Here is a 144,179-nt window from a genome sequence, read left to right as displayed (position 1 = left end):
GTCAAAATTCTTTTATGTGTGCTAGAATTTCTCAGTTTCTAGTATTTTATTTTTTGCAGTATTTTTATGGTGAAAATTGCAGTAGTGATTTATTTATTTTTTTTCTTAGCAAATAAACTACATAATTAAATTTATAGTTAGGAGAATAATTTCCAGTTATTGCAATAGATGAAATTTTCACACGAACAAGGGGGAAGAGTTGGCTCAGTGTCCTCGATCAACAATGCTCTCTGTAGATCAGCAAAATATCATCATATTTATTCATCCTCCCTCTCATGGAGGTGTTAACCACAAGCCTAAGCTTGTCTTGTATAGCAGCATTGTCTCAATATATGTGAAGGTATCTCAGTCCCAGCTATATATTGGATTCTTTGCCAATTGGATCCCACTCTTTGTCATCACAATGTATCCATGTCATATTCAGAACTTGCTCAAACATCTCTCCAAATATCTTCTTCATCTTGCCTCACAGCTAGCCATGCTACCAACATCGTACTCAACCTCGGTCATGCTTGAAGCTATGGACTTGTCATCAAAATATCATGGCAGATCTCATGCTAAGGAAACACTTAGATGTGCTCATCTCGTCAATAATGATCCCAATCATCATCAGTACATCCATGCAGTTCATATTATAGGAAGAATATCTTAAACCAAAAATTGATCTTCCCATGAAAATATCTCAAAGGGTGCTTGGTGGCAACTCAATGTGTATGAAGCGGCTCAATCATGAATTCACTCAAGTTCTATGCACAACATACACATATACGGACAGGTGTTTAAATGGAACATCAATGCTTCAATCAACTATCGGTTGCCAAGTCAAGTTCAACAATGTCCCTTCATAACTTCTTGAAATTTGATTGGAGTGTCCAAGGATTTGCATTTTTACTTTCCAAAAACTCTTCAATAGATTTGCATTTTTACTTTTAAAAAACTCTTCAATAGATTTGCAATATAGATTTTCTTTTCCAAAATTTATAAATCGATTCATCATGCCGTCATTCTTCATTTTGAACTTCAAAAGCCATCTTGCTCTTACTTTGATCATCAAAGGCTCATTATCTATCAAGAATAGGCCATCAGTATAAAAACCAAAATCAAAGTCATACCTTGGACCACTTTTGAAGCAGAGGTTTGGATCTACACATCTTCCTGGCGTCACTAGGTAACTATCAATGAGGACATATCAGGCTCGGTGAGCTTGCTTCATACAATGCTTTCTGCAAACATAACATTTTACCAAACCAATATGCTCAGCCTTACATAAATCAATATTGTGCAATCAAATCAAATAATTCAGCTTATCAAAGTTTAGATGCTAGATCATAACTAATATCACTTTATCAAATTCTTTAGACCAGTTGACAGGTAGAGCTCTCATCCAATTATCAAATTATGACTTTATCTATTATCATGCCAACAAGTTGTCATTTGCTAAGCAATATCAAACCAAACTTCATCAAGTCATCCTCATGATCATAATATAAGTCACTAGATGCAAATGCATACACCAAGAATAAGTCATGCAGGTTCCATCCATTTATTGTGAGATTACTTCATATTAAATCCCAACTGTCAATACTTCAACCATTGTATCAAAGCTAATGATGTCAACATAGGATACCAATATAAGTCACTATGCCCATATAACATTGTTATCAATGCAAATCATCAGTTGTCAAATCAAATCATTAGTCATCATGTCAAATCCCAAATTTGCTATCACAGTGAGATCTATAGTCCAAAACATATCTCAACATCAAGTCAAAGCTCTAAATCATTATCAAGCATCATGTCAAAACTCCAAGCACTGCTTATCTATATCAATCAGTGAAATCTAGTCAAACCGTTGCAACACAAGCCTCAATGGTTAAATCATAATGACATATTGATATGAATATACTGGTCACCTGCAAACACAAGTTTAGTCAACGTATTCATATTATAGTAAGTCAATCATTCAAACTGCCCTGCTCATAGAACTTTCTGTTGTCTGCTCCATATCTGTAGGATTGTCATACTGCAGGTGCATTCCTGATTTTATGCACAAAGCTTCACTTTTATGACCTACAAGTATAACCGCACCCATAGGCCTTCTTTTGTGTGGTCGAGAGGTTACAGTCACACCCTTAATCCTTCTTCCATGTGATTGGGGCTTAATCTAAGATAATCCCTCTCTTTTCAGACCAAAACTTTTTGTAGACCAACAATGTCAGATATTTATCTATTCATGTCCATAAAGCATATTTCAACAATAAAGAATCTTCTATACATATAATGCAACTAATAATAGGAGTAGGGATCTTATGGAGAGATTCTCCCTTTGAATGGGAAGCCACCTCAGTTATCTTCATTCAAGTCATTGTTAATTTTTGTAGCATCGAATGTGTTCTAGCCACGAAATTTGGTGGAGAGGCTAGAATACATGAGATCTCCAAAACCCAAAAATCGTTTCTAGAAATTCCACCTAGAAGTGTCTCAATTATATTATTAACCAATTTTTAAATATTTTCTAAGTCTAAACTTAGGGAATATGGTTAATTAATCAGTATTAATTGAGATAAGGTGAGAATCATCTTGAAACTCACACGGATCGATCCAGAGATGATCCTAGCCATTGATTAAGTTTTAATCTTGGTCATTGGTGCTTCAATAGTGGATTATAAGAGGAGATTGATTTGGTGATGGAGAATTCGATTTTCCAGAGTAGTAGCAGTCAGTTGTCAGAGAGTTTGAGCTTCAGTGAAGCCGCAAAGATAGTGAGGGTCAGGCATAGTGATTCGGAGGAAGTTTTCTTGATCCAGAGAGGTAGTAGTAAGAGAGCCGAATTATTCCCAGCGAGGTAGCGCAGAGGACTGCATAGTTGCTTCAGGTTGGCAGTTCGATTTAGCTGAGGAAAAATTCGTTCTCAGTTCCAGAGGTTGAGAAAGTCTTCCAGAGAGTCGGAGAGATGATTTCCTCAGTAGAGACAGGCACAACAACTTCATCAGAGCTAGATTCGAGCCACACATGTGGGAGACAGCGCATAGGCAACACAGAAGGGATCACACTGGGGTTTGGACGACCAGTTTTATGAAGCAAAGTTGTGTCAGGATTGCTTGTGGAGGAAGGGTAATCCCGTTCAATATTTTTTCCCATATTTTCTTGTTGTGGATTGCCAGTTTTAGTTATCCAGATTGTACTAAGATTTTCACTGCTGCATAATAATAAAAACCCTCACTGCTGCACTGGTTTTCCCAAGTTGGGTTTTTTTGGGGACTTTTGTCCAAAAATAACAGTGTCATTTTTATTGTGTGTGCTAGTATTTTCTCAGATTTCAGCACTATTATTTCCGCAGTATTTTATTTGTGAAGGTTGCAGTGTGATTTATTTGATATTTTCCATAGCAGATAAATTGTTAAAATAATTAACAATTAGAAAAATAAATTCCAGTTGCTGTAATAGGATTTTAGTTTTGAAATTTTCACATGGTATCAGAGCATGAGTGATCAGCTAGGAAGCTCAAAAGCAAAAGAAAGAATTTTGCTGCTCAGGAGGAGTCGTAGGCTGAAATTCTTGAGGCAACACAATGCTCAGATAGGCAAGTCGAATTGTTGGGGCAACAATTCGATTTTTAGTTGCAGGAGTTTAGAAAATTTGAGTTGCACAGATTAGTGATTCTAGTCGTCAGAGGGAGTAGTTGCAACTCATATTTTCACTGAGTAGATTCCTTGGTTGGATGCAAAGGGTTTTGTTGCAGTTTGCAAAAGCAGAATCTGTGTTAGGTGGAAGAGAAAAGCACACACAACAGAGGGAAAATTTCTGGGAACTTCCAGTCTCAGAAGTTCGTTTTTTCCCAAGCAGATTGGCAGTAGTAGCTAGCAGATCCATGCATTCCAGGAGGGAGTGCAAGTAGCAGAGCAACAACTAAGCAGAGGGAAAGAGGGAGTTTTCAACATTTTTAGAGATGACCACTGCAAGGCTTAGAGATCAGGATAGGTTGGATGGTTCATCCAACTATGTCATTTAGATTTCTAGGATGTCCTTCCTTCTAGATGAATATGGCTTGAAAGCCTACATTGATAATGTAGTGGCAGTTCCCTAGGATGCGGATCAACTGAAGGAATACCATAAGTGTTAATTTTAGGTATGTTCTATGCTAGAGCAATTTATTTCAATTTCTTTTCCACATTAGCAATCACATCAGCATAAAGTAAACTGCAGATAGAACATAAATATAAATCGCAGAAGACAAGCCAAGACAAGAGGACACAAGATATGGTGTTAGCCAAGGACAAACCCCACAATGGGGGGAAACCCTTGATCAATTCTTCTTTTATGTTCTTCAAAGTTCAACAGAGAAAGTAAGAGAGATAGTACATTTACAATAGAAGTCAATCACTTTGACTTTTGATATCGGCATGAGATCAGTTGAAGACATATTGCTTCAACTGATTCTCTAAGGTGACTCATTCACCTATCATAGTGCTGCATCTCATCTATTTGCTTCACATTACCGTGTGACACCTTGTTGTACTGTCACATCTGTTGAACCTTGATGACTGAGATGCTCTGATCTTCATGCTGCTCATCATGCTGCATATTCCATGGTCTTATTCATCATCAAGCTGCCCATGCTCATGATCTCGTTCATCATTATGTTGCCCATGCTCATATCATCATGCTGCTTATTATGATGCCCATGATCTCATACATCATGCTGCCCATACTCATATCATCATGCATCATTATGCTGCCCATGCTCATATCATCATGCTGCTTATTATGTTGCCCATGATCTCATACATCATGTTGCCTTCCTTCGGAGACAGATGCTTCGGCTGTTTCGGCAGTTCCCAGTAGTTCCGGCTTTTCCGGCAGTTCTGGCTTTTCTGGTAGTTCCGACAGTTCCGGCGTTTCCGGCTTTTCCGAGTTTTCTGGCTTTTCTGGCTTTTTCGGTATTTCTGGTTTTTCCGGCATTTCCAGATTTTCCGGAAGTTGCGGCTTTTCCAGCAGTTCTGGCTTTTCCAACAGTCCCGGCTTTTCTGACAGTTCCGGCTATTCTAGCTTTTCCGGCTTTTCCGACTTTTCCAGCTTTTCCTTAGGATCTCTCCTCCTACTAAACCCAAAGACAAGTAGAGAGAGGAAGAGATCCAAGTGTGTGTAGAAATGACTTGAAGTCCTCTTCTATTTATACTAAAACATAGAGGTTGAATAGACATGACTGTTGGGCTTTTGAGCCTACATAAGTTGCTGGTCGACTTAACAATTTGTCCATAACATAAATAAATTCATAACTTCATAAATACTTATCGGAATCGGATGATCTTTAGATCAATCCTACACCTCTCAATGAGAAGGATCCAGTAAAAATATTAGCTTCCATAAATAATATGACACACATGGAGTTTGGCCCTAGTTTCCAATTTTAACAAGAAGGAGATGGCACAGGTGAAGCGGTTGATCCTGGATGGAGTTCGGGACTTTATAGTCTCACATGTGGTAGAAAAAGGTATAGCCAAAGAAATGTGGGATGCTCTCTCCACGCTATACCAGGGTACTTCTGAGCAGCGAAAGATGTTCCTAGAGGAGAAGATGAGATGCATCATGATGCAGAAGGGTGAAGGCATAGATCCCTTCCTCACCAGGATTCAAGAGGTCCGAGACTAGCTTGCAGCAGTAGGGGCAGTGCCTCAACCTTCAGAGCTAGTACGATTGGCACTCAACAGTGTCTCCGAGAATTGGCAGGTCTTCATCCAAAGTATATTGGGAAGAGACACGCTACCAATATGGGACAAAATGTCGGCCGATTTGCAATAGGAGGAGTTGAGATGAGCTCCATCAGTGGAAGTAGTAGCAACTGATAGAAGGTGGTGAAGGAGGAGGAGAATGTGGCCCTTGCATCTAAGGGTCTCAGTGAGGGGCAAGGGGAGCAGAGAAGGAAGAAGAAGGACATGTCGAAGGTGAAGTGCTTCAGGTGTGGTGAGCTTGGTCACTACAGCACGCAATGTCCTCTCAGGAAGAGGGACAAGTCGGAGAAGCAGGATCAGTAGGCAGCGCCGACCGAGATCAATAGGCTTTCTTCTAGGTTGGAGGAAGACTTCACGATGATGGCATCCATACCTCTAGGAGTGAGGTGGGGTGACTTGGAGTTGTAGCCCCAGAGAGCTACAGAGCTTGGGCAGGGTCCTTGAGGAGTCCACCTCATAGATCATTACCTTGCTACGGGTGTTTATAGTATTCAGTAGCAAGATGGATCAGTGGAAGTTGATGCAGTCAATACCAGAGTGACAATTGCATACTAGTAGTAGTCATATGTTGAGGAGCGCATTGTAGTGTTGACAACAGAGCAAGTGGCTTAGTGAAAAGTTAGCAGCAGCGCAAATTATTTAGTGACAGTGCAGATGTTAGTAGTAGTCAGAGACTCGGGAGACAGATGCATCATACTGATCACATATGATTCAGTATTTAGGATGCTTCTCAGTTGTAGTAGTTGCAGTTGCAACAACAACAGATGAGAGGGAGTTGCAGTGGAGATGCAGTAGTATGGCAGTGTCAGCAACAACACAGATGCAACATCAGAGTTGTGCAGTAGTTGGTGGGATGCAGTAGCCAGACATCAGCAGCGTGACAAGAGGTGATATAGAGACAGGGTGTGCAACACTAGAACACATTCCTCGCTAAGAGGGAGTGTTATTTTTTGTAGCATTGGATGTGTTCTAGCAACAAAATTTGTTGGAGAGGCTAGAATACATGATATCTCCAAAACACAAAAATCGTTTTTGGAAATTCCACCTAGAAGTGTCTCAATTAGATTATTAACCAAGATTTAAATATTTCCTAAGTCTAAACTTAGGGAATATGGTTAATTAATCAGTATTAGTTGAGATAAAGTGAGAATCATCTAGAAACTCACATGGATCGATCTAGAGATGATCTAGCCATTGATTAAGTTTTAATCTTGGTCGTTGGTGCTCCAATAGTGGATTATAAGAGGAGATTGATTTGGTGATGGAGAATACACCTGAGTCACTTAGAGAATTCAATTTTCTAGAGTAGCAGTAGTCAGTTGCGGTAGAGTTCGAGCTTCAATGAGGCAGCAGAGATAGTGAGGGATAGGGACAGTGATCCAGAGAAAGTTTTCCAGATCCGGAGAGGCAGCAACAAGAAGGCCGAGTTATTCCCAGTGAGGCAGCACAATGGACTGCGCAGTTGCTTCAGGTTTGCAGTTCGATTTAGCTGAGGAAAAATTCATTCTCATTTCCAAAGGTCGGGAAAGTCTTCCAAAGAGCTGGAGAGACGATTTCCTCAGCAGAGACAGGCATAACGACTTCATCAGAGGCAGATTCGAGCCACAGGTGTGGGAGACAACACAGAGGCAGTGTAGAAGGGCTCACGTTGGGGTTTGGACGACCAGTTTTCTGAAGGGAAGTTGTGTCAGGATTGCTTGTGGAGGAAGGGTGTTTCCCTTCAATAATTTTTCCCAGATTTTCTTGCTATGGATTTCCATTTTTAAGCATCTAGATTGTACTCAAATTTTCACTGTTGCATAATAATAAAAACCCTCACTATTGCACCGACTTTCCCAAGTTGGGATTTTTTGGGGACCTTTGTCCAAAAATAATGGTGCCATTTTTATTGTGTGCGTGCTAGTATTTTCTCAAATTCCAGAACTATTATTTCCACCGTATTTTATTTGTGAAGGTTGCAATGTGACTTATTTGACATTTGTCGTAGTAGATAAATTGTTAAGATAATTAAAAATTAAAAAAATAAATTCCAGTTACTGCAATAGGATTTTAGTTTTGTAATTTTCACATTCATCAACCTCTCTATAATACTTTCATGCATTAGCAAATATGTTAGATCATGATCACTTCATTTTTCAAGAATCATGATCACAGCATTGCTTCTTTGTCACATAACTCAATCCAACTCAACTCTGATTTCATGCTAATGATTCTTAGGGTTATATTGTTCTTTGCTTTGATAATTGCATTTCTTTATTTACACATTAAATTCACCTCATATCATCATAACGTTATTCAAATTTAAATCATTATTCAGCAACATATGAAACTATGTATAAAGAACAATATCATCATCACCAATGCAGCGGAACATAAAGGAACAATAGAAGAAAAACAATCACACATAGAGACACTAGGATTGGTCGGAGACTAGGGCAAAACCCACTATGGGGAAAACCCTTTCAAATCATTCTTCTTATTAGATTGGCATTGAATGATTTAGAAAAAGAGAGTACAATGATCCATATCTTCATCCATACAACTATCCAACAAAACAACAACATCCATGAAATGAACCCAACAATGTTTATACTCAAAACCATGATTCAGAAGCATGTAATGAACTTTCACTGGCTGTGACCAATTGCCAAACCCTAAGTCAATGAGCAAAAACTTCCGATAACTGAAATATCAAACCCTAACTTCCGATCGCATGGAGGATATGTTGTGAGAGCAACTGAAATGCTTCAGTCACTCCCTTGAGTGTCTAAGCTAGCGACTGCAATCAAAATCAGTGTTTGGAAAGCGTGGGACTGTGACTTAAAAACTCAGATGTCAGTTGCATGTAGGACATGCTATGCGTGTGACTGAAGTGCTTCAGTTGCATGGATGAGCCAACTAGGGAGCGACTGTAGTCAAGATCTCTTTGTGTCATGCCTTTGACTAAGGCCAAAACCCCTCAAATAGAAATGCGAGCTTTAGACCCTACAATTTCTCCTTCATGCAAACCCATCCTCCACAGACGTGCCTCAAACCTGTGCAGTCCAAATCAAGAAAGAGAATAGAATAATGTCTCATTATGATGTCCAAATTAGGTTGAGGTCACTTGTATTTATAGCCTTCCAAGAGTGTCTAATTTTCTTTAGGGCCGACCTGATCAAATATGCATATGTGGGATTTTCTTCATAAGTACACTTTCCCTTATCCGATTTGAGTGTTCTTTAGGTCGATTTTGGCCCTCTCGAAAAAAGGAATTCAATGCTATCATTATCTACATCAAGTGAGCTTCACAAAGTGGAATTTCACCTTAGATTCCAATGTTAATAGGCACATACATGGGTTCCTTAATGATGCAAGGGGAGATCATAGGGACCCTAGGAACCAATGTGATGGCCATAATGATAAGGGGTAGAGCTCATGTTTAGATTTTTCCCAGATGCTAAATTTTATTGTCCCAACCATCTTTTGTATTTTGTGGTATTATTTCCTTTTGTATGTCTCCATATTATGCATTTATCCTCCTTTTTTAGCTACATCAACCTTTGGGTTCCAGGATTAACCGAGACATGTGGAAAAGGGGAGGGGGTGTACCAGAGTCTTTTGGACCAAGTGATCATGTGGACCCAGAGAGGGAAGATGATGAAATAGGTCATGTAATGTGTGAAGGGGAGTGAAAAATGTGGAATGGGAAATGAGACCGTGCTACCACAATCGGGGTTTCCAAAGTAGTGCCCATCCTAAAGTTATAAGCCAATAAGGGAGGTCCCATATGACTAGGGATGAGGATTAACCCCCAAACTAAGGTGAGGGAACAAGACTACAGTCAAATCCCTTCCTTCTTCCAAGTCACCCAGTAATCCATACCCAATTGTGCCTAAGAAAAACAAGCATAAACACTCAATTGAATAATGAAAAACCATACATTTAGGATTAGATGACCCACCTTCAAACATATGATCTTGACAGATGGGTGAGGGGACATATGACTGGATCAAGGAGAGGAGACATCTGGCACAATATTGACTACACTGGTGGCAATCAAAGGTTGTTGGTTGTCGGCTGAAGACAAATCTCAAGAGAAACATTCTCCCATGGGGTTCACCCATTGGTGTTGGGTAACAAGGCCCAAGCATCATGTGGAGTAAAGTGCCCCTAAGGAATGTGCTGCTCTGGACCACTTGGGAAAAAAACTCAAACTCAAGTGAAAGCAACCATTCATTAGAGACTACGACCATAAATACACCTAAGTGGAACATACTCATGTGTTAATGACATCTTAATACTTCAAACTGAGATCACCTTTTAATATCTAACTAGAAGAAGTCCCGTGAAAGTGTTCCCTACCTTTGTATAGGTGGCCAAGTAGTCAACCTTATTAGGTGCTTCCAATCCCTAAGGGGACGTGGCATTTCCAAGGTTAATCATTCAACCAATAGGTTTTGATGTAAGTGAATGGAAATTAAGTGGAAAGTCTTCCTAGCCAAGTGCCATGGACAAGGTACCAGCAAATGGGAGTCCACATCCTAAGTGTATAGATGTAATGGAGGAGAAATCATGGATGAATGAGTTACCCCACTTAGTTTGATTCTTCCACCCCTTTGATGTGTCTTTTACTTCTTTTTTATAATGCTTTGTGTTATGGTGCATAGCTCAAGGATCAAAGCTTGCTCTTTAGGATATAGAATTTAATTTTCCCCTTAGGATGAAGTGGTTTATATCTCATCAAGGTTAGCACATATAATGGTTTATTTTCATGTGATTGATCTTCGAGTGCTCAAGAACCTCATGGTGGCTAATCAGGAGGGAAGAGCTCACACTATTCCTTTTCCTACACGCTATCTTATGTCCCAACCATGTTTTACATTTTGATTTTCTTTTTCTTTTGTTTTGGACATATTATTTTTTCCATCCTTTTCGCTGCATCAACTTCCAGAGCAGTGTTTTATATAGCCCCACTCATGGATGTGGATAGGAGGGTATCATATCCTATCGAACCACTGACAAGTTAGAATCAAAGAAAGTAGATGGTATCAAGGGCTTATATTGTGACATGGAAAGTGTTATGAATGATGTAAGGGAAAATGAACATGTTATTTCAATCCAGGTTTTCCAAGTAGAGCCCCCCTACAACCCTAATGCCTTAAGGGAGGTCCCACTAGAATAGAGTTAAAAATTCACCCCCCTAGTAAGGTGAGAGAACAAATCTATAGCAAATATCAGTCAATCATCCAAGTCACCCCGTTATCCTTACTAAATGCTTGAAACATTAAGTAAAAGCACCTGAATGCAGAATTATCAAAGTACCTATTGAGTTGTATCCCACCTTCATTGAAGAGGAATGCCAAATGGTGAGAGATTTGTGACTGGTGGAGATGGTGGAGTTGGCATATCATCATTATCAAACTAATGTGTAGCACTGCTAGCTGGTTGGTTGTTAAAAATAGGAGAGAAGTTTTTTCCTAGGGGGTTACCCATTTTGGTGGGTAACAAGTATTAGGATCTCAAACTGTGTATCAAGTTTGCACTGGAATGGTCCTCATGTGTACATATATATGACCCAAAAATGCTTGAAAAGGAGCCTCTTCTTGACTATTCTTCCTAGGATAGTTAAAGAGTTATAATTATTGCATACCAGTTTAGTGTCATGAATTCTCTCATATTAGCTTGAATGAAATCAGTCAATACACAAAAAGAGTTTCTTATTTGTTTTCTATTTTTTTGAACTATCCTACAAATCAGAAATCAAAGCTCCTTCCCTTTCATAGCAATGTTAGTTTTAGTTTGATATGGCATGTGGTAGCAAGTATATTCTAGAGTAAGTTATTCTTTGAATTTAGATAAAATGAATTTCATCAGCTTGTGCATAGTGGGTTGGTTGTTGGTATTAGGATTGTTTGTTTTGACAATCAATTGAGGCTTTGAAAATAAACTTCCCTTTGATATTTTTATAATTAATTTTTATCTTAACAAAATAGATTTCTCTCCATCATATTTTAGTGTAGATATGGAGTTAGCATTCCAGAATCCATATTGTGTTGGTGATACAAGGAGAAAGAAAAGGTTTGTTATAAGGATATAATCCACAACAGGGTTTACAAACGTTCTAGTGACCCTAAGTTGAAGCCTTAGTGTAGAATTAGGGTTTTTCTAGCCATAGAATTTCCTAGGTATGATGAGATCAGCCCTAAGGAGGGGCTTCCAACAATGCAAATTCCTAGGTTTTGATGTGTTAAGTATCAACAAGGTAGAATGACCTCCAATCAGCCCTACCCTCATGCCCTTGTTGAATTTTTCCTCAAACCCTAACCCTAGTGGCTTGCCTTGAAGGGCCAAAACTTTAGGAGAAGGGTAAAAAGATGAAATTTTATGATTTTTGACCATCGATATGGCTGCCAGTCCCTTCTATCTACTTGGGTGATGGAGTCTTAAAGGAATTTAACCATGGAAATATCAAATCCTTCAAGGGAGTAAGGGAAAAACCCCTAGGTTTTCACTTACTAACCCTAAATATCACTTTAAGCATGGATAAATTTACTGGAGGAAAGCTCTCTATGAGGTTATCTATGGAAGTTTGTGGATACAAATTAAAGCATGCAAAAAATAACCAAGTATTTCATATAAGCATAAGCATTTAGACATGGAACATAGAAAAACCTAGCAACATTACATGCAATAATCATGAAAGATATTCAATAATAAGGTACTCACAATATATCCTAGAAACAAGTCTTCTTTCTGCCAAAATGACATCTCCACAACAAGCACTAGTTTCCAGTAGCCAAATATCCACAAAAGATCACATCTACACAAAGTAGTGTAAGTACAACAAGCTAGGCCGAAATCTCTAAGGGAGGCCAAGCTCTCCACAAGTGATGATGAACTAATGAGTGAGGTGACTCTCTATTTATATGAGGTCTACCTCAATGGATGTTCCAAGACAACTAGGGAAGGGGAGTTTTTGATCCCTCCAAAGGGCACATTGATCACTTGGAAATCTCTAAGGGAGGACGAATTCTCCACAAGTGATGATGAACTAATGAGTGAGGTGACTCCTTATTTATATGAGGTCTAATTCACTTAGTTTTTAACTAAAAGCCCCTACACAGTTTGATTTTTGAGTGGACAAATGGTAAATTAGGGTTACAAGCCAAACGACTAGCTTTACAACATAACTTTCCATTATAAGCCCACATATGTGAGATATAGGGCTAAAAGTGTGATGATGTGATGCCCCTTTTGGGATCCAAATTCTCCATCAAGGCAAAGTAAAGGCTGAAAATGTCTCCAAGCATCATGATCATCCTCCATTTGAGGAAATTCCCCAAATCACTGCATCAAATTAGCTCCAAGGGTCCAAAATCTAGCTGTGGGTGCCACATGTTACATCCATGGTGTCAAGAAATGTGGCGCCTCCTCTCTCTAACGATAGGGCTCCATTTGGTGCAACAAACCTTCCTCAATCATCCTAAGGATGACCATCCTCATCTGGGCCCTACATCATGGCATGCCCATCAAGTAGTGTCAAGGCCAGCCTGGGGGCATTTTGGGTCCACTAGTACATCCTCAAGAGTCTTTCGTTCTAGGATAGAGAAGCTCAATGTTCTAGTTCCTTTGGATGCTCCAAGATGTGTCTCAGTTGCTCAAGTCATCAAGAGGCCCAACGCTTTGCTAAAAGTGGGAAATACTGCATTTTCTAAGTCATCATGCTCTCTGGAATGAAACGCATGGCCTGTTGCCACACAATATAGCAGGGGTCCTAGGAGGGGGTACCTAAGGGACATCTAGTAGACCAAGGGACAACAATGGGATAAAGACCCACTGTCACCTCAGTAAGTGTCCCCTACTCTTTACGGCCTTTCATCGATGGGAGGAGTCCCAGTATGAGGGAAATCACCTAAAATGATGGGATCAATGATAGGGTATTTAGTGATTTCCAAGGCCCATTCAAAGGAGAGGCTCAATTAGGGATCAAGGCTTCTAGAGAAGCTAAAGGCTCTCCAAGAAATACCAATGAGAAAGACCTAGGCCTAGGGTTAATGATATTCAATAATGACAAGGGTGCCTGAGGTCAAGGTTCCAAAGATGATTAGGACCTCTCAAGAAGATTTGTATGATGATTATATGCCTTTATATATGCTCTCGCTATCCTTGAGAAGCCTAGAATGGGACCACACAAGACCTAGGGTTTACAAATAACCGTGGGAGGAGACCCTCGAATGAACTCACTAGGTCAAGGTAGTGTAGGGAAATGGTTATTTAAATGATTTATTCCACCGAATACTATGTGTGAAAACCCTCAAGAAGACCTCTCACTATGATGTTCAAGATGGGCATTCAAAGACCAAGCTAGGGCTTCATTTTCTCTCAAATGAACCGTGGTAATTGTGTGAAAGCTTGAGGATTCCTAGAGGAGACACCATTGCAGTAGCTTTTCCAATCAAAATAGAAAAAATCCTTCTCTAAAGGAATTCACATGCAGCCCTAGCTAGGCCATCTAGGAGAGGCAAAAATTTTTGAGGAGAAAAAGAGAGGTAAAAGAAGGGTGACCACCAAATTTTCTTGGATTAGTGCCTTACCCTTGGGCTATGGAGTCTATGTGATTCGAAATTTGGCTAAAATTTGTCTTCAAGGAGGCTAAAGAGTGATGCCCTAGCTATCGCTCTTTAGCATTTACCCACCCAAGATCAATGGACTTTTATGGAAGAAGAACAAGTTTTAATCCACTATGAACATTCATCTACTTGCTAATCAATGAGTAACATGCACAAATCTGCAATCCAACAATCTTTTCAATGATATTCAATAATTAGGGAAAAAGAAGAACATAGCTAGTTGCAAGATTTCCCTACATTAGACATTATTACATGAAAAATATTCAACAAAAGAACTTACAAGATAGCAAGAGATATATCCAATCCAAGGTCAAGATAGCGGCTCCAAGAAAGAACAAGATTTCAGCTCCCAAAAATATTGAAATGCATCAAAAGAACTCCAATAGACATCCAAGAAAAAGTGCAAATTTCTCAAGAGAGAGATATCCAAGTGTGATGATGATGAGGTGGATTGAAACATAGGGGTCTCAAGGCCAAATGCCATGGGCTAAAGGGTGGTAATGATGAAGGAAGCCCACATGTAAGGGTGTATGAATGTAGGAGGGAGCAATCATGGTACATGAGTTACCCTAGCCTTTGTTTTTCCACCCTTCTTCATTTTCCTTTTTCCATATATTTATTTTTCTATATCTTACTGCTCGGGGCTCCAGGGGATGAGAGCATGATGTGTACGATATAGCAGTGATTACCCCCTTAAGGTGGGGCAGTTCATCACGCACCAGGGGTTGGGACATACATGGGTTCCTTAATGATGCAAGGGGAAATCATAGGGGCCCTAGGAACCAATGCGATGGCCATAATGATAAGGGGTAGAGCACATGTTTAGCTTTTTCCCACGTGCTAAATTTTATTGTCCCGACCATCTTTTGTATTTTGTGGTATTATTTGCTTTTGTATGTCGCCATATTATGCTTTTATCCTTCTTTTTTAGCTACATCAACCTCTGGGTTCCAGGGTGTACCAGAGCCTTATGGACCGAGTGGTCACGTGGACCCAAAGATGGAAGATGATGAAAGAGGGCATGTAATGTGCGGAGGGGAGTGAAAAATGTGGAATGGGAAATGGGACCGTGCTAAAGCTAGTGCCCATCCTAAATCTATAAGCCAATAAGGGAGGTCCCACAGGACTAGGGATGAGGATTAACCCCCTAATTAAGGTGACGGAACAAGACTACAGTCAAATCCCTTCTTTCTTCCAAGTCACCTAGTAATCCATACCCAACTTTGCCCATGAAAAACAAGCATAAACACCAGATTGCATAATGGAAAACCATATATTTAGGATTAGATGGCCCACCTTCAAACATACAATCTCGACAGATGGGCGAGGGCACATATGACTTGCTCAGGGAGAGGAGACATCTGGCATAATCTCGGCTACATTGGTGGCTGTCAGGGGCTATTGGTTGTCGACTGAAGACAAATCTTAAGAGAAAAATTCTCCCATGGGGGTCACCCACTGAGGTTGCATAACATGGCCCAAGCATCATGTGGAGTAGGGTGCCCTCAAGGCCTCTGCTTCTCTGGACCACTTGGAAAAAACAACTCAAACTTAAGTGAAAGCAACCATTCATTAGAGACTAAGACCATAAATGCATCTAAGTGGACCATACTCAAGTGTTAACGACATATAAATACTTCAAACTGAGATCACCTTTTAATATCTAACTAGACCAAGTCCCATAAAGTTTTTCCCTTCTTTGTAGGGGTGACTAAATATTCAACCCTATTAGGTGCTTCCAACCCCCAAGGGGAGGTGGAATTTCCAACCATTCAACCAATAGGTGTTGTTGTAAGTGAATGGAAATTAAGCGGAAAGACTTCCTGGTCAAGTGTCATGGTCAAGGGACTAGCAAATGGGAGTCCACATCCTGAGTGTATAGTTGTAATGGAGGGAGCAATCATGGGTGAATGAGTTACCCCACTTAGTCTTATTTTTCCACCCCTTTGATGTGTCTTTTACTTCTTTTTGATAATGCTTTGTGTTATGGTGCATATCTCAAGGATCAAAGCTTACTCTTTAGGATATAGAATTAAATTTACCCCTTAGGATGAAGTAGTTTATAGCTCATCAAGGTTGGCACATGTAATGATTCCTTTTGATGTGATGGATACTCGAGTGCTCAAGAACCTCATGGTGGCTAATCAGTAGGGTATAGCTCACACTATTCCTTTTTCCACACGCTATCTTATGTCCCAACCATGTTTTACATTTTGATTTTCTTTTTCTTTTGTTGTGGCCATATTATGTTTTTTCCATTCTTTTAGCTGCATCAACTTCTAGAGCAATGTTGCATCAAGCTCTCTAAGAATTCAGTGTTTCATGATTGGTTGAAACACAGATATTCGGTGTCATTTCATCAGAGATTGTTTGCAGCATGGAGTGGTCCAACTATAGTATGTTCCCACAGATGAGCTGGCTGTTGTGATATTCCCACTTAGCATTATTGCTATAAGTGAAATATCAATTTTGGTCAATTTTGTCTTAATTCATGTTTGCACTTAGGAAATGTGGGTTTAGAGGCCCCACATTGATTTTTGATTAAAAGCAAGCCCCAAACATTAGAGGTGGAAGGGAATATCAAGCCACTAGTGGAGCGTGGGGGCCACCCATGGAGAATTGCGGCCCACATGGAGAATACGCATGCCTTGGAGGGAATTCGGTGGGAGGAAATCGAGTTGGGCCCACATGAGCATGTTGGAGGCATTTTGACAAAAAGGAAGGAAAGGCACTCATTTGGTCATTCATTCATCTTTGAGAAAACTTGTCTTTGACATAGCATGCTTGAGCTGAAGCCAAGTCTGTAAGCGTTGTTTAGCACATGAGTGTTTCTGAGTGGAAATCTCAACCCTTGCTTCGGTGGACTTCGAGTGCCAGCCCAAGGAGGGAGTTCCATCCATTTCAGTTTGTTCCAGCAGTGGGAGTGCGAGTTTGTGGGGAGGAGTCACTAGCAATAGCGCAGGGACTGCACAATGCTTGGAGGAGGCACGCTTGGGGGTTGAGTAGTGAAGGGAGTTTGGGCCTAAGATTTGAGGAGGAGCCTGGGGGAGTGATTTCCTAGAGATTGCAGCTATTTAGGGGGCTATTTGAAGGAGGATTGGTAGGTGGGTCGAATTACACAGTAGTAGAGCCATAGAGGGGAAAGAGGGCCGAAATTCCAAGTTAAACTGAAGGCCAATTCCTTCGTGGGTTATTCAGGGTATTTAGTGGAGAGGTCGGGGTTAATTTCCTGGAATTTTCTTAGCATTAGAGGAGGCCCTAGCAGCAGTTCTTCACACCTAGCAACGTATTTCTAGGCAGTTCAACGTAGAGCCAGGAGAGAGAGCAACAACATACTTGAGAGGGACTTCTTATTGTTCATTTGGGCTAGCTAGCTTGCCTTGAGCAAGCCTATTACTGCTCAAATTAGCAGGGGACCTAAGGGAAATACCTAAAGGGTAAAAGTTAGGCCAAGGGAAACAAATGGAGTCTGAGCCCACTATCAGCTCAGTTAAGGCTCCCTTCTATTCATAGACTTTCACTGATGGGAGGAGACCCAACATGTGTGGAGTCACTAATGAAGGATAGAGTGACCCAAATAACCCTTTCCTAGAATTTGAAGGATACAGATTGCTTGCTTTGTAAGCAAGGTACTAGGTAATCTAGGGAAAGGAAGAGAGGATTTGAGGGTTCAGTTTATGGGATAAGACCTATGAAGGAGTTTCCCAATCCCTAAATCCTTGTTAGAATTGGCATCCCATATGGTTCTTTAAGAATGGTCTTTCAAAGGAGTGGGACTACATGGGGCCAAGTGGACCCAGTCTATGGTATGAGGAAGGAATGTAACAACCAATGATATTCTTACTCTAGACAAGGTGGAGAGAGGATCAAAGAAATATAATTACTCAAAGATGTTGGTTTGACCGTAGGAAGTGTTAGCCTTGGGGATGGCAGGGCATGTTTTGGTCCTAAAGCTAGAGCTTGGATTTTCTCCCAATTCCATTATCAGAATGTCTTCAAATTTGGAGGAGGGCTAGAGGAAAGGCCAGCACAGGAGACCCTAGGAGATCAATTTTTTTTAGTGGCTAGCTTGTCAGGAAATTGATGCCCTAGGCACCCCAATGTGGCTAGACTTGGGAGAAGGTGAAAGAATAAGAGTTTTGGTGACCACCCTTGGTAGATTAGTGCCTTAATCCTTGGGAGAATGGATTCTATGTTGATTATGTGTAATATTTCTTGGTTCCAGGTCAAGGAGGCCTCAAAATTACTTCACAAACCCTCTAGGTCTAGTGAAAGCAATCTTGCAACTTTTATACTATAAATGCACAAGAAGAATGGCTTATCAAGGTCAGATTTTACCCCGAGGAGATTTCGCTCACACTACATGGCCCATACATGAAGAGAATGTTATAATAGAGACAATCCCACAATATTACACAATAATTTTCATGAAGCAATTAGCCATAAAACAATGAAAATTCCAATCCAGTATATATGACAAAAGTAACAAGAATAACATCAAAATTTTGTACTTACATCTAGTAGAGTATATCCAACCATTCACAAATGACAATAGAGAAGCTCCAAGATATGATAGACCAATAACCATACATCAAAATTCATCCATAAATGCTCAAATTCATCCTCCAGAAAAAGTGCAGAGTTCTCTAAAGAAGAGAGAGATCCAATCCAAAGTGATCATGAGAAATGAACTCATCTCACTCCTATTTATATACAACTTAAGAGTTAGAATTAGCCTCCTTGGCATACATAAGCCCCAAAAATAAAATAATGTGCTAATAATACAACTTTTGGTGACAAGCCCACCAAACTAGCTTATAAAAGAAAAAGTAAGCCTCTCAAGAGGTCAAAAAATAATCTTTGCATATTGTGGGGCCCTCTAAGATGCCTAATGGGGTCTATGGGTGCCACAATGAAGAATAAGACCCTCAAAATTAGTGGACCAGGGGTTGGCCCCTTGTAATAACCTGTGGTGCTCCAAATGACATGTGGGGGCACACAAGTGTCATCATGAGTCTCTAAGAAAATCGAAGATGTTGTAGATCATCTGCAAGGGATAGGATGATGGTGTAGGTGATACCACATCATTATGCAAGTCTTGGATCATCTGCCAAGTGTAGGGTGTAGATTTGGGGCCAGTTGGGCATGATGGATCAGGTGCATCCTCCTTGTCCAATAAGTGAACCACAAACAATCCTTGAATGGTTGTGGGGATCCATGGAGTGAAATCTACTGTTGTGGGGGCCCATGGCTCTCAATGCTCATCCTACATGCGCCAATGTAGCCCTTTGGAGGATTAGGACCCTGTATAGGGAGACCAAACCCCAAATGGAAACCACCTACAATCCTGCATAAGATCCAATGCATCCCCTAGCCTTCCAGTACAACAAGTCATTAGAGAAATTGAGTAAATGAGCATACCTAATCTGTCATGCCCCTTCTAAAATGAATTTGTAACAGGTTTTGTCTCTCCACAATGTTGTACAAATTTTGTTAAGAAAAAGGATCCAAGCAGTTTCGACTTAGGACTTAGGAGAAGTGAAGGCCAGATTAATTTGCTAGTGGAAGGTGGGGACCACCCACATGGAAAAACGCATTGGGTAATTCGAATTTCCTTGCAGGGAAATCGTATGGTTGTTGGAGGGGCCCACATGATGCAAAGAAAGGCCCACGAAGTCATAAGGAGGAAGAGATCCTCACTTGGGGATCATTCATTCTTGAATATCGAAAATCACTTGATTGTTTGCTCGAGCTGCTTAGCTGAGTCAACTAGTTGCTTAGCCACGAATCTCTCAAGTGGGAGATTCAACCTTACCTTCAGGGGACTACAAGTGCCACCCTAGGAAGGTAGTTTCATAGCACCTTGAGGAGCACCAGGGAGGATTCATAGCCAGCACATTCAACCACAAACCTACAGTGCGTATTTCTGGGCTAGCAGAGAAGGGAACATGCAGTTGAGGACAAAGCTTCATTGGGCCAGCACTAGCCAGAGGAACCGAGAGAGTTGAAGGACATTAGGAGGTCAGCACTTGAAAGGAGTTTTGGAGCAGGTGGGTGCAGCAAATAGGTAGTTCGAAACCCAACCTTGGAGGACAACATAGAGGGCCAAACTGGGCATCATGTGGGTCTTGAGGGAAAGAGCCATAGCACTAGAATCACATTTGGGAAGGAAGGAAATTCATAAGGATTCTCATTCCGGCGATTTGGGGTCGGTTTGGAGAGTTTTCCTAGCCTCATTCAGATAGGCCGAGTTTTCCAGTTTTAGCAGTCATTCCATTCACTGATGTATTTTCCCTTGATGATTTAATAAAATGGTTCAATAATTCTCTATTTCCGGTGTTTTCATGGGTGTATGATGTTTATTTCGCATTTTTGATTGCTGGATGTTTGCTTGCTTTGTTTATCACTTAATTTCCTATTTAGGAACATTACAGTGGTATCAGAGCCTAGGTCTTGGCTCAGCTGTGGGGAGTTTCTCCTATGAGAGAAGGGGACTAGCAGAATATTACATACAGGAGGCAGAGGTACCGAAGCAGAGAAAGAGAGTTGGAGATCACTCCAGACACTAAGGATAGGGGGAAGGTAGTAGTAGCAGAGGAAGACATGGGAGAGCCCAAGAGCAGGGAGGAGATGGCATTTGATAGCCTCTTGAAGGCTTTAAATGATCTAGCAAAGGGGCAAAAGGAGATGCTAGAGGAGATTAAAATGTAGAACCGGGAGAGAACCACCCCTAGGGGATTCCTATTTGGGGAAACTTCGGGGGCCTCGCAACAATTCGATCACCCTTCACCTGCAACACAACCTCCATCAGTGAGTGGGCCAACTCAAGCCACACTGCCTTATTTCATGCCTATGGAACAAGTTAAACCAGCAGGGACTGAAGACCCTTCACAGATGGGAGAACACTTTAGAGAATGGCAATCCATGGGTGCAAACTTCAGGGAAGCACTCTCTTTCAGAGATTTCTGCAAGCTCAAGCAGAATGAGAAGAGCAAGGGTTATGGAGGACAGGGCATGCAGAGCTATGAGTTGCAGAGGACAATAGGGAGGATGTACTTCCCTACATTTGATGGCACTACCAAGTGCATTGCTTGGGCCTGGGTTGAGAAGATGGACACGTATTTCCAGCTTAACCAGATGACAGAGCTGGAAGCCATCAAGATGGCCACCTTGCACATGGAGGGGGAAGCCCACGATTGGTGGTTTCATGGCTTGGCCACCTTGGGGCATGCCAATGTGACTTCATATGAGGATTTCACCAAGAGGGTGGTTGAGTGCTTTGACCAAATGGATCCGGAGGCTCATTTTAGGCAGCTAACCCAGCTTCACCAAACATGCAACCCAAAATAGTACATATCAGAGTTCCTAAGAGTTTCAGTGATGGTACCGAACCTATTAGATGCGAGGAGGGTATGCACCTTCATAGAGGGTTTTCTCAAGCGCCAGGGTGGACTGGTGAAATCACACAGACCCTCCACTCTGCAGGAAGCAGTTATGTGCACCAGAGATTTGTAGGGGCCATCCCCAAGATATGAGCACCCTTTCCTGCATGTACCCCTTTTCCCCAGAAGGGGAATGACATTAGACTCACACCCCAGAGAACCACCCAAGGACGGGGGCAGCTGGATGATGAGACATGGAAGGACCTCGGGAGGAGGAAGTTGTGCTTTATTTGTCGAGAGCCCTAGGCACCACGCCATCAGTGCGTTGCTGGCAAAGCACATTACGTTGATGTCTTTTCAGATATTGACCAGGAGGATGGGGTGGAGTAGGAGTGTTGTATGGGAGACGATGAGAGCCCAACAGAGAGGGAACCACCACAACCACCTCCACAGGGGGGCATCCTTTGCCCCATCCGGGGAGTCCTTGCTTCTTTATACGGGGTCCCCAAATTTTTGACATTGAGGATTAGAGGCATGATACAGGGGCAGCGGGTATCAGTCTTAGTTGACAGTGGGGCTACCCACAACTTCATAGATGCCTAGTTGGTTCAGAAGAGGGGCCTCACCACAACTGAGTTTGAGGGCTTTTCAGTCTTGGTACTAGGTGGCCGTACCATGCAGTGCATTCGGTATGTGTCCACTTTGATAGTAGTTATGAGGAACTACTCTATGACAGACCATTTCTTTGTGGTCGATGTGCCAAACACCAACGTGGTGATGGGTGTCTAGTGGTTGTACTCCCTTGGGCGAGTTACCACTGATTGGAAGAAACTGGAGATGGATTTCACCGACCCGGATGGCAAATCGGTGGTCCTTAGAGGCATGCATTCATACCCACCATAGACAGTCTCAGCGCATAGGATGGAAGCAGATCTGCGACATGGAGACATAGCATGGGCAGTGGAGCTGAGGGTTTCAGAGGTTGGGGGGCAGGCCCAGCCACCACCTCCAGACATACAGGCTTTGTTGGACAGGTACTCAGTGGTCTTTGGAGATATCCCACCAGGGCAACCACTAGATAGGGGATTTGAGCACACCATCGAGCTAGAGCTGGGTGTGCAGGCAGTGATCACCACCCCTTATAGGCATCCTAAGGCCTATAAGGATGAGATTGAGCGGGCCATCAAGGAACTATTGGCATTGGGCCACATCAGGCCAAGTTGTAGTCCCTTTTCTTCTTTAGTGGTGTTGGTGAAGAAGAAGGATGGAACCTTGCGCATGTGCATTGACTACCGGGCCCTCAACAAGAAGACACCGAAGAACCGGTACCCCATTCCCTGCATCAATGAGTTGATGGATGAGCTTAGAGGAGCTAAGTACTTCTGTTAAGTTATGGTATGTTCTGTGCTTAGAGCAGTTTACTTATCTTTCTTATTATTATCCATAGATTAGCAATCATATGTACGTAAAGTAAAGTGCAGATAGAACATTAAACGATCGACAAAAAACAAGCCAAGACAAGAGACACAAGATGTGGCGGCTAGCCAGGGACAAACCCCAATGTGGGGAAACCCTTTGATCAAATCTTCCTTTATCTTCAATAATTCAGCAGAGAGAAATAGTACATAAATCTGATTTACATCAGCAGCAGCAAACCCTAGATCAACCAAACTAGGGCAGACAATATCTTGCAAACCGACCATCAGATCGGCTTGATTCCTTCACCAAAAAATGCGGCCTTCAGAGGAGATCCAGATTCACCTATAGCACAGTTCTAAGAGGTAGACTGATGGTCAACGCTGGTCAAACTTTGGTTCTGCAGTTGCAGCCCTAAATCTGCGTCCTTCCTTCCACATGTGTGAGAGAAGAGTCTCTTTCTACGCAGTAGGAGAAGAGCCTCTTTTCTGCGTAGGAGAGAGAGAGAGATATGTGATGAGTTGAGTGAGTGCAAATGAGGAAAAGTCCTCCTATATTTATACACAACTGTTGATGTTTGAATAGATGCGACTGTTGGGCTTCTGAGCCTACATGAGTTGCTGGTCGGCTTGATAATTATTCCATAATCAAAATAAATTCATATCTCCATAAATACTTATTGGAATCGGATGATCTTTAGATCAATCCTACACCTCTTGATGAGTGGAATCTAATAAGAATATTATCAGCCATGAATAAGATGACCCACATGGAGTTTGGCCCTAGTTGCCAATTTTGACACTCCCTCTCAACTAGGGATAACTCCATCTGCAATTCGTCTGACGGTCACTACTATTCATCCATCAAATGCACTATCCTCTACAGCTTGACCCCTGCTCTGCTATGCTCTATACTACCTGCTCTGCTCTGTTATGTTCTGCCCTATTCTGATCTACTCTACTCTGCTCTGTTTGCTCTGCTCTGCTTTGTCCGAATTATGAAGAGGAAGAAATGATCGACGATGTATCATACCATCCTCCACTGACTTAACATCAGTCTCAGAGTGTGTACCACTGGTCCCAGACTAGTCCTCAACCGACCGAAGTCAGTGTCATAGTGGGTACAACTCCTACCATTGGTCCTAGACCAGTATCATTGATCCCAGATCAATGAAGGTCATCCTAGCATAGGGATTACGGTAGATACAACGATGCGTCCATCGATACTACCATGGTCCCTATCCTCATTTCCCTGCTCATTGATCAGATGAAAGGTACTTCCCATGAGTCCCAGACTACATGGGTAGGATGCCTCGACAGGAGAACTAATCAATCTTGTCCTCAGAGGAGAACTAATCATCATGCTACACAATCGCCATGGAGAACACATCATCCAGACCTCATAGGAGAACTAATCATCCTGCTACACAATCGCCATGGAGAACACATCATCGAGACCTCAAAGGAGAACTAATCATCCTGCTACACAATCATCATGGAGAACACATCATCCAGACCTCAGAGGAGAACTAATCATCCTACTACATAATCGTCATGGAGAACACATCATCTAGACCTCATAGGAGAACTAATCATCCTGCTACATAATCGTCATGGAGAACACATCATCCATGCCTCACAGGAGAACTAATCATCCTGCTACATAATCATCATGGAGAACACATCATCCAAACCTCACAGGAGAATTAATCATCCTGCTACATAGTCGCCACGGGGTGTCACAAGGAAAGTTTTGATTCTTTTACCCTGTTCGTTATATGTCACTCCAAGAAGTACCCCGCACCCCCCCGGAGCTACAAGAGCTCCATACATCATACAGGACCCTCATCAGAGGGTTTCTGAATGACACCAAGTCGTTCTCGGAAAGTAAAAAATTTGACCTTTCCTAGGGGCTTTGTCAGAATGTCGACAACCTATTCATCTGTACCGATATGTTGGAGCCTTATAGCTCCCCGCTGCACCATATCTCGAATATAGTGGTACCTGATATCGATATGCTTGGAGCGATCATGAAATATAGGATTCTTTGACAAACGAATCCCACTTTGGTTGTCACATAGGATCACGGTGGTATCCAATGTAAATCCAAACAGCTCACTGAAAAGCTTTAGCAACCAGACTGCCTCACACATAGTTACGGGGGAGCGCCTCACCCCCCTCGATCCCGCTCCCAATCTTCACTCCAGGTGGGAGCAACTCGGGAGCGGGTCGGGAGCACGCTCCCAAAATCGCTCCCGAAAAGAGAGCGATTTTAGGAGCGCGCTCCCTAAAAAAAAATCGCTCCCTGCCTTTTTGGGAGCGTTTTGCCTTTTTTGCAATTTTTTTTTAGCAATGATGTTCCAAATGCAATTGTTTTTCAAAGAAACAAATAAGTTTTTAGTGGGGCAACTTAATGATCAAGTCTATGGCCCTAGTATTGATATGCAATTCATGGTAATGTTAAATTCTTAAAGTAAAAGTGACATTCACTTTTACTTAAATTTTTAACATTACCATGAAATGACCCAGGATGTTTGAGAGTGGTTCCGACCTCATTGGATTTCATATGCAAAAAGTAGAATTTTAGATTTCATTCAAAATCCAGCAGACTTATTAGTTTTTCAGGATTTCAGGATTGCATTGTTTCCATCTAATTTTGTCATGTATTAGGGTATGGAACTCACATTTAATCAAGAGCACCAATCCCTCTATGTACCTTGATATTAGTGACACTGGTTGTCGAACTCCTCTATCATGACCCTCCTAAAAATGTACGCACCACTCAAACAAAATCTTGACTTGACATGCTATGCTTTTTCTATCTTATGTTAATGCTTAGAGGGTGATATTAATGACAAATATCCCTATACAGATATAGAGGTAATGACAAAGATACCTCTGGATATTAATGCTTAGAGGGTGATATTAATGATAAAGATCCTGATTTTCCAACAAGACTAAAAAATTAGACATTTCTCGTTGTGGCAAGATGCCCAAGCATAAGCAATCGATAATAGATTTACTTGTCTTTTCTTGTTTCTAGTAGTTTTTATAACTATTGACTCTTTCATATTTATTATGATATGTTTTTAAATAATATATGACAATTTAAGTTTGAAGTTGGCAATTATAACTCAGTAGTAATGAATTATGAATATGATGCTTCATGAAAGTTGAAAGTTGTTTCATTTCATTTTATAACATTTCATTTCATGTTAGATATTATTTGTTGTAATGGTTACACTTAGCTTACAAGTACAACTTTGGTGATCAATGATGATAAATGTTATATATTGAATTTTGAAAGCTTGAAACTTTAAGATTGATGAATCACGACTCAATATGTTGTATGTTACTAACTTGTGGACATGGTTGATGAAGATTATAACTTCTAGATGATTGTTGTTATACAGTTCAATCTATGTTTTTTTTTATGTTTTTTATATCTAATTCATCATTCTACATGTTTTTGTTGACATATATGTATCAAAATATAAAAATATAAAATATATATATATATATATATATATATATATATATATATATATATATATATATATATATATATATATATATTATATAAAAAACGCTTCAGGATTCGCTCCCAAACCGGGAGCTTCTGAAAATGTTGCTCCCGCACCCGTTTTCGCTCCCGCTCCCCGCTTTCGCTCCTGCTTCCAAGTAACACTTCACAGGAGGCCATGCTAGCAGCAATATACTCTGCCTCGGTAGTGCTCAAAGCCACCGACTTCTGCTTCCTGTTCATCCATGATATCGAAGCAAATCCCAAGGAGAAATAGCACCTAGAAGTGCTCTTACGGTCCTCCACATTTCCTGCCCAATCAGCATCAGTGTATCCAAGTAGTCTCACATCTCCAGCATTGTATCTTAACCCATAAGTAATTGTGCCACGAAGATATCTCAACAAATTCTTGGCACCAATCCAATGTATGTGGTGAGGTTCAACCATATGTTGACTCAACGTGTTGACTGCGAAGCATATATCTGGATGGGAGTTCACTAAGAACATTAATGCTTTGACGAGTTGCCGATACTCGGTAGCATTTCGTAAAACAAGTCCAGCAGCAATACCGCTTAATTTCTTGAAGTCAAGCTCCATCGGGGTAGTTACAGGCTTGCAGTCCACCATACCAAATCTTTCCAATATCTTCACCACATATTTTCCTTGAGATAGGAAAATTTCCCCTGGCTTCTGCCACACTTCAAGTCCTAGGAAATAGTGCATTAGTCCTAGGTCCTTCATTTCAAATTCAGAAGCCAACTCCCTCTTACATTTGTGAATGAGAGGGTCTGCACCTGTTAGAAAGAGGTCATCCACATACAGCACCAGTATGAGAGGTTTGTCATCTTCAACCTTAAAGTAAAGGTTAGGATCGGCTTCACTCCTAGTGAATCCCAGCTTCATCAAGTAGCTATTGATCCTCTCATACCATGCTCAAGGTGCTTGCTTCAACCCATAGAGAGCCTTCTTCAACCTGCATACATGAGATTTTCAATCATAAATCTCAAATCCTTCAGGTTTCTCCATGTAGACCTCTTCTTTGATTGAACCATGCAAGAACGCGGTCTTGATATCCATCTGATGTAGGTTCCATCCTTGTGAAGCCGCAAGGGCTATGATCAAGCGGATGGTGGTATATCTGGCAACAGGTGCAAATATCTCGTCATAGTCTATACCTTCCTTTTGGGAGAAGCCACAAGCGACAAAATGAGCCTTGTATTTTTCCGTACTTCCATCTGCTGCATGCTTTATCTTGTAAAGCCATTTAGAAGTGACAACTGTCTTGTCCTGGGGTCTAGAACTACTTCCCAGACATCATTCTTCATAATAGACTCATATTCTTCAGTCATAGCATCCTTCCATACTTGATGCTTGACGGCATCTGAGAATGATGGAGGCTCATTTTGTATGATCGTGCTCATGATGGTCAGGTATCCCTGACACCTGTTGGGTTTCTTACTTTCACGGAAATTTCCTTGAGGTGTAGTGTGTCCTTCAACATCATCGAGTAGCCCCCTAAGCCAAGAGGGCCTCTTCCTAGAAGAGGAAGGCTCAGGTGGATCAATAGGATCCATGGGTTCTTCCACATCAGGCATTGTTTCATCATCCTTTTCTTTTGGTTCCCTGGTGTCGGCTTCTTGAGAGCTCCTCAAAGTCAGAAGATTGTCCACCTTGTTGAGTGCCATATCTTTGTCAAAGGTGACATCATGACTAATCACGACTTCCCTTTGATTGGCTACATAGATTCTATAGCCCTTATTATTTTCACCATAGCCCACGAAGATTCCTTTCTTTCTAGATGCACCCAATTTATTCCTTTTTTCTTTCGGCACATGAAAATATACAGGGCTTCCAAAAATTCTAAAATGAGATACACCAGGTTTCTTACCGGTGAACATTTCTTTGGGAGTCTTGGAACCCAATGCCTGATGAGGGAATCGGTTTTGTACATATACGACGGTGTTTGCAGCTTCGGCCCATAGAAACTTCGGAAGTCTTTTATCATGGAGCATGGCATAGACAGCTTCCACAATCGTACGGTTCTTCCTTTCCGCCACACCATTATGTTCAGGAGTATATGGTGTAGTAGTCTCCCTCTTGATGCCAGCCTCTTTACAAAAGTCATGAAACTCGTTAGATTCATATTCAGTCCCATTATCAGTCCTTAAGATCTTGATCTTCTTTTCGGTTTGATTCTCGATCAAGGCTTTGAAGTGTCGAAACCAAGAGAACACTTCATCCTTCTTTTTCAAGAAGTATATCCAAGTCTTTCAAGAATAGTCATATGTAAAAGTAAGGTAATATGAATATCCTCCCAAGGAGTTCACAGGCATCATACCAGATATGTCTGAGTGAACTAGTTGTAATATATCGGAGGTCTTGCTTTGGCTTGAGGGGAATGGTCCCCTTTTGAGCTTTCCTTTGGCACATCCCGGACATACACCTTCTTTCTCTACTCGGAATTCGAGCATCCCTGTTACCATTTGTCTTACATCAGGTAGAGCTTTATAATGAAGGTGGGCAAACCTCCGATGCCAAAGTTCGGACTGAAGAGATGTGTCACAAGACATGACACCTAGCGGACTTCCACTGACCTGATATAATGAATCAACTCAAAACCCAAGAGTGAAGGCATCTTTAACATTATTTTTCCATATACTTACCTTGCCATCGCTGAAGGTCACCTTGTAGCCTTTGTCTTCCATTTCTGAGATGGACACCAGGTTCTTTTTGAGGTCAGGTACATATAATACATCCTGTAAGTGGATCGTATTACCTTGATTCAATTTAAGAGAGACATTGCCTACACCTTTCATGGGGTATTTCATATTATCTCCAAGGATAATTTCCAGGTTAGTTTCTTTCTCTATCAGATTATGCAGAACTTCTTTGTAACCAGTGAAGTGCCTTGAGGCACCACTATCAATGACCCAAATTCCCATTGAGTCCGAAGGAGTAGAGGTAGATAGAGTAGCTGGTAGATAATATTCATCATGTTTATTATCAACGGTGTTGGATTCATACCTGGAATTTCTAGCCTTCTTGAATGGTTGTCCCCTTCCTTGATTTCCAACACTCCTTTTACCTTTGCTATTAGATTTTCCATTCCTTTGATTGCCATGAGAGGGATTTTGATCATCGTCCCGTTGTGAGTCCCTTCTATCAGGGTACTCCCTTGCATAGTGACCTGCTTTATCGCAAATGTAACATCGTAATTTTCTTCCACAGGTCCAACCTTTCTTCTTGATTTAATCCCGGAATTATTTATTTTCTTAGCATGAGAAGAAAAGGCAGCAGGAGGACCTTTAGGCATGGGCATTTCTTTCTCGTCTACCCTTGTTTCTTCTTGAATGCATCTTGCCACCAATTCCTCGAAACCAAGAATTACATTATTGTTTAGAAGAGTAGTCCTGAACATGTACCGTTTCGATGGTAATCCTCCAAGAGTCATGAGTGCCATTTCCCTATCAGTAATAGTCTCCCCAATAGATAGGAGATCGTTCTTGATCTTGGTGATTCTTAAGAAGTATGCTTGCATACTCTCATCTTTGCCCTTCTTAATTTCCTTTAGCTTATTTCTAAGAAACAAGACTTAATTTGCATCATTAACTTTAAATAAACTCACCAATCTATTGTAGATTTCCTTGGAGGTGTTCAGGTCGGAGATGTAGGCCACCAAGCGCTTGTCGATCGAGTCCCGAATGATCTTATTTGTTTTAACTTCGCCGGTTTTCCATTTGTTCCTGGCAGCAGCGGGTGCATTTGATGGAAGCTCAACAATATTGCCTCCCACATGGTCCAACACTCCTTGATCTTCTAAGGTTAGATCGAGAGACATATTCCATCCGTGATAGTCAACTTTCTCACGGAGCTTGTCTTCGGCAGGGAAGAGTGTTGAGGACCCCATAATTCTTTTAGGATAGCCTTGCCAATCTTCTCTTCAGTGATTGTTCTTGCTCTTGCTCGGGCTTTGTCTTCACCTCAGCTCTGATACCATGTTAAGTTATGGTATGCTCTATGCTTAGAGCAGTTTACTTATCTTTCTTATTATTATCTACAGATTAGCAATCATATGTACATAAAGTAAAGTGCAGATAGAACATTAAACGATCGACAGAAAACAAGCCAAGACAAGAGACACAAGATGTGGTGGCTAGCCAGGGACAAACCCCAATGTGGGGAAACCCTTTGATCAAATCTTCCTTTATCTTCAATAATTCAGCAGAGAGAAATAGTACATAAATCTGATTTACATCAGCAGCAGCAAACCCTAGATCAGCCAAACTAGGGCAGACAATATCTTGCAAACCGACCATCGGATCGTCTTGATTCCTTCACCAAAAATGCGGCCTTCAGAGGAGATCCACACTCACCTACAACACAGTTCTGAGAGGCAGATTTATGGTCAATGCTGGTCAAAATTTGGTTCTACAGTTGCAAACCTAAATCTGCGTCCTTCCTTCCACATGTGTGAGAGATGAGTCTCTTTCTGCGCAGTAGGAGCAGAGCCTCTTTTCTGCACAGGAAAGAGAGAGAGAGAGATGTGATGAGTTGAGTGCAAATGAGGAAAATTCCTCCTGTATTTATACACAACTGTTGATGTTTGAATAGATGCGACTATTGGGCTTCTGAGCCTACATGAGTTGCTGGTCGGCTTGATAATCATTCCATAATCAAAATAAATTCATATCTCCATAAATACTTATCAGAATCGGATGATCTTTAGATCAATCCTACACCTCTCGACGAGAGGAATCTAATAAAAATACTATCAGCCATGAATAAGATGACCCACATGGAGTTTGGCCCTAGTTGCCAATTTTAACAACTTCTCTAAGATAGATCTATGTTCAGGGTACCACCAGATTAGAGTGAAGGATCAAGACATCCCCAAGACAGCTCTTTGAGTTCCTGGTCATGCCATTTGGGTTGACCAACGCCTCGACTACCTTTAAGTTGTGTATGAACCATGTGTTCTGGAGGCAGTTGAGGAGGTTTGTATTGGTTTTCTTCGACGACATCTTGATATACAACAGGACTTGGGAGGAGCATCTCTAGCACTTGGAGGAGGTGCTGCGTATTTTGGAGGAACAACAATTCTATGCCAAGATGTCCAAATATGAGTTTGGCCTGACCGAGATGCTCTACTTGGGGCATATCATTGGCGCAGATGGGGTGAAGGTCCATGAGGAGAAGATAAGAGTTATCCATGATTGGCCAGTACCCAAAGATGTGATAGCGCTGAGGGTCTTCTTGGGCATCTGCACATATTATCGGAAGTTCGTCAAGGGATTTTTGCAGTTGACAACTCCCCTCACAAATTTGACAAAGAGAGGGGCTTTCACATGGACAGATGGGGCACAAGCAGCTTTTGACCGCCTCAAGGAGGTGATGAGTAGTTGTCCAGTTTTGGCACTTTCGAACTTCTCCCAGCCCTTCACTATGGAGTGTGATGCATCCAGGGAGGGAGTTGGAGTAGTACTATCTTAGGATGGGCACCCCATTGCTTTCGAGAGTCGGAAGCTCTTACCCCATGAGAGGTCATATTCTATATATGACAAGGAAATGCTAGCCATTATGCATGCCTTGGCCAAGTTTTGACAATATTTGGTGGGTAACCGGTTCCAGGTGAAGACTGATCACAACAGTATTCATCACTTCATGGGGCAGCAGGGCATCAACGACAGACAATAGAGATGGGTCAGCAAGGTGCAGGCCTATGATTTCGACATAGAGTATGTGCAGGGGAAACACAACGTGGTGGCTAATGCCCTATCCCAGAGGCCCACAGGCCTATCACTCATGAGCATCTGCCATGATTGGAAGGCCCAATTATTGGTGGAGTATTCTAAGGATAGGAGGGCATGCGAGATTCTGGAGCGTACCCCCGCAGATGAGTGCTGTCGGGTGATGGACGAGGTCATCTACTACAAGGGGCGCATATTTCTGGTTCCCAACTCGCAGTTGAGGGAGAGAGTGCTCCAAGCAGCACATGACTCGCCATTGTCAGGGCACCAGGGGTTCAGGAAAACATACATGGTAGTCAGGGAGCTCTTCACATGGAAGGGCCTCAAGGGGGACGTACTAAGGCATGTACATGAGTGTGAGGCATGTCAGTGGAAAAAAGGGGAGCTAATTCATCTGTAGGATTATTACAGCCTCTCCCCATCCCTTAGGGGAAATGGGAGAGTATCTCCATGGACTTCATCACGGGGCTCCCTACAGTACAGGGCAAGGATTGCATTTATGTAGTGGTTGACTGGTTGACCAAGTATGCCCACTTTTTCGCCATCCCTACCAGATATTTGGCTTCATAGGTTGCAGAGTTGTTCTTTAGGGAGATCTTTCGATTACATGGGCTTCCTAAGAACATAGTGAGTGACATGGATAGCAGGTTCATGGGAGGCTTCTGGTAGGAGCTCTTCAGGTTGGTTAGTACCAAGCTCACCCCTAGCATGAGTTACCACCCCCAGACAGATGGCCAAACCAAGCGAGTTAATCAGTGGCTGGAGGGGTACTTGAGGAACTACGTGACTGGGCAGCAGAGGGCTTGGATTCGGTGGCTTCATTTGGGCGAGTATTGCTACAACACCACCCATCACATGTCCATCAATATGACTCCTTTCTGTGCCTTGTATGGTTATGATGCTTTATCCTTTGATGACGTTATTTTTGGAGATAGTCGAGCCCCAAAGGCCAAAGATTGGATCCAAGAGAGCCAAGATATCCTCAAGGCTCTCAAGGATAACTTAGTGACAATGCAAAACCAACAGAAAATATACGCAGATCAGCACCGAATCGAGAGACATTTCGAGGAGGGGGATTTGGTGTACCTCTGGCTACAGCCGTACAGGCAGTCCACATTGAAGTAGAAGGGGGCCGAGAAGCTACAACCTCATTTTTATGGGCCATAGAGGGTAGTCAGGTGAGTTGGGGAGGTGGCCTAGGAGCTGGAGTTGCCTCCGAGGAGCAGGATTCACAACATATTCCATGTATCATGCCTTAAAACGGTGTTGGGACAACATGTGACAATAGCAGTCGACTTACCCCCACTGGATGACGAGGGCCATCTAGTCGGAGGCAATTTTGGAGAGCCGGGAGAGGAAGCTGAGGAGTAGGACCATCAGGGAGTTCTTGGTACGCTAGAAGAACCTACTAGATGATGATGCCACCTGGGAGGGTGAGCACATTCTGGAGCACCCAGCACTGAAGTTGCTTGAGGGCAAGCAACTTTTGGGAGGGGAGTACTATCATGTCCCTTCTCAAATGAATTTGTAACAGGTTTTGTCTCTCCACAATTTTGTACAAATTTTCTTAAGAAAAAGGACCCAAGCAGTTTTGACTTAGGACTTAGGAGAAATGGAGGCTAGATTAATTTGCTAGTGGAAGAGGGGGACCACCCACGTGGGAAAATGCATTGGGAAATTTGAATTGCCTTGGAGGGAAATAAAAAATCTCCTAACTTGGGGATCATTCATTCATGCATTTTGAAAATCACTTGGCTGTTTGCTCGAGTTGCTTAGTCGAGTCAACTAGCTGCTTAGCCACAAATCTCTCAAGCGGGAGATTCAACCCTACCTTCAGGGGACTACGAGTACCACCCTAGGAAGGTAGTTTCATAGCACCTTGAGAAGCACCAGGGAGGATTCATAGCCAACACATTCAACCATAAACCAACAGTGTGTATTTTTGGGCTAGCAGAGAAGGGAACACGCAGTTGAGGACAGAGCTTCATTGGGCCAGCACTAGCCGGAGGAACTGGGAGAGTTGAAGGACATTAGGAGGTCAGCACTTGGGAGGAGTTTTGGAGCAGGTGGGTGCAGCAAATAGGCAGTTCGAAACCCAACATTGGAGGACAGTGTAGAGGGCCAGATTGGGCATCACGTGAGTCTTGAGGGAAAGAGCCACAACACTAGAATCACATTTGGGAAGGAAGGAAATTCATAAGGATTCTCATTTCGATGATTTGGGGTAGTTTTGTAGAGATTTCCCAACTTCATTCAGCTAGGCCAAATTTGCCAGTTTCAGTAGAGGACGGGTTCCTTGGGGGTCAAATTTTAGAAGTCTGAACTAGGCCAAACCCTTCCTGGGTTTTGGTGGGTTTTTGCTAAGGATTCGGGAGCTGAAGTTTTATAATTTTGTGACCACGGGAGGTAGTGATTCCAGCATTTTTGTTCCAGAAGACAACGCAATTTCTAGGCAGCACAGATCAGTTCTAGAGCAACAGTTGGGCAACCCTTAGATCAGCATTTTCTCATCTCAAAGTGGTGAACAATGTGGCTTCAAGGCCATGAAATTCCATCATCTTGTGTTGGATGTCCTCATAATAGTGTTGGAGGAGTGTCAAGCCATCCTTAATGGCACTTGAAATGTATCTAGAAAGAAACATCTAAAATACACTGTCAAAATCAAGTGAGATCATCATCATAGGTTTAGCAACCATAAAGGTATTATAGTGGACCATATCTAATGCAAAAGGCGCAAGGGTACTTCACACAAGCATTGTCTTCAAATGTCTTACTAGTTGATGATTTGTAAACAAGTTACCACACTTATAGAAGGGAGGGTTATCCAAAGGCCCTATTAGGTACTTCCAACCTAAGGGGAGGAATTGTTAGTTTCTGTAGCATCGGATGTGTTCTAGCCACGAAATTTGGTGGAGAGGCTAGAATACATGAGATCTCCAAAACCCAGAAATTGTTTCTGGAAATTCCACCTAGAGATGGCTTAATTAGATTATTAGCCGATTTTTAAATATTTCCTAAGTCTAAACTTAGGGTGTTGGAAACACTGAGAGGGGGGTGAATCAATATTTCTTAGCAATTAGCAGTTTTTAATCTTTTTTAGAGCATTAGTTAATATTCAGTTATTATTATTGTTCTTCTCCAGGTGATCATAAACAATAATAAACATTAGACAACATCATACAACAATGCAGAAAGATAAAACAAAGGGGACAAAGATTTTTAGGTGGAAAACCCCCTCCGGGTCAAAAACCACCGAATGCTTCTTTAGTAATTGTCTTCTCCCTGTTAAAAGAAAATTGATTACATCAAGATTTCAGCTACAACTGAGGGAGGCATCAACCTCCTATTTAATAGGCTATAACCTGTAGGACGCTACTAGACCTAATATCATGTTGCAACCAGAAGGATGCCCCAACGCCCTGTAGATCAAGCCACAACCTGATGAGTGCCCCAACACAATGCCCTGTGCAAGCCACAACTTGCCCTCGCACCACCTTGCCACCCTAAAGTTTTCTCAGGCCACAACCTGAAGGTGACTCCAATCACCTACCTTGCACCACCCTACCACCCTGAAGTGTTGACGGACCACGTTTCACAATTTTCAGACTAGATCCCCCTGTGCTTTGAATCAATATAATAAAGATGTATATCTGTCAAATCCTGGTAGCCACTGATCACTAACAATCAAACTGATCACTACACGATGTTGCACATCAACGTCACTGCTCAACTACACATCACTGTCACTACTCAACTGCACATCACTATCATTGCACACATAGATCACCGCACATCTGATCACTGCTTAACATTAATAGCTCAAAACGCTAGCTACCACTGCACGTCACGAATGAGTAAGCATCAAGGCTCATATGCAAACAATCATACTTCACGTTGCTTCACTATTCCAAACTGCTAACAACGCTGCAACCATCTGGCACTGCTGTCAAATGATGGCACAAACCAAGGTGCCTCAGGTCATCCCTATGACCTGCAACCAATGCTCTCAAGCTCTGTCCTCGGAGAGCTACCAGCATACGTGTAAACACTGCTGCTCAACTGGTCAAACCCTGCTATCCATCTTTACGTCAATATGCTTGTACAACTGGATGATATTGTCTTCAAGTCCTGCTGCCCTGCAAGGTTACAGTTGTGTCATTTGTACACTCTCTCTAGGTCATCACTACAAGTCAAATCCTAGGTCATCATTGTCATATGTCTATGTTCCTTAATCTATGGGTCAAGTCAATAAGTCATGCCAAACTTAAGGTGTCAACTCAATGTCAATGTCTTATCTAGATGTCAAATCAATAGTAATGCAATATTGTCATATAGTGTCTTAGTCAAGTATAGTTAAAGTCAAGACAGTTATCAACTAAATGTAAACTCAATGTAAGGTTCAAAGTCAAACACCATAGAATTCCCACTAAGTCAATCAATGGTTCACTTCTTAATCAAGGTATTTGTCATGTTAAGGTATCAAGCAGATGTCAAGCATCTGTATGTTAGGTCCACTGGTTATGTCATGTCAATTCACACTTTAGTTTGCCAATCTAGGTTAATGTATCAATGTGTCACTTGTTGTCTCATCACATATAGTCACATCACTTGTTGACACTGTACCACTAAATGCCAATCCTAATAGGTTGTCAAGGCAACTGCTACAATAGTGAATGCCAAGATAATGTCAACTGTCATGTTATCAGTCAAATTCATCATTTGCTTAGCCGTTGTATTCAAGTCACTGTATACACTAGTTGTCACCTTAATACAAGGTCATGTCAATAGACTAAACACAACTCTAACTAACTGTATATAGTATATACATAAGTCACTCATTATACTTAAGTTATACTTCAGGTGTCATATTATTGTTAGGATAGTTGCAAGAACTATTCACAACTTGTCAAGTCTAGCTGTCAAATCTAAGAGCTGCTGTTATATGTGCATATTTATGCTCAAAGAAGGTCACTGTCAATATGTCATGTTGTCATACACAGTTAATACAATCAGGTTACTGTATTATTGTTACAAACCTTAATTCATCATAGTGAATGACATAGTTCCACTACTAAATCATATAAACAATAGCACTGCTTCTTACTTTGTTGAGTACCTTCAATTCTCAAGAGGAGACATCACTGCCAAGCAGGTCAAACCCTTAATCATTACAAAGTTCTAACACTACAAAGAATTGCCCAACGAATTCCAAATTCAAACAAAAATACCCAAGAATAGACTCTAGAACAGTCCTAAATAAATTCACTGTCCTAGTCATACAAACCACCCAAGAAATACGCTATCATGACAAGAACCTATGTCCTAAAAGTTGCTGCCTTAATAGGAACCTAACACACATGACATGCTGCCTCAATTCAAGTCATAACAGACCTAATATAATTCACTGTCCTAGAATTGAAGTTTATAACAGTTCTTCAAGCCTTAAACCAACGAAAGAAAGCAACAAGGCCAAATGAGTCTATGCCCAAAAGAAACCAAAAACCAAGAAGTAAATATAATAGAAATACCCTTCTACACAGGTCTGAATGCCTTTAGGTCTCCCAGTAAATGCAATGATCCTTGAAAGCCAAGAAAAAGGAAACCCTGATTTAGAGAAGGCCTGAAGCTTACCTCAGATCTGAAGTGTATAGGTCCTGTTTTCTTCATTAAGGAGAGTGACCAACACTTAAAAGGAACCTCCAACCCAAACAAAAATCATAATAAAAAAACCAAACTAATTCGCTGTTTTGTTCCTCCTTTTGAACTTCTTCGCTGGTCTTCCCCAGAAATCCTTTGCTGTCTTATTTCAGGTAAGTCGAATTATTTCAGAGAAAAGGTCATAAAATAGTTCGTTGAAATGATAATTTTGGAGGAGTATACACGGTCTTTTTATAGGCTTATGTGTGGGTATAAGAGGGGCTCCTATTAGCATTCCGATTTCCTTTTACAAGATCACAAAATCACTTTTCTTTTGATGATATACATTACGTATATGTTTGGAGTGATGTGTGTTCCTAAAGTTTATTGACTTGGATAGTTTTGAAGTCTTAGGGGCTTTGTTAGGTAGGCCTTTTTAGGATACTTCAAAAACAATTTCCTTTTTAATAAAATTAATTAAATTTAATAGTTATTAATAAATTGTTTGCTTAAGCTCTAAGGAATTTGTACACTAACTCTCTTTGGTGTGTTTTGTAGGTGACACATGAGTGTATTAAGTCAATGATTGATTTATTGTCTTTGGTTTTTGAAGTTATGTAACTTATATGGGGTGAGATTACAGTGATAAACAATGTCATATGTTGACAACCATAGGAGGAGGTGTCATGTCACTACCCCTAGGGTTTTAGCCAAAAGACTGGGAAAAAACTGGGGTCACTAACTTCAATTGTGAATATCTCTCAAACCAAGAGAACTCTCGAGGCGTACCACATATCAACAGAAACATCTTTTCGAGGAGAATCTAATGACATAGATATCCGACCCAAACTCAATGATTTGACCTACCAAAAACCCTCAACAAAGTCGGGGCACATCCTCGGTCTAGGGAACACAAACCCTAGGACTTGGGTTTTTAACCATCCAACAATATAGCTGCCATCTTGATGTAATCTGACAATTACTAAGAAGTGTTCATTAACCATTTGACATCAATGACTGGTGTTTTTGGTCAAAGTCAAAACCAATCAACTCCATGGGTTGACATCAATGACAACACCATCCAACATAGGGAATATGGTTAATTAATCAGAATTAATTAAGTCAAGGTGAGAATATTCTAGAAAATCACACGGATCGATCCAAAAATGATTTGAGCCATTGATTAAGATTTAATCTTGGTCGTTGGAGTCCCAATAGGAAGATATAAGAAGGGATTGATGTGGTGATGGAGAAGACACCAGAGACACTTGGAGAATTCGATTTTCCAGATTAGCGGCAGTCAGTTGCTGGAGAGTTCGAGCTTCAGTGAGGAAGAAGAGACAGTGACGGGCAGAGAGAGTGAGGCTGGAGGAATATTTCCAGATCTAGTGAGTGCATTTGCAGAGAGGCAGAAGAGCCACAGAGAGGTTGACGCAGGGACTACGTAGTAGCTTCTAGAGGCAGTTCGATTTGCATATTCAGGAAGTCGTTTCAGTGTTCTGGTGGCAGAAGAATTTTTGCAGAGGCCAGGAGAAGCATTTCTAGAGTCAGTGGCAAGCAGAAGAATCAACTCAGATTGAGATCCAGGCCATACGGATTAGAGTGTGCGCAAAGCCCACACAAAGGGTGATGCGGGTCAATTCGTAGAGGGTTTCAAAGGCCAGTCTTCAGAGCTGGATTTCCTTGTGGGGTAACAAAAATCCCTCACTAGATTTTTGCCAGTATATTTCTCTATAGGATTGCCAGATTCGACATCCATATTATTGTACTTAGATTTCACTATTGCATAATAATAAAAACCCTCAATTGCTGCACCGGTTTTCCCAAGTTGGGTTTTTCCGGGGACTTTTGTCCAGAAATAACAGTGTCATATTATTATGTGTGTGTACTAAATTTTCTCAGTTTCCAACACTATTTTCTCTGCATAATTTTATTTGTGAAGGTTGTAGTGTGTGTAATTTGTTGTTACTGTAACAATAAAATGAATAATTAATTTATCAGTTAGAAGAATTAATACTAGTTGGTGCAATAGGATTTCAGTTTTGAAATTTTCACATGGTATCAGAGCATAAGTGATGAATCGGGAAGCTCAAAAGCGGAGAAAGGAATTTCGTTGTTTAGAGGGAGTAGCAAGCCGAAATTCTCAGAGCCCAGGGCAGGGTAGTAGAACAGTGTCAACAGTAGCACAAATGCAGCATCAGAGTTATGCAGTAGTTTGTGGGAAGCAACAGCCAGACATCAACATCGTGACAAGAGGTGATACAGAGATAGGGTGTTGTGGCAGGGTGTGCAGCACTAGAGAGAACACAATCCTCACTAAGAGGGAGTGTTAATTTATGTAGCATTAGATGTGTTCTAGCCACGAAATTCAGTGGAGAGGCTAGCATACATGAGATCTCGAAAACCTAGAAATCACCTCTGGAAATTCCACCTAGAGATGCCTTAATTAGATTATTAGCCGATTTTTAAATATTTCCTAAGTATAAACTTAGGGAATATGGTTAATTAATCAAAATTAATTAATTCAAAGTGAGAATGGTCTAGAAACTCACATAGATCGATCCAGAAATGATCTGAGCCATTGATTAAGATTTAATCTTAGTCATTGGAGTCTCAATAGGAAGATATAAGAAGGTATCGATATGGTAATGGAGAAGACACCAAAGACACTTGGAGAATTCGATTTTCCATAATAGTTGCCGAAGAGTTCGAGCTTCAGTGAGGAAGTAGAGACAGTGTGGGGCAGGAACAGTTAGACTAGAGGAATATTTCCAGATCTAGTGAGTGCATTTGCAAAGAGGCAGAAGAGCGACAGAGAGGCTGACACGGTAGCTTCTAGAGGAAGTTTGATTTGCAGATTCGGGAAGTCGTTTCAATGTTCCAGTGGCAAAAGAATTTTGCAGAGGCCGGGAGAAGCGTTTCCAGAGTTAGTGCCAAGCAGAAGAAGCAACTCAGATTGAGATCCAGGCCATACGGATTAGAGCTTGTGCAGAGCCCACACAGAGGGTGACGCAGGGCAATTCGTAGAGGGTTTTAGAGGTCAGTCTTTAGAGCCAGATTTTCCTGTGGGGTGAGGAAAATTCCTCACTAGATTTTTGCTAGTATTTTTCTCTGTAGGATTGCCAGATTCAGAATCTAGATTATTGTACTTAGATTTCACTGCTGCATAATAATAAAAACCCTCAGTTGCTGCACCGATTTTCCCAAGTTGGGTTTTTCTGGGGACTTTTGTCCAAAAATAACGATGTCATTTTTTTCTGTGTGATAAAATTTTCTTAGTTTCCAGAACTATTATTTTCGCATAATTTTATTTTTGAAGGTTATAGTGTGCTTAATTTTTTGTTGTTGTAGCAATAAACTAAATACTTAATTTATCATTTAGAAGACTTAATACCAGTTGCTGCAATAAGATTTCAATTTTGAAATTTTCACAGGAACAATTGTTATAATGACCTATCAATTAATAGGTGCATGTGAAAAGAGGACATGGAAGGAGTTTGGCTTCATGGAAGATAACACAATCTTGGTACCAGCTTTAGGAGTTCATGTTGCCTCAAAATCTAGCATGTCTTGTGAGCGAACTCACAAGACAAAAGCTAGAGTAAGACACAACAATGAGGTGGACTCCACTATCACCTCAAAACTCCTCCTCGTACTCATTAATGCAATTTCACCACACACGAGTTTTCCCAGTATAGGTCACCTAAAAGTGTTCTCGGTGAATAGGATCAAGGTGACACTTTGATAGGCTTGACATCATGATGGCAATCACATGTTCCTTTCCTATAGATATGTCATTTTTACCCTCTTAAATCTCCCTTTTAATGAAGCATATGATGTTTTCCTTGTTTCTCCTTGTCCTAAACAATTTCATGAGGAGTCTAAAACATCTCAAGTACCTCCTATCTCAATCTACCGCCTCTCTATAAATATTGAGAAGTGGTGTAATTATCACAAGTGCGAAATTTTTAATGCAAAGGACTTGAGCGCAAGATCTATAATGCAAAGGATTGTCATACTTTCTAAAGAAAAGATACCCTTCATGGACTTTACTGACCTTTGATTTAACACCCTCCTCGATTCCTTCCTTATTCAAGTTTTGTATCTCGAACCAAAATTATGCACCCTTCATTTCAATTTGTACCTAACCTCTTCCTCCTCTTGCGTTTCCATGCCCTTGTATGGTTTATTTCTCTTTTTCTTCTTCTTTGTCCCTTATCCATTGAATTCTTAGGGAAGGCCTTGCCTTACACTCATAACCTTTGTCTAGTGGCTTGAATATTATACTACATCATAAGATTTCCATAATTAATGTGGTTCACCAAGTTGAATGAATCCCCATTTCAAAATGGGACCATTGTGGGTCCAACTTAGGCCTCTTATATTTAGTGTCCCTTAAAAAATTAGTACCACTCTTGGTCATACTTTCCATCCTCATAGACACTTTATCCTTTCTATTCCTATCCTTGTTGATCTAATTAGGGAAGAACTCCTTCCTACTCTACTTTTGTTTGTTTTTTATCTCTCCTTTCCTATATTAATTTGCTAGTAATGGATTCCTCTAGGTTGTCCTCTTGAGTAGGGCCCGACTCGAGATGACTTCTCACTAGATTGGACCAACTTCCATGTGTCTTCCTTGCCTCCCAGTGACATTGGTCTTGGTTGTCACAACCCATAGACTGCAGCTATGGGATCAGTTCTTCAACCATTCCTCCAAATGTCGCTTTCCAATTGAATTTTTCCTTCACCATCTCAACCTTAGTATTGTTGGATTTTTCTTCTTTCCTTTTCTATTTAAAGTACAAAATCATCTCCACTCACCACTTTTTTTTGCTAGCTCAACCAATGTTACTTCATCTTGCTTGATGCCTTCACTAATTTAGCTCTAGCATTTTCACGTCTCACCTCTTGGCTTTGTTGATTCCATCCTAGCTTCACTGCCTCTCACCTCTCCTTTCCTTGCTATTTTATCCCTCTCAGCTCTCCTTATGCTATTAACTTTTATGTTGGGATCATCAATTATTTAGCTCCAAGAGTAACATAATTGCATATTTTTCATTCCTACATAGACTTGACATCATCAACTACCATCCTCAGTTACAAGTATGGCTCTTTTAGCTCTTCTCCCTTTCCTTTTTATATTTCCTATCTATCTTATATTTCGCTTTCTACTTCTAGCTTTTTGTTATAACCCAAAATGCTCTTTTTAGGTGACAAAGCCCTATATACAAATGAGACACTAGGATTAGTGGAGAAGGGCTACCTGATGTCACCTCAGTATGTGCTTCACTCCCTTTAGGGAAGCTATCATCTTACACAAAGGGGAATCCCGAAAAGAAACTACGTCTAACAAATGATAATAAATTGTAAGTGTTTTAGACTTAGGGTAAATCTTCTTCCATATCATGATGCTTCATGTGCTTGGATTCTTCTCCACCTAACTGGGGATGTCATGCTCTTAGATTGCCTCCAAGCATGCAATATTATTGATTCATCCTAAGGCATGTTCTTTGGGTTTGTCCCCTCACTTTCTATGGATAATTCAACCCTACTACCTCAAGGGAGGTTGTAAAACAAAAAGGATAAGTGAGGTATCAACCATTCTTTATAGAACTTTGTCCCCCCCCCTTTGTACTTGTTTGGTAGTAGGTTTAGTGCTATTAATTACATTGCATTGTAGATTGTGTACAAGCATGATTTTTAGGAGAATTGAACTACGCACTTAGGTTCATTAATGAAGTGGACCACTCTCTTGAAAGCTTGACACAACATTCATTTTCTACCCAAGTATATTTAACATTAAAACAACATTCTTTTATGTGGATTATTTCCATTTCTCCTCTCTTTCATTTGGAACACATGGTTGAAGTGCCTCACAAAGGTGATTCATCCCTTTACCTTAAAGGGATGAGGAAAAGAGAGAGAAAGAGGTGAAGAAAGACTGATTTTTCAAGTAGAATATGATCACCAAGGATCCGAGACCCAGTGCCCTCCTAGATGGAAGCAACAACAAAATGAATTCTAGATTTTTATACTTTGATGACAGTTTTGTCGAGTTTCAAGTATACAAACTCAACCAATCCTCTAGGAACATTCATTCATTCTTTCTCCAATTGCTGATTTGGGGTAGCATCGGATGTGCTCTAGCGACGAAAATTGGTGGAGAGGCTAAAGCACATGAGATCTCCAATACCCAGAAATGGTTTGGGCAGATTTCAAACAGTATGGGAGATATTAAAATAATTAATATTTTAATGGAGTCCCTAAGTATAAACTTAGGGAAAATAAAATATTAATGTGAATTAATATAAAACTATGTTAGAAGGGTCCAAAAGTCATGGATCAAGCCAGTGTTAATCTTAGTTGTTGATAGTCGAAAGAGTGATCAGAGATTGTCGCTGAGGGGCAGTGAATACATAAGCAGAGAGGCAGAGATAGTACCATGAGGATCAACGTAGAAGCCGGGAGAGAAGGACGCAGAGCTAGCCAGGGCTCACGAAGAGGCAGCCAAGAGTTGCGCAGTGACTTAGAGAGCTAGCGTGGGTGATGCAGAGGCTCTAAGAGCTGACGAAGGGCCTCCAAAGGCTGATCCAGGGCAATCGAAGGTGACGCTGGGTAGACACTGGGCCAGAAAGGGCTAATGCAGTCCCTAGAGGCTGAAACTAGGGATTTCGTGGGGCAGATTAGAGCTGGGAGCTATCAGAGTGTTTATCCGGGGTTTCAGCCAGAATATCTGCTTCCGAGTAGAGAGGTACTATTGTCGAGATTATTCTCTGTTGGATGAGTCGGTTTTGGCACCCAGATTGTATTCAGAAATTGCATAATAATAAAACCCTCAGATAGCTGCACCGATTTTCCCACATTGGGTTTTTCTGGGGACATTGGTCCAAAAACAATGGTGTCACTTGTGTGGTTGTTTTTTTTTGTTTCCTTCAGTTGATGATTTGTAATGTTTTGAGCATGTACTTGTATTTATTTTCAGTATTTACATGGTAAATAACTTGTTAATTATCAGAACATGTAGGCATAAATAAATCAGAAAAGTACATGAAGGGTTTCTAATAGTTAGACTTAGGAATTCCAACATGGTATCAGAGCGAGGTTGCAGATCACAAGAGAACCAAGGACATCAGCCGAGCAGAGTAGCAATAGTAGAAAATAGCTGTCTCGAGTGACAGAAGTTGTTCCTATCAGATAAGCATCAAGTTTGAGCGGGGAAGAGGATCAGCGCAGTGGTAGAAGGTAGAAGACTCGGCCTACGTAGTGCCCGATCATCTTTCTCAGTCAGGAAGGATTGACGCCCATGGCCAGGAGGTGCGGATTTTGCTGGTGTTAGGATTGCGCAGAGACTAGATGCTCTAACTTTCAGTTTGCTAGAGCTTAGGAGGCTGTGGGTAAGTTGCAGAGTGAAGATGGTGGGGTACTGTAGTCAGAACAGTACCTAACAGGGCAAGACCAAGGAGGAGAGAGTTGCTACCGAGGATTTCTAGCCAAGAAGTCCAAATCACTGGTGCAGCTGCACTAACGATCAAAGTGGGGTCATCTTGACATTGGCAGAAGGGTTTCAAGGAGGGAAATTGAGGCTCAGAGGGATTCACACCAAGAACTTCCACGAGGCAAGTAGAGGATCAGTGAGATGGTAGTGAATGACGTAAGAGACCAGCACAGACTGGACGGAGCCTCAAACTTCGTAGTTTGGAAGGCCAAAATCTTATCTGTTCTAGACAGGAACCATCTCAAGCAATTCGCCTTGACAACAACAGCGGTCCCAGTTGACCTGGTTGATAACGATAAGTATGAGGATGCAATGGTGAGGGCCAAGAGCATCATCCTTGACGGGGTCAAGGACCATGTAGTACCACACATTGCCGATAAGAATACGACAAATGAGATGTGGGAGGCTCTAAAGTAGTTGTATTAGCATACTTCTGTGTAGAGGAAGATGCTACTAGAAAATCAGCTGCGGTCATACCAGATGCAGAAGGGAGAACATATCAACACCTTCCTCGGTTGATTGAAGGAGATCTGGGATCAGCTGACTTCCATAGGGGCCACGCCGGATCAAGAGTTGATGGTGAGAACAACCCTAAATGCAGTCTCAGAATACTAGGAAGTGTTTGTCCATAGCATACTGGGCAGGGCGACCCTTCCAGATTGGGAGGAAATGTGGGCGGCTCTTCGACAAGAAGAGATCAGAATGCTAAGCAAGGTGGGAAGCAGTGGAAAAGGGGTCAGAATCAAGAAGGAGGAGGAGGTGGATGCTACCCTAGCATCTGAGGGAAAGAAGGAGAAACGGAAGAAGGACCTCTCCAAGGTCAAATGCGACCTAGTGTCCAAGGAAGAAGAGCAAGGGAGAGGCTTCCGAGACCAAGGCGGCACTAGCAAGGGCGGAGAAGGAAGTGTAGATAGATGAAGACTGTGCCATGAGTGCTCACACGACACTTAAGCATAATTGGGGAGACATCGAGCTGTAGTCAGACGGACTATAGGCAATGAGGGGCAGGATCATCGAGGTACCCAATCTCTTGGATTATACCTTGCTACGGGAGCCCCGCAGAGGAGTAGCAGGACTGACAGATATCGGTAGAGGCAGATGCGGATGGAGCGACAGAGGGAGCTACAGTGCAGGAGTCCCAGGATAGCATGAGGCAGCAGTGCGAGATGCATAGAGTTGTTGCAGCAGTGCAGAGGTCAGAGAGTGAGCGTTTGTCAGCGACAAAGGGAGTTTGAGCATCAAGGGTATCTCTAGCTTGACAGAGATGTCAGAATTGGGAGATTAGTTACTTACTTCTCAGTAACTGAGTTGCAGTGCAGTAGTTAGCAGTGGCAGTGCTATGGGCAGCACGATGCAGCATGATGAGAGGGGTTGTCGTACAGATGCAGTAGTGGTAGTGGCAGGGCCATGGGTAGTAGTATATGATGCAGCAGTGCAGAAGATGTTGGGTAGTAGGCCTAGCATCAGCACAGGGACCAATGTCGAATGATGAGGGTGATGCTCAGTGAGGAGTATTACTAGAGCATAGTCCTCGCTACGAGGGAGTGTTGATTTGGGGTAGCATCGAATGTGCTCTAGCCACGAAAATTGGTGGAGAGGCTAAAGCACATGAGCTCTCCCATACCCAGAAATGGTTTGGGTAGATTCTAAACAGTTTGGGAGATATTAAAATAATTAATATTTTTAATGTAGTCCCTAAGTATATACTATAAACTTAGGGAAAATAAAATGTTAATATGAATTAATATAAAATTGTGTTAGAAGGGTCCAAAAGTCATGGATCAAGCCAAAGTTAATATTAGCTGTTGATTAGAGACTTAATCTTGGCCATTGAATTGTCAATGAGAAAAGTATAAGACGAGGCTTGAGGGTCACTTGGAGAATACACCAAGTTGATCAAGATTTCAATTCTCTGGGGCAGGGTTTGCTGAGGAAGTCGAAAGAGTGGTCAGAGATTGCAACAGAGGGGAAGTGAATATAGAAGCAGAGAGGTAGAGATAGTACCAGGAGGATCAACGCAGAAGCTGGGAGAGAGGGGTGTAGAGCAAGCCAAAGGTTCACGCAGAGCCAGCCAGGGCTCATGCAGAGGCAGCCAAGAGTTGCGCAGTGCCTCAAAGAGCTAGTGTGGGTGATGCAAAGGCTCTAAGGGCTAGCGCAGGACCTCCAGAGGCTAACACAGGGCAAGCCAGGGTGATGCTAGGCAGACGCTAGGCCAGAAAGGGCTGATGCTGGGGTTTTCGTGGGGCAGATTGGAGCTGGGAGCTGTCAGAGTGTTTATCAAGGGTTTCAGCCGGAATATCTGCTTCCGAGTAGAGAGGTACTACTGCCGAGATTATTCTCTGTTGGGTGAACCAGTTTTGGCACCCAGACTGTATTCAGAAACTGCATAATAATAAAACCCTCAGATAGTTGCACCAATTTTCCTGCATTGGGTTTTTCTGGGGACATTGGTCCAAAAACAATGGTGTCAGAAAAGTACATGAAGGGTTTCTAACAGTTAGACTTATAAAATCCAACACAAATGAGTAACACATGCAAAAATTTCCAATAGTTTCAATGCTTCAAATAACTCACATTAATTATAGCACAATATTGACCATGAAAAAGTATTCCATGCATTAGACATTCTTGAAAGACAAAAATATAGCATCAAATAACACTTACAAGACAAAGAAGAGTATATCCATCCACAAAATTGCCAAAAAGAAGCTCCAAGAATGCTAGCGAAATTATCCAAACATCATAATTCATCAAAGACATCCAAATTTTGTCCTCTACTGCAGGTCCAAATTATTTTCTAGAGAAGTCCAATATCCAAAGTGTGATGCTTTGAGAGAGGCTCCAAATGCTGCAAAACATCTCCAAACCCAAATTTGGGCTCTGTGGGATCCAAATGGGTCTCATGGGTCTCCAAATGGCTCAAGATCATGTTGATGCTCCATCAATGAGGGCTAGAAGATGACACATGCCCTCCCATGTCTCCCCGGAAGAGACAAAACCTCCTCTGGGACCTGGATCAGCCGCCAAGTATCGGGTGCAAAGTGTAGCCGGTTGGGAAACGTGGTCCAAGTGCATCATCATCTTTGTATAACTGGGGCACAAACAAATAACGTGGTGGTGTTGAAGAATCCCATGGTGTGGCAATCAACGCTCTTCATGTCTAGAGGCCCATGGCTCTCAACGCTCACCCTACAAGTGCCATTATGTCCCTCTAGAGGGCTTGGATCACATATAGGGAGGCCAAGTCTAAGATGAAGACCCACCTGCAGTCCTATATAAGATCCGTTGCATTTCCTCACCTTCCAGTACAATAATCCATTAGTGCAATTGAGTAAATAAGCTTTCTAATCAGGGGCATAAGTGGACACTTCATAGTGGCATACCCTTCCAAATCCGAACACATCCGATGCTACAAAAATCAACACCCTCAAGGCCTCTGCTGCTCTGGACCACTTGGAAAAAACAACTCAAACTCAAGTGAAAGCAACCATTCATTAGAGACTAAGACCATAAATGCATCTAAGTGGACCATACTCAAGTGTTAACGACATATTAATACTTCAAACTGAGATCACCTTTTAATATCTAACTAGACCAAGTCCCATAAAGGTGTTCCCTATCTTTGTAGGGGTGGCTAAGTAGTCAACCCTATTAGGTGCTTCCAACCCCTAAGGGGAGGTGGCATTTCCAAGGTTAACCATTGAACCAATAGGTGTTGTTGTAAGTGAATGGAAATTAAGGGGAAAGACTTCCTGGCCAAGTGTCATGGTCAAGGGACTAGCAAATGGGAGTCCACATCCTGAGTGTATAGATGTAATGGAGGGAGCAATCATGGATGAATGAGTTACCCCACTTAGTTTGATTTTTCCACCCCTTTGATGTGTCTTTTACTTCTTTTTGATAATGCTTTGTGTTATGGTGCATAGCTCAAGGATCAAAGCTTGCTCTTTAGGATAGAGAATTTAATTTACCCCTTAGGATGAAGTAGTTTATAGCTCATCAAGGTTGGCACATGTAAGGGTTCCTTTTGATGTGATGGATACTTGAGTGCTCAAAAACCTCGTGGTGGCTAATTAGGAGGGTAGAGCTCACACTATTCCTTTTCCCACACACTATCTTATGTCCCAACCATATTTTACATTTTGATTTTCTTTTTCTTTTGTTGTGGCCATATTATGTTTTTTCCATTCTTTTAGCTGCATCAACTTCCAGAGCAATGTTTTATAGCCCCACTCATGGATGTGGATAGGAGGGTGTCGTATACTAATGAACCAAATACAAGTTAGACTTGAAGAATATAGATGGTATCAAAGGCTTATATTGTGACATCGTAAATGTTAAGTATGGTGTATGGGAGAATGAACAACCTATTTCAATCTAGGTTTTCCAAGTAGTGCTCCCCCACAACCCTGATGCCTTAAGGGACATCCCACTAGAATAGAATTAAAAATTAACCCCCCTGGTAAGTTGAGATAACGAATCTATAGCAAATATCAATCAATCATCAAGATCACCCCTTTATCCTTACTAAATGCCTAAAACATTAAGTAAAATCACCTAAATGCAGAATGATCAAAGTACCTTTTAAGTGGTACCCCACCTTCATCTAAGAGGAATGCTGAATGGTGAGAGATGTAGTGACTAGTGGAAATGGTGGAGGACCTGATATATCGTCATTATCAACCTAATGTGTAGGGCTGCTAGCTGGTTGGTTGTCAAAAATAGGAGAGAAGTTTTCTCCTAGGGGGTTACCCATTTTGGTGGGTAACAAGTATAAGTATCTCAAACTATGTATCAAGTTTTCATTGGAATGGCCCTCATGTGTACATCTATATGACCCAAAAATGCTTGAAAAGGAGCCTCTTCTTGACTATGTAGGAGAGTTTAAGAGTTATAACTACATACCAGTTTACTGTCATGAATTCTCTCATATTAGCTTGAATGAAATATGTCAATACACAAAAAGAGTTTCTTGTTTGTTTTTATTTTTTTTGAATTGTCCTACAAATCAGAAATCAAAGCTCCTTCCCTTTCATAGAAATGTTAGTTTTAGTTTGATATGGCCTGTGGTAGCAAGTATATTCTAGAGTAAGTTATTCTTTGAATTCAGATAAAAAGGATTTCATCAGCTTGTGTGTAGTGGGTTGGTTGTTGGTATTAGGATTGTTTGTTTTGACAATCAATTGAGGCTTTGAAAATAAACTGCCCTTTAATCTTTTTATGATTGATTCTTGTCTTAACAAAACAGATTTCTCTCCATCATATTTTAGTGTAGATATGGAGTTAGCCTTCCATATTGTGTTGGTGAAATTGTCTATAGTGCAACAATATTTTATAGGGAAGGCTCCCTAGTGGTTATTAGATTCACACTGTTGAGCGAGAGGACAATCTAAGTTAACAATGGTTTGTCTTTTGAGTTTCATTAGATTTTCCTTAACAAAGGCCTTGTATATCCAACAAGACAAATCAAGTGGAAATAGACTCATAATGTGTTTTGACACTGAGAGTACCATCGCAACAGACTCATCGATCATCAACTACCATCCTTAAGCAAGAGAATGGTGCTTGTAAGTTGTCTTCCTTTCTTTTTTATATTTCATTTATCGATTTCATATTTCAATTTCTAATTCTACCATTTTGTTACAACCCCAAATCCTCACCTTAAATGACAAATCCTTATACACAAGTGAGACCCTAGGGATATTGGAGAAGGGCTACCCAATGTAACCTGAATGTCTTTTTCACTTTGTGTAGCTCAGTTATCCTCTGACACAGGGGGGAATCCCCAAAAGAAACTAAGTCTAATGACTAATAATAATTTGAAAGGGTTTTAGACTATGGCTAAAGCTAACTTATGATATTTTTTAATGTATATTGCATAAATTATGGAAGTAGAATCTAAAATGATGTAATTTTGTATTTTAAGGGGCTTGTTGGAAGGAAACGTTACAGTAAAACTTGGCAGCCTAGTGGAAAGCCTCACTAGGTCTATGCAACAATGAAATCAACCACAACTATCACTTTAGTGGTTTTTCTCCTAACCTTTTGTGATTAGATATTATCCCCACAAGCAAGGCCTCCCCAACAAGTCTCAAAGACTTAAGTAACCCAAGGATTCCCAGGTTAAATACCCTCTAAGTAACCTACTAAATTAAAAAACTTAGAAATGTATTCAACAAGGTAATTCTCAAGGTGAAAAAGAGATAAGGAAGTGATGGCTAAGTCTAGAGGGCTGAGGTAAGTCCTAGAGATGCTCAAATAGTTTCCAAACACATACCACCATTAATTAAAGGATTTTTGTTATAAAATAGGTTTTGAGATAATGACACTTTACATCATGCAAAATTTATGACAGCAATGATAAAGTAGCCCACAAATGATGGTTATCAATAAAATATTAAAGCCAAGCATATAGGTAAAAAAGAGAGGCTAAAACAAAGTTTTCAATGGCTGAATTGCACACAACAGCTAGGAAAACCTAGATGTCAGCACTAAAATTATGGGTGAAAAATGCATAAATTGATGATTTTCACTTTTCCAATGTAATAGATGCAAAACCTAGTTTTAGGACAATAATATATAAGGTGAATTATGCTATCTAATGAAGATTTTCCAAACCTTAACCATTTTTAACCATAAAAGGAAAAAGATAAAATAGATTTTGTAGGATCGATATGCCTAGAATAGTGTCTTTCTCAATTGTTTATATGGAGTCAAACGATAGAGGTCAAAGGTGGAAGACCTTGTGTGGGTAAGATTGACAAGCATCAATACTCAATCCGTCCCATAAATAATGCTCATCTCAAAGTGGTGAAAAATGTGGCTTCAAGGCCATGAAATTCCATCATCTTGTGTTGGATGTCCTCATAATAGTGTTGGAGGAGTGTCAAGCCATCCTTAATGGCACTTGAAACGTGTCTAGAAAGAAACATCAAAAATACATTGTCAAAATCAAGTAGGATCATCATCATAGGTTTAGCAACCGTAAAGGTATTATAGTGGACCATATCTAATGCAAAAGGTGCAAGGGTACTTCACACAAGCATTGTCTTCAAATGTCTTACTAGCTGATGATTTGTAAACAAGTTACCACACTTATAGATGGGAGGGTTATCCAAAGGCCCTATTAGGTACTTCCAACCTAAGGGGAGGAACTGTTAGTTTTTGTAGCATCAAATGTGTTCTAGCAACGAAATTTGGTGGAAAGGCTAGAATATATGAGATATCCAAAACCTAGATATCAGTTCTGGAAATTCCACCTAGAGATGGCTTAATTAGATTATTAGCCGATTTTTAAATATTTCCTATGTCTAAACTTAGAGAATATGGTTAATTAATCAGAATTCATTAAGTCAAGGTGAGAATATTCTATAAAATCACATGGATCGATCCAAAAATGATTTGAGCCATTGATTAAGATTTAATCTTGGTCGTTGGAGTCCCAACAGGAAGATATAAGAAGGGAGTGAGGTGGTGATGGAGAAGACTCTAGAGACACTTGGAGAATTCGATTTTCTAGATTAGCGGTAGTCAGTTGCTGGAGAGTTCGAGCTTCCGTGAGGAAGAAGAGACAGTGATCGGAAGAGACAATGAGGCTGGAGGAAGAGTTCTAGATCTAGTGAGTGCATTTGCAGAGAGGAAGAAGAGCCACAAAGAGGTTGATGTAGGGACTGCATAGTAGCGTCTAGAAGCTGTTCGATTTGCATATTCAGGAAGTTGTTTCAGTGTTCTGGTGGCAGAAGAATTTTTGCATAGGCCAGGAGAAGTGTTTCCAGGGTCAGTGGCAAGCAGAAGAATCAAGTCAGATTGAGATCCAAGCCATATGGATTAGAACGTGCGCAAAGCCCACACAAAGGGTGACGTAGGGCAATTCATAGAGGGTTTCAGAGGCCAGTCTTCAGAGCCAGATTTGTTTGTGGGGTAAGGAAAATTCCTCACTAGATTTTTGCCAGTATTTTTCTCTATAGGATTGCCAGATTCGGCATCCATATTATTGTACTCAGATTTCACTGTTGCATAATAATAAAAACCCTCAGCTACTGCACTGGTTTTCCCAAGTTGGGTTTTTTCGTGGACTTTTGTCCATAAATAACGGTGTCATATTTTTATGTGTGTGCTAAATTTTCTCAGTTTCCAATGTTATTTTTTTGTTGAAATTTCTAAGTGAAACCGTTAGAAATTTAATCTGTATTCTTCTGGTTTATTTCTTCTACTTGTTAATTATGAACAAGTTATTTAAACATGTAAATAATGAAATAAACATAATACAGTCTCAACCATCTACAGATCAACAGTTGAAAGAAAACAAACACACAAGTGACACCATTATTTTTGGACAACTCGTCCCCGGAAAAACCCAATGCAGGAAAATCGGTGCAACAATTCTGAGGGTTATTTATTATGCATTATATCCTTGAGTACAAATGTGTGCCAACTTGGCTCACCCGACAGAGAAAAATAATCGGCACTAATACCTCTCTATTCAGAAGTAGATATTCAGAAAAATTTCCCCACGAAAACCTCTCCAGCACAACTGAAGCACAATGTCAGCCCTCATGGCCTCTGCGTCAGCCTCAAACCCCTTTGTGTTAGCCCTTTGACGCACTGTGCAGCCTCTACGGCCTTCTGCATCACTACTTCTGCCCTCTGCACGGATGACGCAGGCCCTATGTCCTCTACGCTGCCCCAGCTAGCCTCTGCATGGCCTGCTCTAACTTCTGCATCTGCCTCTTTGCCTCTGCGTTGGTCTCTCGGCACTATCTCTGCCTCTTTGTCCAATACTCACTGCCCCTCACTGCAAACTGATCACTGGTTCGACTTTACTTAGCAAACCCCGCTCTAGTAAATCGAATGACTGATCACTCTGGTGTATTTTCCAACTGACCCTCAAGCCTCCTCTTATACTTTTACTGTTGGGCATTCAACGGCCGAGATTAAATCTCTAATCAACGGCTAAGATTAGATTTTTCTTGATCCTTATCCTTTGGAACCTTCTAACCCAGTTTCATATTAATACTCATTAATATTTTATTTTTCCTAAGTTTAGACTTAGGAACTCCATTAAAAATACTAATTATTTTAATATCTCCATAACCGGGTAGAATCTACCCAAACCATTTTTGGGTCTTGGAGATCTCATGTGCTTTAGCCTCTCCACCAATTTTCATGGCTAGAGCACATCAAATGTTACCCAAAATCAACACTCCCTCTTAGCAAGATCTGTGCTCTAGTAATACTCCATACTGAGCATCACTCTGATTATATGACATAGTACCTGTGCTGATGATAAGCCTCCCTACCCAACATCCTTTGCACTGTTGCATCCTATACTGTTGCCCATGGAACTACCACTGCCACTACTGCATCCATACACTGGTTGAATGGCCCTAATAACCAACTACATCAATCCTCCTGGTCTCTGTGTGGCTCTGCGTGAACCCCTTCTTCCCACCTCAGCCTCTGCGCTGGCCTCTCTCTGTCCTGAACTGATGATACAGTCCCTCTCCGTCAACTCTTATCCACCGCTTTCGGTAGGGGAACAACTTCTGTCACTCGGGACAGCTGTTTCTGCTGCAAATGCTCTGCTTCAGCTGGTGCCTTCAGCTCTCCTGTGATCTGCAATCACCCTCTGAGACCATGTTGAAATTTCTATGTCTAATCGTTAGAAATTTAATTTGTATTTTTATGGTTTATTTCTTCTACTTTTTAATTACAGACAAGTTATTTAAAAATATAAATAACGAAATAAACACAATATAGTCTCAGCCATCTACAGATCAGCAGCTGAAAGGAAACAAACACACAAGTGACACCTTTATTTTTGGACAACTTTTCCCCAGAAAAACCCAATGCGGGAAAACCAGTGCAACAATTCTGAGGGTTATTTATTATGTTGTATATCCTTGAGTACAACTGGGTGCCAACCTGGCTCAACCGACAGAGAAAAATAACTGACAGTAATACCTCTCTATTTGGAAGCAGATATTCAGAAAATTTGCCCAATGAAACTATCTCCAGCACAACTGAAGCACTGTGTCAGCCCTCCTGGCCTTTGCGTTAGCCTCAAACCCCTTTGCGTCAACCCTCTGAGGCACTACGCATCCTCTACTCCCTTCTGCGTCACTCGTGCTGCCTTCAACATGGATGACGTAGGCCATCTGGCCTCTGCGTTGTCCCAACTAACCTCTTTGTGGCCTACTCTGGCTTCTGCATCTACCTCTCTGCCTCTAGACTGGTCTCTCGGCACTATCTCTACCTCTTTGTCCAGTACTCACTACCCCTCACTACAAACTGATCACTGATTCGACTTTACTTAGAAAACCCCATTCTAGTAAATCGAATGACTGATCACTCTGGTGTAATCTCCAACTGACTGTCAAGCCTTCTCTTATACTTTTCCTGTTGGTCATTCAACGGTCGAGATTAAATCTCTAATCAATGACTAAGATTAGATTTGGCTTGATCCTTATCCTTTGGAGCCTTCTAACCCAATTTTATATTAATACTCATTAATATTTTATTTTTCCTAAGTTTAGATTTAGGAACTCCATTAAAAATATTAATTATTCTAATATCTCCTAACCGAGTAGAATGACCCAGTTCTTGACAATTGAAGCACTTGACCTTGGAGAGGTCCTTTTTCTTCCTCTTCTCCTACTTTCCCGCAGATGCCAGAGTTGCATCCTCTTCCTCTTCCTTCTTGATCCAAACTCCTTTGTTGTTACTTCCTGTCTTGCTCAATCATCTGATCTCTTCTTGACGAAGAGCTGCCCACAATTCTTTCCAATATGGAAGATTCGCCCTGCCCAGAATGCTCTGGACAAATGTCTCCCACTCCTCAGAGAGAATTTAGAGCGGTCCTTACCATCAACTCCTGATCCGGTGTGGCCCCTATGTAAGTCAGTTGGTCCTGGATCTCCTTCAACCTACTGAGGAAGTGATCTATCTGCTCCCCCTTCTGCATCTGGTATGACTGCAACTGATTCTCAAGTATCATCTTCCTCTGCATGAAAGTATGCTAGTAGAATTTCTTCAATGCATCCCACATTTGCTTTGCCGTCTCCTTCTCGGCAATATGTTGGACCACATGATCCTTGACCCCATCAAGGATGATATATTTCGCCTTGGCCATTGCCTCCACGTACTTTTCATTATCAGTCGGGTCAATTAGGATCGCCACTATTCTCAAGGCGAAGGCCTTGATGTGATGACTACCTAGAATGGACAAGATCCTGGCCTTCCAGACCACAAAGTTGGACACCCCGCCCAGCCTGTCTTGATCCCTCATCCCATTCATGGCCATCTCTCTGCTCTTCTTGTCGACTCCTCCGAGTCTCTCTACTTCACTCTGGAAGTTCTCTCTTCGACTCTTGGTGAGTCTCTCTACTTCCCACTTGGAAGTTCTCTGTTAGACTCCCTCTGAGTCTCGATTTCCCTTATGGAAATCCTCCTGCCAATCATTAAGTTGCACCTGTCCGATCTTTTGTGCACCTGCAACACTGACCTGGATTCCTTGGCTAGAAATCCGCCTAGGTAACGACTCCCTCTACCTTGGGTTTTCCCTATTAGGTATTGTTCTGCCCACAATACCCACCAACTTCACTCCTCACAAACTGCCCATAGCTTCCTATGCCCAGTAACTGAAGGACTGAGCCTCTAGGATCTGTGCAATCCCAGCACTCGCTGAATGGCCCCACTAACCAACTGTGTCAACCCTCCTGGTCTCTGCGTGAGCCCCTTCTGCCCACCTCAGCCTCTGCACTAGCCTCTCTCTGGCTCGAACTGATGACGCAGTCCCTCTCTGTCAACCCTTTTGCACTGCTTTCTGTAAGGAACAACTTCTGTCACTCGAGACAGTTGTTTCTGCTGCAAATGCTCTGCTTCAGATGGTGCCTTCAGCTCTCATGTGAACTGCAATCATCCTCTGATACCATGTTGGAATTTCTAAGTCTAACCATTAGAAATTTAATCCATATTCTTCTGGTTTATTTATTCTACTTTTTAATTACACACAAGTTATTTAAACATATAAATAATGGAAGAAACACAACACAGTCTCAACCATCTACAGATCAACAACTGAGAGAAAACAAACACACAAGTGACACCATTATTTTTGGACAACTCATCCTCGGAAAAACCCAATGCGAGAAAACCCGTGCATCAATTTTGAGGGTTATTTATTATGCAGTATATCCATGAGTACAACTAGGTGCCAACCTGGCTCACCCGCCAGAGAAAAATAATCGACAATAATACCTCTCTATTCAGAAGTAGATATTCTTAAAATCTTCCCAACAAAACCCTCTCCACCACAACTGAAGCACTGTGTCAGCCCTCCTAGCCTCTGCGGAAACGTTAAACCCCTTTACGTTAGCCCTCCGAGGCACTACACAGCCTCTATGGCCTTCTGCGTTGCTCCTGCTGCCCTCTACATGGATGACGCAGGCCCTCTGGCCTCTCTGTGGCCTGCTCTAGCTTTTGCATCTGCCTCTGTGCTGGTCTCTCTGCAATATCTTTTCCTCTTTGTCCAGTACTAACTTCCCCTCGCTACAAATTGATCACTCATTCGAATTTACTTAGCAAACCCCACTCTAGTAAATCGAATCACTGATCACTCTGGTGTATTCTCCAACTAACCCTCAAGCCTCCTCTTATACTTTTCCTGTTGGTCATTCAAAGGTCGAGATTAAATCTGTAATCAACGGCTAAGATTAGATTTGGCTTGATCCTTATCCTTTGGAACCTTCTAACCTTGTTTTATATTAATACTCATTAATATTTTATTTTTCCTAAGTATAGACTTAGGAACTCCATTAAAAATATTAATTATTTTAATATCTCCTTAACCGGGTAGAATGACCCAGTTCCCCACAGTTGAAGCACTTGACCTTGGAGAGGTCTTTTTTCTTCCTCTTCTCCCGCTTTTCCGCAGATGCCAGAGTTGCATCCTCTTCCTCTTCCTTCTTGATCTGGACTCCTTTGCTGCTACTTCCCATCTTGCTCAGTTGTCTGATCTCTTCTTGACTAAGAGTCGCCCACAATTATTCCCAATCTGGAAGATCCGCCCTATCCGAAATGCTCTGGACAAATGTCTCCCACTCCTTGGAGACTGGTTTTAGAGCGGTCCTTACCATCAACCCCTGATCTGTCGTGGCCCCTATGGAAGTCAGTTGGTCTAGGATCTCCTTCAACCTACTGAGGAAGTGATCTATTTGCTCCCCCTTCTGCATCTAGTATGACTGCAGCCGATTCTCAGGTAACATCTTCCTCTGCATAGAAGTATGTTGGTACAATTTCTTCAAGGCATCCCACATTTCTTTTGTCGTCCCCTTCTTGGCAATATGTTGGACCACATGATCCTTGACCCCATCAATGATGCATTTCGCCTTGACCATTGCGTCCTCGTACTTTTCATTATCAGCCGGGTCAACTGGGATCGCCACTGTTCTCAAGGCGAAGGCCTTGATGCGATGTCTATCTAGAATGGACAGGATCCTGGCCTTCCAGACCACAAAGTTGGACGCCCTGTCTAGCCTGTCCTGATCCCTCAGCCCATTCATGGCCATCTCTCTGCTCTTCTTGTTGACTCCTCCGAGTCTCTCTACTTCCCTCTAGAAGTTCTCTCTTCAACTCCTGTTGAGTCTCTCTACTTCCCGCCTGGAAGTTCTCTGTTAGACTCCTTCTGAGTCTCGATTTACCTTCTGGAAATCCTCTTGTAAATCGTCAAGTCACACCTCTCCGATCTTCTGTGCACCTGCAACACTAATCCAGATTTCTTGGCTAGAAATCTACCTCGGTAGCGACTCCCTCTACCTTGGTTTTGCCTTGTTAGGTACTGTTCTGCCCAGAGTCTCCCACCAACTTCACTCCTCGCAAACTGCCCACAGCTTCCTATGCCCCAGCAACTGAAGGACTGAGCCTCTAGGCTCTGTGTAATTTCGGCACTGGTTGAATGGCCCCACTAACCTGTGTCAACCCTCCTGGTCTCTCTGTGGCTCTGCATGAGCCCCTTCTGCCCACCTCAGCATCTGCACTGGCCTCTCTATGGCCCGAACTGATGACGCAGTCCCTTTGCGTCAACCCTTCTCCACCACTTTCTGCAAGGAACAACTTCTGTCACTCGGGACAGTTGTTTTTGCTGCAAATGCTCTGTTTTAGCCGGTTCCTTTAGCTCTCCCGTGATCTGCAATCACCCTCTGATACCATGTTGAAATTTCAAGTCGAACCGTTAGAAATTTAAAATTGTATTCTTCTGGTTTATTTCTTCTACTTGCTAATTACGAACAAGTTAATTAAACATATAAATAACAAAATAAACACAATAGAGTCTCAACCATCTACAGATCAACAGCTGAAAGAAAAAAAACACACAAGTGACACCATTATTTTTGGACAACTCGTCCCCAGAAAAACCCAATGTGGGAAAACTGGTGCAACAATTCTAAGGGTTATTTATTATGTAGTATATCCTTGAGTACAACTAGGTTCGAACCTGGCTCACCCGACAAAGAAAAATAACTGGCAGTAATACCTCTCTATTCGGAAGCAGATATTCAAAAAATTTGCCCAACTAAACCCTCTCCAGCACAACTGAAGCACTGCGCCAGCCCTCCTGGCCTCTGCATCAGCCTAAAACCCCTTTGCATCAGCCTCAAACCCCTCTGCATCAGCCTCAAACCCCTCTGCATTAGCCCTCTAAGGCACTACGCAGCCTCTACGGCCTTCTGTGTCGCTCTTGTTGCCCTCTGCATGGATGACACAGGACATGTAGCCTCTGTGTGGCTTGCTCTGGCTTCTACGTCTACCTCTCTGCCTCTGCGCTGGTCTCTCGGCACTATCTCTACTTGTCTTTCCAATACTCACTGCCCCTCACTGCAAACTGATCATTGATTCGAATTTACTTAGCAAACCCTGCTCTAGTAAATCGAATGACTAATCACTTTGGTGTATTCTCCAACTGACCCTCAAGCCTCCTCTTATAATTTTCCTTTTGGTCATTCAACGATCGAGATTAAATCTCTAAACAACGGCTAATATTAGATTTGGCTTGATCCTTATCCTTTGGAACCTTCTAACCCAGTTTTATATTAATACTTATTAATATTTTATTTTTCCTAAGTTTAGACTTAGGAACTCCATTAAAAATATTAATTATCTTAATATCTCCTTAACTGGGTAGAATGATCCAGTTCCCCACAGTTGAAGCACTTGACCTTGGAGAGGTCCTTTTTCTTCCTCTTCTTCTTCTTTCTCACAGATGCTAGAGCTGCATCCTCTTCCTCTTCCATCTTGATCCGGACTCCTTTACTGTGACTTCCCGTCTTGCTCGACCATTTGATCTCTTTTTGATGAAGAGCCGCCTACAATTGTTCCCAATCTCGAAGATCTACCTTGCTTAGAATGCTCTGGACAAATGTCTCCCAATCCTCTGAGACTACGTTTAGAGTGTTCCTTACCATCAACTCCTGATCCAGCGTGGCCCCTATGGAAGCCAGTTGGTCCCGAATCTCCTTCAAACTATCGAGGAAGTGATCTATCTTCTCCCCCTTCTGTATCTGGTATGACCGCCGTTGATTCTCAAGTAACATCTTCCTCTACAAGGAAGTATGTTGGTACAATTTCTTCAAGGCGTCCCACATTTCCTTCATCGTCTCCTTCTCGGCAATATGTTGGACCACATGATCGTTGACCCCATCAAGGATGATGCATTTCGCCTTGGCCATTGCCTCCACGTACTTTTCATTATCAGCCGGGTCAACTGGGAGCACCACTATTCTCAAGGCGAAGGCCTTGATGCGATGTCTATCTAGAATGGATAGGATCCTGGCCTTCCAGACCACAAAGTTGGACACCCCGCCCAGCCTATCTTGATCCATCATCCCATTCATAGCCATTTCTCTACTCTTCTTGTCGACTCCTCCGAGTCTCTCTACTTCACTCTGGAAGTTCTCTCTTCAACTCCTGGTGAGTCTCTCTACTTCCCACCTAGAAGTTCTCTATTAGACTCCCTCTGAGTCTCGATTTCCCTTATGGAAATCCTCCTACCAATCATCAAGTCGCACCTATCCGATCTTTTATGCACCTACAACACTGATCCGGATTCCTTGGCTAGAAATCCGCCTCTGTAGCGATTCCCTCTACCTTGGTTTTTCCCTATTAGGTACTGTTCTGCCCATAGTCCCACCAACTTCACTCCTCGCAAACTGCCCACAGCTTCCTATGCCCAGCAACTAAGGACTGAGCCTCTAGGCTCTGCGCAATCCTGGCACTCGCTGAATTGCCCCACTAACCAACTGCGTCAACCCTCCTGGTCTCTGCATGGCTCTGTGTGAGCCCCTTCTGCCCACTTCAGCCTCTGCACTGGCCTCTCTCTGGCCTCTCTCTGATGACGCAGTCCCTCTGCGTCAACCCTTCTCTGCCGTTTTCTGCAAGGAACAACTTCTATCACTCGGGACAATTCTTTCTGCTACAAATGCTCTACTTCATCTAGTTCCTTCAGCTCTCCTGTGATCTGCAATCACGCTCTGATACCATGTTGAACTTTCTAAGTCTAACCGTTAGAACTTTAATCTGTATTCTTCTGGTTTATTTCTTCTACTTGTTAATTACAAACAAGTTATTTAAACATATAAATAACGAAATAAACACAATACAGTCTCAACCATCTACAGATCAACAACTGAAAGAAAACACACACAAAAGTGACACCGTTATTTTTGGACAACTCGTCCCCGGAAAAACTCAATGTGGGAAAAACGGTGCAGCACTTTTGAGGGTTATTTATTATGCAGTATATCCTTGAGTACAACTGGGTGCCAACCTGGCTCACCTGACAGAGAAAAATAACGGGCAATAATACCTCTCTATTCAGAAGCAGATATTCAAAAAATCTGCCCCATGAAACCCTCTCCAGCACAATTGAAGCACTGCGTTAGCTCTCCTAGCCTCTGCATCAGCCTCAAACGCCTCTGTGTCAGCCTTCTGAGGCACTTCACAGCCTCTACGGCCTTTTGCATCACTCCTGCTGCCCTCTACGTGGATGACGCATGCCCTCTGGCTTTTGCGTTGTCCCAGCTAGCCTCTACGTGGCCTGCTCTGGCTTCTGCATCTATGTCTCTGCCTCTATGCTGGTCTCTCAGTACTATCTCTATCTCTCTGTCTAGTACTCACTGCCCCTGGCTGCAAACTGATCATTGATTTGACTTTACTTAGCAAACACTGCTCTAGTAAATCGATTGACTGATCACTCTTGTGTATTCTCCAACTGACCCTCAAGCCTCCTCTTATCCTTTTCTTATTGGTCATTCAATGACCAAGATTAAATCTCTAATCAATGGCTAAGATTAGATTTGGCTTGATCCTTATCCTTTGGAACCTTCTAACCCAATTTTATATTAATACTCATTAATATTTTATTTTTCCTAAGTTTAGACTTAGGAACTCCATTAAAAATATTAATTATTTTAATATCTCCTTAACCGAGCAAAATCTGCCTAAACCATTTTTGGGTCTTGGAGATCTCATGTGATTTAGCCTCTCCACCAATTTTCATGGCTAGAGCACATCCGATGCGACCCCAAATTAACATTTTTTATGCATAATTTTATTTGTGAAGGTTGCAGTGTGTTTAATTTGTTGTTACCGTAACAATAAAATGAATAATTAATTTATCAGTTAGAAGAATTAATACTAGTTTCTACAATAGGATTTCAGTTTTGAAATTTTCACATGGTATCAGAGCGTAAGTGATCAATCGGGAAGCTCAGAAGCGGAGAAAGGAATTTCATTGTTCAAAGGGAGCAGTAGGCCGAAATTCTCAGAGCCCAGGGCAGGCAAATCAAATTCCTTGGGGAAGTTCGATTTTCAGTTGCAGGGTTGCAGAAAATTTGAGTTGCCCAGAATAGTGATTCTAGCAGGCAGAGGGAGCAGCAACAACTCAGATTTTCTGTAATGTTCCTAAGTTGGAATGCAAGTGATATTAAGAAAATAAACTATGCAGCAGAATGTAAAAATGAAACACACATTAAAAGTAAGTAACTGCTGAGCCATATTATTAAAAATCTACAGGCTAAATACAATATATATTAGAATGGTGCACCTGGGCTTGACCCAATGAACAAGAAAGACCAACCCCAGGTGGGAAACTGGTTGAGCTGAAGGCTGCCCAGCTGCTGCACCATGTTGGACTGCCCTGCCTGAGTAAACTCCTGCACTACTGAAGTTCGACTAGCCAGAAAGTGCTAAAAACTGCCCAAATAATTGTGTGCTTTTAGTGTCGGACTCCTTGGACAAAACCCAGAAAAACCTAGAATGGAATTTAGTTGGTTTTGACTTCATATTTTCGACCCCCTTGGAGCCTCTCCCCAGCTATGACTGTTGATTTTGACTTGCAGGAAACAGCCTGCAAATCCCTCTACAAACTCCTCCAAAATGCTGGTTTTACCTGTGCTATCCAACTCCTAGCTTCCTGGATGGCTCTTGGCCAAGATCGGCTGCTCCCCAAGTCCCCACGAATTGCTGCTGGATGGCCTTTGCACTGTCCCTCTGTTCAGAAATATGAATGACTGATGTGCTAGTCCAGCTAGCTGCAAACTCCAGCGAAAATGCCTTCACTATGCTGCCTCCTCAGTTCTGGATCTCCCAACAAGCAATGAATCCCCTTGCTAGCCTCCAACTCCTCCTCCGTGTTTTCTTGCTGCCCAGGAATACGCAATTACCTCTCTGTGTTGATGACTGAAGTGTGTTGCTGTCCCTGACTCGCTGAAACTTCGATAGAACACCCTCCCTAGGGCGAGCATGGATGGTCCCCCGAAGTAGAGGTGGAATCTCACACGTGAGAGATTCGTGGCTAAACAACCCAATAGACTTGCTAAACAGTAAAGCATACAAGTGAGTGTTTGTTTGCAAATGTAGAAGATGGTCCAAACTAAGGGCTGATCCCTCCTTATATTCCCTTGGGCTTCCTTCACCTCATGTGGACCTCTACATCCACCCATTCGATTTCCCTCCAAGCACATTGAATGGCCAAGTTCGAATTCCCCTTGTGGGTGGCCCCCACATTCCACTAGCTGCTAAATAAAGTTGAATTTTCCCCCATAGTTCCTAAGTCTAAGTGTGGGGTCCTCCTACTAAGTCAAAATTGAGTCAAAAACATGTAGATGCACCTTCTGACTAATGTTTGTCAGAAGGGACATGACATTTTCACTGAGCAGATTCCTTGGTTGGACGCAGACAGTTTTGCAGCAAAATTAGCATCGAGTGGAAGAGAAAAGCACACACCACAGAGGGAAAATTTCTCTCAAGGGATCTCGATTTTTAGAGATCTAATTATTCTAGTTGCACATTGGCAGTAGTTGTGAGCATATTTCCTCACTCCAGAAGGGAGTGCATGTAGCAGATCTAGCAGTCGAGCAGAGGGAAAGAGGGAGATTCCTGTTTATTTTCTGATTTTTTATTTTTGTAGATTTTGCAACTTTGTAGAGATGTCCATACGAGATTGCCAGAGGAGGTCATGTGAGTTAGCCAGAATGTAGATCTGGGCAGCAGATCGACTTCTAGTTGTCGGAGATAGGTACCAGAGCAAGTACGAGTTGTCTAGTACAGGTTGCAAAGCAAAGAAAGGTCCCAGTAAGGGACAAGGCTCAAAAGGAGATAGTGACGCACCATATCCATGAGGAGGAGGAGTATGAGACTCCAGTGTGCCAAATGGGCAGGGTCCATTGAGGTGTCCTCCTCATGGATCATCACCTTGCTACGGGGTCCCACAGTATTCAGTAGCAGGATGGATCAGTGTCAGAGATGCAGTCAGATTCCAGAGCAACAGTTGCAGACTAGTGGCAGTCAGATGTTGAGGAGCGTAGTGCAGTGTTGGAAGCAATGCAGAGTGGCATCGTGCAGAGCCAGTAGTAGCGCAGATTCTTCAGTAGACAGTGCAAGTGCTAGTAGCACTCAGGACTTCAGCGACAGATGCAACAAACAAATTTGATTCAGTATTTCAAATGTTTCTCAGTTGTAGCAGCAACAGATGAGAGGAGGTTGCAATAAATATGCAGAGTTGGCAGCAGTACAACAGTGTTAGCAAACGCACAAATGCAACATCAGAGTTACACAGTAGTTTGTGGGAAGCAACAGCTAGACATCAACAGCATGATAGGCGGTGATACAGAGAAGGGGTGTTTTGGTAGGACGTGCAACACTAGAGAGAACACAATCCTCGCTAAGAGGGAGTGTTAATTTATATAGCACTAGATGTGTTATAGCCACAAAATTTGGTGGAGATGCTAAAATACATGAGATCTTGAAAATCTAGAAATTGTTTTTGGAAATTCCACCTAGAGATGCCTTAATTAGATTATTAGCCGATTTTTAAATATTTCCTAAGTCTAAACTTAGGGAATATGGTTAATTATTCAAAATTAATTAATTCAAGGTGAGAATAGTCTAGAAACTCACACGGATCGATCCAGAAATGATCTGAGCCATTGATTAAGATTTAATCTTGGTCGTAGGAGTCTCAATAGGAAGATATAAGAAGGGATCGATGTGGTAATGGAGAAGACACCAGAGACACTTGGAGAATTCAATTTTCCATAGTAGCAGCAGTCAGTTGCCAAAGAGTTCGAGCTTCAGTGAGGAAGTAGAGACAGTGAGGGGCAGAAACAATGAGACTGGAGGAAGATTTCCAGATCTAGTGAGTGCATTTGCAAAGAGGCAGAAGAGTGACAGAGAGGCTGATGCAGGGACTGCGCAGTAGCTTCTAGAGGAAGTTCGATTTGTAGATTCAGGAAGTCGTTTCAATGTTCCAGTGGCAGAAGAATTTTGCAGAGGCTGGGAGAAGCGTTTCCAGGGTCAGTGCCAAGCAGAAGAAGCAACTCAGATTGAGATCCAGGCCGTATGGATTAGAGCCTGCGCAGAGCCCACACAGAGGGTGACGCAGGGCAATTCATAGAGGGTTTTAGAGGCCAGTCTTCAGAGCCGAATTTTCCTGTGGGGTGAGGAAAATTCCTCACTATATTTTTGCCAGTATTTTTCTCTGTAGGATTGCCAGATTCAGAATCTAGATTATTGTACTTAGATTTCACTACTGCATAATAATAAAAACCCTCAGCTGCTGCACTGATTTTCCCAAGTTGGGTTTTTCTAGGGACTTTTGTCCAAAAATAACGGTGTCATATTTTTATGTGTGTGTGCTAAATTTTCTCAGTTTCCAGCACTATTATTTTCTGCATAATTTTATTTTTGAAGGTTATAGTGTGCTTAATTTTTTGTTGTTGTAGCAATAAACTGAATAAATAATTTATCAGTTAGAAGAATTAATACCAGTTGCTGCAATAAGATTTCAATTTTGAATTTTTCACATGAACAATTGTTAGAATGACATATCAACTAATAGGTTCATGTAAAAAGAGGACATGGAAGGAGATTGGCTTCATGGAATATAATGCAATCTTGGTACCAGCTTTAGGAGTTCACATTGCTTCAAAATCTAGCATGTCTTGTGAGATGCTTCACAAAGACAAAAGCCAGAGTAAGACACAACAATGAGGTGGATTCTACTATCACCTCAACACTCCTCCTCCTACTCATTGGTGCAATTTCACCACACAAGAGTTTTCCCAATATAGGTCACCTAAAAGTGTTCTTGGTGAATAAGATCAACATGACTCTTTGATAGGCTTGATGTCATGATGGCGATCACATGTTCCTTTCCTATTCACATCTATTCTCCCTTGACTCAAGATATGTCATTTTTACCCTCTTAAACCTCCCTTTCAATGAAACATATGATGTTTTCCTTGTTTCTCCTTGTCCTAAACAATTTCATGAGGAGTCTAAAACATCTCAAGTACCTCCTATCTCAATCCACTGCCTCTAGAAATATTGATAAGTGGTGTAATTATCACAAGTGCGAAACTTTTAATGCAAAGGACTTGAGCGCAATATCTATAATGCAAAGGACTGTCATACTCTCTAAAGAAAAGATACCCTTCATGGACTTTACTGACCTTTGATTTAACACCCTCCTCCATTCCTTCCTTATTCAAGTTTTGTATCTCAAACCAAAATTATGCGCCCTTCATTTCACTTTGTACCGAACCTCTCCCTCCTCTTGCCTTTCCATGCCCTTGTATGGTTTCTTTCTCTTTTTCTTCTTCTTTGTCCCTTATCCATTGAATTCTTAGGGAAGGCCTTGCCTTACACTCATAACCTTTGTCTAGTGGCTTGAATATTATACTACATCATAAGATTTCCATAATTAATGTGGTTCACCAAGTTGAATGAATCCCCATTTCAAAATGGGACCATTGTGGGTCCAACTTAGGCCTCTTATATTTAGTGTCCCTTAAAAAATTAGTACCACTCTTGGTCATACTTTCCATCCTCATAGACACTTTATCCTTTCTATTCCTATCCTTGTTGAGCTAATTAGGGAAGAACTCCTTCCTACTCTACTTTTGTTTGTTTTTGATATCTCCTTTCCTATATTAATTCGCAAGTAATGGATTCCTCTAGGTTGTCCTCTTGAGTAGGGCCCGACTCGAGATGACTTCTCACTAGATTGGACCAACTTCTATGCATCTTCCTTGCCTCCCAGTGACATTGGTCTTGGTTTTCACAGTCCATAGACTGCAGCTATGGGATCAGTTCTTCAACCATTCCTCTAATTGTCACTTTCCAATTGAATGTTTCCTTAACCATCTCAGCCTTAGTATTGTTGGATTTTTCTTCTTTCCTTTTCTATTTAAAGTATAGAATCATCTCCACTCACCACTTTTGTTTGCTAGCTCAACCAATGTTACTTCATCTTTCTTGATGCCTTCACTAATTTAGCTCTAGCATTTTCATGTCTCACCTCTTGGCTTTGTTGATTCCATCCTAGCTTCACTACCTCTCACCTCTCCTTTCCTTGCTATTTTATCCCTCTCAGCTCTCCTTATGCTATTAACTTTTATGTTGGGATCATCAATTGTTTAGCTCCAAGAGTAACATAATTGCATATTTTGCATTCCTACATAGACTTTGACATCATCAACTACCATCCTCAGTTACAAGTATGGCTCTTTTAGCTCTTCTCCCTTTCCTTTTTATATTTCCTATCTATCTTATATTTCACTTTCTACTTCTAGCTTTTTGTTATAACCCAAAATGCTCTTTTTAGGTGACAAAGCCCTATATACAAATGAGACACTAGGATTAGTGGAGAAGGGCTACCCGATGTCACCTCAGTATGTGCTTCACTCCCTTTAGGGCAACTATCGTCTTACACAAAGGGGAATCCCGAAAAGAAACTACGTCTAACGAATGATAATAAATTGTAAGTGTTTTAGACTTAGGGTAAATCTTCTTCCATATCATGATGCTTCATGTGCTTGGATTCTTCTCCACCTAACTGGGGATTTCATGCTCTTAGATTGTCTCCAAGCATGCAATATTATTGATTCATCCTGAGGAATGTTCTTTGGCTTTGTCCCCTCACTTTCTGTGGATAATTCAACCTTACTACTTCAAGGGATGTTGTAAAACAAAAAGGATAGGTGAGGTATGAACCATTCTTTATAGAACTGTGTCCCCCCCCACCTTCGTACTTGCTTGGTAGTAGGTTTAGTGCTATTATTTACATTGCAAATTAGACTAGGTACAAGCGTGATTTTTAGGAGAATTGAACTACGCACTTAGGTTTGTTAATGAAGTAGACCACTCTCTGGAAAGCTTGACACAACATTCATTTTCTACCCAAGTATATTTAACATTAAAACAACATTCTTTTATGTGGATTATTTCCATTTCTCCTCTCTTTCATTTGGACCACATGGTTGAAGTGCCTCACAAAGGTGATTCATCCCTTTACCTTAAAGGGATGAGGAAAAGAGAGAGAAAGAGGTGAAGAAAGACTGATTTTTCAAGTAGAATATGATCACCAAGGATCCCAGACCCAGTGCCTGCCTATCGGGAGAAATGGAGTCAAGCTAAACCATGAAAGGGCAACTCGCTCTTCAAGGAGACATAAAAGGAATTTCGCTCTCCTAGATGGAAGCAACAACAAAATGACTTCTATATTTTTATACTTTGATGACACTTTTGTCGAGTTTCAAGTATACAAACTCAACCAATCCTCTAGGAACATTCATTCATTCTTTCTCCAATGAGTAACACATGCAAAAATTTCCAATAGTTTCAATGCTTCAAATAACTCACATTAATTATAGCACAATATTGACCATGAAAAAGTATTCCATGCATTAGACATTCTTGAAAGACAAAAATATAGCATCAAATAACACTTACAAGACAAAGAAGAGTATATCCATCCACAAAATTGCCAAAAAGAAGCTCCAAGAATGCTAGCGAAATTATCCAAACATCATAATTCATCAAAGACATCCAAATTTCGTCCTCTATTGTAGGTCCAAATTATTTTCTATAGAATTCCAATGTCCAAAGTGTAATTCTTTGAGAGAGGCTCCAAATATTACAAAACATCTCCAAACCAAAATTTGGGCTCTATGGGATCCAAATGGGTCTCATGTGTCTCCAGATGGCTCAAGATCATGTCAATGTTGCATCAATGAGGGCTAGAAGATGACACATGCCTTCTCATGTCTCCCAGAAGAGACAAAACCTCCTCTGGGACCTGGATCAACCGGCAAGTATCGAGTGCAAAGTGTAGCCAGTTGGGCAACGTGGTCCAAGTGCATCATAATCTATGTATAACTAGGGCACAAACAAATAACGTGGTGGTGTTGAAGAATCCCATGGTGTGGCAATCAATGCTCTTCATGTATGGAGGCCCATGGCTCTCAACACTCACCCTAAAAGTGCCATTATGTTCCTCTAGAGGGCTTGGATCACGTATAGGGGGAGGCCAAGTCCAAGATGAAGACCCACTTTCAATCCTATATAAGATCCAATGCATCTCCTCACCTTCTAGTACAATAATCCATTAGTGCAATTGAGTAAATAAGCTTTCTAATCAAGGGCATAAGTGGACACTTCATAGTGGCATGCCCTTCCAAATCCAAACACATCTGATGCTACAAAAATAAACACCCTCAAGGCCTATGCTACTCTAGACCACTTGGAAAAAACAACTCAAACTCAAGTGAAAGCAACCATTCATTAGAGGCTAATACCATAAATGCATCTAAGTGGACCATACTCAAGTGTTAATGACATATTAATACTTCAAACTGAGATCACCTTTTAATATCTAACTATACCAAGTCCCATAAAGGTGTTCCCTATCTTTGTAGGGGTGGCTAAGTAGTCAACCCTATTAGGTGCTTCCAACCCCTAAGGGGAGGTGGCATTTCCAAGGTTAACCATTGAACCAATAGGTGTTGTTGTAAGTGAATGGAAATTAAGGGGAAAGACTTCCTGGCCAAGTGTCATGGTCAAGGGACCAGCAAATGGGAGTCCACATCCTGAGTGTATAGATGTAATGGAGGGAGCAATCATGGATGAATGAGTTACTCCACTTAGTTTGATTTTTCCACCCCTTTGATGTGTATTTTACTTATTTTTTATAATGCTTTGTGTTATGCTCCATAGCTCAAGGATCAATGCTTTCTCTTTAGGATAGAGAATTAAATTTACCCCTTAGGATGATGTAGTTTATAACTCATCAAGGTTGGCACCTGCAAGGGTTCCTTTTGATACGATGGATACTCAAGTGCTCAAAAATCTCGTGGTGGCTAATCGGGAGGGTAGAGCTCACACTATTCCTTTTCCCACACTATCTTATGTCCCAACCATCCTTTACATTTTGATTTTCTTTTTCTTTTGTTGTGGCAATATTATATTTTTTCCATTATTTTAGTTGCATCAACTTCCAGAGCAATGTTTTATAGCCCCACTTGGATGTGGATAGGAGGGTGTCATATCCTAATGAACCAATGACAAGTTAGACTCGAAGAATGTACATGATATCAAGGGCTTATATTGTGACATGATAACTGTTAAGTATGGTGTAAGGGAGAATGAACATGCTATTTCAATCTAGGTTTTCCAAGTAGTGCTCCCCTACAACCCTGATGCCTTAAGGGACATCCCACTAGAATAGAGTTAAAAATTAACCCCCCTGGTAAGGTGAGAGAACAGATCTATAGCAAATATCAATCAATCATCCAGATCACCCCTTTATCCTTACTAAATGCCTGAAACATTAAGTAAAATCACCTGAATGCAAAATGATCAAAGTACTTGTTAAGTGGTACCCCACCTTCATCTGAGAGGAATGCTGAATGGTGAGAGATGTAGTGACTGGTGGAAATGGTGGAGGAGCTGGCATATCATCATTATCAACCTAATGTGTAGGGCTGCTAGCTGGTTGGTTGTCAAAAATAGGAGAGAAGTTTTCTCCTAGGGGGTTACCCATTTTGGTGGGTAACAAGTATAAGTATCTCAAACTATGTATCAAGTTTTCACTGGAATGGCCCTCATGTGTACATCTATATGACCCAAAAATGCTTGAAAAGGAGCCTCTTCTTGACTATGTAGGATAGTTCAAGAGTTATAATTGCATACCAGTTTAGTGTCATGAATTCTCACATATTAGCTTGAATTAAATCTGTTAATACACAAAAAGTGTTTCTTGTTTTTTTTTTTTTTTTTTGAACTGTCCTACAATTTAGAAATCAAAGTTCCTTCCCTTTCATAGAAATATTAGTTTTAGTTTGATATTGTTAAAATTGGCAACTAGGGCCAAACTCCATGTGGGTCCTCTTATTAATGGCAGCTAATATTCTTCTTGGATCCCTCTCATTGAGAGGTGTAGGATTGATGTAACGATCATTCGGTTCCGATAAGTATTCATGGAGTTATGAATTTATTTGTGTTATGGGAGAATTCGTCAAGATCATCTAGCAACCAAATAACCCCCACATGTGCTCAACGTTTTAGTATAAAAGGAGGTGACTTGATAGTCATTTGAACACACACTTCTTGTGATCTCTTCCTCTCCACTTGTCTTTGGGTTTTTGGTGGGAGGAAGATATCCTAAGAAACTACGCAGCCCTAAGGAGAGGATGCCCTAGCTCAACACTATCATGGAGAAGGCATGCCGTAGATCTAGATGCAGGCAATGAAGAGAAGGCTCTACGTCCTAATATGGTAGCCTACATGGAGGGAAACTCTTATGGTGGACACAAGTCTATACGTTGTCCATATCAAAGCTGCCCTAAACGTTGTTCATGATATAGCCACCCTAAACATTCTCTGTTTTAGCTGCAGCAAAGAGGGACAGAACTGCGTGATGTTTTAGGGCTATTTCTAGGGTATGTTTGAGGGCTGAATTGTTGTGAGGGGAGGCCGAGATAGCTCCCTGGAGGTCCGAGGAAAGGAGAGGCTGGTTTAGCCTGCGTGAAAGTGTCTTGGGTGCAGAATTCTTGAAGGAAGGGAAGCGTATGGTGTTGTAGGTGGGCCACAGGTCCTAACTCTCTTTGGAGGGCAGCGTGGAGCTGTTTAGGGGCTATCTATGCCCAGGACAACAGCCAAGGGTGCCAGCACCACTTCAAGTCTAGGCCACAGCAAAAGGGAGACTGCTTGTGTAGGTATTTAAGGGTTGTTGCAACATGCACATGCCCTAACCAGGGACCAATGTTTTAAAACTCCGACTCCGACTCCTACTCGGCTGAGGATCGACTCCGACTCCGACTCCGAAACGGTAATGACTCGGTCGACTCGATTTCAATGACTCGGTCTTCCAACACAATGGGATCTGAATCAAGTCTTTTGTTCAGTAAATGGTTTCATCTGAGCCGAAGGTTGTATTGGACATAAACTAGATCATTCAACCGTTTTTGATCCAAACAGTTTCTCTTCTTTGTGTGAATCCTCTCAAAGACAGACCAATTGTGCTCACACCCAGATGCACTGCAAGTTTGACTCAAAATACGAATTGCGAACCTTTGCAATTCAGGGAAATGGCCACCAAAGGCCTCCCACCATTGTGCTGCAAAAAACATAGGAGTGTAATGAATTATGAGTTAGTTGAAGCTCAACAAAATTACAAATTATATCTAACTTTCAAATTATAAATGATTTAACAAACTTTAATAAAAAAATTAAAACCATTAAGAAATTGAAAATTGAAATTTTTGTTTACCTGGCTCATCTACTTCTCTTGCAATCTTTGCTAGGTTCTTCCCAAAGGTACCTGATGCATTGCTGAAGGTTGTGACCTGTCGATGTATCTCCAGCTGATCAGACTCCAATGGGATCATGCGATCAATGCAATCAATCAGTCCATCTCTGACCTCCCCCCTCAAACCTCCTGACTCCTTAGCTTTATAATGATACCGTGGGTTCAAAAAATACCCAGCTGCATGTATAGGGCGATGGAGTTGATTGTTCCATCTTTCATCAATGATTGCCCAAATGGGCCCATACTTTGCCACTCTATCCTTGTATGCTGTCTTTATTTGCTCCTTTGCTTGATCCATAGCCTCATAAATGAAGCCCATAGCCAACCTTTCCCCATCCACCAACCGCAACACCTTAACTAGTGGCTCAGCAAGCTTCACAATCTCTGCTGCCTTTCTCCAAAAAGTTTCTTCATGGACTTTCCTTTTCAATTCTTTGCCTTCTGGTTTGTTAGACCAATTGCTTTGATTCCATTCATCACTGGAAAACATATTTTGCAAGTTTCTATGTTGGGAAAGCATAGATTGCAATGTCAAAAAATGTGTAGCAAATCTAGTGATGGCAGGCCTAATAATATCCTTGCCTCCAGTGTGTTTCCTCATGAGACTCAAAACCAGTGTATGATTGTAGATAAATTTTGTTATTCTTTTGGCATGATCTACAGTGTTTTTGACCCAATCTAATTTTCCAATATCCTCAAGCATGAGGTCTATGCAATGTGCAGTGCATGGGGTCCAAAAGATGGTCTTGTATTTTTCCTCTAACAGTTTACCAACAAGAACATAGTTAGAGGCATTATCTGTGATGATTTGAACAACATTAGCCACCCCCACCTCCTCAACAACCTGATCGAATAGCTGAAACAACAAGTGGCCATCTTTTACCTTATCAGATGCATCAACTGATTTTAAAAACATGGTTCCCTGTGGGCAGAAGACAAGAAAGTTTATGATGGTACGGTTTCTTTGATCAGTCCATCCATTTGACATGATGGTACACCCTGTTCTTGACCATGAGTCCCTGAACTCTTGCAAATACTCATTAATGGATTGAATTTCTTTCTGCAAACGAAACCCCCTTAGCTCATGCATAGTAGGGCCTTTGAAGCCTTTTCCAACAGCATGTATGGCATCAAACATAGGCTCATAATATGGTGAACGAGTAGCATTAAAGGGGATATCAGCATCATACCACCATCTAGCTATGTACTCACAAGCAGTCTCCCTCAATTCTTTCTTCCAATGGTCATCTAAAGTGGGCTGAATTTGACCTTTACTAACTTCAGGACCATGTGCATCTGATGGAGAGGAGGGAGTGAAATAACTTTTGATAGTCACATCACCCTTTTTCAAATTCATTCTACCCTTTCCCTTATCTTGAATAGAACCAATAGAGGGAGGAACATATCGGAAAGGGTTGGATGCCTCAGTTTGAGGGATAGAGGAAGAACCCTCAAAATCATAGTGGGGGTTGGTAGCCATCATTTTTTATATCTCACTCTTCCTCCCAATTTCAGCCTGTATGTCTTTTTGCCTAGCCTTCTCTTCTTTAAATTTCTCAAAGCTGGCCAACAAATTCTTTCTAATCTCCCCAATTTCTGGTGAGGTACATGGGGTAATTTGGCCTCTAATCCCTGCCAAGTGTTGTTTCAGCCTATGAATGCCCCCAGGACCTTCCTTAACTTTCATATGGCAAAATTTGCAATGCATTTGACTATCAACCATTTCAACATATGCCCAAGCAGGATCTCTTGCCCTAGGTGCCATTTTTTGACTAGGAAAACAATCTGAAAATGAAAAAAAAAAAACATTGATTCAATGTTCATTTACTTGACAAAAAACACTCTCTAAGCTTTCTAGATATGCACCTAAAATTTACTAAGCAAAAACAGATTTATAGAGGTGGAAAAAAATACCTCCAGGCACAAACTGCCTCCTCAAGCTTGCTCCAAGAATCAGCTCCTCAATGCTGCTCCAAATGGCTGCCCAAGAAGCTCCTCACTCCAGCTACAATGCTCCTCCAAGACTCCTCACTGCTGCTCCAAAACAAGCTCAAGAACTGCTCACTAACTCTCAAAGAAGACTCTCATTCAAATTCATAAGATTGTTGTGAGTGAATGAGAGCACTTGGGTGTGTTAAATAGGGTTTGGGAGGGGGAAATGGACCCCAAAAATCATTTAGCATATTGGTATAACAGTTTGAGATCCAAAACAAACATTAAACAATTTAAAAATCCCAAAAAAATCAATTTTTTAATGTTGTTTACGTGTGGAGGGCCGTCCCATTGTGACTCGGCCGAGTCATATCGGAAACGGCCGGGTTGGCCGAGTCATGGGTGACTCGGCCAACCGGACCGTTTCCAAGGCCGGGTCACTCCCAACTGCTTCAACTCGGATCAACTCAGCCGTTTCAGTTTCGAAACGGCCGGTTTTTAAAACAATGCCAGGGACAATAGTACAACAGACTTGGAGCAGCAGTTGTGTCATGTGTTGGGTCAAAGATTTGGCCTGTTTTGGATCACTTTGTTGAGCAGCCATGGGTAGATGATGTAAAGTGTGAGTACATGTTGTACAGTGCAACATAGTGCACATAGGAGAAGCAATGCATAGCATGTTGTACAGTGCAGCATAGTGCACATAGGAGCAGCAATGCATAAGCATGGTGTAGATCAGTGTTGTTGGACATTGGTGCAGCAATGGGACAGCATGGTAATGATGGACATATAGCAACAACAAGAATGTATTGCAGCACCATGATGATGAGGTATTGCAACAACAGGATGATGAGGTATTGCAGCATGCATTTGGGCATAGTGCAATGAAGAGATCAACATAGTGCAGCAGTATAGTGATGGGTATAGTCATGATTAATGAAGCATGATGAGATGCAACATAGTGATTACGGGTGCAACATGGTGCAACACAATGAGGTGCAGCACAATGATAGGTGATGGAGTCATCATGGAGAATCAGTTGAAGCAACATGTCTTCAATTGAGTTCAGCTACCTCATGTATCATCTTCTTAGAGATGATCTATGCTCTTATTTAGATAAGTCAAAGTGTTGACTTCTGTTGTAAATGTACTATCTCTCTCTCTCTCTGCTGAACTATTGAAGAACATATAAGAAGAATTGATTAAGGGTTTCCCCACATTGGGGTTTGTCCCTGGCTAGCACCACATATTGTGTGCTCTTGTCTTGGCTTGTCTTCTGAAATTTATGTTTATGTTCTATCTGCAATTTACTGTTATGCTAATGTGATTACTAACATGGAAAACATATTGAGCTAACTGTGAAAATTGAAATAAATTGCTCTAAGCATAGAACATACCTAAAATTAACAGATATGGCCTATGGTAGCAAGTATATTCTAGAGTAAGTTATTCTTTGAATTCAGATAAAAAGGATTTCATCAACTTGTGTGTAGTGGGTTGGTTGTTGGTATTAAGGTTGTTTGTTTTAACATTCAATTGATGCTTTGAAAATAAACTGCCCTTTTATCTTTTTATGGATGATACTTGTATTAACAGAACAAATTTCTCTCCATCATATTTTAGTGTAGATATGGAGTTAGCCTTCCATATTGTGTTGGTGAAATTGTCTATAGTGCAACAATATTTTATAGGGAAGGCTCCCTAGTGGTTATTAGATTCACACTGATGAGCGAGAGGACAATCTGAGTTGACAATGGTTTGTCTTCTGAGTTTCATTTGATTTTCCTTGACAAAGGCCTTGTATATCCAACAAGACAAATCAAGTGGAAATAGACTCATAATGTGTTTTGACACTGAGAGTACCACACTCTCAACTTTTGAATGTCGCAACAGACTCATACATCATCAACTACCATCCTTAAGCAAGAGAATGGTGCTTGTAAGTTGTCTTTTCTCTTTTATATTTCATTTATCAATTTCATATTTCTATTTCTAATTCTACTATTTTGTTACAACCCTAAATCCTCACCTTAAATGACAAATCCTTATACACAAGTGAGACCCTAGGGATATTGGAGAAGGGCTACCCAATGTAACTTGAATGTCTTTTTCACTTTGTGTAGCTCAGTTATCCTCTGACACAGGGGGGAATCCCCAAAACACTTTGTGTAGCTCAGTTATCCTCTGACACAGGGGGAATCCCCAAAAGAAACTAAGTCTAATGATTGATAATAATTTGAAAGGGTTTTAGACTATGGCTAAAGCTAACTTATGATATTTTTTAATGTATATTGCATAAATTACGGAAGTAGAATCTAAAATGATGTAATTTTGTATTTTAAGGGGCTTGTTGGAAGGAAAAGTTACAGTAAAACTTGGCAGCCTAGTGGAAAGCCTCACTAGGTCTATGCAACAATGAGATCAACCACAACTATCACTTTAGTGGTTTTTCTCCTAATCTTTTGTGATTAGATATTATCCCCACAAGCGAGGCCTCCCCAACAAGTCTCAAAGACTTAAGTAACCCAAGGATTCCCAGGTTAAATACCCTCTAAGTAACCTACTAAATTTAAACAACTTAGAAATGTATTCAACAAGGTAATTCTCAAGGTGAAAAAGAGATAAGGAAGTGATGGCTAAGTCTAGAGGGCTGAGGTAAGTCCTAGAGATGCTCAAATAGTTTCCAAACACATACCACCATTAATTAAAGGATTTTTGTTATAAAATAGGTTTTGAGATAATGACACTTTACATCATGCAAAATTTATGACAACAATGATAAAGTAGCCCACAAATGATGGTTATCAATAAAATAATAAAGCCAAACATATAGGTAAAAAGGAGATGTAATATTCCTAGTAGAAATTTTACAATGATAACAAAGACATGCACAAATAAATAACACAAAAAATTTCAGAAATGCATACACATAAACCAGAAATTTCTGCAAATCCCCAAACTGGCCAAATTTTATTAATAATATCTGTTGTGGTACAAATTAGTTGGAGAAATTGCACCTGGGCTTGCATAAGGCAAGCTACAAGCACCAGGTGATGAGTACGAGAAAACCAAATGGCTGCAATAATCAACACCTCCAGAAAATTGTGTTGCTGCTCCAAAACTACATTGTTGCCTGACTTCACCCCCTGATTTTCCCACTCTATAGTGCCTAGAAAATTCTATAAAATTAGGAGAGTGCTCCTTGCCCAAAACCCAGATAAACCCAGAAAGGGTTTCCCTTAGTTCCAAGTTTCGAAATTTGATCCTTTACAACTCGACCCTCCACCAAATTCGAATTTTGTTATTGTGGCTACTCCTGTCAATCTCTTCTCTCCAAACTCTAGCAATCCTCCTCAAATTTCCCTTCAAATGATTTCCCAGTACCCCAGCTCCATACTCCCTCGGATGATGCTGCTCCAAAAGAGTCTCACTCCAATGACTATGTAGTCATGGAGGAGATGATGCAGTCATGTGTATGATAAAGTGACAGCTGCGTGTAGGTTGGTCCTCTTGGTTGTAGCTGCTCTTCACACTCATGAAAATTATCAAAGAACACTCTTGTAGCTTCTTCGGTCAATTCCCCAACAACCCAGCTCCACAAACAACCAGTGAATCCTCCCTCTGTACAGTGGTGGCTCCTAGACTACGTGCTCTACTCTAGAAATGCATGGGACCTATAGTTGATGCCTCTTCCAGTATCAGTGATGAAGGAAAGCCTTCCTAGTGTGGCACTCGAAGTCCACCGAAGAAAGGTTGAGATTCTCTCCTTGGGAAGCTCTTGTGCTAAACAACACAATATTGGCTTAGCTGAACAACTAAGGCAAATTCTACTTTCAAATAGACAAAAGACCCCTATTGCTCCCTCATTCCTTCCTTTTATAATTGTTGGCCATGCATTCCTTGTGGGTCCCTCCACTAATTCGATTTGCCTCGAGGAATTCCCCAAGTGTGTACTTTATGTGGGCCCCATATTCCACTATCGATTTAATCTTTCATTTTCTCTAATGTTGGTGGCCTCCATCTCTCCAAAAATTAAGTGGGGACTCCCTCCACCCACTTTTCCTAAGTTTACATGCCAAAATATTTCCTAACACCCAATTGCAAAATAGAAATTCATCCACACACAATACCAAGATCCCAAATGTGCCACTCAACCATCCTTAAGACGCAATCCAATCCAATCCTTGTGGGATGGAATCCTTGCCTGCCTACGCTTCCCAGAATCTCCTCCTGTTGATCACCCTGCCACACTAGTGAAGTCCGCCATACTACCAACAAGTCACTAAAACCAAATGGAAGATATGGATGACCTTCCCTTATAAAAACCCACTCACCTCCATGGGTAGTGGAACTACTAAGCCCTGCTAGGCCAAAATCCCAAGCTAGTCCAAAATGGGTGCCACCATGATGTCCTTGCGCCACTTTGATCATAACGATTTGCTTGTCATGCGCAAGCTATATCCCCCTCTCTTGGGAACTGATGGAAAAATATCTATGGAGTCCCAATGCATCTGGCCCAAGAATCCCCACGATGTCACGACCTACCCATCCAACACTCACTCTGATTTGTAACATCAACAAGGAAACCAGTCTTGCCATGCGACAAAAGCCTCAACACTCCCTCGCATGTCAAACCAAGAGGGAGTTGGGTCATCATCTTTCTTTCTCCCACTCATCATGAAACAAAGTGTCCAATCAACCAGCCAGATCCATGGATCCCATAGCCAGAATGACTGTGGCATAGTCCTGACAGCTGTTGGCGCTAACCCGTACCACATCTCAAGCCCCTGCGCACAATCAATATATGGCTTCCCCACATCACAAAACAATCTGGTGCATATGAACCTACCCTGCGTCGACCATACCACATAGTGGGATCTATCATCCTGCCTCCTAAAAGCGCTCCCCAACACCGCCTGGAGTCTAAACATCTGCTTGCATGTAAGGTCCACAAACTATTGTGGATGCTCCTGAGACACCTCAGAATGTCTCACCCAAAGGGGGTCATGCCTCTCCCTAAGTGTGGGCTCAAGTGTGGTGCAAATGTTACTTGTATATAACATTGAACTACCCCCAAGCTTGCATCCACCAACCCACGCCTTTCCCATATGCCACAGCTGGAAAGCCTCTCTCCTGATGCATCATGCCCATCCAACTGTCTCAAATGAACCTCCTAGGTTATGTTGCTCGCAATGAGAGCATCAAGGAATGGTATCAAAGTCCCCGACATCAGTGTGCAATGCTAGTGAGTGATAAAGGGAAGCTCACAGTCGACCCTATGATCAACTTGCTCTCCAAATTTGAGTGTGCCAAACCCAATGGATTTCTTGATGCCCTCGTCAGGAGATCTCTCTGGAAAAAACACCTCAATAAATTGTTGTGCATCATCATGCTCTGCTGCACACAAATACACACCCCAACACTCCACTACATAGCCCTGAACTCCTTGGCACAACTTCATGCACCACTGGATATCAACGCCCAATGCCGTGCCACCATGTACCATAGGCCATCCCATATGTGTCCATGCATCTGCTAGTCTGCTAGTACAATCACCATGATGCGATCTACACCTCCTCATCTGCCCAAGTACACCGTATGTGGCTCAACTCCTCACATGCAATTGGGACTAGCGCTACCATGTCGAACCTCAGTAGCTCTAGTGCCCAATACATCAATGAGAAAGCACTGTCTCCATATGATGCCCTTTTTGGTGGCCTGACAATGCCACCTCCTCCTACCAACTCCTGCCAAAGTAGTCTAACCATCCTACGATCCCATGTCAACCCAACATGCCATGACAACTCATGAAATCTTCCTGCTCCTCTGCCAATCCATCCTGTCATTAGTGTTGTCAGGAACCCTGAAAGGGATATGAAAAGGTGTGTGCACCCAACCACCGAGTCCATCACGTAGCTGCTTCCATGACCTACCAACTCCACGATGTGATGGAGAATCACACATGGATCCCAACAACAATCTGGCCCTTGAGCTGCTCTGGTAATCCACATCCTCCAGTGAGTTGTGGCCATTGATGCATATAACCTCCTAGCTAGCTCCACCAGATACCAACTCAATATCTCTCACCATCCAATCCCATGGGAAGGATTGAGAGCATAAACTCTCGTACATGGAACTAACTCTCCATCCTGCCAAGGATGCACCCTGCGCAACTCATGTCGCCTCATCTCACCATCTTGGTCAGCACAAACAATATGTTGAGGTGACTCTGCATCTCCCTCTCCAATGTGTGTAGTGGTAACCTGCTAGTGCGACTAGCCTGTAATGTCTAAGTAGGGTTGCCCCATCGCTCCAATGTGCACTCCAACTAAATCATTAGGGAACCCAACCATTCCCCAACACGAGTTAGTTTGGCCGCTGACTTAGCACAAACTGCTCTCATGCCCTCCAACTCCTCATTCTATTGTAGAATGGCCTCTCAGACTGTCATGGCCTTCTTTCTCAACGCTAGAAGGCTAGCTCGGAACTGATGAAACTGTGGAGGGTGGATATCCTCTGCAAAATCGGTCACCGCTCTGGACCCCTCTGTCTCTTCTGGTACCTCCTCAATGACAAGTATACCTCTAGGAACCTCATCAACCTGCTGTGGGTGTCCATTGCCTAGAAACTGGGTCATATCACTGGGTACCTCATCAACTATTGGCATCCCATCAATAGATGACCCTCTGAGTGTATGCTCTACTCCAACCGAGGTGTCAGTTGGAGCTACCAAAGAGGCCTCCAACAACCAGGTATATTGTTGTGCCCCTCACCATCCTGCGTGTCCTCCTGCTCAACCTCCTCCTCGAGCTTCTGACATCTAAAGCCTGATCGCCACCAGTAGAAATACCTCGTGGTCTCATCCTCTAGCTTTCCTCGTTCTATCCACTCCCTTTGAGGGGGTCTGGTGTCCTTTCGATCAAATATCTCCGCGAGCCTCTTTGTGAACTCTTTGTAGGATGTGACACGTACATGACCCAAAGGGATCAGCCCTCAGTACCACCATTCCATAGCATCTCCATACAAGTACAAAGTGGCATGTCTAATAGCATCTGCCTCCCTCATGGGGTTTAGCCGGAAATATGTGTCCAATTCTTGTACCCATTTTCTGACAGAATTCCTAGTTGAACCATCAAAGTGGGTGAGAGTCATTTTTCCCTCAATGATACTCACTCTCCCTTGAGCCATGGGTTTGTCTATAGTTCACCCATCACAATGCATACATGCCCAAATCTTCCATGATCTTGCTGGATACTCCACAATTGGCCAAGATCATGCTCTGATACTGCTGTAATATTCCTAGTAGAAATTTTACAATGATAACAAAGACATGGACAAATAAATAACACAGGAAATTTTAAAAATGCATACACATAAACCTGAAATTTCTGCAAATCCCCAAACTGGTCAAATTTTATTAATAATATTTGTTGGTTATAAATTAGTTGGAGAAATTGCACCTAGGCTTGCACAAGGCAAGCTACAAGCACCAAGTGATGAGTACGAGAAAGTCAAACGGCTATAATAATCAACACCTCCAGAAAATTGTGTTGTTGCTCCAAAATTGCACTGTTGCCTGACTTCGCCCCCTGATTTTCCCACTCTAGAGTGCCCAAAAATTCTATAAAATTAGGAGAGTGCTCCTTGCCGAAAACCTAGAAAAACCCAGAAAGGGTTTCCCTTAGTTCCAACTCTCGAAATTTGACCCTTCACAACTTGGCCCTCCACCAAATTCAGATTATGTTACTGTGGCTACTCCCGTCAATCTCTTCTCTCCAAACTCTAGTAATCCTTCTCAAATTTCCCTCCTAATGATTTCCCAGCACCGTAGCTCTAAACTCCCTTGAATGATGCTGCCCCAAAAGAGTCTCACTCCAATGACTGCATAGTCATGGAGGAGATGATGCAGTCCTGTGTATGATAAAGTGAGAGCTACATGTAGGTTGGTCCTCTTGGCTGTAGCTTCCCTCCACACTCATGAAAATGATCAAAGAACACTCCTGTAGCTTCTTCAGTCAATTACCCAACAACCCAACTCCACAAACAACCAGTGAATCCTCCCTCTATGAAATGGTAGTTCCCAGACTGCGTGCTCTACTCCAAAAATGCGTGGGACCTGTAGTTGATGCCTCTTCCAGTCTCAGTGATGAAGGAAAGCCTTCCTAGGGTGGCACTTGAAGTCCACCGAAGAAAGGTTGAGCTTCTCTCCTTGGGAAGCTCTTGTGCTAAACAACACAATATTGGCTCAGCTGAACAACTAAGGAAAATTCGATTTTCAAATAGACAAAAGACTCCTATTGCTCCCTCATTCCTTCCTTTTATAATTTTTGGCCATGCATTCCTTGTGGGTCCCTGCACCAATTCGATTTGCCTCAAGGAATTCAAATTCTTTCTTCTCCAAGTGTGTGGGCCCCATATTCCACTATCAATTTAATCTTTCATTTTCTCTAATGGCCTCCATCTCTCCAAAAATTAAGTGGCGACTCCCTCCACCCACTTTTCCTAAGTTTACATGCCAAAATATTTCCCAACACCCAATTGCAAAATAGAAATTCATCTTAGTAAAATTAATTTAATTGGGGACATTACAAGAGAGGCTAAAACAAAGTTTTCAATGGCTGAATTTCACACAACAGCTAGGAAAACCTAGATGTGAGCACTAAAATTATGGCCGAAAAATGCATAAATTGTTGATTTTCACTTTTCCAATGTAATAGATGCAAAACCCAAAACCTAGTTTTAGGACAACAATATATAAGGTGAATTATGCTATCTAATGAAGATTTTCCAAACCTTAACCATTTTTAACCATAAAAGGAAAGATAAAATAGATTTTGTAGGATCAATACGCCTAGAATAGTGTCTTTGTCAATTGTTTATATGGAGTCAAACGATAGAGGTCAAAGGTGGAAGACCTTGCGTGGGAAAGATTGACAAGCATCAATACTCGATCCGTGCCATAAATAATGCTCATCTCAAAGTGGTGAACAATGTGGCTTCAAGGGCATGAAATTCCATCATCTTGTGTTGGATGTACTCATAATAGTGTTGGAGGAGTGTCAAGCCATCCTTAACGCCACTTGACACGTATCTAGAAAGCATCTAAAATACACTGTCAAAATCAAGTGAGATCATCATCATAGGTTTAGCAACCATAAAGGTATTATAGTGGACCATATCTAATGCAAAAGGCACAAGGGTACTTCACACTAGCTGATGATTTGTAAACAAGTTACCACACTTATAGATGGGAGGGTTATCCAAAGGCCCTATTAGGTACTTCCAACCTAAGGGGAGGAACTGTTAGTTTCTATAGCATCGGATGTGTTCTAGCCATGAAATTTGGTGGAGAGGCTAGAATACATGAGATATCCAAAACCAATAAATCGTTTCTGGAAATTCCACATAGAGATGGCTTAATTAGATTATTAGCCTATTTTAAAATATTTCCTAAGTCTAAACTTAGGGAATATGGTTAATTAATTAGAATTAATTAAGTCAAGGTGAGAATATTCTAGAAAATCACACGGATCGATCCAAAAATGATTTGAGCCATTGATTAAGATTTAATCTTGGTCGTTGAAGTCCCAACAAGAAGATATAATAAGGGATTGATGTGGTGATGGAGAAGACACCAGAGACACTTGGAGAATTCAATTTTCCAGATTAGCGGCAGTCAGTTGCTAGAGAGTTCAAGCTTCAGTGAGGAAGAAGAGACAATGACGGGCAGAGACAGTGAGGCTGGAGGAAGATTTCCAGATCTAGTGAGTGCATTTGGAGATAGGTAGAAGAGCCATAGAGAGTTTGACGCAGGGACTGCGTAGTAGCTTCTAGAGACAGTTCGATTTGCATATTCAGGAAGTCATTTCAGTGTTCTAGTGGCAGAATAATTTTTGCAAAGGCCAGGAGAAGCGTTTCCAGAGTCAGTGGAAAGCAATAGAATTATCTTAGATTGAGATACAGGGCATACGGATTAGAGCATGCCCAGAGCCTACACAAAGGGTGATGCAAGGCAATTCGTAGAGGGTTTCAGAGGCCAGTATTTAGAACCGGATTTGCCTATGGGTAAGGAAAATTCCTTACTAGATTTTTGCCAGTATTTTTCTCTATAGGATTGCCAGTTTCGACATCCATATTATTGTACTCAGATTTCACTGTTGCATAATAATAAAAACCCTCAGCTGCTGCACCGGTTTTCCCAAGTTGGGTTTTTCTGGGGATTTTTGTTAGAAATAACGGTGTCATATTTTTATGTGTGTGTGCTAAATTTTCTCAGTTTCCAACGCTATTTTTTTCTGCAGAATTTTATTTGTGAAGGTTGCAGTGTGTTTAATTTGTTGTTACCGTAACAATAAAATGAATAATTAATTTATCAGTTAGAAGAATTAATACTAGTTGCTGCAATAGGATTTCAGTTTTGAAATTTTCACATGGTATCAGAGCGTAAGTGATCAATCAGGAAGCTCAGAAGCGGAGAAAGGAATTTCGTTATTCAGAGGGAGCAGCAGGCCGAAATTCTCAGAGCCTAGGGCAGGCAAATCGAATTCCTTGGGGAAGTTTGATTTTCAGTTGCAGGGTTGCAAAAAATTTGAGTTGCCCAGAATAGTGATGCTAGTAGGTACAAGGAGCAACAACAAATCAGATTTTCACTGAGCAAATTCCTTGGTTGGACGCAGACAGTTTTGCAGGAGGTTGCAGCAGCAAAATTAGCGTCCGGTGGAAGAGAAAAGCACACACCGTAGAGGGAAAAATTCTCTCAAGGGATCTCGATTTTTAGAGATCTAATTACTCCAGCTTCACATTGGGAGTATTTGTGAGCATATTTCCTCACTCCAGAAGGGAGTGTGTGTAGCAGATCTAGTAGTCGAGTAGAGGGAAAGTGGGAGATTCCTGTTTATTTTCTGATTTTTTATTTTTGTATATTTTGCAACTTTGTAGAGATGTCCATACGAGATTGCCAGAGGAGGTCATGCGAGTTAGCCAGAATGTAGATCTGGGTAGCAGATCGACTTCCAGTTGTCGAAGATAGGTACCAGAGGAAGTATGAGTTGTTTAGTATGTGTTGCAAAGCAAAGAAAGGCCCTATAGTAAGGGATAGAGCTCAAAAGGACATAGTGACGCACCATATCCATGAGGAGGAGTGTGAGACTCCAGCGTGCCAAATGGGCAGGGTCCATTGAGGTGTCCTCCTCATGGATCATCACCTTGCTACGGGTCCCACAGTATTCAGTAGTAGGATGGATCAGTGTCAGAGATGCAGTCAGATTCCAGAGCAACAGTTGTAGACTAGTGGTAGTCAGATGCTGAGGAGTTCAGTGCAGTGTTGGAAGTAGTGCATAGTGGCATCATGCAGAGCCAGTAGTAGTGCAAATTCTTCAGTAGATAGTGCAGGTGCTAGTAGCAGTCAGGACTTGAGCGAAAAATGCAACAAACAAAGTTGATTCAGTATTTCAGATGCTTCTCAGTTGTAGTTGTTGCAGTTGTAGCAGCAACAGATGAGAGGGAGTTGCAGTGCAGATGCAGAGTTGGCAACAGTACAATAGTGTCAGCAGTAGCACAGATGCAGCATCAGAGTTATGCAGTAGTTTGTGGGAAGCAACAACCAGACATCAACAACGTGACAGGAGGTGATACAGAGACAGGATGTTGTGGCAGGATGTGCAGCACTAGAGAGAACACAGTCCTCGCTAAGAGGGAGTGTTAATTTATGTAGCATCAGATGTGTTCTAGCCGCGAAATTTGGTGGAGAGGCTAGAATACATGAGATCTCGAAAACCTAGAAATCGTTTCTGGAAATTCCACCTAGAGATGCCTTAATTAGATTAATAGCCGATTTTTAAATATTTTCTAAGTCTAAAATTAAAGAATATGGTTAATTAAACAAAATTAATTAATTCAAGGTGAGAATAGTCTAGAAACTCACACAGATCGATCTAGAAATGATCTGAGCCATTGATTAAGATTTAATCTTGGTCGTTGGAGTCTCAATAGGAAGATATAAGAAGGGATCGATGTGGTAATGGAGAAGACACCAGAGACACTTGGAGAATTCGATTTTCCATAGTAGCAGCAGTCAGTTGTCGAAGAGTTCGAGCTTCAGTGAGGAAGTAGAGACAGTGAGGGGCAGAAACAGTGATACTAGAGGAAGATTTCCAGATCTAGTGAGTGTATTTGCAAAGAGGCAGAAGAGCAATTGAGAGGCTGATGCAGGGATTGCGTGGTAGGTTCTAGAGGTAGTTCGATTTACATATTCAAGATGTCATTTAGATGTTCCAGTGGCAGAAGAATTTTGTAGATGTCGGGAGAAGTGTTTCCGGAGTCAGTGCAAAGCGGAAGAAGCAACTCAGATTGAGATCTAGGCAATACGGATTAGAGCCTGCACAGAGCCCACACAGAGGGTGATGCAGGGCAATTCGTAGAGTGTTTTAGAGGCCAGTCTTCAGAGCCAGATTTTCTTGTGGGGTGAGGAAAATTCCTCACTAGATTTTCACCAATGTCTTCTCTGTAGGATTGCCAGATTCAGAATCTAGATTATTGTACTTAGATTTCACTGTTGCATAATAATAAAAACCCTCAGCTGTTGCACTGATTTTCCTGAGTTGGGTTTTTCTAGGGACTTTGTCCAAAAATAACGGTGTCATATATTTATGTGTGTGTGCTGAATTTTCTCAGTTTCCAACACTATTATTTTCCGCATAATTTTATTTTTGAAGGCTATAGTGTGCTTAATTTTTTGTTGTTGTAGCAATAAACTGAATAAATAATTTATCAGTTAGAAGAATTAATACCAGTTGCTGCAATAAGATTTCAATTTTGAAATTTTCACAGGAACAATTGTTAGAATGACCTATCAATTAATAGGTGCATGTGAAAAGAGGACATGGAAGGAGATTGGCTTCATGGAAGATAACACAATCTTGGTACCAACTTTAGGAGTTCATGTTGCCTCAAAATCTAGCATGTCTTGTGAGAGGCCTCACAAGACAAAAGCCAGAGTAAGACACAACAATGAGGTGGATTCCACTATCACCTCAACACTCCTCCTCCTACTCATTAGTGCAATTTCACCACACAAGAGTTTTCCCAGTATAGGTCACCTAAAAGTGTTCTTGTTGAATAGGATCAAGGTGACACTTTGATAGGCTTGTTGTCATGATGGCAATAACATGTTCCTTTCCTATTCACATCTATTCTCCCTTGACTCAAGATAAGTCAATTTTACCCTCTTAAACCTTCCTTTCAATGAAACATATGATGATTTCCTTGTTTATCCTTGTCCTAAACAATTTCATGAGGAGTCTAAAACATCTCAAGCACCACCTATCTCAATGTACCGCCTCTCTAGAAATATTTAAAAGTGGTGTGATTATCACAAGTGTGAAACTTTTAATGCAAAGGACTTGAGCGCAAGATCTATAATGCAAAGGACTGTCATACTCTCTAAAGAAAAGATACCCTTCATGGACTTTACTGACCTTTGATTTAACACCCTCCTCCATTCCTTCCTTATTCAAGTTTTGTATCTCGAACCAAAATTATGCGCCCTTCATTTCACTTTGTACCGAACCTCTCCCTCCTCTTGCCTTTCCATGCCCTAGTATGGTTTATTTCTCTCTTTCTTCTTTTTTGTCCCTTATCCATTGAATTCTTAGGGAAGGCCATGCCTGTAAACTCATAACCTTTGTCGAGTGGCTTGAATATTATACTACATCATAAGATTTCCATAATTAATGTGGTTCACCAAGTTGATTGAATCCCCATTTAAAAATGGGACCATTGTGGGTCCAACTTAGGCCTCTTATCTTTAGTGTCCCTTAAAAAATTAGTACCAATCTTGGTCATACTTTCCATCCTCATAGACACTTTATCCTTTCTATTCCTATCCTTGTTGATCTAATTAGGGAATAACTCCTTCCTACTCTACTTTTGTTTGTTTTTAATTTCTCCTTTCCTATATTAATTTGCTAGTAATGGATTCCTCTAGGTTGTCGTCTTGAGTAGGGCCCGAATCAAGATGACTTCTCACTAGATTGGACCAACTTCCATGTGTCATCCTTGCCTCCTAGTGACATTGGTCTTGGTTGTCACAGCCCATAGACTGCAGCTATGGGATCAGTTCTTCAACCATTCCTCCAAATGTTGCTTTCCAATTGAATTTTTCCTTCACCATCTCAACCTTAGTATTGTTGGATTTTGCTTCTTTCCTTTTCTATTTAAAGTACAGAATCATCTCCATTCGCCACTTTTGTTTGGTAGCTCAAACATTGTTACTTCATCTTGCTTCATGCCTTCACTAATTTAGCTCTAGCATTTTCACGTCTCACATCTTGGCTTAGTTGATTCCATCCTAGCTTCACCTCCTCTCACCTCTCCTTTCGTTGCTATTTTATCCCTCTTAGCTCTCCTTATGCTATTAACTTTTATGTTGGGATCATCAATTGTTTAGCTCCAAGAGTAACATAATTGCATATTTTGCATTCCTACATAGACTTTGACATCATCAACTACCATCCTCAGTTACAAGTATGGCTCTTTTAGCTCTTCTCCCTTTCCTTTTTATATTTCCTATCTATCTTATATTTTGTTTTCTACTACTAGCTTTTTATTATAACCCAAAATGTTCTTTTTAGGTGAAAAAGCCCTATATACAAATGAGACACTTGGATTACTGGAGAAGGGCTACCCGACGTCACCTTAGTATGTGCTTCACTTCCTTTAGGGCAGCTATCATCTTACACAAAGTGAAATCCCGAGAAGAAACTACGTCTAACAAATGATAATAAATTGTAAGTTTTTTAGACTTCGAGTAAATCTTCTTCCATATCATGATGCTTCATGTGCTTGGATTCTTCTCCACTGAACTAGGGATGTCATGCTCTTATATTGCCTCCAAGTATGCAATATTATTGATTCATCCCAAGGAATGTTATTTGGCTTTGTCCTCTCACTTTCTATGGATAATTCAATCCTACTAGCTCAAGGGAGGTTGTAAAAAAAAAAGGATAAGTGCTGTATCAACCATTCTTTATAGAACTTTGTCCCCCCCCCCCCCCCCCCGCCCTTTGTACTTGTTTGGTAGTGGTTTTAGTGTTATTAATTACATTTCATTGTAGATTGGGTACAAGCGTGATTTTTAGGAGAATTGAACTACGTACTTAGGTTCGCTAATGAAGTGGACCACTCCCTTGAAAGCTTGACACAACATTCATTTTCTACCCAAGTCTATTTAACATTAAAACAACATTATTTTATGTGGATTATTTATGTTTCTCCTCTCTTTCATTTGGAACACATAGTTGAAGTGCATCACAAGGGTTATTCATCCCTTTACCTTAAAGGGATGGGGAAATGAGGGAGAAAGAGGTGAAGAAAGACTGATTTTTCAAGTAGAATATGATCACCAAGGATCCCAGACCCAGTGCCTGCTTATCGGGAGAAATGGAGTCAAGATAAACCATGAAAGGGAAACTCGCTCTTCAAGAAGACATAAAAGGAATTTCACTCTCCTAGATGGAAGCAACAACAAAATGACTTCTAGATTTTTATACTTTGATGACACTTTTGTCGAGTTTCAAGTATACAAACTCAACCAATCCTCTAGGAACATTCATTCATTCTTTCTCCAATGAGTAACACATGCAAAAATTTCCAATAGTTTCAATGCTTCAAATAACTCACATTAATTATAGCACAATATTGACCATGAAAAAGTATTCCATGCATTAGACATTCTTGAAAGACAAAAATATAGCATCAAGTAACACTTACAAGACAAAGAAGAGTATATCTGTTGAAATTTCTAAGTATTACCTTTTAGAAATTTTATCTTTATTCTTATGGTTTATTTCTCCTACTTGTTAATTACGAACAAGTTATTTAATCATGTAAATATTGAAATAAACAAAATACAGTCTCAACCATCTACATATCAACAACTGAAAGAAAACAAACACACAAATGACACCGTTATTTTTGGACAACTCGTCCTGGGAAAAACCCAACTTGGGAAAACCAGTGCAACAATTCTGAGGGTTATTTTATTATGCACTCTATCTTAGTACAACTGGGTGCGAAACCAGCTCACCTGATAGAGAAAATAATCTGGCTGTAATACCTCTCTATTCTGAAGCAGATATTCAAAAAATCTGCCTCACTGAACCCTCTCTAACAACCTCTAAAGCTTAGCGTCTGCCCACCTAGCCTTAGCGTCAGCCCGGAACCCCTTGCATTATCCCTTTGAGGCACTGAGCAGCCTCTATGGTGCTCTGTGTCACTCTTGCTGCTCTTTGCATGGATGACATAAGCTCTTCTGGGCTCAGTGCAGTCCCTGCTAGCTCTGCGTGGCTCTCTCTAGCTCAACGTCTACATCTCTCTGCTTCTGCGTTGGACTTTCGGCACTATCTCTGCCTCTTTGTCTCATACTCACTGCCCTTCGCTGCAAACTGATCACTAATTCGACTTTCTCTTAGCAAACCCCGCTCTAGAGAATCGAATGACTGATCACTCTGGTGTGTTCTCCAACTGACCCTCAAGCCTCCTCTTATACTTTTCTTGTTGTTCCTTCAATGTCCGAGATTAAATTTTTAATCAATAGCTAAGATTATATTTGGCTTGATCCATGTCCTTTAGAACCTTCTAACCAGTTTTATATTAATACCCATTAATATTTTATTTTTCCTAAGTTTAGACTTAGGAACTCCATTAAAAATATTAATTATTTTAATATCTCCTAAACAAGGTAGAATCTGCCAAAACCATTTCTGGGTCTTAGAGATCTCATGTGCTTTAGCTTCTCCACCAATTTTCATGGCTAGAGCACATATGATGCTACCCCAAACCAACAATATCCATCCACAAAATTGCCAAAAAGAAGCTCCAAGAATGCTAGTGAAATTATCCAAACATCATAATTCATCAAAGACATCCAAATTTCATCCTCTACTGCAGGTCCAAATTATTTTCTAGAGAAGTCAAATATACAAAGTGTGATGCTTTGAGAGAGGCTCCAAACGCTACAAAACATCTCCAAACCCAAATTTGGGCTCTGTCGGATCAAATGGGTCTCTAAATGGATCAAGATCATGTCGATGCTCCATCAATGAGGGATAGAAGATGAAACATGCCCTCCCATGTCTCCACGGAAGAGACAAAACCTCCTCTAGGACCTGGATCAGCCGCCAAGTATCGGGTGCAAAGTGTAGCCGGTTGGGCAACGTGGTCCAAGTGCATCATCATCTTTGTATAACTGGGGCACAAACAAATAACGTGGTGATGTTGAAGAATCCCATGGTGTGGCAATCAACGCTCTTCATGTCTGGAGGCCCATGGCTCTCAACGCTCACCCTACAAGTGCCATTATGTCTCTCTAGAGGGCTTGGATCACGTATAGGGAGGCCAAGTCCAAGATGAAGACCCACCTGCAATCCTATATAAGATCCAATGCATCTCCTCACCTTCCAGTACAATAATCCATTAGTCCAATTGAGTAAATAAGATTTCTAATCAGGGGCATAAGTGGACACTTCATAATGGCATACCCTTCCAAATATCTTCCAATGCTACAAAAATCAACGCCCTCAAGGCCTCTACTGCTTTGGACCACTTGGAAAAAACAACTCAAACTCAAGTGAAAGCAACCATTCATTAGAGACTAAGACCATAAATGCATCTAAGTGGACCATACTCAAGTGTTAACGGCATATTAATACTTCAAACTAAGATCACCTTTTAATATCTAACTAGACCAAGTCCCATAAAGGTGTTCCCTATCTTTGTAGGAGTGGCTAAGTAGTCAACCCTATTAGGTGCTTCCAACCCCTAAGGGGAGGTGGCATTTCCAAGGTTAAACATTGAACCAATAGGTGTTGCTGTAAGGGGAAAGACTTCCTGGCCAAGTGTCATGGTCAAGGGACCACCAAATGGGAGTCCACATCCTGAGTGTATAGATGTAATGGAGGGAGAAATCATGGATGAATGAGTTACCCCACTTAGTTTGATTTTTCCACCCCTTTGATGTGTCTTTTACTTCTTTTTGATAATGCTTTGTGTTATGGTGCATAGCTCAAGGATCAAAGCTTGCTCTTTAGGATAGAGAATTTAATTTACCCCTTAGGATGAAGTAGTTTATACTCATCAAGGTTGGCACATGTAAGGGTTCCTTTTGATGTGATGGATACTCGAGTGCTCAAAAACCTTGTGGTGGCTAATGAGGAGGGTAGAGCTCACACTATTCCTTTTCCCACACACTATCTTATGTCCCAACCATCTTTTACATTTTGATTTTCTTTTTCTTTTGTTGTGGCCATATTATGTTTTTTCCATTCTTTTAGCTGCATCAACTTCCAGAGCAATGTTTTATAGCCCCACTCATGGATGTGGATAGGAGGGTGTCGTATCCTAACGAACCAATGACAAGTTAGACTCGAAGAATGTAGATGGTATCAAGGGCTTATATTGTGACATGGTAAGTGTTAAGTATGGTGTAAGGGAGAATGAACATGCTATTTCAATCTAGGTTTTCCAAGTAGTGCTCCCCTACAACCCTGATGCCTTAAGGGATGTCCCACTAGAATAGAGTTAAAAATTAACCCCCCTGGTAAGGTGAGAGAACAGATCTATAGCAAATATCAATCAATCATCCAGATCACCCCTTTATCCTTACTAAATGCCTGAAACATTAAGTAAAATCACCTGAATGCAGAATGATCAAAGTACCTGTTAAGTGGTACCCCACCTTCATCTGAGAGGAATGTTGAATGGTGAGAGATGTAGTGACTAGTGGAAATGGTGGAGGAGCTGGCATATCGTCATTATCAACCTAATGTGTAGGGTTGCTAGCTGGTTGGTTGTCAAAAATAGGAGAGAAGTTTTCTCCTAGGGGGTTACCCATTTTGGTGGGTAATAAGTATAAGTATCTCAAACTATATATCAAGTTTGGACTGGAATGGCTCTCATGTGTACATCTATATGACTCAAAAAATGCTTGAAAAGGAGCTTCTTCTTGACTATGTAGGATAGTCCAAGAGTTATAATTGCATACCAGTTTAGTGTCATGAATTCTCTCATATGAGCTTGAATGAAATTTGTCAATGCACAAAAAGAGTTTTTAGTTTTTTTTTTTTTGAACTGTCCTACAATAAGAAATCAAAGCTCCTTCCCTTTCATAGAAATGTTAGTTTTAGTTTGATATGGCCTGTGATAGCAAGTATTCTCTAGACTAAGCTATTCTTTGAATTTAGATAAAAAGGATTTCATCAGCTTGTGTGTAGTGGGTTGGTTGTTGGTATTAGGATTGTTTGTTTTGACAATCAATTGAGGCTTTGAAAATAAACTGCCCTTTTATCTTTTTATGATTGATTCTTGTCTTAACAAAACAGATTTCTCTCCATCATATTTTAGTGTAGATATGGAGTTAGCCTTCCATATTGTGTTGGTGAAATTGTCTATAGTGCAACAATATTTTATAGGGAAGGCTCTCTAATGGTTATGAGCGAGAGGACAATCTGAGTTGACAATGGTTTGTCTTCTGAGTTTCATTTGATTTTCCTTGACAAAGGCCTTGTATATCCAACAAGACAAATCAAGTGGAAATAGACTCATAATGTGTTTTGACACTGAGAGTACCACACTCTCAACTTTTGAATGTCGCAACAGACTCATACATCATCAACTACCATCCTTAAGCAAGAGAATGGTGCTTGTAAGTTGTCTTCCTTTCTTTTTTATATTTCATTTATCGATTTCATATTTCAATTTCTAATTCTACCATTTTGTTACAACCCCAAATCCTCACCTTAAATGACAAATCCTTATACACAAGTGAGACCCTAGGGATATTGGAGAAGGGCTACCCAATGTAACCTGAATGTCTTTTTCACTTTGTGTAGCTCAGTTATCCTCTAACACGGGGGGGAATCCACAAAAGAAACTAAGTCTAATGACTGACAATAATTTGACTTATAATATTTTTTAAAGCTAACTTAAGATATTTTTTAATGTATATTGCATAAATTACGAAAGTAGAATCTAAAATGATGTAATTTTGTATTTTAAGGGGCTTGTTGGAAGGAAACGTTACAATGAGATCAACCACAACTATCACTTTAGTGGTTTTTCTCCTAAACTTTTGTGATTAGATATTATCCCCACAAGCAAGGCCTCCCCAACAAGTCTCAAAGACTTAAGTAACCCAAGGGTTCCCAGGATAAAATATCTTCTAAGTAACCTACCAAATTTAAATAACTTAGAAATGTATTCAACAAGGTAATTCTCAAGGTGAAAAAGAGATAAGGAAGTGATGGCTAAGTCTAGAGGGGTGAGGTAAGTCCTAGAGATGCTCAAATAGTTTCCAAACACATATCACCATTAATTAAAGGATTTTTGTTATAAAATAGGTTTGAGATAATGACACTTTATATCATGCAAAAATTTATGACAGCAATGATAAAGTAGCCCACAAATGATGGTTATCAATAAAATATTACAAACAATCATATCGGTAAAAAAGAGAGGCTAAAACAAAGTTTTCAGTGGCTGAATTGCACACAACAGCTAGGAAAACCTAGATGTCAGCACTAAAATTATGGGTGAAAAATGCATAAATTGGTGATTTTCACTTTTCCAATGTAATAGATGCAAAACCTAGTTTTAGGACAATAATATATAAGGTGAATTATGCTATCTAATGAAGATTTTCCAAACCTTAACCATTTTTAACCATAAAAGGAAAAAGATAAAATAGATTTTGTAGGATCGATATGCCTAGAATAGTGTCTTTCTCAATTGTTTATATGGAGTCAAACGATAGAGGTCAAAGGTGGAAGACCTTGTGTGGGTAAGATTGACAAGCATCAATACTTGATCCATCCCATAAATAATGCTCATCTCAAAGTGGTGAACAATGTGGCTTCAAGGCCATGAAATTCCATCATCTTGTGTTGGATGTCCTCATAATAGTGTTGGAGGAGTGTCAAGCCATCCTTAATGGCACTTGAAACGTATCTAGAAAGCAACATCTAAAATACACTGTCAAAATCAAGTGAGATCATCATCATAGGTTTAGCAACCATAAAATTCCATAGTGGACCATATCTAATGCAAAAGGTGCAAGGGTACTTCACATAAGCATTGTCTTCAAATGTCTTACTAACTGATGATTTGTAAACAAGTTACCACACTTATAGAAGGGAGGGTTATCCAAAGGCCCTATTAGGTACTTCCAACCTAAGGGGAAGAACTATTAGTTTCTGTAGCATCGGATGTGTTCTAGCAACAAAATTTGGTGGAAAGGCTAGAATATATGAGATCTCCAAAACCCAGATATCGTTTCTAGAAATTCCACCTAGAGATAGCTTAATTAGATTATTAGTCAATTTTTAAATATTTCCTATGTCTAAACTTAGGGAATAGGGTTAATTAATCAGAATTAATTAAGTCAAGGTGAGAATATTCTAGAAAAGCATACGGATCGATCGAAAAAATGATTTGAGCCATTGATTAAGATTTAATCTTGGTCGTTGGAGTCCCAACAGGAAGATATAATAAGGGACTGATGTGGTGATGGAGAAGACTCCAGAGACACTTGGAGAATTCTATTTTCCAGATTAGTGGCAGTCAGTTGCTAGATGTTCGAGCTTCAATGAGGAAGAAGAGACTGTGAGGTTGGAGGAAGATTTCCAGATCCAGTGAGTGCATTTGCAGAGAGGCAGAAGAGCCACAAAGAGGTTGACGCAGGGACTGCGTAGTAGCTTCTAGAGGCAGTTCGATTTGCATATTCAGGAAGTCGTTTCAGTGTTCTGGTGGCAGAAGAATTTTTGCAGAGGCCAGGAGAAGCATTTCCAGAGTCAGTGGCAAGTAGAAGAATCAGCTTAGATTGAGATCCAGGCCATACGGATTAGAGCGTGCGCAGAGCCCACACAAAGGGTGACACAGGGCAATTCGTAGAGGGTTTCAGAGGCCAGTCTTCAGAGCCGGATTTGCTTGTGGGGTAAGGAAAATTCCTCACTAGATTTTTGCCAGTATTTTTCTCTATAGGATATCCAGATTCAGCGTCCATATTAGGGTACTCAGATTTCACTGTTGCATAATAATAAAAACCCTCAGCTGCTGCACTGGTTTTCCCAAGTTGGGTTTTTCCGGGGACTTTTGTCCAGAAATAACGGTGTCATATTTTTATGTGTGTGTGCTAAATTTTCTCAGTTTCCAATGCTATTTTTTCTGCAGAATTTTATTTGTGAAGGTTGCAGTGTGTTTAATTTGTTGTTACCGTAACAATAAAATGAATAATTAATTTATCAGTTAGAAGAATTAATACTAGTTGCTGCAATAGGATTTCAATTTTGAAATTTTCATGTGGTATCAGAGTGTAAGTGATCAGTCAAGAAGCTTAGAAGTGGAGAAAGGAATTTCGTTTTTCAGAGGGAGTGGCAGGCCGAAATTCTGAGAGTCCAAGGCAAGAAAATCGAATTCCTTGGGGAAGTTCGATTTTTAGTTGCAGGGTTGCAGAAAATTTGAGTTGCCCATAATAGTGATTCTAGCAGGTAGAGGGAGCAGCAACAACTTAGATTTTCACTAAGCAGATTCCTTGGTTGGACATAGACAGTTTTGCAACAGGTTGCAACAGCAAAATTAGCGTCGGGTGGAAGAGAAAAGCACATACTGCAGAGGGAAAATTTCTCTCAAGGGATCTCGATTTTTAGAGATCTAATTATTCCAGCTGCACATTGGCAGTATTTGTGAGCATATTTCCTCACTCCAGAAGGGAGATTCTTGTTTATTTTTTGATTTTTTGATTTTTGTAGATTTTGCAACTTTGTAGAGATGTCCATACGAGATTGCCAGAGGAGGTCATGCGAGTTAGCCAGAATGTAGATCTGGGCAGCAGATTGACTTCCAGTTGTCGGAGACAGGTACCAGAGGAAGTACGAGTTGTCTAGTACGGGTTGCAAAGCAAAGAAAGGTCCCAATAAGGGACAAGGCTCAAAAGGAGATAGTGACACACCATATCCATGAGGAGGAGTATGAGACTCCAGTGTGCCAAATGGGCAGGGTCCATTGAGGTGTCCTCCTCATGGATCATCACCTTGCTACGGGGTCCCACAGTATTCAGTAGCAGGATGGATCAGTGTCAGAGATGCAGTCAGATTCCAGAGCAACAGTTGCAGACTAGTGGCAGTTAGATGCTAAGGAGCGCAGTGCAGTGTTGGAAGCAGTGTAGAGTGGTATCGTGCAGAGCCAGTAGTAGCACAAATTCTTCAGTAGACAGTGCAAGTGCTAGTAGCAGTTAGGACTTCAGCGACAGATGCAACAAACAAAGTTGATTCAGTATTTTAGATGCTTCTCAGTTGTATGTTGGATCCCTATAATACTAGTGATTACCCATTACTATTGTAGTTGTACCCCTTATTAATATTGTTGTGCCCCTATTATCCCCATATTATTATTACTGTGCCCCATAGAATCCCTCTATTGTTATTTTTGTGGCTTTATATTATTATTGTTAGTTCGGCTAGGTTATATTGTGACTCCTTAGACTCCTATATATAGAAAGGAGGTTTTGTCATTTGAATCATCCAAGAATTGTTCATTTATGTAATGTAAAGGAGGTTTCCCCCTCGAAGAGGCTGAATTATAAAGCGTTTATCTCTCTTTTCTATCTTTTCTTGAGCTGGTTTCATAACATTTGGTATCAGAGCTTTGGATTCTAGGGTTTCGTTGCTCCAAACAAGTCATCATGGCATTTTCGCTATAACTTTTTTTCTGTGACATTTCAAAAGCTAAAAAAAACCCATTTGAGAAGAAATTGTGCTGAATCTCGGGTCCAAATTTCAGAGCTGTTCGTGCTATATTTGCAGAGATATGAGCTGAGGAAGTTGGTCTTCTTGCAGACTCCTGAATTTCATACCAAACAGGTGACCTGGGGAGAATCATCATAGCTTTCTCTCTGAGCATCTGATTGAAATTTTGTAAGAAGGTACAAAAAGAGGACGGACTATAATTTCTTGTATATATTTTACAAAGTCAAAGGTTGAAACAGTGACTTGTGGCATGTCGTACAAGTTTGTTCTACTGAACTAGTCTATAATCAGGTCATTGTGGGAGATTTTGCATAACTCTTCCTTGGAGAATCCAATTTGGATCAGATTGGTGGCATTGGAAAGAGGACACAGAGGGCTACCGTAGGTCGCAATTTTAGAACTGGGTGATCTGAAATTACAGAGATATATCAGAGGCAATATCGAACTCCTACAAAGTGAAAAAAGGTGTGTAGATTCTTTTAAATTTTTGCTTAAGATTGGTTTGAAAATTTATTTTGAAGGAATTCAAAGGGCATAGTAGAACATTATTATCGGTAATGGATGCCCCGAGGAAAGAAAATGCAAACACCTAGTAAGGAACCTGAAAGCCCTAGCATGACTCATGAAGAAGAGGAAGAAATGCTACATGATATATCAAAATTACAAGAACAAGTGCAACAAATGTCACGCTCACAAAAGCTAACAGAAGCTAAGATAAATGGCATGGAATCTAAGATAAAGGGCGTGGAAGCTAAGATGAATGGCATGGAAGCTAAGATGGATGATTGGAAGACAGATTTGAAGACAGACATGGAAGAATTGAAGATAAATATGAATAAGTTGCTACAAGAAATGGTCACTAATGGTGAAAGGGTAGTAAAGGAAACTCATGATGAGAACAAAAGAAATGTTAATCATGATTCCATAGACCCTAATGTTGGATCGAAGACCCACCATATTCCAAAAATCGATATGAGGAAGTTTGATGGAAAAGATCCTGCAACATGGATATTACAAATGGAGCAATTTTTCGATCTCAATAATGTGCAAAACACACAAAAGGTATGTATTGCAAATTTATATTTGGAACCAAATCAGTTTGTATGGTATCAAATTTCAATGGATTTGCTCTCGTAAACAAATTATCACTTGGGCAATTTTTACGGAAGAATTGACAGCACATTATGAGGATACAAAATGCAACACTTCTTTTAGCCAATTGATAAGTTTCAAACAAAAGGGTTCAATAATGGAGCACATTGAGGAGTTCCAAAAATTGAACATAAGGGTAAAAGATATTCCAGAGGAGCATAGGATTGATGTGTTCATAGGGACTTTAAAGGATAATATCCAACATGATGTACGCCTTTGGGAACCTGATTCATTAGAGAAGGCATTTAGGTTAGCAAGAAAAATGGAAAGCAAAATTATGGCAACCAGGAAACATACCACTCACAACTATAAAGATGGAAGTGTTGTTGCCCCTAGTCTTCCACAACCTATAAGGTTGACACCACAACAATTGGAAGAAAAAATAGCAAAAGGGCTTTGTTACTGTTGTGATAGCAAATACACTAAAGGTCATAAGTGTGCTGAGAAGAAATTATTCTACATAGATTGTGAAGAGGAAGAAGAAAAAGAGCAAGAAAGGTCAAAAGAAGAGGATATACTCCAGGAACAAAGCCTAGATAAAGAAGAAATGAATCCAACCATATCTTGTAATGCATTGGCGGGAATTACCACTCCTCAAACCATCAAGATAGAAGGACAAATCAAGAAGAAAAAGGTAATAGTGTTGATTGATTCAGGAAGTACCCACAATTTTATTCATTGTAAGGTAGCAAAAGAATTGAATTTCTTCTTATATCCAGCACCAGAGTGTCAAGTGATGGTTGCAAATGGAGGAACAATAAATTGCTCTGGAAAGTGCCATAATATCAAGCTATCCATGGGAGAATATGTATTGACTAGCCCAATGCTTTCCATTCCAATGGGAGGTGCTGATGTTGTACTAGGAGTCCAATGGCTACAATCCTTGGGTACAATAGCTTTTAATTTTCAAGAAATTTTCATGAAATTTTTTGTGGAAGGAAAGGAAGTTGAACTAAGGGGTATTGCAGGGAAACCAGGAAAGATAATCAGCTCTAACGGTATGACAAAGCTTCTAAGAAAGGAACAAAGAGGTGTAATTGCACAATTATGTTTGCTAGATGTTCCCATATTGGAATCATCTATTTCTCCAGATCTCTAAAAAGTCTTGGACAATCATTCCAAGGTATTTGAGACTCCCAAAGGTCTCCCATCTATTCGTGATCATGATCATGCTATTCATCTGATTCCAGGAAGTGTTCCTCCAAACATCAGGCCGTACAGATATCCCTATGCCCAAAAGAGTGAAATTGAATGTATGGTTGCAGAAATGCTAGAGGCTGGTATAATTCAACCGAGTCAAAGTTCTTTCTCTGCTCCAGTAGTATTGGTGCACAAGAAGGATGGATCATGGTGCATGTGTCCGAATTATAGGGAGCTCAACAAGCTCACTATTAAAGATAAGTTTCCCATTCCTGTCATTGATGAATTACTGGATGAATTGCATGGATCAATTTACTTCACCAAGTTGGATCTTTGTTCAGGATATCATCAAATCAGAATGAAGACTGAAGACATTTCGAAAACAACATTTAGAACTCATGAGGGTCATTATGAATTTTTGGTCATGCCTTTTGGCCTTACCAATGCACCTTCAACATTTCAAGGTTTGATGAATTCAATTTTCAAACCATTCCTTAGAAAATTTGTGTTAGTATTTTTGATGATATACTAATCTACAGCAAGTCTTGGAAGGATCATGTTGAACATGTTGACAGGGTGCTACAACTATTGGAGGAGAAACAATTATATGCAAAAAGATCCAAATGTTTCTTTGGAGTACAAGAGGTGGAATATCTGGGTCATATTGTATCTCATGAAGGAGTTAAGGTAGACCCTAGCAAAATTAAAGCCATTAAGGAATGGAAAATTCCCACATCCATAAAGCATCTGCGAGGATTTCTCGGGTTGACAGGGTATTATCGCAAGTTTGTTAAGAATTATGGGAGAATAGTAGCACCTCTAACAACATTATTGAAGAAAGATGCATTTTCATGGACTCCAGAAGCAACAAAGGCATTCGAACATCTTAAAGAGGCAATGTGCCAAGCACCGGTCTTAGCTACACCGGACTTCACAAAAACCTTTATTGTGGAATGTGATGCTTCAGGAAATGGAATTGGTGCTATTTTAATGCAAGATGAAAGACCCATTGCTTTTGAAAGTTGTCCAATCAAGGGAAAGTTTTTACACAAAGCTATTATGAGAAGGAAATGTTGGCAATACTCCATGCACTTAAGAAATGGCGACCTTACCTAATGGGAAGACACTTCAAGGTAAAAACGGATCATGATAGCCTTAAATACTTTTTAGAACAAAGATTATCCTCTGAAGAGCAACAAAAGTGGGTCACAAAGATGTTGGGTTATGACTTTGAAATCATCTACAAAAAAGGGAAGCAAAATGTGGTGGCAGATGCACTCTCAAGAAAGGATGAGGATGTGGAAGCATTGTTGTGGGCCATTTCTATTATCCAACCAGATTGGATAAACGAAGCAAGGGAGGAATGGAAGAATGACGAAGAAGTGTGGGCACTTATTCGAAAGTTACAACAAGATTCCAATATGTCTGATACATTTAGCTGGCAAAATGATTCGTTATGGTACAAAGATCGCTTATACCTCTGTAAGAATTCCCAGTTAAAACAAAAGATTCTTATGGAATTGCACACTTCTCCCTTAGGAGGGCACTCAGGATTTTTAAAAACTTACCACAGGGTTAAGAAGGAATTTTTTTGGGATGGCCTTAAATCAGATATTCAAAAGTTTGTGGCGGAATGTATGGTTTGCCAACAAAATAAAGTTGAAACAATTAAGACACTGGGTCTATTACAACCTTTATCCATTCCAAGCCAACGTTGGGAGGAGGTTTCAATGGATTTTATCACAGGTTTACTCAATTCTGAGGGAAAGAGTGTCATCATGGTGGTAGTTGACAGACTTACCAAGTATGCACACTTTTGTGCATTATCACATCCATTTAAAGCCAGTACAATTTCTACTGCATTTATGGAAACAATTCAAAAGCTACATGGAAACCCAAAGATTATTGTAAGTGACAGAGATCCCATTTTCACTGGAAATTTTTGGACAGAATTATTTTCTTGTCTTGGTACTCAGTTAGCTCATAGCTCATCTTATCATCCTCAATCTGATGGGAAAACTGAGATAGTAAACAAATGTTTGGAAGGATATCTTCGTTGCTTTGTATTTGATAAACATACATAATGGGTCAAATGGTTGCCTCTGGCTGAATGGTGGTATAACCAATGTTTTTAAAACCGTTTTGAAAAACTGGTAACCAGTCAAACCGGCCGGTTAGCTAGCTGGCCGGTCCGAACCGGCCAAAAAACCCGGTCAGACCCTTCATTTCTCCGTTTTTGGGCCCTAACCAGTGAAAACTGGCCGGTTTAGGACGGAACCAGCCGGTTTGTATCAAACCGGCCGGTTTATGGCATGCCCACCGAATCTTGGAAAAAGGAAGATTTGGTTTGTGGTTTAGGGGTTTTGGGGGGGAGGTAAAGGTATTTTCCCTCCAAAAACACCCTCTCCAAGCTATAAGAGACCCCTCTCACTCTCATTTGTCTCACACAACTGATTTGGAGTGTTTGTGAGTGTTTGTGAGTTTGTTTGTGAGCTTGGAGAGTGTGGAGTTTTTGCTGAAGTAGTCATCTTGGAGTTGGAGTTGGAGCTATTTTGGAGATAGTGTGTAGCTGTCAGTGGAGTTGCCATCTTCAAGAGGAGGCTAAGGGAGCTAGTTTGCATTTCCAGGTAAGGATTTGCACTTGCTAATTCCTCATTTGAGTCTGCTGTCCATGAATTTTTTTTTAATGTGTTATACTTATAAACTTCTCACTTCTATGATCTATCATGTATGCTATAAACTCTCTAGCTCTATGCTATCAAATTTTGTAGCTTGAGCCTTGCATGTGCATTTGTTTTCCTACATTTATCTTTGGTTTTCCATTTTGCTTAGCTGCATTTTTTTTTTTTAAATGGCAGATTTCTTTGCAAATTGTTATTATTTCAAGCAAACATGGCTCCAAAAGGAAAGGACAGTGCATGGGTTCATTGTGATGTAATTGATGGAAAAATGATATGCAAATTATGCCATAAATCTATTGGAGGTGGGGGTATTCTTAGGTTGAAACAACACTTGGCTGGGATAAGAGGCCAAGTAAAGCCATGTGATGCACCAAATGCACTGTTAGGTCCTATTAGGGCAGAATACATTTCCAAGCTTGAAAAATTTTATGAGGATAAGGCTAGGGAGAAGGCCATCCAAGATGACATTGCAAGGAAGAGGGAATTATTAGAAGCCATGAAAGAGAGTGGGTATGATGATTATGAGATTCAAGACTCCACTTCTATCCCTTCCACCAATGACCCCTTTCACTATGTTCATCCTTCTGTTGGACTTTTCCAACCATCAAAAGGAACAAAGAGAACAAACATCCAAAGTTATTTCTCATCTTCTGCCAACATTGCCTCTTCTAAATCTAATCCCACTTCCTCCTAGCCAAGTTCTCAACCCACTTTGGATCAACATTGGAAAAGACAATGCAAAGAAACTTCTCACCAATACATTGCTAGATGGTGGTATGATTCAGATATCCCATTTAATGCTACTCGCTCACCTTATTACCAAGCTATGTGGGACTCTGTTATAGCTGCAGGAAAGGGCTTCAAAGGCCCTAGTATGCATGACTTGAGGGGAGCTCTTTTGCAAAAAGAGATATCTTCCATTGATGAGTATTTGGTTGATTTTAAAGAGTCATGGCTCAAAACAGGTTGTTCCATTATGTCAGATGGATGGTCCGATGGAAAGAACTGCACTATCATTAATTTCCTTGTTTCTTGCCCTCAAGGAACCATGTTTTTGAAATCAGTTGATGCATCTGATAAGGTAAAGGATGCAATCCTTCTATTTGAGCTTTTGGATAACGTTATTCAGGAAGTTGGGGAGCAGCATGTTGTGCAGGTCATCACTGATAATGCCTCAAACTATGTTCTTGCTGGAAAGATGGTTGAGGCCAAATATAAGACCATATTTTGGACTCCATGTGCTGCACATTGCATAGACCTCATGCTTGAGGATATAGGCAAAGTGGAGTGGGTAAAAAACACTGTAGATCATGCCAAGTGCATTACAAAATACATTTACAACCACTCATGGGTATTGAACCTAATGAGGAAACACACTGGAGGAAAAGAGCTTGTTAGGCCTGCAATTACGAGATTTGCAACTGACTTCCTCACGTTGCAATGTCTCAATGGTCAACATAAAAACTTGCAGAAAATGTTTTCCTCTGAAGAATGGTCTAAATCTCGGTGGGCTCGTAGACCAGATGGAAAAGACACCAAAAAGAAAGTGTTAGACACTTATTTTTGGAAAAGGTCTGTAGAGCTTGTGAAAATTACCGAGCCCCTTGTTAAGGTGCTAAGGTTGGTGGATGGGGAAAGATTGGCCATGGGCTACATTTATGAAGCTATGGATCAGGCAAAGGAGCAGATACGGGCAGCTTACAAGGACAGGTTAGCTAAATATGGCCGTATATGGGAGATCATTGATAACAGATGGAACAATCAACTCCATCGTCCTATACATGCAGCCGGGTATTTTTTGAACCCAAGGTATCACTATAAAAATCGGCTAGGAGATCAACATGATGGGGAGGTCAGAGCTAGATTGATTGATTGCTTGGAGCGCATGGTCCCTAACCATGTAGACCAGTTGGAAATACATAGACAGCTTACTATTTTCAATATGGCAAGTGGTACTTTTGGCAAAAACTTGGCAAAGATGGCAAGAGATGTGGACCAACCAGGCAAGCAATTCCAATTTCCATTTTGTTTTTCATTTCAAGTTAAAATTGTTTACGTTCTTTACAATTCAAATTATAAACTAAGTTACTAATTATTGTCTTTTTCTTTGCAGCACATTTGTGGGAGTCATTTGGTGGCCAGTGTCCTCAATTGCAAAGGTTTGCAATTAGAGTCCTCAGTCAAACTTGCAGTGCTTCAGGTTGTGAGCGCAATTGGTCTGTTTTTGAGCGCATACACACGAAGAAGAGAAACCGTTTGGAACAAAAACGATTAAATGATCTTGTTTTTGTGCAATACAACCTTCGACTGAGGAGGAACCAAATGATGAGCAAATCACCTGATCTAGATCCCATTGTGTTGGACGACATTGATCCAACATCAAAATGGGTGGAGGAGACTGAAGATCCTGTGTTTGAGGCTGATTTTGATATCGACATGGCTTTAGCGGGGGATGAGGTAGATTATGTGGCGGCATCAGAACCAGGATCAGTAGCGGCATCAAGGAAAGGCAAGGAACCAATGGAAGGCACTAGTCATGCAGGTCGACAAACTCGTGCTTCCATTAGGTCCACTTCTATTGTCATTGGTGGCATTGATACTGAGGTTGTAGATCAGGCTGAGGCATCCTCAGACTCTGAACCAGATGATGTCTATGTAGCTCCTGATGATGATCCTGTGTCTAGTAGTGGTGATGGACTTGATGATTGATCATGTGTACACTGTAGACTTGTAGTAGGCCAATGGCCTCATAGCTTGCAACATTGTTTTTGGACTTTATAGGCCATTTAGAGCCTCATTTCTTATGTATTTTGCTATTTTGTCGATGATATGTATTGCACTCGGTGCCATTTTGATATATTCACCTTTGCATGGTATATAAATGAGCAAACTTTGCATATTTTGTCTCTATTGGCTTGGAATCATGGTTTCACATCTTAAAAATAGTTTTGTTTCATTAAAAATTAATTATTTAATGTATTTTTTTAAAACCGGTTCGTTTAGACCAAACCAGTCCCGGTTAGACCGGTTCCGGTCAGTAAACCGGTTCATTAGGTGGACCGGTCCTGTCATCAGTTCCGGTTTTAAAAACATTGGGTATAACACTTCCTTCCATACAGCAACAAAAATGACCCCATTTATGGCACTTTATGGGTATCATCCACCATCCATCACATCATATTTAAGAGAAAATTCTAAGGTTCAAGCAGTGGAACATCACATCGAACATCAACAACAAGTCCTCCAACTCTTAAAGGATAACCTCGTGTTGGCACAAAATAGAATGAAACAACAGGCAGATCAACATCACAGCAAAAGAAGTTTTGATGTAGGTGATTGGGTATTCCTACGGCTACAACCATATAAGCAAATGTCCCTCAAGCAAGCTAAGAAGGATAATAAATTATCACCAAAGTATTATGGTCCATACAAGCTGTTGCAAAAGATTGGTACTATGGCATACAAATTGGAGCTTCCTGCAGCTTCTCGATTGCACCCAGTTTTCCATGTTTCATGTTTAAAGAAGGTTATAGGCGACAAGCTCCCAGTTCAAACAATATTGCTAGAACTTGACGAGGAAGGAAAAATTATATTGGAATCAGAAGCAGTCACAGAAACAAGAACTCGACAGCTACGAAATCGATCAATTTCGGAGTATCTTATCAAGTGGAAGAACTTATCCGCCAAAGATTCCACATGGGAGGATGAGAATTTTATACAGAAGCATCCAGAACTTCTCAAGCGTTGAGGAAAACACTTTTTTGAAGGAGAGGGGCATGTTGGATCCCTATAATACTAGTGATTACCCCATTACTATTGTAGTTGTACCCCTTATTAATATTGTTGTGCCCCTATTATCCCGATATTATTATTACTGTGCCCCATAGAATCCCTCTATTGTTATTTTTGTGGCTTTATATTATTATTGTTAGTTCAGCTGGGTTATATTGTGACTCCTTAGACTCCTATATATAGAAAGGAGGTTTTGTCATTTGAATCATCCAAGAATTGTTCATTTATGTAATGTAAAGGAGGTTGCCCCTTCGAAGAGGCTGAATTCTAAAGCGTTGATCTCTCTTTTCTATCTTTTCTTGAGCTAGTTTCATAACATAGTTGTTGTAGTTGCAACAACAACGGATGAGAGGGAGTTGCAGTGCAAATGCAGAGTTGGCAATAGTACAATAGTGTCAGCAGTAGCACAGATGCAGCATCAGAGTTACGCAGTAGTTTGTGGGAAGCAACAGCGTGACAGGAGGTGATACAGAGACAGGGTGTTGTGGCAGGATGTGCAACACTAGAGAGAACACAGTCCTCGCTAAGAGGGAGTGTTAATTTATGTAGCATCAAATGTGTTCTAGCTGTGAAATTTGGTGGAGAGGCTAGAATACATGAGATCTCGAAAACCTAGAAATCGTTTCTGGAAATTCCACCTAGAGATGCCTTAATTAGATTATTAGCTGATTTTTAAATATTTCCTAAGTCTAAACTTAGGGAATATGGTTAATTAATCAAAATTAATTAATTCAAGGTGAGAATAGTCTAGAAACTCACACGGATCGATCCAGAAATGATCTGAGCCATTGATTAAGATTTAATCTTGGCCGTTGGAGTCTCAATAGGAAGATATAAGAAGGGATCGATGTGGTAATGGAGAAGACACTAGAGACACTTGGAGAATTCGATTTTCCATAGTAGCAGCAGTCAGTTGTCGAAGAGTTCGAGCTTCAGTGAGGAAGTAGAGACAGTGAGGGGCAGAAACAGTGAGACTGGAGGAAGATTTCCAGATCTAGTGAGTGCATTTGCAAAGAGGTAGAAGAGCGACAGAGAGGCTGACGCAGGGACTGCGCAGTAGCTTCTAGAGGAAGTTTGATTTGCAGATTCGGGAAGTCGTTTCAATGTTCTACTAGTAGAAGAATTTTGCAAAGGCCGAGAGAAGTGTTTCCAGAGTCAGTGCCAAGTAGAAGAAGCAAGTCAGATTGAGATCGAGGCCATACGGATTAGAGCCTACGTAGAGCCCACACAGAGGGTGACGCAGGGCAATTCGTAGAGGGTTTTAGAGACCAGTCTTTAAAGACGGATTTTCCTGTGGGGTGACGAAAATTCCTCGCTAGATTTTTGCTAGTAGTTTTCTCTGTAGGATTGCCAAATTTAGAATCTAGATTATGGTAGTTAGATTTCACTGCTACATAATATTAAAAACCATCAGTTGTTGCACCGATTTTCCCAAGTTGGGTTTCTATAGGGACTTTTGTCCAAAAATAATGGTGTCATATTTTTATGTGTGTGTGCTAAATTTTCTCAGTTTCCAGCACTATTATTTTCTGCATAATTTTATTTTTGAAGGTTATAGTGTGCTTAATTTTTTGTTGTTGTAGCAATAAACTGAATAATTAATTTATCAGTTAGAAGAATTAATACCAATTGCTGCAATAAGATTTCAATTTTGAAATTTTCACAGGAATAATTGTTAGAATGACCTATCAATTAATAGGTGCATGTGAAAAGAGGACATGGAAGGAGATTGGCTTCATGGAAGATAACGCAATCTTGGTACCAGCTTTAGGAGTTCATGTTGCCTCAAAATCTAGCATGTCTTGTGAGAGGCCTCACAAGACAAAATCCAGAGTAAGACACAACAATGAGGTGGATTCCACTATCACCTCAACACTCCTCCTCCTACTCATTAGTGCAATTTCACCACACAAGAGTTTTCCCAGTATAGGTCACCTAAAAGTGTTCTTGGTGAATAGGATCAAGGTGACACTTTGATAGGCTTGATGTCATGATGGCGATCACATGTTCCTTTCCTATTCACATCTATTCTCCCTTGACTCAAGATATGTCATTTTTACCCTCTTAAACCTCCCTTTCAATGAAACATATGATGTTTTCCTTGTTTCTCCTTGTCCTAAACAATTTCATGAGGAGTCTAAAACATCTCAAGTACCTCCTATCTCAATCCACCGCCTCTCTAGAAATATTGAGAAGTGGTGTAATTATCACAAGTGTGAAACTTTTAATGCAAAGGACTTGAGCGCAAGATCTATAATGCAAAGGACTGTCATACTCTCTAAAGAAAAGATACCCTTCATGGACTTTACTGACCTTTGATTTAATGCCCTCCTCCATTCCTTCCTTATTCAAGTTTTGTATCTCAAACCAAAATTATGCGCCCTTCATTTCACTTTGTACCGAACCTCTCCCTCCTCTTGCCTTTCCATGCCCTTGTATGGTTTCTTTCTCTTTTTCTTCTTCTTTGTCCCTTATCCATTGAATTCTTAGGGAAGGCCTTGCCTTACACTCATAACCTTTGTCTAGTGGCTTGAATATTATACTACATCATAAGATTTCCATATTTAATGTGGTTCACCAAGTTGAATGAATCCCCATCTCAAAATGGGACCATTGTGGGTCCAACTTAGGCCTCTTATATTTTGTGTCCCTTAGAAAATTAGTACCACTCTTGGTCATACTTTCCATCCTCATAGACACTTTATCCTTTCTATTCCTATCCTTGTTGATCTAATTAGGGAAGAACTCCTTCCTACTCTACTTTTGTTTGTTTTTGATCTCTCCTTTCCTATATTAATTTGCTAGTAATGGATTCCTCTAGGTTGTCCTCTTGAGTAGGGCCCGACTCGAGATGACTTCTCACTAGATTGGACCAACTTCCATGCGTCTTCCTTGCCTCCCAGTGACATTGGTCTTGGTTGTCACAGCCCATAGACTGCAGCTATGGGATCAGTTCTTCAACCATTCCTCCAAATGTCACTTTCCAATTGAATTTTTCCTTCACCATCTCAACCTTAGTATTGTTGGATTTTGCTTCTTTCCTTTTCTATTTAAAGTGCAAAATCATCTCCACTCACCACTTTTGTTTGCTAGCTCAACAAATGTTACTTCATCTTGCTTGATGCCTTCACTAATTTAGCTCTAGCATTTTCGTGTCTCACCTCTTGGCTTTGTTGATTCCGTCCTAGCTTCACTGCCTGTCACCTCTCCTTTCCTTGCTGATTTATCCCTGTCATCTCTCCTTATGCTATTAAATTTTATGTTGGGGTCATTAATTGTTTAGCTCCAAGAGTAACATAATTGCATATTTTGCATTCATATGGCTCTTTTAGCTCTTCTCCCTTTCCTTTTTATATTTCCTATCTATCTTATATTTCACTATCTACTTCTAGCCTTTTGTTATAACCCAAAATGCTCTTTTTAGGTGACAAAGCCCTATATATAAATGAGACACTATGATTAGTGGAGAAGGGCTACCCGATGTCACCTCAGTATGTGCTTCACTCCCTTTAGGGAAACTATTGTCTTACACAAAGGGGAATCCCAAAAAGAAACTACGTCTAACAAATGATAATAAATTGTAAGTGTTTTAGACTTAGGGTAAATCTTCTTCCATATCATGATGCTTCATGTGCTTGGATTCTTCTCCACCTAACTGGGGATGTCATGCTCTTAGATTGCCTCCAAGCATGCAATATTATTGATTCATCCTAAGGCATGTTCTTTGGCTTTGTCCCCTCACTTTCTATGGATAATTCAACCCTACTACCTCAAGGGAGGTTGTAAAACAAAAAGGATAAGTGAGGTATCAACCATTCTTTATAGAACTTTGTCCCCCCCCCCCCCCCCCCTTGTACTTGTTTGATAGTAGGTTTAGTGCTATTAATTACATTGCATTGTAGATTGGGTACAAGCGTGATTTTTAGGAGAATTGAACTACGCACTTAGGTTCGTTAATGAAGTGGACCACTCTCTTGAAAGCTTGACACAAAATTCATTTTCTACTGAAGTATATTTAACATTAAAACAACATTCTTTTATGTGGATTATTTCCATTTCTCATCTCTTTCATTTGGAACACATGGTTGAAGGAAAAGAGAGAGAAAGAGGTGAAGAAAGACTGATTTTTCAAGCAGAATATGATCACCAAGGATTCCCGATCCAGTGCCTGCCTATCGGGAGAAATGGAGTCAAGATAAAGTTTAAACCATGAGAGGGAAACTTGCTCTTCAAGGAGACATAAAAGGAATTTCGCTCTCCTAGATGGAAGCAACAACAAAATGACTTCTAGATTTTTATACTTTGATGACTCTTTTGTCGAGTTTCATGTATACAAACTCAAGCAATCCTCTAGGAACATTCATTCATTCTTTCTCCAATGAGTAAAACATGCTCATTAATTCTTTCTCCAATGAGTAACACATGCAAAATTTTCCAATAGTTTCAATGCTTCAAATAAATCGCATTAGTTATAGTACAGTATTGACCATGAAAATTTATTCCATGCATTAGACATTCTTGAAAGACAAAAATATAGCATCAAATAACACTTACAAGACAAAGAAGAGTATATCCATCCACAAAATTGCCAAAAAGAAGCTCCAAGAATGCTAGCGAAATTATCCAAACATCATAATTCATCAAAGACATCCAAATTCCTTCCGCTACTGCAGGTCCAAATTATTTTCTAGAGAAGTCCAATATCCAAAGTGTGATGCTTTGAGAGAGGCTCCAAATGCTGCAAAACATCTCCAAACCCAAATTTGGGCTCTGTGGGCTCCAAATGGGTCTCATGGGTCTCCAAATGGCTCAAGATCATGTCGATGCTCCATCAATGAGGGCTAGAAGATGACACATGCCCTCCCATGTCTCCCCAGAAGAGACAAAACCTCCTCTAGGACCTGGATCAGTTGCCAAGTATCGGGTGCAAAGTGTAGCTGATTGGGAAACGTGGTCGAAGTGCATCATCATCTTTGTATAACTGGGTAAAAAAATAAGGTGGTGGTGTTGAAGAATCCCATGGTGTGGCAATAAACGCTCTTCATGTTTGGAGGCCCATGGCTCTCAATGCTCACCCTACAAGTGCCATTATGTCCCTCTGGAGGGCTTGGATCATGTATAAGGAGGCCAAGTCCAAGATGAAGACCCACCTGCAATCCTATATAAGATCCAATGCATCTCCTCACCTTCCAGTACAATAATCCATTAGTGCAATTGAGTAAATAAGCTTTCTAATCAGGGCATAAGTGGACACTTCATAGTGGCATGCCCTTCCAAATGGGATTTAAACATGTACAAGTGTTACCTTGCTTGACAAGTGAGGTTAATGAAGGACCCTATTAGGTGGTTTCAACCTCTAAGGGAGTGATAGGTCCATGGTACATCCATCAAATGGGAGGTGTCATGTGAAGTGGTGATGGTGCAAAGTGGGGGCAAAAGGGAAGGCCTCCAAGCCACAAGCCATGGTACAAAGGTAGCTATAATGAAGGAGGCCCACACATTGGGTGTATGAGTGTAGGAGGGACCAATTTTTGTACATGAGTTACCCTGACCTTTTTTTTCCACCCTTCTTCATATACCGTTTTTCTTTTATTGTTTTTCTTCATTTTACTGCTCAGGGCTCGAGGGGATGAGAGCATGATGTGTAAGATGTAAGAGTGATTACCCTCTTAAGGTATGGCATTTTATCACCCAACCTAGAGGTTGGGACAATCATGGGTTCCTCAATGATGCAGGGGGCACTCATAGGGGCCCTAGGAACCAAGGTGATGGCCATAATGATAAGGGGTAGAGCTCATGTTTGGCTTTTTCCCACGCGATAAATTTTGTTATCTCGGCCATCTTTTTCATTTTGTGGTACATTTCCTATTGTATGTGGCCATATTATGATTTTATCTTTCTTTTTAGCTACATCATCCTTCGGGGCATCATTCCAGGCCCAACCCAAGGTGTGGACAAGTGGAAGGGGAAGGATAACACCTTGTGGACCCAATGGAAAATGTGGACCCAGATGGAGAAAATGTGAAAAGGGGTCATAATGAGCGGAGGGGAGTGAGATATATGGTATCGGGAAGCGAGACCACGCAACCAAAATTAGGGTTTCCCATGTAGTGCCACTCCTAAATGTAATAGCTATGTTGCCAGGAAACGTGGGTGCGGGGACAGGGACGGGGACGGGGACGACATTTTTGGAAACAGGGTGCGTGGGTTCGTCAGGTAATATAATAATATTAAATTTTAATAATTAAATTTTATAAATTATAAATTTATAATTAAGAATATATATGAAATTTGAATTTGTATATTTTTTCAAATTTAAACAGGAAAACTTTAATGATAATCATTTAAACATGCACATCATTGAACATTCAACATTGACATTGAAATTTCAAAATTTATCACCAAAAAACAGTTCTTTTGAATCTTTTCCGTGTAACCATGACACTGTGAGAGCTATGTGAGAGAGCTCAAGGCTACTACTAAAACTGAAAATTCAAAATACATACTAGGATAAATGCTAGACTCAGCTATTTTGGTGAAACTTGGGACAGATTTTGTCACACACAGGCTTTAAAATAACTATGCAGCTTAGGTTCATTTGCAAGGATGCCTATCAATGAATCAGGCTGTGGTCGTACAGGCCCTTCCTCCTACACAGCCAAGGAATGTTAGCATTTCTGCCTCCTGCTCTAATTTCAAGACAGCTTCTCTCCTTATTGAAATTGCTCATTCTGGTTGGAGCTTGAGCTTGTAACTTTGCTTTGAATGTTTAGTCTCTCCCATATAAAAACACAATTTTTTCATAGGAGATTCTTCTCAACCTGATAGTGGTCTAGAATTTTCTTGATGTCTAATCATCCACCTACCCCATGCATGGTGTGCTCTGTGGTAAAGCAATCCCAAATAAACTGTGAATATATCTACTAATCTCTCCTCCTTCGACCACAGAGAGAACGCGGTGGCAATGAAGAAGATCGTGCCTATGGAAGTTGTGGCACTGAAACTGATGAAGATGAACCCCTTGCTGTTGGTGTTGAACCATGGAACCTAGGAACCAAGGGACCAAATGGGAGTGGCATCTCAACACGATCATCATCATCCTCGAATCACTAAAAAAATTCATACAAAAAAAACCACTAGTTAACAAAAAAAATTAAAAACATGAATTAGAAAAATGCTTTATAAGAAAAATTCATACCATAATGGACATACGTGGATAAGAGCATCCTCTAATTGCTCTAATCGCAACACTTCATCCTCCAAATTGGGCTCCTCTAGATTCCTGTCCCAAATCTTAAGGTCTTTATTAGTCTTTGCATTATCATAGTAATGGGACAACAATCGCAAGTTGTAATGAACATAAACCAAGCTCTCTGCCCGGTCTAAACTCAACCTGTTCCTTTCAACACTGTGGATGAAAGAATAAGAGCTCCAACACCTCTCTGCAGAAGAAGTGTTTACCACCTGTGATAGCACCCGCAATGCCAAAGTTTGTAGAATAAAAAGTCTCTCAATCTCTAATTGCATGCATGCTCCCAAATGGACCAGTGTTAAGCATATAGTTGCTCAACTGTCTCCATACCATGGCAACCTCCTCCTCATCAGGGACTAATTTGCTCAATACAATCATATATTTTTTGTGAACCTCTTGATCTTGGTGTGGTTCTCTCCTACTTCCCCCCCTAGGTGTTGGTGTTGAAAGCCATGATGGATGATAGTATTTAGGTGTCAAAACATATGCTAATGCATGCAATGGAACATGTAGCATTTCCCATCGGTTTTCCACCTTTGCACGAATATAATTGTACAAGGTGATATCTCTAGGCTCAACAATGTCTTTAATCTGCCCGAACATGTTATCCATTTTCTCTTACACGTCCCCAATTATTGGTTGATCCGAATCTCCAAACTTGATCATGTAATAAATTGGTTTGGTGAATTTAAAAACATATTTAACCTGTGACCAAAAGTACATGTCAAGAATAGTGTCCTTGGTTGCATTAGCACCATCTCTATTGGTGTTAATTTCATCCCATGTTTCAGCACACACCATATTAGTTAAAGCTTGTCTCACCTTCACTAGCCACCTAAAGGTGAGTTAATAACTGGCAAATCTTGTCTTTGCAAGTTTAAGCAATTGCAACTTGGAGTAAGTGCCATAGAAGTAGTTTACCCTTGTATGCCTTGTGATGAATTTAATGAGTTGCTTCCCTCTCCTGTAAAGCTCATTAATCCACCCACATTCTTTATGCTTCAAAATATCATGCATCAAAAGGTTCAATGTGTGAACCAGGCACCCAGTCCAAAAGATGCGTGGATGAGTATGCTCAATAATTTTTCCTGTTGCCTTACAATTTCCTGCATTATCTGTGATCACTTGAACCACATTATTCGGACCAACATCTTTGATTGATTGCAATAGGAGATCTGCAATGTTTTGGGAAGATGCACTGATGGAGGAGGAGTCATGACATGTAATAATATTGCACCACTAGCAGAAACACCAAGAACATTTATCAAATGTTGGTTTCTAATATTTGTCCACCCATCTAATACAATGGGTACCCCACAATCTACCCACTCATTTGTAAAATGTGTCAAAGCTCTTTGAACCTTTGCTTTTTTCTTTCTAATAACATTGTTCTATCTTTCCATCCACATCATCCCTCCCAGCAACATTAAGGAAATCCCCTATTGCTCTTTTACCTCTAGAGCTTCTAGAAGTACCATGAGGAGATGAGCTACCAAATCTAGAGGTTGCACTTGATTCAGAATGAGTTTTTTGTTTCTTGCTTTTTTGTTGTGCAGCCTCCCCTATTTGGATGTATTTTCTTCTTTGTTCATCTAAAATGTTTGGGCAAATTTGTATCCCCACAACACCCTTTTTATCATCACTATCCATCACCCCACAAAGATGCCTCCTCACATAGGTATATGAACAACTAAATGGTTTTCCTCCATGACAACCATGAGGGCACAAAAATTTGTAGCTTCCACGACCCTTTCCCCCTTCAAGTTTGATCACATAGTTCCACAAGGGTGTTAATGCAGCATTCCCCTCTAGTGTTTCAGTTTCCCCTTCAGGTTCAACTTCATCCCCTTCCTCTTCAAACCCTTCCTCCTCATCATAAATTGGGTCACTCATATTGGGACCACTATCCTCATGTGCTTCTTCCCTTCTATTCTTACTCCCCCCTGCCATCATTAAAACCAAAAGTGGAATGATATATAGAAGCCAAAAGAACACCATCTTGGAATATGGATATAGGTGGTGGAAAACCTGCAATTAAATGAGCAAGTAGAAACAATGGGAAAGAGTAGGAGAGGGAGGAGAAAAATACAAAAAAAAATGTCAAAAAAATAAGGGATTTTGGTGTTTGCACTTACCTATTTAGCTCTTGTAGGTGGAAGTACTCCAAGCTCCTCCTCCTTCTCCTATCTCCTCCTCCATCACTCCTCCAAGCTCTCCTCTCTTCTCCTCTCTTCTCTTCTTTTCTCCAAATCTCATAAACTCAAACTGAGAAAATGAGAGATGAATGGCGGGTTAAATCCCTTCATTCCTCACCCTAACCCAAGGTGGACCCACCCCCAACAATCCAAAATGCCAAAATAAACAGCACTTTTTTGGCCGTGTGGTGGAAATGGAGGAAGCTGTATGGAATCACTCGCGCTCTGTACGCTTCATACTCTGAAGCGCGACACTTCTTACGGTCGAAGCGTCGTACGGAGCGCGTTTCGGTCACACGCTTCCGAAATTTCCAGGAAGTGTGTTTATCAGTCCAAAATGCATTTCGTACGGCACTTCCCCCACGCATCCATACGGATTGCGGATCGGGGTTTTGATCCAGGGGAGGACGTTTCCTACAACACTGATATGAAGTAACCTCAATGATCCATTCCTTAAAAGAAAATTAAGAATGGAGCTTGCTTTCTCTTTAAGCAAGGTATAAGGTTTTCTAGGAGAAGGAGGTGAGGATTTAAGGGCTAGGTTAAGGGAATGTGACTTGGAAAGGAGTTTCCCAATCCCTAAAATCCTCGCGAAACTTGGGTTCCTGAGTTGTCTTTGAAAAACTGCCTTTGATAAGAAATGGAACTACATGGGGCCAAGTGGACCCATCCAAGGTTAAGGGGAGGGAGTTCAATAACCAACGATGATCTTAACCTAAACAATGAAGGGAAATGGATCAAAGAAATAATCTCCACTTAAAGGTGCCAAAATGATCCTATGAGGTGCAAGCACAAGGAACACCAGGGCAAACTTTAGTCTTAGGGCTAGGGCTTGGGGTATCTCACAATCCCATTGTTGTAATTTCTTCAAATTTGGAGGATACCTTGAGGAAACACCAGTGTAGAAGAGACCAGGAGAACACACTTTTTCTATGGCTACTTTGTCAGGAAAATGATGCCCTAGGTGGCCCAGCGTGGCTAGACCTAGAGAAAAAGAGAAAAGGTGAAGAAAAATGGGTTTTAATGTGACCACCTTATGGTGGATAGTGCCTAATTCCTTTAGGGATATGGAGTCAATAAGAATGATGAGAATGGATTTTGTTTCTAGCTCAAGGAGGCTCTAAGGAAAACTTTTGGCATTAGGGAAAAAGAGAGTGACCTTAAAGCATTTATACTTCATTTGTATCAAGATAACTTCTATCTCTAGGAAAATTCATTCAACAAACATGGCCCATACATGGAGATATGCAATATAGAAACATAATTCCACAATTAAGCAGTAAATGCATGCAATAATCATCCCTAAAATAGTGAAAATCCCATTACTAATGTATGTGACAAAGTAAAAGAAAATATCATCAAGTTCATACTTACATGTAAGAGAATATATCCAACCATCAATATTGTTGGCATTATGACAAATGTGTTGTCCTTGATGGAAACCTACTTAATAAACATGTCAACATGATTGTAGTAGGATGAGTATTCAGGCCAATACAAATGTGATAGAAAATCAGTTCAGAGACAGAGGAATGATAAAGATGAAGTTTGAACAAGTATACTCGGGTTTTGTGAAACAACACCGTGTACACATGTTGGTATGAAGAAGAAAAGACGAGTACATTTTCCGCACCATGGTATTTTATATATCAAGGGTCTTTACCATGGTATTGACCCATAGTATTGAGCTCAACAGCATATATTTGATCCCATCAAAGAATACCATCGACATTAGTGTGTTTTGACCTATGGTATTGGCAAAGGGCTAAGCTATATAAGGAGATGAAGATCAAAGTACTTTTGTGTGCAAGTGATGAATATTTATGAATAGTTAGATCTAAAGCAAGTGTGTATGTAATGGGCTTTTAAAGAATTGCTTGATTTGAAACTAAGTATGCACCCGAGAATTTGATGATGGATCAGATCCAATAGATCCAAAATGACTGTATTGATATTGGATTGATTTGATATGTAATATTTATGTCTGACACATGTTTTATTATGTATGCCGAGAGATGGGTTTGTTTTGAAGGTCTGATGTGCAGTGAAGCTATAAGTCAATAGTTGCAGATCTGTACGCGGGTTTGATAACCTGAAAGGTGCGTACATACGCGAGTTTAATGCTGGTAAGTCGCATATCGATTCTGCACTTTGGACAAATCTGTACGTGGGTTTGATTCCTAAAAAGTGCGTATACACGCAGAAATGTTTTATGGAAAGCGCGTATACACGTGGAAATGTTTTATGGAAAGCACATATATAATCTAGGGTTTTGCTGAATAAGATGTCTAATCAATCTAATCAGTCTTGTTGTGTTTCTGTTGTCTGTCAATGAAGTCTTACTTGATGATCTGGGTTTAACAGTGATGATTGAAGTTGAATTGATTGATTGAAGAGTGATGATGCTGCTAGCTGTATGTGATTGAATATCTGTGATGGTTTTCTGATTATTTCAGAGTAATTCAGTGGTTCAGGGTGTAACTCAGTGTTTGTTTTAGAATGATAGTGATTTAGTTTCAGGGTTCAATGTTTTGAGATCTGTACGCAGGTATGCTTCCTGGAAGTCGCGTATACATGCAAATTTGCCAAAGTAAAGTAGCATATATATTTTGACATTTTATTTATTAGGGTTTTCAGTTGGTTCAGTGACTAGCTGATTTAGTTAGTTCAATTGTAGTGATCATTTTCAGTTTTGATATTTGGTATTAGAATTAAATGATGATAGTGGGTCTAGTCTGAAAATTTGATGAAACGTGGCCTACAAATATGATGTTTTGGTTTAGATGGATCCAGTGTAAAAATTTATGAAACATGGTCCATAGAAGTGTTGAGGGTTGGAGCGTTTAGTGAGGAAGTCGAAGCTTCCTTCCAGTGGTAGTTGGTAAATCTAATCAAGGGGTTGGAGCTACCTTCTGGTGGATGTTGGTAAATGAGATCAGGGGGTTGGAGCTCCCTTCCAGCGAGTGCTAGAAAATGAGAGAAGGTTGTAGCCTTCTGCATGTGGGTGCCTGCATGCTAGTATGAGCCTGCACCAATACAAGACTAAGAATTATTTCATCATAATAAAAAGAAGACAGAGACGACAACAACAGTGGTTTTTTCCCACATTGGGTTTCCACCTAAAAATCATGGTGTTCATATGTGTTTCTTATGTGTGATGATTTATTCTATTCTTACTGCACATGGTTACTATATATCTAATGTTGATGAAGTACTAACATACTGGTTCAAGATAAAATTGACTGAAAAACTAAGTTGACTAGATATACGCTAGTTGTCTGCATTAAAGTCACGTACATATGCAGGTTTACTTCAGAACAGTCGCATACAGAAATCAGAATAAGAAAATTAAATCAAGTTTTGTTAAAATACTGATTCACCCCCCCTCTTAGTATTTTTCCTAACAATTGGTATCAGAGCAGGTCCTTTGGAAGAAGCTTGATTTCTTGAAGGTGTTAGAGAATCTAGGCAAAGTAGTGTTGTGGTGATTCTTCGAGACATGATAACAATTTATGAAGTCTTTTTACTTTTTCGTAGTTAGCTTATACTTCTTCTTGTTCTTATTAGTGCATATGTGTGTGCTTCATCAAACTACTACCAAAACAAAATAACAAGAACACAAAATTTGGCTCTCTGCCAGGGACAAACCCTCTCCACTCTTGAGAGGGAAACCCTTTGTAAGTTTTCTCTTATTGAAGCTTCTTATTTGAACAACTGCCAAACCCTAAACCCTTGACTAATATCTCCTCCAAGCATGAGCCAAATCCTTCCTCTTTTTGCACTGTCACTTCCGGCACATCTTCCGGCACTTCTTTCGGTACATTGTCTTCCAGCATTTTGTCCTCTACGTTAGGAAACCCTAGAATATTAGGGCTCCTCTTCTTTTCTATGAGGCAGACCTTCTGTGCTGACCTTGGGATACCTTGTAGACCTAACTGCACATCCGAATTAGGCTTCTTATGATGCTGCCCTAAACTGCTGTCAAGCCCTTCCTACTCCTTGCATGTGTGATTGTTTCTAGCCCTAGAAACAATCCTCCTATTCCTTGGTTATGTTTCTTCTTCCTTCGCTTGTGAGGCTACCTTCAATGCTGGAATAGGAGACTTTTATTAGCCTAGTTTCTAGCCCAAACCATAAATGATATGTCACTGCACTTTTGTTGCTGATCTGGCCGCAGTCTTTCCCTTACTCCGTCGCACGTGTGGCTGCAAAAACCCTAGAAAGCAGCCCCTTAACTTCGTTGTTATTCCTTCTTGTAACATTGTCCTTGTAGCCCCTTTTATCACCTTTTCTTTTTCCTTAAGCCTTCTTCTTCCTTTCGGATTTCAGAGATGGGAGTGTGTGTCCAAATGAGGAGTGGACAACCTCTATTTATAGAGGTATGTCCCTCCTCCTTGAAGCCGACATGACTATCCCTAAAGCCAACTTGTAGTTGCATTATATTTCAACATTTATTCATCATTTTTACTGCTTGTAGACTTCGTTGGTGCTAGGAGAGGATTTGACCATGCTTGGAGTTATTTCCTTGACCTTGTATGATGACTTACATGATGTAACATGCCCTCAAAGGGTCTTTTCATAATTACATTTTGAATTTTGACTCTCTAGAAGCACTTCAAAATGTGCTTAACCTATTTTCAATGAGCAAGAAACTCATTGACAAATAATACAAAAATAATTTCTCTTTTCTTGAATAAGTACAAATATCAAAATTACAATTATGAAGACCGAGCCTAGTTACATTTTCTCCAACAGAAGGAAGATTCATCAAGATGAGAAATCAAGAGGGGACAATATCTATCATGCCACCATTGTTCAATGGAACCAATCTAGTTTTCTAGAAGGTGAGAACAAGAGCTTACAGTCACTTCGAGCAGATGTATCGCGAATCATTGAAGGAGGCTATCAATATCCATCCTTCATTCCCACAGATGAAGAAAAAAAGAAGAAATATGAGACCAATGCAAAGGTTTTCAATGCTCTGTTAGGAAGCTTGGTAGAATTAAAATTTTCAAAGTCATTCATCTGAATACGGCAAAGGCTAAATGGGACAAGATCATCCAAAGCTATGAAGGTGACACCAAGGTAAAAAGTGCCAAAATTCAAACTCTTAGAATTCAATATGAAACTCTCAGAATGCACAATGATGAAAGTATCACAAGTTTCTTTCTTAGGGTAGATGAGATCATGAATTCTATGAGAAATATTGGTGAAGAAATAAAAGAATCATCACTGGTTGAAAAATATTAAGGTCTCTAACTCCCAAATTTGATTTGAAAGTTTCTTCCATAGAAGAAATACAAGACTTGAAGAATATTATTGTTGAACAACTTAATGGGATTCTAACAGCATATGAAATGAGAAAAGTCGGTCCCTCAAATATCAGAGAAGCTGCGTTCAAAGCTACTACAAAAGGAGAAGAAAGGAAGAATCAGGTTATGTATCAGAAGAAGAAGAGGCAAACTTCGTAAAGAAACTCCAAGTGGGTACTGGAAGATTCAAAGGTAAGCTTCCCTTCAAGTGTTTTGCTTGTGGTAGAGTTGGTCATTACGCTGCTAAGTGTCCCTATAGAGAAAATCATGAGAAAGGGAAAGAAGCTGCAAAAATAAATAGGAGAAGGTTTGAAAACAAGATAAGTTTTTATACACATGAAGATAGTGATGGTCTTTCAAATGGTGAAGAAGGTGAGTCTGATCAAGAATGTCAATTACTTATGGCATTTGAAGATAGAAGTAGTAATGAGTTTGATGATAATTTCATGGATGCCCTAGAAGAAAAGGATATTTTTATTGAAGAAATAACTCAGCTTAAGATTTGTTTAGAAGAAGCTAAATTAGCAGAAGAAACTTTGAAGAAACTGTCAAAAATTGGTTACTCGATTCCTACTGCAACAAACTTATTATATTTCACCTACTTGTTAAATTAATTGAATAAGTTATTTGCAGTTTTCTATGGAAAACACTGAAATACATACACTACAGCCTACACCAAAATAAACTGCGGAAACTAAATACAACACATGAGAGAAATAATAAGTACACACATCTACATAGTTCTTTTTGGATAAATATCCCCGGAAAAATCCAACGTGAGAAAACCGGTGCAACAACTTTGAGGGTTTTATTATTATTCAGTAGTAAATTCTGAGTACAATTCGTTGGATGCACAACTGGCTATCCGATACAGAGAGAAAATGGAAAAAATAAATAGTTAGATGATCTCACCCTATCATTGGAAGAATCTGACCCTGATCTCACTAAAAAGAGGCTTTGTGTACCTTCTGCGTCAACCTCTATGCAAAACTGTGTCAGCCTCTGCACAGATGTGCGTCAACCTCTACGCAGAACCACGTCAACCCTATGTAGTTTTTGTGTCACCTCTGCCGGGGACTATGCTACTCTTCCTCTGGATACTCTGTTTCCTAGAAAATTCAATTTCCAACCTTTCGGTCTCACACCCTAGCTCCTGGTTTTTGAAACTCAATTTCCTCAGCAGGAATTCGATCTCCCTCTAGGCTTTGCGTTGCCATTGCGCCAGCTCTACGTGGGTCAGCGTTAGCCTCTCTCTAGATATTGTTATTCCCTCTCTGCCTTGTACTCTTCAACCCAAGAAAACTACCCTCTTTTGGATACTATCTCTGCCCCTCACTGCAAAATCTCACTTCGAATTTCTCACTGGCAGCTACTCTGCTTCAGAAATTCGATCTTCTGAACTCTCTCCTTGTGTTCTCCTAGTGCCCATCAAGCCTTCTCTTATAATACTCTTGCTGATCAATCAATGACCCAGATTAGATTCTAATCAATGGCTAGGATCATATTGACTTGATTTTCGCCTTCTCCTAGAAGTTTCACCCACATTTATATCAATACCCATTAATTATTTTAATTTCCTAAGTTTAGACTTAGGGACCCATTAAAAATAATTAATTACTTTAATAAAATTGTCCCCAGTGGAATTTTCCAAAACTATTTCTGGGTATTGGAGAATGCATGTGTCTAAGCCTTCCTGCAAAATTTGAGACTTAGAGCACATCCGATGCTACCATAAATCAACAAAAACAAATCATAGAAAAGGAAGAGCATAATGAAAAGCTAGAATGTGAAATAGTAAGTCTAAGGAAAGAACTTGAGAAAGAAAAAAGTCTTAATCTTAGATTTGCTAAAGGATTTGAAACCTTAGATGAAATCATCAAAGTTCAATGCTCTCCTCTTATAAAGATAGGTCTTGGATACAATGAAGAAACATCAAAGACTGTAAAGTCTTCTACAGAAACAGGAAGCTATCTCAATGTAGCAAAAAGAAGCAGTCAACAAAACTCCAGCCTATAGCAAAAGAATAAAGGACCAAATACTTCCCAGGTAAATTCTTCTTGGTTCAATCAAAAGGAAAACAACACTAGAAGGTACTATACTCCCAGAAACTTCTACTTTAATGGACAATGTTTCGCTTGTCACAATTTTGGTCATAAGGCTGCTCAATGTGTTGCTTACAAAACTATCATGACTAGAGAAGCAAGAAAACAAAAGAATGAGATTGGGGTAAATAAATACTCTTACAATGCCTTCTCTCCTCTTCAATATGAAACTGAATGCTCTTTTTGCAATAACTTTGGGCATAAAGAATCTAAATGCAGGAGCAAAGGACGATCAACACCTCAGAATGAGCAAATGACAACAACATCTAAGGTATGGAAGAAGACCACCAAATCAGAGAACTGTGGTCTAGCTTTATATGTAGGAGATCAAGAAAACCTGTGGTACATTGATAGTGGATGCTCAAAACACATGACAAGTGATAAAGATAAGTTTATGTCTTTTAATGAAATAAAGAAAGAAAAGAACGTAACCTTTGGAAATAATTCACTTGCTTCTATCAAAGGAAAAGGAACTGTTTTGCTAAAAGAAAAAGTTAAAGCTGGAAATGTTTTGTTTGTTGATGGGTTGAAGCATAACTTGTTAAGTGTTATCCAGATGTGTGACCAAGGGAATGAAGTTGTTTTCATATCAAAGAATTGTGTGGTTCGAAATCTCGATACAGGCAAAACCGTAATAAAAGGAACAAGAACTCCAGGTAATGTCTATGTCTTGGAAGGTGGTCTAGAAATTGTTACTTAAGCAAAGTAGAAGAAAGTTGGTTGTGGCACATCTAAGCTTTACTCAAATACATAAGATAAGAAATCTAGGAGCAGTTCGTGATTTTCCCAACATCTCTCTACCAGAAAATACTATATGCAAATCATGTCAATTCGGTAAGCAAACTAGGGTACAATTCAATGCCAAAGAAGGTTCCGCAAGTAAGCCACTTGAATTTATTCATACTGATTTGTGTGGGCCAATGAGGAAAAAGTCACCTAGAGGTGAACAATATTTCATCTTCTTTATTGATGACTTTACTAGAATGTGTTGGATTGGTTTATTAAAACATAAAGATGAAGCATTTGATAAATTTAAGGTCTTGAAAGCTTTAGTAGAGAATGAGTTAGACTTAAAAATCAAATGTCTCAGATCTGAAAAGGGAGGAGAATTCATATCAAATGAATTTTTCGACTTTTGTGAACAACATGGCATCAAGAGGCAATTCTTTATAGCTAATAATCCTCAACAAAATGGGGTTGTAGAAAGAATGAACAGAATAATTCAAAAAATGACACGTGCCATGCTTGATGAGTCTGGGACACCTCATACCTTCTGGGGCAAAGCAACACATACAACGGTAACTATTCTCAACAAATCTCATATCCATGTAAACAGTGATAAAACGCCTCATGAACTTTGGTTTGGTAAGCCTCCAACTGTCAAGCATTTTAGAGTCTTTGGAAGTAAATGTTACATAAAGAATAATAATGATAAGCTTGGCAAGTTTGAAGCTAGAGAAAATGAAGGAATTCTACTTGGTTACTCCTCTAGAAGTAAAGGATACAAATGCTACAATAAAAAACTTCAAAATATTGTTGAATGTATTGATGTTGTAATCGATGAAGCATGCACAGGTTCCAAAAGAGAAACACTAACAGATGATGAATGTATTTCCACAACAAGCCAAAGGGATGTAAGGGAAGAAATCAGTGAAGCATCAGAAGAAGGAATTAACAATACCGAACCACAAAATGTTGGAATTTCTAAGTCTAACTATCAGAAACCCTTCATGTACTTTACTGATTTATTCCTACCTACATTTTCTGTTAATTAACAAGTTATTTACCATGTAAATACTGGAAATAAATACAAGTACATGCTCAACATATTATAGATCATCAGTTGAAGGAAACAAAACAAGCACACAAATGACGCTGTTGTTTTTGGACCAATGTCCCCGGCAAAACCCAATGCAGGAAAATTGGTGCAGCTATCTGAGGGTTTTAATTATTAAGAAGTTTCAGAATACAATCTGGGTGCCAAAACCTGCTCACCCAACAAAGAATAATCCAAGTAGTAGTACCTCTCAGTCGAAGATAGATGTTCTGGCTGAAACCCCGGATAATCACTCTGGCAGCTTCACAGCTCTAATCTGTTCCATGAAACCCCAACGTCAGCCTCTAGGGATAGTGTCAGCCCTTTCTGGCCCAGCGTTTGCCCAACATCACTCTGGCTTGGCCTGTGTCAGCCTCTGGAGGCACTGCATCAGCCCTCTAACCCTCTGTGTCACCCATGCTGGCCATCTGACGCACTGTGCAACTCCTGGTTGGCTCTGCGTGAACCCCTAGCTGGTTCTGTGTCCCTCACTCTCAGCTACTGTGTTGATCCTCCTGGTGCTATCTTTGCCTCTCTTCTTTTGTATTCACTGTCCCTCAGCGGAAACTCTAATCACTCTCTCGACTTCCTCAACAAACCCAGCCCCAGAAAGTCAAAATCTTGATCAACTCAGTGTGTTCTCCAAGTGACCCTCAAGCCTCCTCTTATACTTTTCTCATTGACAATTCAACGGTCGTGATTAAGTCCCTAATCGAAAACTAAGATTAACTCTGGCTTGATCCATGACTTTTGGACCCTTTTAACACAGTTTTATATTAATTCACATTAATATTTTATCTTCCCTAAGTTTAGACTTAGGGACTCCATTAAAAATATTAATTATTTTAATATCTCCCAAACTATTTAGAATCTGCCCAAACCATTTCTAGGTATTGGAGATCTCATGCACTTTAGCCTCTCCACCAATTTTCGTGGCTAGAGCACATCCGATGCTACCACAAATCAACACTCCCTCTTAGCGAGGACTGTGCTCTAGTAATACTCCTCACTGAGTATCACCCTGATCATCTGGCATTGGTCCTTGTGCTAATTCTAGGCCTGCTGCCCAACATCCTCTACACTACTGCATCATGTATTGCTATCCATGGCCCTGCCACTGCCACTGTTGCATCTCTACGAAAACTCCCTCTCATCATTGTGCATCGTGCTGACCATAGCACTACCACTGCTAACTGCTGCACTACAACTCAGTTACTGAGAAGTAACTGATCTCCCAACTCTGACATCTCCATCAGGCTAGAAACACTCCCGATTCTTAAGCTCCCTCTGTCACTGACAAGTGATCCCTCTCTGACCTCTGCGTTGCTGCAACAACTCTGTGCATCTTGCACTGCTGCCTCACGCTGTCCTGAGACTCCTGCACTATAGCTCCCTCTGTCGCTCCATCCGCATCTGTCTCTATCGACATCTACCAGCACTGCTACTCCGCTTCGAGGCTCCCTTAGCTAGGTATAATCCAAGAGGTTTGATACCTCAAGGATCCTTCCCCTCATCGCTTGTAGTCTGTCTGACTACTACTCAATGTCTCCCCACTTTTTCTCAAGTGGCGTGTGAGCACTCATGGCATAGTCATCATCTATCTCCACTTCCTTCTCTGCCCTTGTTGAGGTAGCCTTGGTCTCGGAAGCCTCTCCTTTGCTCTTCTTCCTTGGACACTGGCTTGCATAGTGACCCAGTTCCCCACAGTTGAAGCATTTGACCTTGAAGAGGTCCTTCTTCTTCCGTTTCTCCTACTTTCCCTCAGATGCTAGGACAACATCCTCCTCTTCCTCCTTCTTGATTCTGATCCCCTTGTCACTGCTTCCCGCCTTGATTAGCCTTCTGATCTCTTCTTGGCGAAGAGTTGCCCACATTTCCTCCCAATCTGGAAGGGTCGCCCTGCCCAATATGCTCTGGACAAACACCTCACAATCTTTTGAGACTGTGTTTAGGGTTGTTCTCACCATCAATTCTTGATCTGACGTGGCTCCTATGGAAGTCAGCTGATCCCAGATCTCCTTCAATCGATTGAGGAAGGGGTTGATCTATTCTCCCTTTTGCATCTGGTATGACCACAGCTGATTTTCTAGTAGCATCTTCCTCTGCACAGAAGTATGTTGATACAACTTCTTTAGGGCCTCCCACATCTCATTTGTCATATTCTTCTCGGCAATGTGTGGTACTACATGGTCCTTGACCCTGTCAAGGATGATGCTCTTGGCCCTCGCCATTGCATCCTCGTACTTATCGTTATCAGTCGGGTCAACTGGGACCACTATTGTCCTCAAGGCGAATTGCTTGAGACAGTTCCTGTCTAGAACGGATAAGATTCTGGCCTTCCAGACTACAAAGTTTGAGGCTCCATCCAGTCTGTCCTGGTCTCTTACCCCATTCACTGCCATCTCGCTGCTCCTCTACTTCCCTCCTGGAAGTTCTTGGTGTGACTCCCTCTGAGCCTCGGTTTCTCTCTTAGAAACCCTTCTGCCAATGTCGAGATTCCCCCACTCCAATCGTTAGTGCAGTTGCACCACTGATCCGGATTTCTCGGCTAGAAATCCTCGGTAGCAACTCCCTCCTCCTTGGCCTTGCCTTGTTAGGTACTCTTCTGACTACAATCCACTCTGCAACTTACCCACAGCCTCCTAAACCCCAGCAAACTGAAGGTTAGAGCTCCTAGGCTCTACATAATCAGGCACTAGCTGAAATGCTCCCCTAGCCAACTGCGTCAACCCTCTCAGTCTCTACGTGAGCCTTTTCTACCCTCCTCAATCTCTGCGCTCACCTCTTCCTAGCTCAATCTTGATGAAGCAAGCACTGTGTCACCTCTTCCTTGCTGCTACTCTGCTAGGAACAACTTCTGTCACTCAGGACAACTGTTTTCTGTTGTTTCTGCTCTGCTTGGCTAATGTCCTTAATTCTCCTATGATCTGCAACCACCCTCTGATACCATGTTGGAATTTCTAAGTCTAACTGTTAGAAACCCTTCATGTACTTTACTGATTTATTCCTACCTACTTATTCTGTTAATTAACAAGTTATTTACCATGTAAATACTAGAAATAAATACAAGTACATGCTCAACACATTACAGATCATCAACTGAAGGAAACAAAACAAGCACACAAGTGACATTGTTGTTTTTAGACCAATGTCCCCGAAAAACCCAATGTGGGAAAACCAGTGTAGCTATCTGAGGGTTTTAATTATTAAGCAGTTTCAGAATACAATCTGGGTGCCAAAACCGGCTCACTCAACAGAGAATATTCTCGATAGTAGTACCTCTTAGTTGGAGATAGATGTTCTGGCTGAAGCCCCGGATAATCACTCTGACAGCTTCACAGCTCCAATCTGCTACACGAAACCCCAACGTAAGCCTCTAGGGATAGCGTCAGCCTTTTCTGGCCCAGCGTTTGCCCAAAATCACTCTGTCTTGGCCTGCGTCAGCCTCTGGAGGCACTGCACCAGCCCTCTAGCCCTCTGCATTACCCACGCTGGCCCTTTGAGGCATTGCGCAGCTCTTGGCTGGCTCTGTATGAGCCCTGGCTGGCTCTGCGTGAACCCCTGGCTGGTTTTGCGTCCCTCACTCTCAACTACTGCTCTAATCCTCTTGGTGCTATCTCTACCTCTTTGCTTTTGTATTAACTGCCCCTTAGCTGCAACTCTGATCACTCTCTCGACTTCCTCAGCAAACCCAGCCCCATAAAGTTGAAATCTTGATCAACTCGTTGTGTTCTCCAAGTGACCCTCAAGCCTCCTCTTATACTTTTCTCATTGACAATTCAACGGCCAAGATTAATTTCCTAATCAATGGATAAGATTAACTCTGGGTTGATCCATGACTTTTGGACTCTTCTAACACAATTTTATATTAATTCACATTAATATTTTATTTTCCTTAAGTTTAGACTTAAGGACTCCATTAAAAATATTAATAATTTTAATATCTCCCAAACTATTTAGAATCTTCCCAAACCATTTCTGGGTATTTGAGATCTCATGTGCTTTAGCCTCTACACCAATTTTCGTGGCTAGAGCACATCTGATGCTACCACAAATCAACACAAAATGTAAATCAAGAAAGTAAAGATGAATGTTGGGTTAAGGTTATGAATGAAGAACTTGACCAAATAGAAAAGAATCATACATGGGAATTAGTACCTAGACCTCATGATAAGAATGTTATTGGGACAAAATGGGTATTCAAAAATAAATTGAACGAGAATGGAGAAGTAATTAGAAATAAAGCAAGACTCGTTTGCAAAGGCTATGCTCAACAAGAAGGAATAGACTTTGAAGAAACATTTGCACCTGTAGCCAGACTTGAAGCCATAAGAATGTTTCTTGCCTTTTCAAGCTTTCATCATTTCAAAGTCTATCAAATGGATGTTAAATCTGCATTTTTAAATGGGAACCTAGAAGAAGAAGTCTATATTGAACAACCTGAAGGGTTCATTCTAGGAAATGATGAAAAACTTGTTTGCAAACTCAAGAAGGAATTATATGGGCTAAAACAAGCCCCTCGTGCATGGTATTATCACCTTGACAGGTATCTTCAACAACAAGGCTTCACTAAGGGGTCTGCAGATAGCAACCTATATATAAAGGTGGATGATGGTAAAATTTTAATTGTTGTTTTTTACGTGGATGACATCATCTTTGGTAGCAATGAAGAATCCATGAGTCAAAGGTTTGCTTCTGTCATGTAGCAAGAATTTGAAATGTATTTACTTGGTGAACTAACATACTTTCTTGGTTTACAAGTACAACAAGCAAATAATGGCATTTTTCTCTCACAAACAAAGTACCTCAAGCAGATTCTGAAGAAATATGGAATGGAAGATTGCAAACTGGTATGCACACCAATGGTGACAGGATGTAGTCTCAGTTCACATGATGATTCTCCCACAGTCAACCAACCAGAATACAGATCCATGATCGAAAGTCTACTTTATCTTACAGGAACGAGACCAAATATCATGCATGCAGTTGGGATTGTTGGACGATTCCAAGCTAATCCAAAAGAAACTCATCTTTAGGCAGTCAAAAGAATATTCAAATATCTACAAGGCACTCAAGACTTTGGTTTATGGTATCCCAAAGATGCAGATCTTACTCTTCATGCTTATACAAATGCAGATTGGGCAGGAAATGTTGATGATAGAAAAAGCACTAGTGGAGGAGCATTCTATATGGGGTCTTGCTTGGTATCATGGTTCCACAAAAAACAAAGCTCGATTTATTTATCTACTGCAAAAGTAGGATATGTTTTTGTTGCATCTTACTGCGCACAACTTCTTTAGATGATGCAAACATTGCAAGATATTCAAATCAATTGTTCTCCACCCATTTCCATTCTATGTGATAATACAAGTTCCATAAGTATTTCAAAAATTGATGTTATGTGTTGAAGAATCTAGGGCAATAAGGTATAGTAGGATTCTTTGTTACTTGATAACAATTTTTGGAGTCTTTTTACTTTTTCTTGTTAGGTTATTATTCTTCTTCTTATTATTAATGCATGTGTGTGTGTACTTCATCAAACTGCTACCAAAACATAAGAACAAGAACACAAGACCTTGGCTCTCTGCCACGGCCAACACCTCTCTTCTCTTGAGAGGAAAACCCTTCAGTAATTTTTATCTTTTTGAAGCTTCTTTCTTAATCAATGCCAAACCCTATACCCTTGACTAGAATATCCTCCAAGCACAAGTCAAATCCTTCCTTCTTCCTACACTTTGTTTCTCGAAACTTTGTCCTCCTCCTTCTGGCACTTCGTTTCCCGGTACTCCATTCTCCTACTTCTTTCAGAAACTGGTGATAGACCTTCTTATGCTTAGTTCTAGAAGAGATATTTCTCCTTGATTCTTAGTGAACCTTTTCACATAATATGTCTCTAAACCAACCGAGCTCCTTCTTCATGTGAGGTTGCAGACTTGATGTGATAGCACTGCAACCCTAGTTTTTTGCACGTGGGAGGTTTCCCTTAGCTTTTGACTCCTTTCTCCTTCGCTTGTGAGAGTCTCTTCTTCGCTCTAGAGGGAGGCCTTATAGGCCTTAGTTTCTAGCCCAAATAGTGATGGATATAGGACTGATAAGCTGCTTCTATTATGATCATAGAGAGGCCTCTTTTCCTCGCACATGTGACTGTGTTTGACCCTTAGAACAGCCCCTTAAACTTCGGTATTGTCTTCTCCTTCTCTGCATTAGAAGCTCCATATACTCGTCTTCTTTTCTTCTTTTCATGACTTCTCTTTCTCACTAATTTTGGAGGTTAGTGAGTGCGTTTTAGTGGAGTGGATAGACTCTATATATAGAAGACTTCCCCTCCTTTTAGGCCGACTAGAAAGCCAACTTGATAGTTTGCAGGCCAACTTTTTATGCTTGTTTTGGATGGCTTCTCTGGTGGTGTAACATGCTTGAATGAGCTTCTTTGATGGTGCCTTTGCATAGGAGGGGACTTGACTTTCCTTGGAGGTATTCTCTTGACCCTAATACATGGTGTAACATTCCCTTAAGGCCTTCAACATTTCCTTTTGACTATTTGACTTACCTATAGCACTTAACATGTGCTAGTCCTATTTCAATGAGCAAGAAACTCATTGACACATGTTATAAAAATAATATTTCTTTTCTTGAATAAGTACAAATATCAAAAGTACATTTATGAAGACCGAACCTAGTTACATTTCCTTGAACACACCCTCTTAACTAGGGAAGTATTCATACAATATTACAAGGTGTTTGGCTATTATCAATTTCTAAAGAATTCACATAAGAGAAACCGGATTTGCAATCCATCTGTTATAACATCATATCAATCAGCATTGTGATAGTGCAAGGCCTTGACTAACAGCTCCATCTATTCATGAGATCATGAGCTACAATGCTGGCAAGACCAATGATTTATAAACACCTTCATCATTGTCTCTCAAGGTACATACCCACCCAGGTGTTCTTTGAGTATGACCTTCTAGGACTATTCTTATCTTGAGTTCCTAGCCCTCAAAGAATATCAGTCCTCTTGCATACTCTTGTCTTGGATGCCCTACACATCCTCAAAGAGTATCGAATACCAGATGATTACCTAATCCTCCCATTCTTTCTTCTAAGTGAAGACAAGAATGTTGTGTCTATCACGTGTCTACATTTCCATTCATGGCCTTCATCTAGACTTACGACTGTTAGTCTTGGTCTAGTGCATGACCCATGAGATGGAAAAACAAAAATTTTACTCCTTTGTAACCAGGGGTGATCCAAAACTCCCTCTTGATCAGGGACTTGTCAGAGCTCCCCCTTAACTAGGGACTCTTTCATTCATCAACAACTTCTTCTTTGTGGGTCCTTCAATTGCTTGATCTCCTTCTTTTCTTTGATGTCATGAAGTCTTTGTTTGAACTTCTTCTAGGTAGGGCAACATCCATCGATCACTTTCCTTCCTGGTTTGTCATGTCATTGTAAAGTGGCTTTCTTGTCATACATAAGGTTTTCTTGTCATCAGGCTACTCCTTTGTCATCTTGTCCATGCTTCAGAATACTCTTCTCATGGATGCTTCGTTGTACTTGTTTGTTTACATGCTTTGACCTAGTAGCCAATCATGACTTCATCCTGATATTGCTTCAACATTGCTTTTTCTTTTGCTGGATGGCTTCTTCATCACGACATCTTTGTAGAGTAGAATCAGTTATTTGCATATTTTATATCTCCAAGGCCTTCATAGGTGTCAAGGGTCCTTCCTTCCTTTGTCAGAGTTGTCCTGCCTTCTTTCGGGAGATATCTTTAGAGTATCTTGTCAGATAGTGATTCTCGGTGATCATGGTGTTCTTCACATGCTTGATCTCTTTCTTCATTCGCTTCTTCTTAGATAGATAGGTCAACCATCTTATGCTTCTTGTGAGAGCATTTCTTCATTGCTTGCTTCCTGGACTAGTCAACATTTCTTCTTGCTTCTTAGTCAACAATCTTATACTCCTTATGTGAAAAAAAAATTTTGTCGACCTTCATTGCATTGTAGTACATGCCTTCGAGCATGTTCTTGGTGAAAGAGACTATTTCATACTTGATCATGTTATAGAACTATTCCCATGACTCAATAATATACAAATGATAACATGACTAAACTTTAATGCATACATACCTCATCTTGATTCTCCTTTGATCATCTTAGCTTCTTGGTGTGGCCCTTCTTGCTTCATCTTAGCTTGCCTGCATATCATCCTTTTCTTGAATCCCATGAATGGGATTCCCAATGAGACATCTACTTTGGTTTATGAACCTTCTTTTGAAGATTCCATCATAGGATCTTAAAGACCCTTGCCTTGCAAATGTTCCTTTTCTTTTGATGATGGAGGTCTTCTAAGATTCTTGATCATGATCAATTTTTCTTTCATCATGGATGAGGTCCTATACTAGGTATGCTCCTTCTATATGAATATCTTGAGCTATATCTACCATGCTCCTATATTCTAGAAGATATTTCTACCCATGCATTTTTATTCTCATTATAAATGCTACATCTTCATGAGTATCTAGAACTCTATGTACTTCATGCTTCTAGATTCTAGAAGATGTTTCTAGCCATGCAATTTTATTTTATTCCTACATGCTCCTATCCTACTCAAAACTTTGAAAGAAGACTTGAAGAAAAGAGTTTGACCCATTCATAGTAGAGATCCGGAGGATCTTCCTTCTTTTGCTTCTTTTCTTCATCTTTCATCTCTTGAGTCATGTGAGCTTCTTCCCTCCTTAAGCTTAGGAAAATTTCTTTAGTAGTGTCCATATTCTTGGCATCCAAAACATTGGATTTTGGACATGTCTTTGTTGTTTGTTCTTCATGGACCAAATTTGCCAAATTTTCCCCTTCTCTTGGCCATGGTAGCAAATGCTTGCTCCTTTGATCTGACATCTTCCTTTGCTTTAAATCTGGTTTCCTCTATCCTGCATAGAGACCACATTTCACTGAGTGTGGTTGCTTCCTTCTTGGCATATATGCTTGATGTGAAGTTGTCCCAATCCTCAAGTAGAGCATTGAGTACTACAGTTGTCATCTCTCTGTCAGACATGACTTCCCCAAGCTCTTGAAGTTGATCTCTCATTTCAGAGATTTTCATGAAGTAGGGAGCTATTCCTTCCTTTGTTATCTTCATCTTGTACAATTCATTCCTTAGAGATATTACTTCTCCGGTTGTGGATACCAAGAATAGCTCTACTAGCTTATCATAAATTTCTTTTGATGTTTAAAATTTGGAGACATAAGGAATGATAGAGTCTTTGATTGATTCTATTAGAATCCTTTGTGCTTTTGTCTCATCCTTATTGTACTTAGCTAACACTTGAGTTTGTTCCTTAGTAGGGACTGTGATATTCCCTTTGATATGTTCTAGAATTTCATCTCCTTGAGAAGTAGATCAGTCCTCTTCTTCCATGCAAGAAAGTTATTGATATCTACCAATTTGTTGCTTTCCTTGCAAAAAGACATTGATGTATATTCAGAAGAGGACATATACTTGATATATTTTTGAGATGTAATGGATTTGCTTTCTCCTTGAAGACTTTATGGCTTGCCTTCCTTGGATCTTGATGTTCTTCAAGTCGCCTTCTCTAAGTGGACTTGCTTGATGATGAAATTTGCTTGATGACTTGTAGCTTGATGTAGGTCCTGCTTCGATCTAATGTTCTTTGTAGATGCCTTTATGTAAGGCTCTTCTTCTTGACGAATGATGGATTGGAGACCTTCTTTTCCTTGAAGTGATTGAGACTTCTAGGCTTGATGCTTCAACCTTGTAGACGTCCTTTCTTGATAAGTGTTCTTGAGTTGCTCTCTCCTTGATGTGTCACCTTAGTTTTGATTCCATGTTGAAGAATCTAGGGCAACAAGGTATACTAGGATTCTTCATTACTTGATAACAATTTTTGGAGTCTCTTTACTTTTTCTTGTTAGCTTAATCTTCTTCTTATTATTAATGCATGTGTGTGTACTTCATCAAACTTCTACCAAAACATAAGAACAAGAACACAAGATGTTGGTTCTCTTCTAGGGCCAAAACCTCTCTTCTCTTGAGAGGAGAACCCTTTGGTAAGTTTTCTCTTATTGAGGCTTCTTTCTTGATCAATGCCAAACCCTAGACCTTTGACTAGAATATCCTCCAAGCACAAGTCAAATCCTTCCTTCTTCCTGTACTTTGTTTCTCGACACTTCTTCCTCCTCCTTCCAACACTTTGTTTCCCAGTACTTCGTTCTCCTACTTTCGGCAACTGGTGATAGACCTTCTTATGCTTATTTCTAGAAGAGATATTTCTCCTTGATCCTTAGTGAACCTTTTCACATAAGATGATTCCTTCCTTCTCTTAACCAATTGAGGTCCTTCTTCCTGTGAGGTTGCAGACTTGATGTGATAGCACTGCAGCCCTAGTTTTTCGCACGTGTTGGAGGTCTCCCTTAGATTTTGACTCCTTTCTCCTTTGCTTGTGAGAGTCTCTTCTTCACTCTAGAGGGAGGCCTTATAGGCCTTAGTTTCTAGCCCAAACAGTGATAGATATAGGACTGATAAGCTGCTGCTGTTATGACTGCAGAGATGCCTCTTTTCCTCACACGTGTGACTATGTTTGACCCTTAGAAGTTAGAACAACCCCTTAAACTTCAGTCTTGTCTTCTCCTTCTTTGCTACACTAGAGGCTCCTTATACTCGTCTTCTTTTCTTCTTTTCACGACTTCTCTTGCTCGCTGATTTCAGAGGTTAGTGAGTGCGTTTTAGTGGAGTGGACAGCCTCTATATATAGAGGACTTTCCCTCCTTTTAGGCCGACTTGAGGACAGTTTGCAGCCTGACTTGTTATGCTTGTTTCAGATGGCTTCTTTGGTGGTGTAACATGCTTGAATGAGCTTCTTTGATGGTGCCTTTGCATAGGAGGGGACTTGACTTTGCTTGGAGGTATTCTCTTGACCCTAATACATGGTGTAACATGCTCTTAAGGCCTTCAACATTTCCTTTTGAATATTTGACTTACCTATAGCACTTAACATGTGTAGACCTTTTTCAATGAGCAAGAAACTCGTTGACATATATTATAAAAATAATATTTCTTTTATTGAATAAGTACAAATATCACAAGTACATTTATGAAGACCAAACCTAGTTACATTTCCTTCAACATTATGCACTCCAAGACCAAGCATATTCCAATTAAATATCATTTTCTAAGAGAACAGGTGCTTGAACAAAAGTTCAAACTAGAATATGTTCCCTCAAAAGAACAAGTTGCTGACATATTTACAAAACCACTTCCACGTGATGCATTTGAATATCTCAGACAAAAATTAGGAATGGTCCTTGCTTCATCACTTTGTTAATCTTTCAATTTTAGGGGGAAAATGTATATGTTGTCTTGGTGATGATTCTCATGGTTGCTTTTGATATCCATCCTTTTATTACTAACAATGCATCTGGTATAGTCACAGTAAATAGGATCAGATATTACAGGCTCAGGGGGAGCCATAGTTGTGAAGTTTCAGTGCTTTACTTTCTGTACGTGGATCCTATGAATAATAGTCACGTATATACGTGAGTTGCTACTTAAACAACCATGTATGTTTTACTATGATGAAGAAACAAGCTCCAATTTTGCTTGTTGGTTCTAGAATTGGTTGAGTATAGTTTGTTGATATTGCCTGTAGTTTAGGAGGAGCATTTGCATTGCTGGCATTATATTTACTTGCAAATGTATTGATGATTATGCTACCAAAGTTACTCATATAGTTGTTGATGTTGCTACCTCACTCATTGAGGTCTTTTGTTTTGGTTATAAATGCCATATCTATCTCTTGATGTAAAGGTCATGTAAATACCTATGTTATAAATCATTGTAAAATTTAGTCATGTATGGACTATTGTGGTCAAGTCATGTAATCCCATCTTTTTGGGCATGTGATGTAATTTGTAACCCCACTGTGTTGGGTGATCAATGTAAGCATGAGTCATTGGTAATAGGAAAGGTCATGTCTGGTTGAGTCATAGAGTCATGTACTTATTTGTATATCTTTAGAAAATTCAGCATGTGCTCAGGGGGAGCATGGTTAGTATTCAATGTACATACTCAACAAATCAGATCTACAATGCTCATGTCAACAAAGGGAGAGATGCCTTCACTCAGCATTGGTGATCCCTTTGCCCTTGATGTCAAAGGGGGAGACAAGCTTGTTGTTTGGAGAATGCTTAGTATATCTATAGATATGTTTACAGATACCTACAGGTGATGGTGACCAAACACCAAAGTGGTTTCTGTCAAGTCCAAAGGGGGAGATTGTTGGCATTATGACAAATGTGTTGTCCTTGATGGCAACCTACTTAATAAACATGTCAACATGATGGTAGCAGGATGAGTATTCAGGTCAATATAGATGTGACAGAAAATCAATTCAGAGACAAAGGAATGATAAAGATGAAGTTTGAAGAATTATACGAGGGTTTTGTGAAGGAAAGTCGCGTACACATGCAGATATGAAGAAGAAAAGGTGTGTACAGTTTCCTCACCATGGCATTCTATATAGCAAGGGTCTTTACCATGGTATTGACCCATAGTATTGAACTCAGCAACAAATATTTGATCTTGTCAAAGAATACCATTGACACTAGTGTGGTTTTGACCTGTGGCATTGGCTAAGGGCTAAGCTATATAAGGAGATGAAGGTCAAAGTACTTATGTGTGCAAGTGATGAATATTTCATGAATAGTTAGATCTGAAGCAAGTGTGCATGTAATGGTCTATTAATGAATTGCTTGATCTGAAACTAAGTATGCACTCGAGAATTTGATGATAGATCAGATCCAATAGATCTAAAATGACTATATTGATAATGGATTGATTTGATATGTAATATTTATGTCTTACGCATGTTTTATTATTTATGTCGAGAGATGGGTTTGTTCTGAAGATCAGATGTGCAGCGAAGCTATTAGTCAATAGTCGCAGATCTATACACGGGTTTGATAACCTGAAAAGCGCGTACATACGTGGTTTTAATGTTGGTAAGTTGCGTATCGATTGTGTACTTGGACAGATCTGTACGCGGGTTTGACTCCTGAGAAGTGCATATACACACAGAAATGTTTTGTGGAAAGAACATATATAAGCTATGGTTTTGTTGAATAAGATGTTTGATCAGTCTAATCAGTTTTGTTGTGTTTCTATTGTCTGTCAATGAAGTCTTACTTGATGATCTGGGTTTAACAGTGATGATTGAAGTTGAGTTGATTGATTGAAGAGTGATGATGCTCCTAGCTATATGTGATTGAAGATTTGTGATGGTTCTGAGATTACTTCAGAGTAATTCAGTGGCTCAGGGTGTAACTCAGTGTATGTTTCAAAAAAATAGTGATTCAGTTTCAGAGTTCAATGTTTTGAAATCTGTACGCGGGTATGATGCAAGGAAGTCATGTATACACATAGATTTGCTAAAGTAAAGTAGCATATATATTTTGACATTTTATTGATTAGGGTTTTGAGTTGGTTCAGTGATTGGTTAATTTAGTTGGTTCAATTGCAGTGATCAGTTTCAGTTTTGATATTTGGTATTGGGCTTAAATGATGGTAGTGGGTCTAGTCTGAAAATTTGATGAAACGTGGCCTACAAATTTGATGTTTTGGTTCAATTGGAGCCAGTGTGAAAATTTATGAAACGTGGTCCACATAAGTGTTGAGGGTTGGAGCCTCTAGTGAGGAAGTCGAGGCTTCCTTCCAGTGGTAGCTGATAAATCTAATTAGGGGGTTGGAGCTCCCTTCCGGTGGGTGCCTATAAACGAGATTAAGGGGTCGGAGCTCCCTTCTAGTGGGTGCTGGAAAATGAGAGAAGTTTGTATCCTTCTGCAAGTGGGTTCCTGCATGCTAGTATGAGCATGCGCCAGTACAATACTGTAAGAATTATTTCATCATAATAAAAAAAAATACAAAGATGACAACAATGGTGGTTTTTTCCCACATTGGGTTTCCACCTAAAAATCATGGTGTTCATATGTGTTGCTTATGTGTGATGATTTATTTTGTTCTTACTGCATATGGTTACTGTATATCTAATGCTGATGAAGTACTAACATACTGGTTCAAGATAAAATTGACTGAAAAACTAAGTTGACTAGATATACACTAGTTGTCTGCATTAAAGTCGCGTACATATGCAGGTTTACTTCAGAACAATCGCGTATAGAAATCAGAATAAGAAAATTAAATCAAGTTTTGTTAAAATACTGATTCACCCCCCCCCCCCCACTCTCAGTATTTTTCCTAGCAAATACATTTTCCAATAAAGAAGCTCCAAGATAAGAAAATGCATTCTAAATATCAAAATTCATCCATGCTCCAATTTCGTCCACGAAAAAGGAAGTGCAAAAATATCAAGAGAGAGAATTATCCAATCCAAGTGATAATACAAAATGAATTCAAGCCACTCTTATTTATACACTTATTAGGAGTTCGAATTACCTATTTGCGCCTACATTAGCCCCTAGAATAAAATAATGTGCAAAGTAACTAACTTTTGGTGACAAGCCCACCCAACTAGCTCACAAATGAAATAATAAGCCTCTCAAGAGGTCAAATGATAAAAAGTGCATTTCGTAGGGTCCTCATAGAGGCTTGATGAAGTCCATAGGTGCTATGATGATGAATACGACTTCCAAAAGTAATGGACAAGGGGTTGGCCCCTTGTACACCACATAATAAACCCGTGGTGCACCCAATGCATGTGGGGGCACATAAGTAACCTCATGGGTCTCCAAGTAGATCGAAGATGCCTTTAGACCATCTGTAATGGCTTAGATGATAGTGTAAGTGATTTCACATCAGCATACAAGTCCTGGATTATCTGCCAAGTGCATGGTACAATTGTGGGGTCGGCTAGGCATTGTTGATCCAGGTGCATCTTCCACGTCTAATAGGTGAATCTCGAGCAATCTATGAACATCTCTAGGGATCCATGGAGTGTTGTACACTATTGTGGAGGCGCATGGATCTCTACACACACCCTACATGTGCCAATCTAGCCATCTGGAGGGTTAGGACCCCTTATAGGGAGACCAAAACCCCAAATGGGACCATCTACAATCCTGCATAAGATCCAATGCATCCCTGTGCCTTTCAACATATCAAACCATTAAAGGAATTAAGTAAAAGAGTTTACAAATCATGGACAATCAACGGACATTATTACCGCTCAAACTAGTAGGGATCCTAAAAGGGGATCCTTGAAGTATTACTACTAGGCTAAGGGAAACAATGGAGTGATAGCCCACGGTCACCTCTGCTAAGGCTCCCTACTCTTTACGAATTTTCATCGATGGGAGGAGACCCATTATTATAAGGATAATGAAATGGATAGACCAATGATAGGGCGAGGGGTGATCCTAGAAGCATATTCACAAGAGAGGCTCAAATATGTGGCTTGCTTGTCTTGGAAGACAAGATGGAAGGCTCTCCATGAAGGGCTTGGGGAAAATTTCTAGGGTTAGGTTTTGAGTATGTGTCTTATAAAGGAGATCCCTAAGTCCTAGAATTCTTGTGGAAACTTGGGTTCCAAGTGATCTTTGAAGAATAAACCTTGATAGTGCATGGGACCACACGGGACCAAGTGGACCTGAGGTTCGGTCAAAGGGATAAGCTTTAGCAAACAATGATATGCTTGACCTAATCAAGGAGGGGAAAGGGATCAAGGAATGAAATTTAAATGAAAGGAAATGCAAGGACCCTAGTGAGGTTTCTAGCCTAAGGGAAACCAATGGCAAGAATTGGTCTTCGAGCTAGGGTTTGTGATATCTCAAGATCCCACTGTCAGAATATCATGAAATTTTGAGGGCTTCTTGAGGACACACCAACATAGTTTTGGACCAAAAATCGAAGTACTTGGATGGCTATATTGTGAGATAATTGATTCTCTACGCGACCTAGAGGACTAGACCTAGAGAAGAGGAAAGGGGAGAAGGAAAATAGGTTTAAGGTGATCACGTTTGGTGGACCAGTGCCTAATACTTTGGGGATATTGGAGTCAGGTAGAATTATCACTATGGATCTTTGAATAGACAACTTTTCTTGGCAATAGGGCAACAACAAAAGCAGATTCAAAGACTTTATACTTTGTTTTCCAAGGTAAATGGCTTGTCAATATGAATTTCAGTAATGTAACAGCCCTAGGAGCATTCATTCATTATACATGGCCCATACATGAAGCATTCACTATCCGGAAAGAAAATTTCCACAACTTCGCATAAGAGATGCAACCAATAAGCCCTAGTATAGCAAAATCCCAGCAACAATGTATATGACAAAATTAGAAAGAAATAATAGCATTAAAATGTACGTACATGTATAAGAATCTATCCAACCATCCAAAAAATTGTCGTCAAGAAGCTCCAAGACATGAAAATTATCCAAACATCAAAATTCTTTCCATGCTCCAAAAATTTGTCCTCCAAGAAGGATAGCTAAAATATATAAAGAGATATTAGTTCCAAATCCAAGTGATGATGCTAAAATGAATCCTCATCACTTCTATTTATACACTTCTAATGAGTTCGATTTATCTACTTGGGCCTACATTAGCCCCAAAAATAAAATAATCTGCAAAACAACTAACTTTTGATGACAAGCCCACCAAACTAGCTCATATCAAAAGAATAAGCCTCTCAAGAGGTTGAATGATCAATAATACATTTTTTTTGGGCCTTCTAAGAAGCCTAATGAAGTCCATAAGTTCCACAATGATGAATAGAACTCGCAAAAGTAGTGGACAAGGGTTTGGCCCCTTGTTCTCCAAATAATAAACCTCTGATGCTCCCAATGGGTGTGAGGGCACACAAGTAATCTCATGGGCCTTCAAGTAGGTCGAAAATGCCTGTATTCCATCTGTAAGGGCTTAGATAATGGTGTAAGTGGTGCCACATCAGCATACAAGACCTAGGTCATCTGCTAGGTATATGGTACAACTGTCGGCCCAGCTAGGCATGGTGAACCAGGTGCATCTTCCTAGTCCAATAGGTGAATCTCGAGCAATCTCTTAACATCTCTAGGGATTCATGGAGTATTTTATACTATTGTGGATGTCCATGGCTCTCAACACACACCCTACATGTGCCAATGTAGCCCTTGGGAGGGTTAGGACCCCATATAGGGAGACCAAACCCAAAATGGAGACCATCTGCTATCCTGCATAAGATCCAATGTGTTCCCTAGCCTTACAGTACAAAAATTCACCAAAGGAAATCAAGTTAAAGAGCTTACAAACCGTGGACAACAAGTGGGCACTTTATAATGGCATGCCCTTCCATAGTGGGCTTTGGCA

Source organism: Pinus tabuliformis, chromosome 2_1 (assembly GCF_031772625.1).
Source record: "Pinus tabuliformis cultivar Carrire ecotype Pingquan chromosome 2_1, CPIR1, whole genome shotgun sequence".
NCBI classification, from domain to species: Eukaryota; Viridiplantae; Streptophyta; class Pinopsida; order Pinales; family Pinaceae; genus Pinus; species Pinus tabuliformis.
This window is presented reverse-complemented; position numbering follows the sequence as displayed.